This window comes from Alligator mississippiensis, chromosome 2 (assembly GCF_030867095.1).
Source record: "Alligator mississippiensis isolate rAllMis1 chromosome 2, rAllMis1, whole genome shotgun sequence".
NCBI classification, from domain to species: Eukaryota; Metazoa; Chordata; order Crocodylia; family Alligatoridae; genus Alligator; species Alligator mississippiensis.
In genome coordinates this window covers 241288963-241433141 of record NC_081825.1, presented here as the reverse complement: position 1 = coordinate 241433141, position 144179 = coordinate 241288963, and the positions used below count along the sequence as shown (strand labels likewise).

General features: G+C 43.8%; 1 protein-coding gene and 1 long non-coding RNA gene across 2 annotated transcripts; one reads left to right on the top strand and one right to left on the bottom strand.

Annotated features, from left to right (window-relative positions):
• Positions 1 to 53217: 53217 nt before the first annotated feature.
• On the bottom strand, positions 53218 to 56813 carry LOC132248785 (uncharacterized). The gene is made up of 2 exons (XR_009460193.1): positions 53971 to 56813; positions 53218 to 53856 (listed from the first exon to the last, which is right to left on the bottom strand). It is a non-coding gene; the product is annotated as an uncharacterized LOC132248785 (long non-coding RNA).
• A 189-nt stretch (positions 56814 to 57002) lies between these two features.
• Positions 57003 to 117667, top strand: BAHD1 (bromo adjacent homology domain containing 1). The gene is made up of 7 exons (XM_059722996.1): positions 57003 to 57382; positions 95725 to 97380; positions 102749 to 103110; positions 105810 to 105969; positions 106985 to 107061; positions 109906 to 109997; positions 114190 to 117667. Exons 2-7 carry the CDS (start codon positions 95733 to 95735, stop codon positions 114377 to 114379), a joined length of 2529 nt encoding a protein of 842 aa, XP_059578979.1. The 5' UTR covers positions 57003 to 57382; positions 95725 to 95732; the 3' UTR covers positions 114380 to 117667.
• Positions 117668 to 144179: the final 26512 nt, after the last annotated feature.

Below are 144179 nucleotides of genomic sequence, written 5' to 3'. Positions count from 1 at the left end.
TCTAAATGGGATAAATGGACTGTGTAGCTGCTCCAGTCAGACAGTAGAACCTCCCCCCACCCATCCCTTCAGGGGCAGGTTGTAGGGGTGAGACAGGGGTTGGGCAGGACTGAAATACTGCTCCTGGCAGATGTAACATCTCTTTGGAATCCATTAACAATTAGAATAAATTAGAGCAGCTAGGTGGCTGCTCTGCTTTGCACTGGAAACTGAACTGGCCCTTGCAGTCTGGTGGCTGGGAGAATGGAGAAGCAGCATACAGTTCTTTCCCACTGCCTTGGGAACCAAAGCATACCTGCATTCCTTGGAGTCTGTGTAACTAAAATCTCACCTTTAATACTGCACTAGTGAGATATCTCTGGTTCAGGTCAGAGGGCAAAGGTATCAGCAACTAGAGAGGCCAAGAAAGTGCTGATCTGATCTGCGTTATGTCTAGGCAAATGTTCAGTTGCAGCAATGCCACAATTGCTTATGTAGTTTTACAAAGCTTCATCCCATTTTGATGGAAATATTCTACCATCAGCCATTATCTTAAGACCGACAGTACATGTATTCCTCTGAGCATAGATGACATTCCAGGGAAGTGCCTAACATCAGAGCCGACCCTAGGGGTGTGCAGGGCCCAGGGCGTATCAGCCTGTGTGGGGCCTGTGCAGGGGGGCGTTGGGAGGGTAGCAAGCAGTGGTTGGGGGGATGGCCAAAGCACAAACCTGGCAGCATGCAGCGGTCGCGCAAAGTGGTGGCGCCCTGGGCACGTGCCAATGGTACTGTCCTCAGGGCCTGTATGGTACTGCCCGCGGGGGTCCCCAAAGCACAGGGCCCGGGGCGGTTGCCCTGATTCGCCCCTCCCCCAAGGGATGGCTCTTCCTAACATATACCTAATCACTTGACTAATAATAATGTTGGGCTGCACCTGAACCAGAGCCAAAAAACAGACCTCTTTGCCTCTGGATCCAACCCAAAATGAAATGCATTGGGGTAGATTTAGATCTGGGAATTGCAAGCTGAGACCTCCTCCCCCCACCCACCCAGAGGAGTGCTTGAGATCTGAAGCTCTTGTTGAGGCCAGCCTCTAAATAATGTTTATTCTTGTGGTACTTTACCTCCAAAACCTCTTTGGTCACTACAGAGAGGAGCTTAGCATAAATATGCCCTATTGACTATAATAAAAAACACTGAGGGAGAAGAGAGTTGTGGTAAAATTAGTACACTCTGCAAAATGATGGCAGCAGTGCAGAGCCCAGGAAGGTAGCCAAGTGAGAGACAGCAAATCCAGGATCTTCCTGATTGGCCTCTGTCTTTTTCACTCCAGAGGGCTGTAGATCACTGCTAGAGCAGCAGTGTAGAGATTACTGCTGAAGAATCCATTCCAGCAAATTATGGCATCAAGGCCTTCTGCATCTAACAGTAGCAGGGCTCTGGATAGCTGATAAATTCCAAGATTTCTAATGCCAGAAGGCACAAATATATTTATCCATCCAAGGCACTGATATGTTTCCCATCACCATAGCATTTGAGTATCTCATAATGATTAACCCAATTATACAGGTAACAGCTTTGCTCTTCTAATTTAATTGATCATCTCTGTTATACGGCCTGCCAAGTGACTTACCCAAGGTCATCCAGGACATCTGTGACAGAACAGAGCATTGAACTAGGGCCTCCAGCATCCCAGGCTGCTGCTCTAACTACTGGACTATGTTTCCGCTCTAGGCTATCTAGTTTGAGTTACAAATCACAGTAAATTACAGTTCACCAAGCTGTTCTGGTTCTGAGCCCAGTATGGCTAAAGCACATATTCCAGAAAAGCATCTGGGCTAGATATGAAGACAGCAAAAGATGGAGAATCCCTGGACAGTTTGCTCGGATGGTTAATCACTTTCACCATTTAAAAGAATTGCATCTAATTTATATAGCTTCGGCTTCCAGACATTGATTCTTGCTGTGTCTTTCTCTGCTAGACTAAAGAGTTCCTTAGTACCTGATATTTTCTCCCTATGAAGGTACTTATGTGCTGTAATCAAGTCACCTCTCAATCCTTTTCCTGATAAGCTAAGCAATTGATCTCTGTAAGTCTCCCACTCTAAAGTGTTTTTTCCAGCTGTTAAATCATTGTTGTGGTTGCTTTCTGCACCCTCTCCAGTTTTTCAACATCCATTTTAAAATGTGGCTGCCAGCACTGTATACGACATGCCAGTATAAACTCTCCCAATATTGTATGCAGAGGTAAAATCTCTCCTACTCACTACTGCCCTATTCCCTCTCTACCCCTACTCACTACTCCCACATTTGGATATCCAAGGCTTGCATTAAGCCTTTTGTGCCACAAAATTGGCCATGGGAGGCTCATCCTGAGCTGTTTGTCCACTGTGCCCTTACTTCCTTTGCAGTTGCTGCTGTTCTCTGGTCCACATTCCCCCATGTGTGGCCTAGCAAACTATGACAGAAGCTGATTCATCTCTGTGCATCTCAAGAACTCAAATACAAGAAATACAGGTTCTTGTGAAAACCACCTGTCATTTATACCACTGGAAACTAGTTTCATAGTAGGTAGGGTCGGAAGGGACCTGAGCAGATCATCAAGTCTGACCCCTTCCATGGCAGGGAAGAATGCTGGGATCAAACGACCCCAGCTAAGTGATTATCTAGCCTCCTTTTGAAGACCCCCCAGGGTAGGAGCGAGCACCACTTCCCTTGGAAATAGTTTCATAGTTGATAGGGTCGGAAGGGACATGAGCAGATCATCAGACTAAGAGAAGTCCCCTTGACTGCAGTGGGGTTGAACCGGTGTGTTGTGTTTTTTGTGCTGTATATAGCTGGAAGGAACTGCCGAGACTCAATGAGCTCCAAATAACTCTGCTAACCGGAGTGCTGCCAGCTTCTGTGATTATTTTCAAGTGACAGGATTTTGCTGGAGGCTGGAGAGCCAGTCCAGCAATGATGCCAGAAGTGCCCGCTCACTTGTGAACAACCTCTCCACCCCCTCAGCCTGTGGTGAAGCCTCCTCTGACGGGCACATTTGCCCATTTTCTGGAGGTAGATCAGCCACTCAAGGCTACTGCAGGAAGGTGACTGAGCCTTTGTCCTCCTCCCCTCCTCCCTCCATACTCCTCAGCTGCTCAACACTGTTCCTACAGGAGGGAGAGGAGAAGCAGAAAGGGTCCGGCAGCTCAGAGTGGTTCTGCTCTCTACGCTGTTATGAACAACAGGACAGATCCTGCTTTCCCCCTCCCTGCAGTACCAGGCTTGGAGAGGCCCCAAGACCCCCTGGACCTTTTTGCCCCTCACTATGAAAGGGGGAGAAGAGGGCTGCATTGCAGCTGCCCACCTGAGGCCTGCGGTGGAGAAGTGAAGAATTTCAGGAGCAGCAGAGGTGAGTTTCTGAGGGCAGAACTGACATAGGAACTGGGGGGACAGGATTGACATTCATAGATTCATAGATGTTAGGGTCGGAAGGGACCTCAATAGATCATCAAGTCCGACCCCCTGCATAAGCAGGAAAGAGTGTTGGGTCTAAATGACCCCAGCTAGATACTCGTCTAACCTCCTCTTGAAGACCCCCAGGGTAGGGGAGAGCACCACCTCCCTTGGGAGCCCGTTCCAGACCTTGGCCACTCGAACTGTGAAGAAGTTCTTCCTAATGTCCAGTCTAAATCTGCTCTCTGCTAGCTTGTGGCCATTGTTTCTTGTAACCCCCGGGGGCGCCTTGGTGAATAAATACTCACCAATTCCCTTCTGTGCCCCCGTGATGAACTTATAGGCAGCCACAAGGTCGCCTCTCAACCTTCTCTTGCGGAGGCTGAAAAGGTCCAGTTTCACTAGTTTTTCTCCTCGTAGGGCTTGGTCTGCAGGCCCTTGACCATACGAGTTGCCCTTCGCTGTACCCTCTCCAGGTTATCCGCATCCTTCTTGAAGTGCGGCGCCCAGAATTGCACACAGTACTCCAACTTCGGTCTGACCAGCGCCCGATAGAGGGGAAGTATCACCTCCCTGGACCTATTTGTCATGCATCTGCTGATGCACGATAAAGTGCCATTGGCTTTTCTGATGGCTTCGTCACACTGCCGGCTCATGTTCAACTTGGAGTCCACTAGGACTCCAAGATCCCTTTCCACCTCCGTGCCACCCAGCAGGTCATTCCCTAGGCTGTAGGTGTGCTGGACATTTTTCCTCCCTAGGTGCAGCACTTTGCATTTCTCCTTGTTGAACTGCATCCTGTTGTTTTCTGCCCACTTGTCCAGCCTATCCAGGTCTGCCTGCAGCTGTTCCCTGCCCTCCAGCGTGTCCACTTCTCCCCATAGCTTTGTGTCATCTGCAAACTTGGACAGAGTACATTTCACTCCCACGTCCAAGTCGCTGATGAAGACATTAAAGAGTATCGGTCCAAGGACCGAACCCTGCGGGACCCCACTACCCACACCCTTCCAGGTCGAGACCGACCCATCTACCACGACTCTTTGGGTGCGACCCTCTAGCCAATTCGCCACCCACCGAACTGTGCAGTCATCCACATCACAGCCTCTTAATTTGTTCACCAGTATGGGGTGGGATACCGTATCGAAGGCCTTCCTGAAGCCCAGGTATACGACATCCACCCCTCCTCCTGTGTCCAGGCGCTTCGTAACCTGGTCATAGAAAGAGACTAGGTTGGTCAGGCACGATCTGCCCGCCACAAACCCATGCTGGTTTCCCCTCAGCATAATTTGCCCTGCCGGGCTCTCACAAATGTGAGCCTTGATAATTTTTTCAAATACTTTACCAAGGATGGAGGTGAGACTGACCGGCCTATAGTTGCCCGGGTCCTCCTTCCTCCCCTTTTTGAAAATGGGGACCACGTTAGCCCTTTTCCAGTCCTCCGGGACTTGGCCCGTGCGCCACGAGCATTCGAATATTCCCGCCAGTGACTCTGCAATGACGTCGGCCAGTGCCTTCAGCACCCTCGGATGGAGCCCATCCGGGCCTGCCGACTTAAAGGCATCCAGTTCTTCCAAGTGACTCTGCACCACCTCAGGGTCTACGCATGGAAGTTTGGCGCCTTGCTGCTGCCTCTCTACAACCCCAGTGAGAGACTTGTCGTGCCCCTCACTTAGGAACACTGAGGCAAAGAACTCGTTGAGGAGTTCAGCCTTGTCCCCTCTATCTGTCACCAATTGCTGCTGCCCATTTAGCAGGGGTCCTATTCCTCCCTGGGCCTTCTTTTTACTCCCAATATATCTAAAAAACAATTTCTTGTTGTCCTTTACTTGGGTTGCCATCCTCAGCTCCATGGTAGCTTTGGCCCGCCTAACTGCCTCCCTACAAGCACGAGCAGAGGAGGTATATTCATCTTTAGTGATCTCACCCTTTTTCCACTTTTTATGTGCTCCCCTTTTGGCCCTTAGGCTGCCCTGGATTTCTCTGGTCAGCCATGGAAGCCTCCTGGCCCCTTTCCCTCTTTTGCCTCGCTCGGGGATCGTCTTGCTTTGTGCCCAAAGGATCGTTTCCTTTAGGCACAGCCACCCTTCTTGGGCACCCATCCCATCAAAACTCCTACTCTGCAGTGCTTCCTTGACTAATCGCCTGAGTGCAATGAGATCAGCTTTCCTAAAGTCTAGCACTTTCACCCTACTAGTTACCTTACCCACTCGCCGTCTTATGTTGAATTCTATCATAAGGTGATCACTGTCTCCCAGATAGCTACCGATTTGGAGGTCCCCTATCATGTCATCTCCCGTTGCCAATACCAGATCCAGTATGGCATTCCCCCTAGTGGGACCATACACCTCCTGTGTCAGGTGGAGGTCCTGTACACGAGTTAGAAACCTGCGTGAGCGATGGGACCTTGCTGTCTGCATCTCCCAGCAGATGTCCGGGTAGTTTAGGTCCCCCATGACTACCGCCTCTTTAGCTTTTATGGTCTCCGAGAGTTGCCTCAGGAGCCCCGCATCTATTTCTTCCCCTTGGTGTGGGGGTCTGTAACAGACCCCTACCACCAAATCCCTTTCTCCTTGCCCCCCATGTAGCCTAACCCACAATCCTTCTACTTCCTCAGCCTCGGATTCTGTCTTGATGAGGGTTGATGTATATTGCTCACTGACATAAAGTGCAACCCCCCCCCCCTTTCTTCCCCGACCTGTCCTTTCTGTACAATCTATAGCCCTCAATATGTACCGCCCAGTCATGGGATGAATCCCACCAGGTCTCTGTTAGCCCCACTAAGTCATAGGTGTTTAGTGCAAGCAGGAGCGCTAGTTCATCCTGCTTGTTCCCCATGCTCCTAGCATTAGTATATAGGCACTTGAGCCCTGCGACTGGTGCCTTTGTTGCCCCCCCGCTCCCAGTCCCATGGGGCCCATTGTTTCTTACCTTCTTGTTCCTTACCTGTTCTGTTGTGCTGGCCTCCCCATGGCTTTCAGGTTCCCAATGTTCTCCTTCTTCAGGCTGGGCTGTCCTTGTGGGTGCCACATGGTTTGGTGGTCCACAGCTTCCCCTGCCCTCGTACTCCCCTCCCCCCGACGAGCCTAGTTTAAAGCCCGCCGGAGGAGATCCGCCAACCTAGAAGAAAACACACGCTTACCTTTGGGGGACAGGTGAAGCCCATCCCAGCTGAGCATGTCCCTCGTCGTGATGTGCGGGTCATGGTCCAGGAAACCGAAGCCTGCCTCGAGACACCACTGCCGAAGCTGCCAGTTGGTCTCTCGGATGCAGTTCTCCTGCCGTCTTCCTCGTCCGGTCACTGGTAGGATGGAAGAGAAAACCACCTGGGCACCGAACTCCTTCAGCACGCCGCCCAGAGCACAGTAGTCCGCCATCAAGTGATCGGGGGTTCTCCTGGCCGCATCATTAGTACCCACATGGACTAGGACCATGGGGTAATAATCGGTGGGCTTGATCCTGGCCTGGATTACCTCCGTCACATCCCGAATCTTTGCTCCAGGGAGGCAGCATACCTCTCATGCCGAGGGGTCCTGGCGACAGATGGGTCCTTCCGTACCTCTCAGGATGGAGTCTCCTATGACGAGCACACGTCGCCTCTTCCTCTGGGTCATCATGGATCTCTTGATCTGTTTGGGGTGTGAAGAACGTGGTGTTTCTTCGTGCCCAAGGGTGTCCTCCTCCCCTTCCATCTCCTGCAGGGTCACCAGGGCCTCGTACCTGTTCACCAGTCGGACTGGAGAAGCTGGTACCAATTCTCTGCGTGGACGTTTGGGGGCAGAATGAACTGTTGGTATGGGGAGGGAGCACTGCATTAGTTAAATCTGGGATCAGTAGCAATGGTAACTATCCCCCATGCCAGTATGGGAAGTGGGAATTCAAAATCAGGAGACCAAAAAGTATAAAATAACTCATGGCTTCGGGGTTTCGATTCACGATTGTTGTTATCCTTCAGAGTTGATAATGCCATTGTGTAAACAAAGCTGGACCTTGCATACTGTGTAGACATTACATTACTGCCCTGGAACACAGTGCGAGCCAATAGAAGGTTTACAAAATATTTAAAGACATACTCCTCAATTCCTATGACATACTTTAAGAGAAGACTCAGGCCCACAGGACACCTTTTTCACACTACTTCCTCTTCCCCCCCTCCCCCTCCCCGCAAGTACCAAACCCGCTGAGCTTTTAAAATCAGATGTAATCAAGCATGTCCAGATGAGCAGTTTTGTTTTTTTTAAAACTGCAATAAGAATATTATTCAAATCAGAAATCCAGAAAATGCAGACAATAGCTATACCTCAGTCCCGCCATTATCCTTGATATGATACCTCACATACACTGTCACTGAGAAACAAAATTCAGGTCAGAATCAAAACCTAGAAATAACATAAGCCTAAGTAATAGGCAGGAACTACAAAAATCAAGTTCCAACCTGGATTTCACCCTTCCTCCATCCCTGGCCCAAAGCTCAGACCTGAAAGTTTTAGTTTGTCTTGCAACAAGGATGTAGTTGCAAAACGCAGCTCAGGGATCAAATTCCCAGACTTCAGCCACTTCCACATATTGTGGGTATCTAGCTTTAGGTTTTAATTTGGGGTCCAGCTATAGATATATTGAGGAAGAAGAATCAAAATCACAGGCACACCTTCAGGTAGAGAAGTCACATATGCACATACCATTACTGTCATTATCACAATATTATTAAATACTGCAGCTCATATTTTGACTCTTTCCAAAAAGATAATCCCAGATGATTGTTATGGATGCTGTAATTTAAATCAATTTTATCTGCTCCCAAAAAACTTCCCACTACTACTACCTCCTCATTGCAACTTCCTTGGACTCCCATAATTTATTCATCCTAGGATGCACTTAAACATCTGCTGCAGTGCTATTTGAGTTAAAGCATTAGTTTTAAAATTTTATCAACCACTGTGCAGGTGGCAAATTCTAAATCTGAGAAGGATAATTACTGTAAGGGAAGGGTGTTGAGCAGGACTCAACCTGACTGAAAGGCCCAAGCTGTCTGGAAGTTGCATTTATCTAAATAGAAGACATGTGAGGGAAGCTCTACAGAACTTAATGACTTTCAGCTGCAAACCAGTTCTTATTCCCTATTGCCCTACTTCTAAATTGAGTTGAATCACTGGTGGGGATGGTCCCAAAATTCCTCTCTGCACCTGGGAACATTGCACTTTTGTGCATACTTAAATGTGAGAAGAAAGGGTCTTATCCATGCTTCCTCTCAGATATTCATAGCTTTGTTGCTGCCAAAGCAACTTTCTTCCAACAAGGTGAATTCCTGTCAGGGCTGTATGCATGCCAAATCTGCAGTGTGAAGAGAGCCAGCAATGAAAACTGGTGGGGAGGAAGGATCTATCTATAGATAAAAGCTGCTTTTTGTTCATAGGTGTAAAAATGGGGGGAAACAGATCTTTTTTAATTAAATTCTACCAAATAATTTAATTTTGGGAATAAGATTAAGCTTAAGAAATCCAATTCCTAGAAGTAATATTTGGATAAGCATTGAAAAGGGAGGCTCAGATTTTATGGTAACACACAAAGTTACCATATCGCCATGATGACCCGCTATGTTAAAGAGAAGTTTATCTCAAGGGTAACTAATAACTAGACCTGTGTGAAGCAGGTATTATTTGCTTCGGATTCAGATTCGGCCAATTCAGAGGGACACTGGAGGCAGCTGTGTCCAGCGTGATTGAGGACTGCTGCCTTTTTAGTATATGGCCGAACCTCTGAATCAGTGCCAAATCTCTGGATCTGAATCGGCCAAATCGAATCGGGAAAGTAATCTGAATGACCGAGCTTTAGTTCAAGTGCCCCTGCTGTCATTTGGAAGCATGGGGATGCTGATACAAGAGACACTGAGGCACTTTAATTAGAACAGCTCTCAGAGCTGCCCTAATTAAAATGCCATCCCTCCCCCCCGCCCACCCTGGAGTATGTGTAAAAGTGCCAAGAGGTACTAGATTTAATGTGCATTACCTAAAGCACATTAATGAATGTATAGACATGGCCAGAGAGGGAAGATCTGGGAGGATCGAGTTAAAGTGAACCTACTCCGACAAACCCCAGCTCTATGCTGTACCATGGGGCATAATGTCTTTGAAAAATCACCTCTCCTCCCTCAAAAGAGAAGGGGCAGGGATTGGACTAGGATTAAATTGAAGGATTAGACCAGGAGAGACAGCCCTCTCTGGCTTTCCTAATAGTGGAATTGAGAGGGTAGAATGGAGACTAAGTTAAGTGATGAGTCCATTTCTATTCCTCCACTGTGTATGCACAGTGCCCTATGAAGTCACTCTGCTGGAAGGAAAGTAGCCACCCCATCAATGCAGCATAGCACAGAGCAACCAGCATAAGTAGATGCTAATTCGTATTAAGAATATTTGTGCTGGGGATGGATAGAATAAATGTGTCAAGGAAATTGGGTGCGCTGCTCTCATATAATAACTTAACAAAAGTCCATATAATAACATAGTGTAGCCCTTTGAAATCTTGCCCAAAAGGGGGGCAAAAGCACAGTCCCTCTTTCACTCACCTGCCATGACTTGATTACAATGAAAAGACTGAAAACAAAGAAGGCTCCAAAATTATGTATTCTCCCACCCTTCGATCAAAGGTTCTTTACAGGCGCATTCCTTGAGGCTCCACCTCCCCAACACCTCTTCCATATGCCAACCTTGTTGCTAAATCAGTGATGTCCTCCTGCTTTGAGACCTAAATGGTAACTTCCTTTCTTGAGCGTATACCCTTTTTTCCTTACTGCCTCTTTAAGGGCACTGAGTGTGGGTGAGTATGTTACTGGGAATGTCCCACAGTACTCTTTCACTCGTGACTCAGAATAGTTCTCTACTCATAAATAATAAGTGTGGTCATAGTCCTGACTTGTCCCTGTCTTAAGTATATAAATGAACTTGCATCAGTAACAAAAGCAAGAAAATATTTCTGTCACCTCGCAGTGCCCTATGTTTGGCACCCTGCGAGGATCCACTCATGTGACCAGTCCAACGACTGTTTCCCAATTCACAGTTCCACCGTCACCCAAGAGAAAGAACTTCTCGGCTAACTCCCTTAAGGATAAAGACTCCTTCTTTGACGAGTCCCTCTTGTGGGCAAATTCCAGAGCCTCTCTTCCTTGGCTCACTAGAGCTCAGTTTTCCCTCCAGCTTTTCTACCCAGCTCAGTAGCACAGGCTTGGGACTGGATCAGAGTACGGGGGCTCTCCTGGCTGCTGCGGTCCTGCTTTTACTCCCAGCAGTCTCCTGCCTCTTCAAACGCCCGGCCCTCCTCCGTCTCTGGGCTCTGCCTATATACGTCACTCCCTACACATCCTCCAATATGCAGGAAGTAAGAGCTTTAAAATCAGCATGGTGACCAGCATGGGCCACTCCAGAAATTCTGCTCTGGACCCTACAGGTGAGATAAGTTCATCAGTAGCCTTTCCTGGGCTCCTTTTCCAACAGGTTTGCAGGCAATTCAGGTGGAGCCCACCACGTTTACCCGCTAGACATGCCGTTAGTTGCCCAGCCTGGTGATACCCCCTCCAAGTTACTTTGGAGTGCCGTCAATACCACCTCCTGCTTACTACTTGATGGTGTTTCCCCTTTGAGGACTTGACATCCTTTTGCCTTTTCATCATGCTCACTCCCGTATCTGGATAATAAGTCAGCAACTGTATTGACCTTTCCTGGTCTGTGCATAATGGAGAACTTAATGCCTGCAGCACCAGTGACCACTGGGTAGTTTGGCCATTATCAGTTTTTGTTTGACTGAGCCACCGTAAGGATGCATGGTCAGTGATGAGATGGAATTCACATCCTATCAGGTAATATCAGAAGTAATTCACTGCCCACTTAACAGCTAAGCACTCTTTATCGATAGTCGCATACCTTGTTTCAGCAGGTAGGAGCTTCCGACTTGCATATGCAACGGGCCTTTCAAGGTCATCTCATTGTTGTGTTGTGTTGTGTTCACCCCATTGAAACATTAGAGGTGTCAGTCTGTAAAATAAAGGTTTTGTTATAATCTGGAGTGTAGATCATTACATCCTGACAAAGAGCAAATTTAATCTTGTCGAAACTGTCCATTATCTCTGGGGTCCATATTATGCATCCACTGCCGTGCGCCTTTAGTCCATCAGACAAAGGTGAGGCTATTTCAGCAAAATAGGGCACAAATCGACTGTAATAATTTGCTAGGCCCAGAAATGATTGTATTTGTTTCCTGTTTTGAGGTGGTTGACACTCTTTTGATAACTTTTACTTTGTCTGCCAGGGGTTTGATTATCCTCTCTCCAACCTGAAACCCCAACTACCTTCCAACTGCCGCCGGTGCTGCCCCAGCCTCGCAGTAGTGGTGGGGACCAGTGAGCGCAGCTCTGACCCCACACGCCCCACGCTGGCTTTGGGGTTGCCCGCCCAGGCTGAGAAGTGGCAGCACAGGAGAGAAACTGCTGCTCAGTGCAGGGCAAAAGTGGCCCCTCTCCCTTGCCGCTGCCAGCGCTTCCAGGTGTAGCTGCATGGAGCCCATGTGGGGCTGCCCTCCATCTGCTCTGCACTTGCAACGCTGCCCCATGGGGCAAGCCAGAGGGAGCAGTGATGCAGCGTAGACATAGGGCAGCCCTGCCCGGGCCCTGGGCAGCTACACCTGGAAGTGGCAGCAGTGGCGAGGGGGAGGGCCACTTTTGCCCCGCGTTGAGCAGCAGTTTCTTTCCCACGCTGACACTGCCGAGCCTGGGCCTCAGCACCTGCTCCAAGCTAAGCAGCAGCAGTGGCAGCTCCAGAAAGAAATTGTTGCTCAGTGCAGGGGGAAAGCAGCCCTCCCCCTTGCTGGGTAGTTTTTGGTGCAGCTGCCCAGAGCCCGCGCTGGGCCAGGCTGCCCTGAAGCTCCATCACCACCACCTCTGGGTTGCCCTGCGCAGTAGCGGTGACACTGCGGAGCAGCCACAGGGCAGCCCAGAGGCAGTGGTGACGGAGCTGCAGGGCAGCCCGGCATAGCATGGGCTCCAGGCGACTGCACCAAAAACTGCCCTGTGTCAGCAAGGGGGAGGGGCTGCTCCCCCCCTCCCCCCCAGCCCCCCTCTGAGCAACAGTTTCTGCTTGGCTGCTGCTGCCGCTGCTGACCCCAACAGGCAAGCCTGGAGCCAGTGTGGGGTGCACAGGATCGGGGATGCACTTGCTTGTGACATGATAATAGGAAGGGATTGGCTACACCTATATAAAGTCCTGGACAGAGTTAATAGGGATGTAGGCTGTAGCCGTGTTGGTCTAAGGACATAGGCAAACAAGGTTCTTTGGGTGAATCTGATATCTTTTATTAGACCAACTTAAAACATTGGAAAAACATTTTTTTAAAGCAAGCTTTCAGGTTTAAAAACCCTTCATCAGGTTGGGGAAGCTTCAGCAGTTGATGTGTGCTCTTTCTGAGTGGAAGAAAAGTAAAGTCATTATTGGAGTCATTATTGATGCCAAAATGAACATGGGCCGACAGTGTGGGGAAGCGGTCAGGAAGGCCAACCGCACCTTGTCATGCATCCACAGATGCATCTCGAGCAGGTCCAAGGAAGTGATCCTCCCCCTCTATGCGATGCTGGTCAGGCCGCAGTTGGAGTACTGCGTCCAGTTCTGGGTGCTGCACTTCAGGAGGGATGTGGACAGCATGGAGAGAGTTCAGAGGTGGGCCACCCGCATGATCAGGGGGCAGCAGGGCAGGCCCTACAAGGAGAGGTTAAGGGATCTGAACCTATTCAGCCTCTTCAAAAGAAGGCTGAGAGGGGATCTAGTGGCCGTTTACAAACTAGTCAGAGGGGACCAGCAGGCATTGGGGGAGTCCCTGTTCCCCCAGCGGTACCAGGAGTGACAAGAAATAACGGTCACAAGATGGCAGAGGGTAGATTTAGGCTAGATATCAGGAGGCGCTACTTCACAGTCAGGGCGGCTAGGATCTGGAACCAGCTTCCAAGAGAAGTGGTGCTGGCTCCTACCCTGGGGGTCTTTAAGAGGAGGCTGGATGAACACCTCACCGGGGTCGTTTGACCCCTGTGCTCTTTCCTGCCATGGCAGGGGGTTGAACTTGATGACCCGCTCAGGTCCCTTCTGACCCTACCAACTATGAAACTATAAAGCAGCCAGAGGGTGGGCTGGTATGCATACAAGATAGGCAGTCAGTGAAGATGTAAATTGAGGAGTCAGTGTGTGAGAGACAGGCTGGGTGAGGGGGAGAGAAGGGGGAGGAATAGTGGAGAAGTACCTGGGGAGTCAGATGTCAGGAAGGTTATAATGTGTCATAAATCCAATGTCTATATTTAGTCCATGATTTTAGTATCCAGGAGGTTGGTGAAGTGGAGTTCATAGGCTCGTCTCTGGGAAGTGTTTTGTAAGTTTCCTTTGAGGATTAGAACTGAGAGATTGGAGAGAAAGTGGCTTTCTTGTGAGAAATGTGCCCCCACAGGTCATTGAGTATTCTTGTCCTTGATGGATTTCTGGTGTGCATTCGTTCTGGTGCACAGTTGTTGTTTGATCTCTCCTGCGTATTTTCCATTAGGGCATTTGGCGCATTGGATGAGATATATAACATTTCTGGAGGTGCAGCTGTAAGATCTGGGAATGCTGATAGTTTTGTTGTGGGGTGCAGTAAGTGTGGGGGTGCTGGAAATGTGTTGGCAGGTTTTGCATTTCTTGTCATGGCGTGGTCTGGATCCACTCGGTGTGTTCTGGGCCTGAGGAAATTTGCTTCTGGTGATGAGGTTAGCGAGGGTCGGTGCTTGTTTGAAGGCTAGGATGGGTGGCTCTGGGAAGATCTCTTTAAGAATAGGGTCTCTTTCTAGTATGGGTTGCAATTGTTTGAGGATTTTCCATATGGGTTCGAGGGAGGGGTGATATGTCATAACCAGTGGTGTGCGATTCGTGGGGTTTTTCTTCTGTACTGCAGCAATTCTTCATGTGGTATCTGGGTGGCTCTTTCAAACATGTAATCTGTATCTCTGGAGGAGTGTCCTTATTGGGTGAAAGCCATTTTAAGATTGGTGAGGTGGCAATCCAGGGTGTTCTCAGTGCAAATTCGGTGGTATCTGAGGATTATTTAAATAATGTTTGTGCTGTCTTTAGAAGGGTATACCACATAAATACTATGTGTCAAAGAAGCTGAAGAGGAATACAGGCAGATACAAAATGAAGAGGGTTGGCTGGGAGAGTCAAAGGAAAAGGAGGAGGCAAGCTACATAGAGGATGAGCAGATTGGACTGAAAGATGTTGCTAGTGCAGCCCAATTTAGAAAGGCCCAAGAAGGAGATGAAGAACTATAGGCAATTTGGGATAAAGTATTGCTGTGAGTAGAGACATCTGGTGCACTCAGCAAGCAAGCCTATGGTTATGAGGTAAGGAATAACTTGCTGTCCTGGGTAAAGGGAGAAACAGAGTCCCAGCACAAAATGCCCCATTTTAGTGCTACCTAAAATGTTTAGGCATATCATATGGCGCTTAGGTCATATTACACCCACGGGAGGATATTTAGGTCACTATAAAACCATTGCTAGAATCACCCGCTGGGTTTTTTTTGGCCTAAGATACACACAGATGTAGCCCGCATGGGAGCGGTGTGCACAGATTGCCAAAAATCAGGAGAGGTGAAACCTCCATGGGTCCCATTACAGCCTATGCCAATTATTGATGCACCTTTCCCTTGAGTGGTGCTCAACGTAATGGGGCCACTTCCTAAGAGAAGCATGGGTAATCAATATAATTTAGTATTCATTGATTACATCACACACTACCCAAAGGCAGTTACCCCTCAGAACAGACACGGAACCTCACATAGCAGAGGAGCTAATGAAATGGATAGCCCAGGTGGGCATCCCTAGAGAAATTTGGACAGACGAAGGCCAGAACTTTATGTCCGGAGTCCTGAAGGTAGTGTGCCAGACCCTGGGAATTATCCATTTATACACGCCAGTATATCACCCTCAGATGAATGGGTTAGTGGAGAAGCTGAATGGCACACTTAAAAGAATGCTGAGTTGTAGCTCCCAAGCTGACCCAGAGAATGGGACCTTGTGGCAGGGCACTGTCGGTGCCTGCCACTTTAAGAACTGAGCCAAGCAGCCAGCAGGTGCTTGATTGTGGTGGCCATTTTAGATCTTTGGCCGCCCATATAAACAAAGCAGTTCGCTGCTGGCAGGGGAGGCAGTAACATCGCCTGGCTGCAAGGTTCCATGCAACGGCCTGGAGGTAAGGGCAGGAGCTTAAGGGGATGGTTTGGAGGCTCCTGATCCTGGGCATGACCTAAAACTGCACTCTTTCGGGAGTGGGTGGCCTGGTGGGGCTCTCAGTGGTGCAGGAGCCCCCAGGAAATACCAGGCCAGTTACCACCCTGGTGAAAGGCAGGTCGGGGCACCTTAATAACCCCAGCTCCCACAGCTGGGTGGGTTACCCATTAGTAGGGTCCAGAAGGCAGACCCAGGAGAGAGAGTGGGGCTATAGACTCAGAAGCCTGACTTGAAATCCCTTGACTGGTCAATGCTGGGGCCAGGACCGGAAGGGTCAAAGGGCCAAGGACCCACCAGGAGGAACGCCCATGAGCTGAGGGCCTGGGGTTCCGACAGGCCTTGGAGGTAAGGCCAGGGCCTGTGTAGCCAAAGGTCCCAGGGGGACCACACCCATAAGGGAGAACAGCTCAGGAAGCTAGGTAGCCCAGAATGAATGTGGAGTACACCACCTCAGTGGATGGATCTTGTAGGGATCTGGACAGGAGGATTCTGGGGCCCAGTGTGGGGCTGGTGAGGTTAAGATCCATGGATGCCATCTGTGAGGCTTGGGCTGCGGTGTAGGGGAGGAACAGAGCTGCAGATTGTGCCCCCTGACATTGGGGCAAGAAATGGGCAGCCTCACACCTAATTAACATCCTAATTAAATATCATCAAGGCATGGCAGGAGAGAAGGTGGGCAGTTGGCCCAGAAACAGGTGGGTGGGCCATTGGTAGACTGGTCCCAAGGAGGACCCCCCTTACAGACCTTCTAGTACCACTGCTACTTTTCGCTATACGTGACATACCCCAAGACTCTCTAAGATACTCTCCTTTTGAGTTAGTACTGAGGTATACTTCATGGGGTCTTCTCCAAGTAGTAAGAGAGGAATGGGAATACCCTATGGGAGTGAAGGTTACAGCTGAAGCCTATAAGGAAGAATTTCAGAACCATGTCCGTACAGCACAGCGACTAACTAATGATAACCTGCAGGCAGCCCAGCATAAACAAAAGAGAGCCTATGATACAAATGCTAAACTACCAGAATTTAAAGGGCAGAAAGTGTTGGTCTTACTACCTACAGCCACCAGTAAGTTCCTCAGAAAGTGGCAAGGACCCTTTGAGATCACTAGATGTGTGGGACCTGTTGATTATGAGGTATTTCCTGGCCACAGGAAAAGAAAAACAAATATACCATATGAACCTACTCCATGAATGGCAGACACTTGAAGGATGATTGAACGTCATAGATGAAGAGGCGAAAGAGTTAGGGCCTGCATTTAACCAAGGGAGAGAAAAAAAGATGAAGACAGCTCAAACACAGGTTGAAATAGGATTGGCTCCTAGACAATTTCTTTCCTAGACAGAAAAGAGAACTTCAAAATCTTATACAGCAGTATCAAGATGTGTTCCATGACAAGCCAGGGTGGGTGTGTAACACTAGGAATGAGATCCGTACTCCAAAGTGAGTGGTAATCAGAGAATGTTGGCAGCCGGTACCACATCACCTACATGATAAAATCCACCAAGAATTGAGTTAAGTGTTGAGACAAGGGATAATTCATCCTTCATGGAGTCTGTGGAGGAGCCCTATGGTACTGGTGTCGAAACTAGATGGTTCACTCTGCCTCTGCATAAACTATAGTATAGAAAACTAAATGCCGTAGGCTGTTTTGATGTGTTCCCTATGCTTAACATTGCTGAGTTAGTGGAATGAATTGGCAAGGCCTGGTATATCACAACATTAGATTTATCAAAGGGCTATTAGCAGATACCCATGGCTCGCTGAGATCAGGCTAAAACAGCCTTTGGGAACTCATGGGGACTCTTTGAGTTTATAAGGATACTGTTTGGGCTACACAATGCCACAGCCACCTTTCAAAGAATAATGGATAGCATGCTAGCACAGGGGTGGGCAATTATTTTGGCTGGAGGGCCGCTTAACAAGTTTTTGGCGAGTTTTGGCTGAAGGGCCGCAAGCGTGGCTCTGCCCTTGGTCACCATCTTGGGACCAGAAGTCCCGCCCCTAACCTCTGACCTTTGCCACTGGAAGTCCCTGCCCTTGCCATTGGAAGTATTCCTTTTGGGAAGGGGGTTTGCTATCTTGGAACCAGAATACTGCCCCCCCCCCCCGCCCAAATTATACTAAAAATCAGACATCTGTAATAATATTTTAAAATTTTATTTTAAAAAATATTTTGTCCTGATTTGTGTGTGTTTGTGCTGTGTATATAAAAGTGATTGCATAATAGCTCAAAATGAAGTCTTACTCTTGTATATTGTGGAGGGTGTGAAGGGATATGGGTGGGTTGGTATGGGGTTTGCAGGGGGCTGTGGGTGTGTGTGTGCACATGGGGTGTGGAGGAGAGTGTGTGTATGGTGTTTAGTAGCTGTTCCCAGGCTACTTTTCCTACAGGTTTGTGGGCAATTTAGGTGGAGCCCACCACGTTTCCTGCAGTGTCAGGTTCCCATCATTTCCTTGGTCCACTCAACCACTACCTCTGGCCTGGCTGTCTCATAGAGGAAAGTCAGAGTGCACAGGGTGTCATTCATCAGGAAGTAGCAACAGATTGCCTTTCTCAGGGACATCGTACCCACTGTGGATATCTTCAGAAAGAGAGAGGTAAGTAAACAGGAAAGGATGGGTATGCCTCAACCATAATGAAGGGACAGCACAAGGAAAAGTGTCTTTCCAAGGAAACTGTCTGTCCAAGGACAGCCAGCCATCTCCATCAAAACTTTTCCTAGAATGGAAGAGGTGAACTTCTGTACAGCATGGTCCCACCACACATAGTATGTATCGCTCCATGTTCTCCAGCCATAACAAGCGGATGTGAAATCCAAGGGCTCCTGAAGACGTGCAGCAAGGCTGCTCCAACGTGCTGTCAATCCAGCATGTCAGAGCAGACTCGATTAATTGAGTCTGCTGGTGCATGGAAGTTAATGCATTTTTCCATGGTCAAAATGAAACGCTGCTATATATATAGGTATCAATTGAACACAATGTTTTATGGATATATTTACAATTTTAAAACAATTTGGAAGCCCACGAGTGCCTCAATCACTATAGTGAAATAAATTATAAGTACCTATAACTTTTGGTATTTAATTTTGGGTTTTTTATCACGGAACATCAGAGCTCCCCCTGCTCTCTTAGCTCACCAAGATGCCGGCCCAGGCCCCTCACTCCCAAGCCACAGCCTTCCAGCCCTGGTGGTGCCCTTCTCTCCCCACCCACAGCCTCCTGGGCCCTGTCAGTGCCCCTCACACCCCACCCCCAGCCCCTAGCCCTGCTGGTGCCCCTCACTCACCACCCACAGCTCCTTGCCCCCCCCAACCCTGACAGAGGGAGTCCCCAGATGCCAGGGCTATGGGGCTAGGGACCTGGGTTCACAGCCCCCTGCAGCAGTCCCAAGCCCCAGCTGCCATCCACAGGAGGCAGCTGTGGTCCAAGCGGGGAGCCTAGCTCCCACCCCCCATGGGCAGCATGGTGGGAGTGGAGCCCATGGGGCGGCAGGTGTGGGCTGCCTGCCGCTGGTTGAGGTGAGGCCAGCTCCCTGCTGCTACGTGCACTCCCGGGGGGGGACCCATGCTGCCCAGATCTATGTACGAGGTGGGGGCAGGCTGTCTGCTGCAGACTTGGGCTCCCCGCCCTGCTGCCCTCCCCCAGGCGTCCACAGCTTGGTGGGTGGGACTCGGCACGGTGGGGCAAAGTGGGGCCAGGTGGGGAAGCTCATTGCCACTGCTGCCAGCCCTGTGCTGCCCTGGCAATGCACCCCCTTCCCCACCCCACAGCAGCAAGGGGCATAACTCCACACCACTGTCTCTGCTGCTGCCATGCTGGGCGCATCGCCAGGGCAGTGCAGGGCTCACAACGGCAAGGAGTTTCCTTGCCCGGCCCTGCTCTGCCCTGCTGCACCAGGTCCTGTCCACTGGGCTGTGGAGGCCCTGGGGGAGGGCAGCAGGGCAGGGAGCCCTAAGCCTACAGTGGGCAGCCTGCACCCGCCCCTGCCCTCCACACAGATTTGGAGGCACTGGTCCCCCTGTCCCCGCCAGGAGTCCATACAGTGTGGAGAGCTGGGCCCACTCCCTGGACAAGCTGCCCACAGCCCTGTCCCACTCCCCACTGGAGCTCTGCAGCCACATATTCTGGCCCTGGGCCCTATGCGCCCCCTGCCTAACCACCTTCCTCCTGTTACCCCCAGCCCCTTGCAGGCTGGAGCTCTGCCAGCCTGCAGGGAGCTCTTTGCAAAAAAAACAAAATCTGTGTGTTTCTCTGGTAACATGAAAAATCTGTGGTTTTCTCAGGTAAAGGGGAAAATCCGTGGTTCTTTATATTTTTTTTGTGGGAAATGGAAAACATGTGTCCCTGGTCATTAGTAGTGTAGTCATTATAGTTAAATGTATGTTTTTTATTCAGATTCATAAAACAAAATCTAGCCTTCTTGAGTGTCTTGATATTGCATTCAATACTTCACTATCAGTCATTTCTACAGTTGAGTTAATATTACTGCACCTGAGATAAGGTTGTTAGCTAGAACTATGAACTGTCTGCAGGGCTGCAGAATGGAAGAGAGATATTAAGAGGAATGACTAACAGACAGCAAAATTGCAGAAGAAAGGATAGCTTGATTAATGGAACATCACGCCCATTAAAAAAGGGCTATTAACCACTGTGGAATACAGAGAGATTAGCAGGAATAAGGGAGATGACAATGAGCCACCAAGTCAACTGACTCCCTCACTGCTACCTGAATAGAAACGCTGCTTCCCCTCCCAAGCAGTTGGTTTTAAAGTTTGGGTAGAACAAGAATCAAAGAGGGTTGCAATTGCACCACTGAACCCTGCCTAGATCTGCCTCTACTAGGCCCCATCTGTACAAAGTGACCTTGTCTGACATCTAAGTTATGGTCAATTTACCTGGTAAAGAGGCCCTAAAGGTTCAGTTGAGAGATGAGCATCAGTCATAAAGCTCAGTCTCAAATCTAAACTTCCCCCCTTCTGTACCTTAGACTGAGGAAAAACAATCTGATTCTCAGTTCTGACTGACTTCCTTACTGCTCAGGAAACTGGTGCAGTAGGAATGGCATATTTGGGAGCTAGTCTATGAATATGCTTGTCTGTAGCTTCTGGCAGCCAAGAACAGATGGAGTGCATTTGCACTCCATCCTTTCCCCCCCTACCACCACCCCTTGCTTCTGTCTACACCCGCTGTACAACAGTTGCATTAGAGAGGCTATTCAATTTCATGCGGCAGACTCTGAATGTTTAAGTGGCTGGAGTTAGTAAGAAACATCCTCTGCAGGCAGGTTATTTCATGATTTTCCATGACAAAGCATCTTGCACCTTCCTCTCAAAGGATCAAGTCCTAGCCGCTCTTAATGCTGGACCAGAGGTCTAGTGGAACATGGGAGCTTTCTTTGTTCCTGTGCTGATCTTTGCTCTATTAGACAACAAGGTCTTTGGGGAAGGGCTTTCTTCAGTTGTACTCTAAGCATACTGCCTGTTCCTAACATATTAATTAATTACAGTTTGCCATGTACCTGGGGTACTCCAGCATAAATGTGGGGGCTGGTAGCTGGGGAAATTTCTGTAGACTGAGTGATGCATTGCAAAATGTGAACTGTTGTCTTCAAAAGTCCTTGCCTCGCTGAAGAAGAAGGTCTGACACAATGCATGGATAGTTATTTTCTTTTAAAAACATAAAAAGCCCAGCCTCCAGCTCCTTTCTACACCCACCAGTTCTTACTTTTACTTTAGAGTAACAATTGTGCTTAGAATGTGTCTATTACAAGCAAAGATTCCATGTGTTTATAACTAATGAAAAGAGCATTGAAATGAAAATATTTGGTTTAGAAATTCCTCTTTAATCTACTATAACCACTTTCCATACTAAGCACGTTCTCGGGCAGCAACGTCCAATGTGTTGCTGTTTTATAGGAACTGAATGATGTAAGGAATGGGAAGAGGCTTCCCAGGAACAGCAAAGATTGTCAGTTTCTTCTAGCTACTGTTCCCTTCTACACCCTTCCTTGCTCTTGTGGCTTAGCAGAGAACAAACCTTAGATATTAAAGCAATCAACTGAGGATGAGAAAGTAAGATTCTGCTTAGGCATGTCAGGTTTAATGAGAATGTAAATGTGCTTTTTGTTTAATGAAAGGGTAGTACCCTCACTAAGGGGCATCCAAAGGGAGTTAGGCACCTTGAAATCCCTTTGTTATCCTGAGGGGACAATGAGAAAGTCACTTAGCTGTATGCTTCATCTTAATTATGCCCACACCTTGCTCTGTGTGTGTGTGTGTGTGTGTGTGTGTGTGTGTGTGTGTGTGTGTGTGTGTGTGTGTGTGTGTGGAAAACCCCTGAATCAGCAGAGGGACAGTTCTAGAGCCAAAGTGGGGAAAAGCACAGAAGGGCTGTGGGGATCGGTTCCAGGCTTCACTGTGCATGATGGACTGTGGGGATGAGGCAGAGGTAGGGCCAGCAGAACCTTTACTTGACAGGTGTGAAGTGTCCCTGAAATGCAATGGGAAGACTATGAATTTAAAAACTGAAATGTCAAGAGCTGCAAAAGTCAAGGATTCATAGCAATGTTAACTCACCCAGCATCACACATGGTGTAGATTCAAGTGCACATTTAACGCTCAGAGCAATCTTCAAAATGCTACGCATTTGCAAGGTTGGCAGGGTTGTGTTGCTAGAGCTAGTCAGAATGCCTAAAATTATTTCATAATTTCAATGAAAGGCAAGACAAAAGCGGCTAGGTTTGGGGGGGGGGGGTTAAAACTTTTTTATCACTGGTGAGTAAGTAGGGTTTTTATTTCTTGTCTCTTTTCTGTCCAACATTAGATTTAATGTTTAAAGTCAGTCCTAGGAAAACCTCATTTGCGGGCCTCAACAAAAACCACCTGAAATCTGTATACTGGCAGTGGAGAATGACAAAAGCAATTAAGAACTCTCTGGTAAAGATCTCTGCACCATTTTTCATGACATTTTCTGTGTCCAGTCTACATACTTGATTGCAAGACCGGGAGGGAGGTGGCTTGTTGGTGGGCTGAGGTAATGCCAGTGGTCATTGCACTGTATGCATCCACTGAACCAAAATAGTACACAACAGACTCTGTGCTGCATCTGCTGTTCTTTCCTCCCTAGTGCCCTATGGCAGGGCTGTCTAACTGGTGGCCTGTGGACCACAAGCAGTCTGCAAGGGATTAGCATGTGATCCATGGCCCCAGGGGGCTGCCTCTTCTGCTGCTGTGTGGCAGGGAAGGGCATAGGGGTCCGCAGGGCAGTGAGTGGAGGGGATGCCAGGGAGCTGCCCCAGCAGCATGCAGCCTATGAGGTGTGAAGTCCCTGGCTGTGCCAATGTTGGACAGTATAGCTGTTTGGTAAAGGTATTATCTCCAGTTGGGGCTGAGAGCTCATTATACAGGCTTCATTACCTTCCCCAGGATTTGGCCCTTGCTTTCTTTTTTTTGAAAGAAGACAAGGAAAAGGAAAGGGAAAAAAAGGATCTAGCCATGCATGGCTAATCTCTGCTGATTTTCAGTGTACTTCTGCAGATGGCTGCAGCACCAGAACTCTGCATCGCACTAGAGGCACAAACACACATTAATGTAAATATCAAACAATACTGTTCAGTACTTAGAAGCTAGCTTTGCTCTGCCGCTATGCAAGAGACCATATTATTTGTTTCTCATGAAGCCTGAACGTTTCAAAATGGCTAGCACAAATGATTTTGTCAGAATATCTTAACTAGAAGCATGTTATTTGACATGCATTATTCTCCTGGTTTAAATCATTTCATTCAGTCAGAGAGCAAAAATGAAGCCATGGGACCCAGGTAACCCACCAGATATGACAAATACTGCATATTCAAAGCAAACAGTCCATAAACAATACTTAGACCCAATATTGCATCACTTTTTCTGTGAATGCTTAGAAATAGCAAATACAGCTGGAGAAATAGGGAGTTATTTTTAATGCAGTGTAATGTTATTGTAAACAGTAGAAATTTCATAATACATGAGCACAAAAGTCATTTTCTTTAGTTACTTATGACTTCATTATTTTTAATCAGTTCTATTTCCCTAAACTTAACCAGAGGATTATTCCATAGCAAGGATTAGCTATACTGTAAATTTCAGCTATTAACATTCAGTTGGTTCTGAATTCCTCTGTGCAAAAAAGTGTGTTAAAGTATTTTTTTTACAAACTAGCTCAAAAAAGGTCAAGGTTGTTCTACTGACAAAATCTGGAGTAGCAGAAGAAAGCTATCAGGTTCTGAGGCAAGTGATTAGTCCATTTTGCAGGTGACTTCAGCTGACCTGCTCCTCTCCTGGTAGTTTTGGGGTTTCCTGGGATGCTGTAGCTCTAGAATCCATTATTATTAATAAATATGTAATTGCAGAATTGGAATAAAAATAAAAAGCTGGGTATATACATATGGCTGTCATCAAGCACTATTTGTCTGATCTATAAAATACTTAACTCTGAAGAATGAGTACTTAACCTCACCAATTTATCATCATAAATGGTCATTTTAAGAAGGACTGTTATAATTACAGACATTCTCCACTACAGTCTATTCAAACATGGGCTCAGGCACGTATCTACAAAGGGTTAGGTGTTGTAACATTCAGAGTCACAGCACTTCACAGTAGGTGCCTGAACTCTGCAGAATCTACACCCTGAGGTTGTTACCTAGCCTCCCCATACAATGTATGAGGAGACTTACCTTGAATGGGATTCACAATAGCCAACACTCAAAAATGTTGAGGCTGAGATGTTTCTTTCCTCCCTTTCTCTTGGGCTGGGCTCCTTGCTCAGTGCTACTCAACACCAAACTCACTGAAGGTAGGTGGCTACACTCCCTTCCAAAGAATTAAGCAGCAGCCACTATTTATTTTCCAAACATGACTGCTGCAGGGCAGGGAAGCCTGAATTAAGTTCCCTCAGTCCAAGGACTCAAACCCAGGACTAACACTGCCAGGAGTGTGCCTGAGCCATCAGATGATGGGCTCTTCTGAGGATGCAGTGATTGTTGGAGCACTCTAACTCACTCCCCTTGAAGCTGTTTCACTTCCTGTAAAAGAATTAAAGATTCTTTGGGCCAAAAAGGAGAACATGTGCAAAATGGAACTGTTTCTACAGGAGGCACTGAAAACTCCCACCAGAATAGCCCTGGAGCTTGGATAGTCTCTTGGGAGATGTGGATTTGAAACCCCTTAGAGAGAGGAGGGAATGGAATTAAAGTGCCTGACTTCCTGGGGCTGTGCGCACCTGTTAAGCCGTGATATAAAAGGAGGGCACTAATGGCAGCACTTCTTTCTGTCCTGGAAGAAAGTGACCCTCCTCAGTGCAGTATTCTGTGTGTGATAGAAACACTCTTAGGCTGCCCACTGGATCAAGCATTTGAGGCAAAACAGAAAGAGGAATACCTACTTTGTGGATCCCAATGAGCCGATGTATTGCCTAAGTAGCCAAGATGGAGGCACTTCTGGACATGTTAAAGGCAGAACTTTAGGTGCCTGAGGAAATTTAATGTAAAAAATGTAGGTGTCTATAGATCTTAGGTACCTTCAAGATTAGGCAGCAGCTGGATTAAGGTTTGGAGGATCTAAAGTCTGGATTTAGATACCCAAATTGCACTTTAAATTCCTGAATCCTTTTGCGAATCTAGCCTTCTGTCACTTTAGTTGTATTGTGTAACTTCTCTGGATAATTATTGAAGGACCTTGTGTTTGAACAAGGGCACTCTTTCTGTTCTGAATTGCCTTTTCCTACCTGCTCCTACAGTAAAACTATAATGCTGAATCTGTGATATTACAATCATTCCCATAGCAACAGACTGTGATGTTGCAAAATGAAAATTACGACTTTGCTAAAGGTTTTGGCACAAGGAGAGGCTGGGTTATATGGGATTACACAGATCCCAGCTCAAACACCCAGGGTAGACTAGAGGGAATAATGAATAGTAATAGCAGAATAAATGGCTTTTGATGTAAGGCTCTGCCCAAACAGCACTAACAACCCACCTTGTTTAAACCTTGCAGATGCTAATATGGTTTCTCTGACAAGTGCAAGCACGTTTTTGAGAGCTGTGCTGGCCAAACAGTGATATCAATAAGGCTAGTCTATAGCATGGTTTGGCATTGTTTTCGGAAAATAATCCCTGCTCATTTGGGTCAAAAAAACTGTGCTAACAGCACTGTTTAGATCACTGGGCCCAAAATGTTTTGTTCACCCTGTTTGCTTCAAAGGAAGAATCCCTTTTTCCAATACCAAATAATTCATGCAGTGAGGTAACAGCTGAAAACCCCTTCCAAAGAAATAACTACAAGTATGCTGGAGCATGGGACATTTCAAGGAACGACTGCAGAGTAATGTTGGGCTGGGACATCAGTACAAAATATAGCCTTTTATCTCTAGGTTGTACATTCAAATGCCATAAAAGTTAGTAGTGACTAAAAGCTATAATCCGATGATGACCTGGGTGAAATAAGGTGGTGGTTTAGTCAAACTCCTGCTAGCTGTTAATAAATCAAGACCGTGTTTGGAACTAGCTGGCACTCAAAAATACAGAGAGGTAAACCAGCACAGAAATAACTCTTTCACCTTAGGTGATGAGTCCTCCAGTTCACACATACAGTTAGGGTAAAATTGAGGCCTGCACTGTTGCTACATGTGCTATTATAGTTTTTACATGAGTCCACTACAGAAAGGATGTGGACAAATTGGAGAGTCCAGTGGAGGGCAACAAAAATGGTGAGAGGGCTGGGGGATGTGATTTATGAGGAGGGGTTGAAGGAACTGGGCTTATTTATTCTAGAGAAGAGGAGAGTGAGAGGGGATTTAATAGCAGCCTTTAACTACTTGAAGCAGGGTTTGAAAGAGGATGGAGCTAGACTGTTCTCAGTGGTGGCAGATGATAGAACAAGGAGCAATGGTCTCAAGTTGCGTCAAGGGAAGTTTAGGTTGGATATTAGAAAGAATTTTCTCACTAGGAGGGCAGTAAAACACTGGAACAGGTTATCCAGACAGGTGGTGGAACCTCCATCCTTGGAGATTTTTAAGACCCGGATAGACAAAACTTTGGCTGGGATGATCTAGTTAAGGCTGGTTCTGCTTTGAGTAGGGAGTTGGCCTAGATGATCTCCTGAGGTCCCTTCCAACCCTAATTTTCTATGATTCCCACATTCAGTTCTGAAAGGAAGTATGCATGTTGTGTCAGAGTTGTGTTGTGATAAAATATACATAACTTTGCTTGATAAAAATAATGTATTATGTGGGTACTATAATGTCCTTAACTGTTCATGTCTTTGGTTTGAAGTGCTTGTATTTTACAAGTAAGGTAGTAGCTCTGTACATTTTTGTTGCTCAACATGACTTGGTTTTTTAAATGCAGTTTTCTGTTTTTAAAATCCATCAATTGCAATCCTTTCACCCATCAACGGAATGTAGACACCTTGTGAGTGGAATATAGGATTGTTTTAATAGCATCTAGCTATTAAATAGCTAAAAATAGAAGTTTAGGAAGGATGAATAGATTTTAGGCCAGAAATTACCATTATAATCTTATCTAACTTCCTGTAATACGAAGGCCAAAGAGTTTTACCCACTAATTCCTTTATCAAGCCTATATCTTAAAGTTGAATTAGGCATCTGATCTTGATAGAAAGGCTTCAAATACTGGAGACTCCAAGAACTCATTAGGTAAATGGTTCCAATATCTGTCTTAACTTGTAAATTGTGCCTTATCTTTTCTCCTGAATTTATCCAGCTTCAACTTCTAGTCACTGGATCTTGTTTTGCTTTTGTTGGTAGCATAAAGATCCCTCCACTTCCAAAAATGTTCTTCCCTATAAGGAAGAGGAACAGTGTTCAGCTGAAGTCACAGGAGGAGCGTTTTAGGATGGCAAAATAATTGATCATTTGCTATTTTACCAGGATACAAGGGTAAATACTTCTAATCCTGCTAAAAGAACCATAATTAAGACAGTCTAGCACCAGTGTTTTCCAGCTTCATTCTGAGACATTGATTGGAAAGAAGGCTGTGTATTAAATCATCACGGGGGTTTCCCAGGTCCACATGGAGATGCTTAGTTTTCATGATCTAAAGAGAGCACTGTAGGAGATGGTATGGACTGAGTTTTTGATAAGGTTTTCCATTCTACATGTTTTGTGTTGGCATGGGAGACCCCTGAGGGTGACAAGATTCATCAGTCAGAATGATGACTGCTGACTTCTGGAATATCTAGGATGAGGTCAGCATGATGTGTACTTGTATGATGCAGAATGTGTGGAGAATTGTCAGGAGAATATGTGGAGAATTTAGTGGAGACACCTGAAACAAGGATGGCAGAGGTAAGCAACATTATGCCCCAGACTTGTATCTTTTGTGATGGTCAAACTTCTACTTACTCACAGGATTCTGAAATGGGTTACTCAGAACAGCATGAAAATCTAAGACTGATGTTAGTGGCTGTACCATTTCACCAAGCTTTGGAAAAAGGTTATGATTCTTCCTTTGCTGTAATACAGTTTCCCACAAATTTTAAAACTGTTTTGCTGTGTGCATCACATCTTAGTATGGAAATTGTCTCGTGTATTTTTATGTCACCTCCCTTCCCATTTACGCTCAGATAATGCCTATGTGAGCAAGGGAAGGGTGGAGGAGGGCATTTGGGAAGGATAATGCCTTTTAACAGTTCCCCTTTTGGGACCAGAACAACCTGTACCAAGTAACTAGCTTGCTCTCTGCAGACCCAAGAGTGAGCAGAACCACTCTTCTTTACTGAGAGCTGGAAGGAGCTGATACAAACAAATCCATTCTCCACACTGAAATTTCTTTTGCACAGCTGTGCCATTTTAGTGTCTCATGAACCCCTCATGACAGATCTTTTAACATTTGTTTAAGTTACTGTTACATTTCCTCAGGTTATTTTAAATTAGGAGCCAAGTGCTGCCTGTGGTTACTTCAAAGCTTAACATATTTTCCGATGAAAAGAGGGGCTTGGTGAATGAGCTGCTTCCCAGAGTCTGCTGTTTACAATGCTGACTTTGCCAAGTTATTTAGTGTTGTTTACTGTAAAGTGCTGCTACAAAGCACGACCTACAAAAATAAAAAAAGGAACTGAAGAGCACAACTTAATCATAATGAAGACAGAAAACCATTCATTCAGGTGTTGGTTTGAATGACAGGGAAGCCAAAGCACTGTCTGGGTGTCAAGATGAAGCGCAGAGAACAGGGGAATACCAATGACTCAGAGTGAAGGTGGGGCAATGGTCATCTGCCAAGCAGAACCCCATGCTTAAGGATTCTGTTAAACTCAGGGAAGCCAGAAGATTAGCTCTGCCTATTGTCATGCCGTCATAGGATACACAACAGAAAAGATGCAGTTTTTCTTATCTTTTCCTGAGGGACTTAACTGATCAAAAACAATACTGACATGGATTCAAAAAAGCTTAGGAGGAAATGTTGATGAGGGGATTCTTTTCTTTTAACAAAAAAGTAATATGGTAAGAAGAAAACCCAAGTTCCTAACTGAAGGACAAGTGGTAATGGCTAGAAACTGCATTTGTGCTGGCATACAAAGGCAAGTTATTCATACACGCATACAGAAAATGACAGCATTCTGCATTTAAACTGACAAAGAAAATGCAAGTCACAAAAATGTAGATCATAAACCCTCCATCACAGGTTTAGTCAGTGATGCTAAGCCTTTTTCATTGAAAATATCAAAGATAGAATGTTTATAGCTGTCAGGTACTAAATCTATGGTCAGGATATGGTGTCAGAGAGGTAAAGGCATCTTCCTACAGCTCCAGTGCCAGGACTGTGAGCCTGGCTCTGGATTCATATTGAAGGCTGCCCTCAGGACACCAAGGGGTACGTTCATTTATGCTGAGGAGCCAAATGTAGCTGGACACAATGCTAACCACATCACTTCCCTATGTGCTGCTGGCTGGCTCTAAAATCTGATGCATCTACCCATGCTAGACCAATGGGTCCTTTGGCACAGGTAATTTTTTGAGCTAAATTTACGAGCTTTCTGGTATCCAGGTTGTAGCTGTATTGGTCTAGAGAAAAAAGCAATCAAGACTCATGGTAGAGGTGATATCTTTTATTAGACCAACTAGATTTTTGCAAAAAAATGTCTTTAATTGCAAGTATTCAGGCACAAACACCCTTCATCAGGCATTGATAAAAAAATTATAAAAGTTCTCCTGGATAGAAATGAAAGTTCATAGAAGTTTCATTTCTACCCAGGAGAATTTTTACAATCTTTTCTCCAATGCCTGATGAAGAGCGTTTGTGCCCAAAAGCTTGCAATTATTTTTATTTTTTTTGGGGGGGGGGGGGGGGCGGCAAAAATCTAGTCGGTCTAATAAAAGATATCACCTCTACCACGAATCCTGATCACTTTGAGCTTTCTAGAGACAGTTTTTCCTTTCAGTTTAGCCTCTCCATATTTCTCCTCCGCCTCCCCATTTCCCTTCTCTTTACTTTCTTTGCTCCCTTTCCCTCTCTTTTATCCCCTTCACATTCCTGCTTCTTTCTCAGTTTTTACTATTATTATTCCTTCTCCCTGGCTGGTTCTTTTCTCCCTATTCTACCTCTTCTCACTCTCTCAGTTTCTGCTCTTTGCTGTCTGTGTTGTTTGTTACAAGTGTCAATGCCAGGGCTGGCTGAGCCCACCTTCCCCATTAGATACCAGCTGACATGCATGGCATCATATGCTTAGGCCTGTCAGTTGCCCTAGCTGTTTGCATTACCTCAGTGGCAATGTAACAATGGAACTGGCTGGACTCCAGCCCAGTTATTGCTAGAGCCTGCAAGCAATGGCTAATATACACGTACCATGTGAGCTACTCTCCCTCTGCACACTTTGTATAAAGTGGAGTTTCAGTCTTAACTCTGAATTTCCTAGCATTTGTTGGTTTAAGCCAGACCCTGAGGGATTCATTTTCTGTGCAAAACGCAAGGATTTAGCCACACAGCCGATGTTAATGCTAATAGGATTTGCACAGCTAAACCCCCAATACCCAAAGTAAAACTTACTGCCTTATTGTATCTTAACTCTTTTGCTGCTCTATTGGTATTTCACAGGTAGCCATTAAAGTCACATGTACATGATGATGTTCTATAGCATTCAGACAATCCTCAGAGTTTAGGGTGCTACACTATAGTTCAGAGTTCACCAATGAGTTCTAGCTGTGGGATTTGAATGATAAGCTACATGTAATATATTGTGTATACAGAACATATTTCCCTTGGTCTTTCAGATGAACTTCCCAGACCTCCTGATTCAAATAGCTTTGGTTCATCATCCTTTATTTTGCTGTTATTTCACACGTGGCCTGATCTTGTGCCACTGAAATCAGATTAGGCCCTTCATTTACAAGCACCTGAGGGAAGGAATCAGGCTTATGTGTAAATAGCCATTCACCTCTGCATTGGTGTCCCACATCATACATGTTTGTGCCCATGAATGTCACATTTTTATTTTAGTCTACAATGAAGGAAAAATGCAATGGTTTAGTGACAGCAATAATTATAATACCTAGCTCTTCAGATCTGAAAGCTTGGGTTCAAATTTAAGTTGGAACATGAGTTAAATGTAATGGTGTTTGACCAGTGTCCAGTGGACCTTTTTCCAGATCACAAAACCAAGCAGCCAGTTCAGTATAACTTGATATTACTGATGTTTGCCATGAGAGGGCCTGGCTTGAAACAGCTGATGTTGTAATAGAGCATTATGCTTGTGCACTAGGGAAGCTGTCTGAGAACCAAACAGTGGAACTGCAAGGGAATTTCAGACCTATTTTCATAGTTCTGTAGCAGTCCAAAACTGCAATAGTAGAAGATGCTTCAGTTCAGAGGAGTAACTCTGCAGTTCTGTGCTTTGAGGTACTGCAGCCAAGTTACTGGTGGCAGTGACCAGGCCAGCAGTGTGGCAGCTGCTATTTTTGTGCCCCCTCCCTAAATTGGCACCTGGGGCTAGTGCCCCTTACTTTTGCTGCTGCTTCAAATTAGGACTGAGAAGCACTCATAGAGCAATGTGGAAGAAATTTCCAAACACGTGACTGCATTAGGCCTGTATCCCTCCCAGGTGTTTTATGAACAATTTATAAAACTTCAGTTATTTGCCCAATGGAGAGTAATTTCCTTTGGAACTTAAATGTTCCACAGCTGAAACATGAATTTATGCTATTTATAAATAAGTAAATAAATAAATGAAAAATTTGATCTGATAGGAGGGGAAAAAATTCCTAGACCTTTTAATACCACTGCGTGGATTTTCAACAGGAATGATTAATGAATATTCCTCACAAAACTTTCGATTAGAGACATCACAATTTTAATATACACAAGCATATGAAAATATTGTAAGTTTAAGGGGAAAAGACAATGAGAATACTAGTGATTTGGCTATCTTCTTTCAAAGATAAACAAACAAAATTTAACTGTGTACTAGGAAAGTTAATTTTAAAGGCTTTGCTTATTTTCACATTCACATAGCCATAGACCAAACCCTACTACATTTGATTTTTTAAAAACCAGACAGACTTCGTTAGAAATAATTAAAATGCCCTGCCAGCCTCAGCTGCTGTACACATGGTTTCAACCAGCAATATTTTCTAAACAATGTATTGTCCATCTTTAAAAAAAAAAGCAACTAATTTAAGTGCCAAAAATCAATAGGGGCTGCAGGTGCTCAGAACCTCTGAAATTCAGGTTTATTCTATTTAGATGCTTAAATCTGGATTTGTGTCATTACTTCTTAGGGATTCGAATTTGAACATTTTGGCCATGATTCAAACAGGTGGTCAAATGATTGCTTGCTGCTAAAAGACGGCAGACAGATAAGACTTTCTTATCCTCCTGGACTTCTCTGCAGCAGTCAACACTGTCAGACATGAAATACTGCTGTCCTGCCTGAAAAAGGTGACAAGGAAAATGCACTAAAATGTTTTAAGTCCTTCCTGGAAGGATGCCTGCAAAGAGTGGGACACTGTACCTTCACAATTTCAATCTCTCAGTCACAGTGGCTACATGAATAAATTAACTACAAGACTGTCCCATCCTGGTAGACGATGGCCTGGTCTCAGTTATTCATGCTTTTGCCACCTCATGGATGGACTACAACACTGGAATGCAATCAGTATGAAGCCACCAACCTTTAGGAAACTCCCATTAGGACTGTACACTGTAGTATGCCTCCCCAGCAACACAGGTTTCTGTGAGCACATCAAATCTATCTTCCGCTCTCTACACTGTCATCTTGCAGAATATTAAATTAGGGTCAAGGTCTTAGTCTTTATTTTTGTGGGGCCTGGGCCCAGCATATCTAAAAGATCACCTAAAGCTCTGGGGTGAGGATCATGATTAACTCTATCCCTTAAACACACTAGCAGTTTCTAAGGAAAAAGCTTGTCTGTGCAGAAAACAAAACTATCTCCCATCTTGTCTAGGACTGAGTAATAAACTCTTTTAGGAACTAAGGACTAATCACAAACCTCCCCCCTTCCTGCTCCAAATAAAAAGAACATTTATTTGGCCTGCCCTACACATAACAGTGTATTTGTTAAATAAACAAACAAATAAATAAAGCACTCTCAGTTCTCCTACTGCTGTTAAAATGAGAGAGAGAGAGAGATCAAAACACATGAGAGATGTTAGTCACATTACTTGATGCCCTACTGAAAGATGCTCAGATACTATGGTGACTGGGGTGGCATTACCATCTGTATACAGGTTAGAATGGGACTTAAAGTAGATACGGTAGCTACTGCAGCACAGTGAGCACAGAATCATAGAAATGTAGGGCTGGAAGGAATCTTAAGAGGTTGTCCAGTCCACCCTGCTTGAGACCATCCCTGACAGACATTTTGTCCAATCCAGTAAATAAATCTTTAATGAAAGAGATTCCACAATCTCTGTATGTGGCCTGTTGTGGTATTTTACCACCCTAAATTAGAAAGATTTTCCACTATCTAACCTAAATTTTCTTTCTTGCAAATTATGCCGACTTCTTGTCCTAATCAACTGACCACTACCACCTTTATAATCTTTCCAGTACTGGAAGACTGTTATGTCCTCCCTCAGTCATCTTTAGGCTAAACAAACCCACTCCCTTCAGCCTTTCCATATAGGTCCATGCATTCTAAACTTTTGGGTTTTTTGCTCTTTTGTGGATTTTCTCCAGTTTTTCTATAGCTTTATTAAAATGTTGTGCCCAAAAGGAGACAGACACATTATTCCAGCAGAGACCTCACCAGTGCTGAGCAGAGTGGAACAATTACCTCCTGTGCCTTATATACCAGGCTTTAGTTAATGTATCCCAAAATGAGATTTGCCTGTTGCAACAGAAACATACTTTTGACTCATGTAGTCAGTGATTTTTTACAATCCCCAGGCCTTTTTCTACTGTTCTATTGCTTAATTGTTTCTCCCCCATTTTGTAGTTGTGTATTTGATTTCTCCTTCATAAGGTTATGGACAAATAAACTTAACACAGTGACTTGAAAAAACGTTGAGGCTGTCTCTGGTCTTTCATGGTGATAAGTGAAAAGCTAAATCAGGGCAGCTTAACTTTCTGCGAAATGGGGCTAAACTGCCCTGTCTTAATTTTCACTTAACACAGGGTAGAAATGGAGCAGATGACATGCAGTGAAGGCCTGACCCCTTCTAACTCCCTGTAATTTGTTCATACCTGACCATGGTGCTTTGACTGTGTCCTTCCTGAATTTCATCTTGTTCATTTCAGAGTTTCTCCAATTTGTTAAGACCATTCTGAATTTCCATTCTGTCCTCCAGTGCTTGCAACCCTTCTCTCAGCATTTTTGTCATCCACAAATTTCATAAGTATACTCCCCCATCATCCAAGTCATTAATAAAAATATTGTACAGAGTGCTCCCAATCCATCCCTATGGTATCCTAAGATATCCCTGTGGTACACTACTTGAAATGCCTTTCCATAGCAGACCACTGATTTTTGTTGTTGTTTGCGTGCTGTGCACCCACCCTATGTGTGCGCTTCTAAGCTAAACTTCCTTAGATTGCTTATGAGACTATTATACTACAATTAATTGATCTCCCTTTTCCACTGAGGCATTTACTCTGTCGAAGGAGGAAATTAGATTGGTCTGATGTGATGCCTTCTGACAAACACATGCTCGCTGTTTTTATCACCTTATGTCTTAGGTACTTACAAATGGATTTGTTCCAGAATCTTTCTGGGGAGCAATATTAGGCAGACGGGTCTATAATGTCTTGAGTCCTCTTTGCCTTATTTTAAAGGCAGGCTGTATGTTTGTTCTCCTGCCCTCTGAGATCTCCCTCGTCTTCCACGAATTCTCAGAGATAATCACCAACGGTTCCGAAATTACTTTAGCTACTTCCTAAAGCATTCGAGGGAGAATTTCATTGTGTCCTGCTCTCTTGAGAACACCTATCTTACCTCACTTTTCTTTGGCATGTCCTTTCCCTATTCTGGCTGAAACACTTAATTTCCTAGATGCTTAAGTACCTGGCTCAGGTTAACCTTTCTTTGGAAGGACTGAGGCAAAGAAAACATCGACTCCTTTAGCTCCCCCTGCTTCCTCCCTCATTAGCTCTCCTTTCCCACTGGAAGCCTTGCTCTGTCTGCTTTCAGACTTATGTGGCTTGGTGAAATAAGGCGAAAGTACAAAAACTATACACCCCTGTGCTTTCCCACTTTTCTTGTGCATGTATAGACCCTCCTCCTCCCCGCTTGCTGTCTTGCTACCTGAAACGCTTTCTGTGCCTGAATCTTCCTGATGGTATCCCTCACACGGGGGGGGGGGGGAGGCATTTCTTCAGGCTGCTTCTCTCCTTACAGTCTTGGTTTTCCGTCTGTCAGGTTCCTCGCTCAGGTCGTGGGTAAGGTGTCTATCATAGAGGACAGTCCGGTTGTCCTCTGTTGATACAAAACCCCACGCCTTTATGTCCTGTATTTTTCTAGAGGACACAAAGGCGCCGGGTTTCGTGTCGATAAAGGACAGAGTCGTGGAAAACCGAAATGTCCTTATGATGGCCACTCTAGTGGTGGGAACGGCTCCTCACACAGCCCTGGAGGCTCCCGAGCCTGGCTTTGCAATGGCAGGTCAAGCTGCAAGTCCCCTCCCTCCCTCCTCCCCCCGGGATGCTGAGGGGGGCTGCCGGGCAAGCAGCTCCCAGGCGCTCCCGCCCCGCCCCGGGCGCTGCCCGCCCCGCAGGACCACGCGAGCGGGATCGCGGCCGGGCGGAGCCCATGCACTGGGCGGCTCCGTGCACAACGGGGCTGGGAGCGAGCGGCCACGTGCGCGGGGCCTGCCCCCTCCGCGCTGCCAGCGGGGCTGCTGCTGCTGGTCGTGCGGCGTTTCTCTGCCATTCAAGTTTTGCTGTTTCCCAGCTACCTCGGCCCCTTTGCTGCGCCTTGGCAGGGGGAGCGGGGAGGAGCCGGGCATGCAGCGCGGCCGCAGGGCCACGTGCCCGCCCCGGGGACAGGCCGCGCGGGCAGCGACGGGCCCCGGCACCCGCCGGGCACAGCAGCGGGCGGCGCGGCGCGGCGCGGCGCGCCCCGTCCTGGCCCTGGCCTGGCCCTGAGCGGCGGGAGGCGGCGAGGGAGAGGGCGGAGCTGCGTGCGGGTAGGATGGTCCGGGCAGGGACCGCTCTGCCTCAGGCAAGGCCTTGGACTCGCTAGATGACCTCTTGTGGTCCCTTCCCGCTCTCTGAAATCTGAAAAAGAAAAAAACATACAGGCAGTTCTCCGATTTAGGACACAATCGGCTCCTGAAAACCGCCTCTTCAGTTGCAATGTCGTAACTGGGAACCGACTTTCCCACAGGAACAATGTTATTAATAGGGGATTGGTTCCTGAACCAAAGCCCCATACCCTATTTTCACCAAAAATAACCCAGAATTTTGTACTCAATCAATTATAGACAAGTAATATAGCTACATTAATGTGTTTATATTGTAAATAGCAATCATATTGATTGGGAAGTACTTCTTTGAGGTGATTGCTGTACTTTTTGAGGGGCTCATGGTTGGACTTTGTGAAGGGGTCTTGGCTGGAGTCTTCTCAGGAGTCTTGGCTGCAGGTTTTCCTGGAGTCTTGTCTGCTTTCCTAAAGAAAGTGGCCAAGGAAGTTTGGACAGATGTTCTCCAGAGAGATGGGCCACGCAGCGAACTTGTTTGCTGGCGTGGCGTCGGACCAAGTGTCAGTCAAAACATGTCAGAAAGTTGAAACGGTGTCAATTTATAAACAAGGTTAAGTGCCGTTCGTTGTAACTCGAAACGTCTGAAGTCGAGGGCTGCTTGTACTCGAGGGAACCTGACAGCTACAAGAAAATGTGTTTCCTGCCCATTGCTGAATTTGTACCCATAGTGAACCTCCATGGTCTCCTTAAGATTAGGAGAATCACCCATTGCAGACCAAAGTTCCTAGCACTGGTTTCTCCCTGGCCATGCGTTAGCATGCACTAAGAATGATTTTGTCCCATTTAACAAATAAAACAATTTCAGAAAGACTGGTTAAGACTAGGCTGCCTAACCTAGAAATTGAGACATTTCTAGTCCCAGGTAGGTGAGAGAGGAGGGATGGGGGAGAACCCATTTCTGAAAAGTCAGCAGTGGGTCATTTTCTTAATGGAGATAGTTCTATATTCCTGTTTGCTCTGTGCGCTAAGGCTGGGTAAACGCTGTGGTGAGTGTAGGACCTTGCAGAGGATCTGCAGCATGTTGGACCTAAGGCATCAGTCATAGCCAAGTCAGTCCAAAATATTTTTGAGTAATGTAAGAATTAAAAAGGATCGTTCATAAGTTGAGGTCAGCAATTTTACGCTTGGAGAAGTCTAGAAACACCTGAAATTATGTGTTCATGACAAAGGTCCCAAGCCTCTTTCCAGTTTTGTAGATGAAGCCCCAAATTAAATCAATGGGAACTGCACGTAGGTAACTAGGGCAAAGCCAGACCTTTATGTTGCTTTCAGTGACATTTGAAAAGCAAGTCAAGGTTAAAAAGTTCTGCTTACTCCATATTGTGTGTGGTTTAAACACACATTTACCAAGGATGTCCTGAAGCCACAAGAGCTTGTAAACTCTGCAAGCAAAACAGTGACCTAATATGGAACTTGCAGGGGTAGGTAAAGATGGGTGAGTTAACGATAACTGCTATGACAGTAGAGCTGTGGAGATTATAATATCTCTAGAAACTGACAAAGTTTGTAAATTCTATAAGTGAAATACAGTAGTGTCCTTTTATCTTTAAAACATAAGGGTGGTATATTTAAAAAAAGATCTTGTGCTACTACAATGTTAAAATTGAAAAAATAAAGCAGCTGAAGTGAAGATCTTCCAAAAACTACACTTTTTTATCATTCCACTAAAAAATAAGTAATCTGATGGTGCAGCTCTATTTTGTGGTCTCTCTTTGATTCCCACATGAAACATGCTCAGTTTACAATAAAAACACATATTTTCTCATTTCCAGCCCTGTAAATTCTCCTCACAATTTGAAAGTCAAGGTGGGTTCATATATTATTATAAAGACACTGTAATTAAGACTTAGCTAACAGTTCTGCTAATGACACATGAGCCAGAATAGAATCCAGCTCACTGCCCTATAGTTGTCTTGATTTTATCATGATAACAGGAGCCAAAAATAGTAAAAATATATTTTAGGCACTAAAGTCAGCATATATGACTGAATGTGTGTTTGTATCTGAGATATATATATAAAAATATCAGAATTCTCATTGTATTAAAGCATATAGATTGTACTCATGCAGTACTTTTATTCTGTGTCCTTTGTTAAACACGAGCCTTAAAAGTGACCTAAATAAGAAAAGATGGGATTTGTGCAATTATGATGCTTAAAAACTTTTGCAAGTTTTTGTTTTTTGAACAAGTGTCTTTTGTCCTGGGAAATATCAAGAATGTCAAGGCTGGTCTTGCTTTTGCGGTAATGCTTACTCAGAGATGTGTACCGGAATCTCCTGCAGCCCTTAAATGAATTTGCAAGAAAGACTTCTTTGCTTTCAACTGTTTGAATGAGAAATTTAAACCCATGTTAATTAAAAAAAATCAGTTTTAAACAATCTGAATAAAGAAATCACTTTCCATCTCAGTTAATCAGGTTTCACTACACTGATACTGTAATGTCATAATCCCTCCAATTTTCTAGAGGCCTAGAGTATTCCAGAAGTGAGAGGACCTGAATTTCTAACGTTTAAAAACCCCCCACAGGCAAACCCCTTTAAAAAGAAACTTTGTGGGTTTTCGTTATTGTACAACTGAGTGATATTAACATGTCTTTTAAATTATATAAGGTGTGCAGTGTGGCCGCATAGAGGGAGTTACCCTAACTTATGTATGCATGATTTCTCAACCTGAACATTGCTTTGACTTTAGTCTTTAAAGAAACCATAAAAGAGATGAAAGGCAGATAAAAGAGAGAAGGCTGCCCTTAAGCCCGCTAAAGTTTCTCGTGTGCTACAGAAATTCTGTTTCAGGGGCAAATGATGTAGCTAAACAATTCCAGATCCATTTTGTCCCTGCAGTTAGTCACTGTGTTCACTCTAGCCAGTTTGTTTTGGGTTTTCTTAGTAATAAAGGCAGTATATCCAAAAGCTGGACTGGTCCCAGTTGTTGCTGTACCTGTGCATTGTGGTGCTTATCTCAGGGTTCATGGCACAGCGCCAGGAGCGGGGCATGTCTACATAGCAAGTTCATAATTGCTAGTATACTATTTGCACGTGTTCATGTTACACTGAGTTAGATTTATAGTGTAAGGAACCAAAATTTGTTTCAATTTCTATCTGGGAGGATGTGTTTCCTGTTTCTTTAAATTTGTAGCAGGAAGACAGGCAAAAAGGGCCCGGGAAAAGTTCTGTGCAGAAGTTGTTTAGTGGGGCAGAAATACAGGGAAGGGAAAATTTTTAAAGGTATTTAAACACCAAAGATAGTTTGGCATCTGGTAGGATTTTCAGGAGGGCTGAGGTCCCATTTAAATCAGTAGGATTTAGGTACCTTAGCACTTGTGGAAAATCCCCTAGATATTTTGCTGGATAATTAGGTACCTAAAATTTTAGAGTCTGCACCTGAGTAACAAAGCAGCTTTAGAGATAATATTGTTTTTCTTCATCAAATAAAGAATCTTGTCATGTGATATGTTCCACATCCTGCCCTGTAACCACATGTGTTGCAAGGAGCAGGGATTATGCCCCTGCAGTAGGTAAAGTCTGGCTGGATGGATACTCGTCACCCATTCTGCACAGGTGCAGAAGCAGGCAGATGGCTGATAAATACCCACAAATTTGGGTGATGGTTGCCTGAGGCTAGAAAAGGTCACTTACAACGTTTACAGCAATTCTTTTTTATTAATTGTCTTGTGGGTTCCATCCTGCAACCCATTCTTGGCTCAGAGGCTAAATCTGTGCTGCAGTATCAGGCACTGTTTTGTCTGAATAAATCTCTTTTGGCTTCTCCCCAAGGGATTCAGACATGGAAGTAGCATGGCCCAAGTGCCCTGCTTGGCTTGCAAAGCTTGTGGATTCCATTTGCATCGCTGTTGCACTGCTGCTCAGGGGACTAGTGCACAAAAAGGTACTGTTAACATTTGCTCCAAGAATGTACACTCACAGTGTGCTGGCAGTGCCAGCTGGCAATGTCAGGTGCCTTTATGTATACAGAACTCGTCTTAAAGATAAGTTAGTTCCAAAAACAATGCCTTTTTTCTCTAGTGTCAATGCACCCTAAAGCTTCAGGTGCCCTTAAGCATGCCTTTAACTCAAGCTTTAGTGCTTACAGCACCCTTAAGTGCTTAAGAGCATCATTAGAGGTAAAATGTGTAAGGCGGCTCCGCAGTGGAGGTATTGAAGATTCTGCTCTGAAAAGCAACTAAAACGGTTTCCTGGAGTTCCAGGTTTATGTCTCATTGGCTCCAGATCAGATTTCCTCAGTTCACAATTAAAAGATACGTTTTTCTCTAATTGCCAGTCCTGCAGACTCAAACTGTACTCGGTACATTCTTTCAATCATCATCAATAATATAGATTGCAAGTGAAATTCTGTGCCCAGTAACACCTTTGCTGTCCCTTTGTTTACAAGAAGGTTTATGGTAGTATCACTGAAGCCAGAATTTGACCCCAAAAATTCTCTTGCTATATAAGAAGAAGCAGAATGCTTAGCACAGCAGAGCCAGCACCACTAACAGAAGTAAAATGTACCAACAACTTATTTTAGCCAGTAAACATACAAACAGTTCCTTATTCACCACTGATCATTTCTTCATGTAGTATTTTATACTAGTTCAAAATGAGTGTATAGGCCCTACCACTAATATGAGTGGAGAATTCTGGCTTGCTGGAACCGTATAACTGGTTTGCACAGGTGTGAAAGACTATACCGAGTGAAAAGGACTGGAGAAGGAAGATATATTGAGTAAGAATGTATCATTTTGCTATAGATGCTTTTCAAAATGGAATTGCACTGACAAGTCTGAGCCACCCTTAGCTCTAAAGCCTGAAGAATGAATTTGTGATGAAGGGTGATCTAAAGATCTACATTTGCCCAGTGGTCTGAAATTCTGTGAAATAAGCAAGCAATGAAAATGTTATACTTGGCTTAAAGCAAATTCACAAGTGATCCACATAGAAAAGTCATAACTTCAAAACTAGCAAAATCATTTTCTTCATATTTGAATAAACACAGTTTGACTATTTTAGTCAGCTTTTTTATTTTGTAAGTACAGACATTTTAATTAAATGATATGCAAAAAGTGTCATTTTTAATAGTTGGATGACTCTAAAATAGCTGAACTGAATCATCTCAAACTTTCAAAACAATTCAGTTTTGGGATGATAACCAGCATAGAAAATTTCATAGAAATGCATGTTAGATAATTATCAGCAACTAATGCAAATGGGTGGGGAGTATCTTAACTACAGTAGAAGCTCATAATCCATTCTCTGCTAAACTGCACGCTATTATAATCTGCAAAAATTGGCAGCCTCTCCTCACCTCTCTGCTAAGATTTAATGGACCGAGGTCTTATGTGAATTAGATTTCATTATTTTCACAGTATATACTACAGATACAACAGTAGCGTATTATCATAAATAATTCAGTGTAAGCGACAACTGACAAAATAAATGAGAAAAGTTCATTTTGGTAAACATCCTGTTTTTTGGTGTTTTGCTCACGCACTAATTCACAAAGTGTGGTCATTTACAGTTGTTTTCCCTGGCAAACATTAGGTTTAGATGTGCAGCATGCTTTTAATATACCTGCAAAAGGGAATAGGAAAAGAGCTTCTTTGGAAGAATCTGGAAGAGCCCTGAGCAATATTTTGAATTACTTTGTTAGGAACACATTTTGTTCTCAGTTACACTGGTGTAAATGTAGACAGTTTAGCACAGTTAGTCCACATTTACACAATTACAGAATGAGCATATAATTTTCCATGGCAGATTGTTGGCCTGCCAGATCAAATATCTTGCCTCAGCCTTGGCTGTTATCTGGTGTTCCAGATGGAAGGGCAAAATGTTCCCTAATATACCTATGCCCATGCAATGAGATCCATAGGAGTGGATCCTGGTAAGCATCTGTATGTGCACTCTTTCCATATCGCAAGTATATCGCAAGTATATCGCAAGTAATTCCTCTATGCTTGGAATACCAAGGAATAACACAAACATAGATATTATAGGATGATAGGAAAGTAGGGCTGGATGGGGCCTCAGAAGGTCATCTAGGCCAGCCAAGGCAGGATCACCCCTGACTAAATCATCCCAGCCCAGTGTCTTTCTAACCTGCTCTTGAAAACTTCCAAGGATGGAGATTCCATAGTTTCTCGAGGTAGCCTTTTTCATGGTTGACCACCCTCATAGTTAGGAAGTTCCTCCTAATCTTCAACCTAAATTTCCACTGCTGCAGTTTGATGCTGATTGCTCTTAGTCTTGTCTTCTACAGTCTCAGAGAAAAGCTCAACCTCATTGTCTCTGTAATCGCCCTTCAGGTATTTGAACACTTATCAAATCCCCCCTCCATCTTCTCTTTTACAGACTAAATCACCCTAGCTCTTTCAGCCTTTCCTCATAAGTCTTGTCTTCCAGGCCTCTAATAATTTTTTTTTGCTCTGCACTGCACTTTTTCCAAACTGTCCACATCCTTCTTGAAGTGTGGGGCCCAGAAGTGGACACAGGACTCCAAGCAAGGCCTCACCAGTGCTGAACAGAGCAAAAGAAAAATTTCCCTTGATTTTCAAGTGACACTTCTATTGATGCAACCCAATATACTGTTGTCTTATATTCAGTTTATGGTCTACCATAACCCCCAGGTCCTCCTCTGCAGTACTGCAGCGTAGCCAGTTATCCCCCAGTCTTTATTTGCGTATATAATTTTCCATCCCAAGTGTAGGACTTAGCACTTGTCCTTGTTTTATCTCATCTGATTGATCATGGACCATTTTCTCCAGTATATCCAGGTCATTCTGGATTCTAGCTCAACTCTCTAGAGTATCTGCAGCTCCAGCTAACTTGGTGTAATCTTCAGATTTGTTAATCATGGACTCAATACCATTGTCCAGACTATTAATGAAAATATAAAGTGATATTATTGTTAGAGGCTAAAGTGAAGGCCTGCGTAATTAACTGAGGAGGTTTATTATGTTATGGGGTAGATGACAGGCAGTTGCAATTATGTTAACGCACATATTCTATCCTGTATATACACTTTCTTGAGCCATCTAGTAATAATGGCTGAGATGGATCTGATATTTTTATTCAATGTATAGGGATAATTCTCATTTACACCCATCTATACCACCTTGTCTATCCCAGTATCATTACCACCATTTCTGAGCCCTTTGCAATCTTTAGTTTGTTTATTCTTGTAGTACTTTCCTAAATCTTATGGGGAACTATAATCATCTCCATTTTGCAGGTGAGGAACTGAGACCCAGAGGCATTAAATGACTTGCGCCAGAGCCCAGAGGAGTTACGCAGCTGAGCAGAGAACTGAACTTCAGGTCATCCAAGCCAAAGCCTAGTGTCCTGGCTACTTGACAGTCCTTCTGCTGTGGCAACTGAGTGTAAATGTGTACTACTGTAGACGAGCTGGACTGAGTTCCATTCTTCCTGGCAGGTGAAGAGTAGAGAGAGTTGTTGTCTTACTGGTATTACAGGTTTCCTGCCTGCTTACAAGTGTTGGACCAAGCTTCTGCCCTGATGTGTTTCTTACTTAGTTTCCACATATTGGTTCCATTTTTAAGCATTTCACATAGAATTAATTTGTGTTTTACACCTATTTGTGGTTTTGTTACCTGGGACAATAGTATCCAGTTTAACACCAAGCACTCTGCACTCATCAGCAAGTGACAGGACATAGAACCATTCCTTTAGGTTCTGTAAAAATCTATTAGCATTCAAAGCCCGCTAAAAAAAAAACCTCTTATCTTTCCAAGTTGCTTTTAGCATTTGATTCGCTTTACTGTACTCTTTCTGGGACGTAAGCTTTGTCCTCTTATTTCTACAGCCTTACTTCACTGTTTTTATGAGTCATACTTTAGAAAATAAACCATATCTAGGAATGGTGAGACTTAATGAATTAGTGAACATGTGCATATGAATTTCCATTCTTGCTAACATGGTCCAGTACATAAAGCAGTTCTTGGTTTTGGTCCTTCTTCAGAAATATAGCACTCAAGCACATTATAAGTGCATCTCAATTCAGGATAGCACTTAGGTATGTTTTTAACTTGTAAGCATGTGCTTATGTGCCTTTGCTGAAGCCATGGCTCTATTCTGAACTGTCATCCTGGGTAAGTGTCTTCATTGTACCTAAAATTCCCTATTTGTAAATGTGACTAATGATGCTTATACACACCTTTGTTAAGTGTTTTGAGACCTTAGATGAAAAGTATGATATAAGTGCTACATAACATTATCTTTTCTCTCTGTTCATGCTGGGCTGATTCTCACTGGGTGTGTCTACATGAGATGCTTTACTGCACAGCAGACTAATTTGCTGTACAATAAGGCATCACCATCTATGCATGTGTGGCAATTAGGGTGCAGTAGACTAATTTACTGTGCTGCTGGATAGTTTCGTCAGATACAAGAGGTATCTGACAGCACAGTAAATTACTGCACTTAAACACATGTGCAGATTAGAACATTGGGATTAGTTTGAGTAAGTTTGAGCCAGAGTCTATTCAGTCATGTTATTTGCAAGTGTAGATGTGCCCTCTGTTACCTGTTGATCAGTAAAGAGGGAATTAGCAATAAAAGTTTGATATAGTCTTGTAAAATGAAAGCAAAATAAAAATCAATTCAAATATCACATTATTAGGGGCTCTATAAATCTTCTGATCCATTCTGATCAAGTCTAAGGTTTAGATTATCCAGCGATCAAATATGATGCTATGTACATACTATTTTTTAATATAAATGAAATATTTAATAGTTTAGATATATATGGTATGTCTATTCTAGCTGTCATATCTCCCTCACTGAGTCTGTGCCTTATCAGGAAAGAACCCATTGATTACTTTTTATGGGAAAGAAAATATTTCACTAGAAAGAGACTATGGAAAAATTCACATTTATATAGAAATCTTAAAGGAAGCGGCATACATAATGAGAAGTACTGAGTTATACAAGTAAACACTGACATTCATCTTCATCCTTGGTGTAATATAATTCCAATAGAGTCAGTAGAGTTCTACCAGGAATAAATTGGCCTTGTGTAGTAATTGGGTGTTTCTTCAGGGGGAAAGTAACCCAGTGGAAACTGTCTCTTTAAGCAGCAGGCTATGCAGCCTAAGCACCTTTTATGCTGAGGTTGCTCTGCATCAGGTGGGGCATGGCTGACTCAGCTGTTTTGGTTATTTGCATGTTTACTAGTTTGGAGTCTGATCATTTGTCAGAGAGATTTTGGGGGGAGGAGGGGAAAGAGAAGAGGAGGGAGGGCAGAAGATAAGCAGAAGGGGTTCTGGGTAAAGTGGATCAGCTATAAAACTGAGTGGCAGCTTAGCTTTGTGGTGCCAGAACATGAAGAGAAAAGCATATAGTGTAAAATTAAGGAAGCTAAAGCTTAGGTAAAACTGTTATTGCGAGAGGTTGGGAGGTCTCATGAAACTGTCTCATTAAAAAGCAGTTTAGCCCAGGCTCAAAAAGCTAGCAGCTACTTATGTTCTGCAAGCAGGTGGGGCATGGCCATAATTTTTTCTCTGGTGAAACAGTCTTCTCCCAAATTAATCCTGTGGACAGTGCTTTTAAACTCCTTAGGTATATGCAGAAGTTGCTTTTTTCATCATTTAAAGTGCTTTATTGCCATGACTTAACAGAAGTGCACAGCTTTACAGCACTTAAAAAATGGCTATAGCACTTTAAATCAACCCATTAAATGAGGTATTAAATGTGAAGCGCTGTATTTTACAGCACTTTAGCAACCTACAATGCTTTAAATAACGTCTGTATGCTGGTCAAATTTGTGACAATTCCGTCGGTATCCTGTGGGCTTTGCAAGCTGCTGCCTGGCCCCATGGCAGATCCAGTTCCTGTGCCTAGCTAAGAGGGTTGGGGGTGAAAGGGACATACACAACTACTGCCAGGCCCCAAAAGGCTGTGAAGAACCCCCTGCCACCTAGCCTGGAAAATGCAGGGAGGCTCAGAGCCCTCCCCCCCCTACCTCCCACTCCCTCCAAACACTGCACTTCTGTCATGTTTAAGAGAGCTGTAACTTTATAGTCCTATAAGAAGTGCTCTAAAATATAGTGCTGTAAAATGTACATGGAGTACTTCTGTATACCTTTTGCTTAAGGCCTTGTAGTTATGCTCAAATGTGTGAATAATGTGAGACTATATCCCTGCAAACAAATGAGACTACGCTACTACTGTATTTTTTCAGTAGATTACAAAGAACAGTTTCCTGAGAATGCAGTTCAAGTTTATTTTTGTGCCTCTAATTCTACTGAATGCTGTTTCTTCTGAGTCGTGTTCCCTTTGCCTAACTCTGTATGAGACACTGCTGGGTTTGGTTTGCCAGACACAGTGATGGGTCCCAGATTCTTCAGACTGATAGAGATGGGTCAATTTACTTTTCAGACGTTAAGCCTGTGCAAAAAAGTCTGATTAAACTGGGCTACTGTTCTTTTCAAATTATTCACACACCAGTAGGTTGAAAATGAAATTTCATTTGACTCTTCTGAGACAGGTTCCAAAGGTGTAAAATAAAGAAGAATGCCTTTAATCTAACAAACTGCTGTATCGAAATGGATGTCTGGTGACAATATAGCTTCAAACATGTATAAGCAGAAGGGATCAACTTAGCCCTAGTTTTTCTGATTCTGGCAATTATGCAATGCATATGGACATTGGGGAGGGAATTTCATCAGACTTCTTACTCCCAGAAACACCATGTTCCTGCCTCTAGCCAAGAAGAGCTGGAAAGTCTCTTCTGCATCTCAGTAAACCTGACCTCAGCATTCATCAGAGCAAGGGCATTCAAGACTGTTCTAAGCTGCTCCAGTCTACCAATTTTAAGTTTTGTTTTGTAGTTCATGCAAATCCTGACTACTTGTAAGTGTTGCATGTAATGGGAATTGCCTGTTAGTAGCACTGCTTGGGTTTTAACTGGGATCTCTTGCTGTTTGGGGAAGATAAGTTCTTGCTTTCTGCCTCTTGCAGACTGGGTGGTCAGCCTGGTGTTTTGAGGTTGCACTGGAGCCACAGAAGAAAACTGCTTCCTAAAATAGTAGAAAATGAGGGTTGGAAGGGACCTCAGGAGGTCATCAAGTCTAACCTCCTGCTCAAAGCAGGACCATCCCCAATTAGATCATCCCAGCCAAGCCTGCTTTTCTGAAGTCCAGAGTCCTTACTCTGCTGCTCTCCATCCTTCCTTTCCTCATGATCTTCAACTCATTCACGTATAAAAGTGAGGTTCTCGGCCATGCACAACAAAGTCTAATTCTCAGTGGGATAACTTGGAACACTGCCAGCCAGTCTGCTCCAAGATGTCAGAGAGTGTTTGGCGGATTATCAGGTAGTAGCCTATTGATTCTGGTGCAGATTGGAGGACCAGTAAAGAAAAATGCACAGGAAAACTCTGGCCTCCACACTGGCTGGTGCTGCAGACACAAGAATTTTGCTGCCACCCCCTGTCACTGCTTGCACATACCAAAGGAGCAGCTTAGCTTGGTGCTTGAGTTGGTTTGCCTGTAGCTTGGACTTAAAAGGATCTGATAGGGAGGGCTTGGGGGAGAGTAAAAATGGAGAGTGGAGAAAGGAATGGGGACAAGTGTGGGAGTGGGGATGTGGATAAAGTGTTAGGAAACTGAACAGATGGGGCTGCGGGTGGCACAGAGGAAGAAGAGACTTAACATAGAATGGATTGGAGAGTCCTGGTGATAATTGAAACAGGAATTCATAAGGGGAAAACTAGAATAGGAATGGAAGTAGAGGCCTGGAAATAAATTGATGCTTGAGTAGGAGGAAAGAAGGATGGAAAACAAGGACCTGGGGAGGAGAAAATTGTACCTGAGAGGGGTTGAGGGTACACAGCACATGACATGGGGAGGAAGGGGAACAATGCTATGAGGGGAGGAAAACCCACAGCCTCTGACATGCAGAGAGAAGACTGGGGAACACATGGAGTTCCTGGCCTGAGGAATGTGGCAGGGGACTTGCAGGGAATTGTTGGAGAGGGTTAAAATGTAAGGGATTGCCTGGTTGGTGCAGTGTGTTCAGCCTATGGAATTCCTGAAGAGGGCAGTCCCTCAGCTGTATGGAAGGTAAGGTATACTAATATTCAGCCATGGCTACCAGGGATCCCAATATTCTTGCTGTAGCATCTCTCTCACTCCACTGGCTGCCAACACAACGTAATAAAATATAAAAACTTGTATCTTTTTTCCCCCCACCGCACAAACCAGTGATTTTCAATCTTAGACTCAAGGCACCCCTCTCAATATGCCAGCTCTTAGTTTTCACTCATTTTTTGACTCCAGAAAAACAATAAAGCAGTTCTTTTGTTGCAAAAAACTGTGAAAGACTGCAACAGGTCAAGATATTTTGAACACTGTGAATTCCTGCTTGAAATCTCTGGGTTTATCTTATGAATCATTTGTGCACACCTAACAGTGCTAACATTGCATGGCACTTTGTGGCACCCTTGAAAGGATCTTAAGGCATTCTAGGGTGCTGTGATACCCTGGTTGAGAATCATTGTTTGAAACCCTTCCCCTTCAGGCCTTTAAAGTTTTGTTATCTTCTGGTTTCTGTTTAACTTATAAAAAAATTCTTGCAGTAGTATTTGTAGCTTTAAGAAGCTCTGGTGATTGCACCTTTAAGATCTGGAGTGTTCTGTAATGCACGGCTAAAAAGAGCTTCTCTATCAAACTTGGCAACAAGCTTCTCTATCAGACTTACCAAACTTGTAGAGATTGGCTTGCTGGAGCCTCGAAGGAGAATTCTCAGACTGTACTCACTTGATTTTACTGTTATATACTTGTCTGGTTCTTTTTATCCAGTTTAAGCCATTAACTGAATGTCTCGCTTGTAACTTGGCATGTCTACATGTGCATATTAATATATATTATTGTGATGCAATGAACTCCGGTGCTTATTTTTTTGTTCTGGGTGCACTGTTTGCATGGTGAACCGCAGCCCACTAAGCCCAGTTGGAGCAGCCCTGACTGGCAAGGGACCCAGGGTTCCCCCTCCTTCCCCAGTCCCCCAAGCTCAATGTGCTGTGGAGGGGCTGGCTGGGACATGGGAGTGCTTCAATGTAGGCATGAGGCTGGCGAGGCACAGTGACCGCCCACATGCAATGGTGTCGGCGGTGAGGCAGGGGCATGGCGTCAACAAGCGGTAAGCTCCTGCAGGCAGCCACGGTGGTGTTGGTGGTGAGGGGCAGCAGGAATCACTGACCGGTGATTGGTGACCACACACGGACGCTGCTGGCAGTGTTGGCGGTGGCCAGCGGTGATTGACGACTGCCCGCAGGCACCTCTGGCAGCGTTGGCAGCAACCAGGCTCAGGGGGTGCACTGCCAATCTCAGGGGGTGCACATGCACCCGTGTGCACCCCCTACACGTCACCAATGAGTGTAGAGCTAGCTGGCAGGCAGCCCTTGCACTGAAGCACCCTCATGTCCCAGCCAGTCAGGGCAACATCTACATGTGCGTTGCTATGGAATAAAAAACTCTGCAGCAAGATAGCACTTGTATTTACAAGTACTGTCCTACTACAAAGTAAATTAGTTTACTCCAAACCAATAAGGGTGCACATGTAGACATGTGACATTTACTGCACAGCTAATTAGTCTACTGTGCAGTAAATGTCTTGTGTAGATGCACCCACTGGGTATCAAGAATAATTTCTTTTTTCTCTTTCTCTCTCTCCTTCTCTTCATTTTCCTACCATTTTCTCTCCATCAAAATTCCCTTCTCTTCCATCTCCTCTTTCTGTGTAACTTTCTACAGTGCTACCTCACCTTACTGTCCTTTTGCACAGGACTAAATAAGTTGCATGGCAGGAGATCAGGCTTTCTGTCTGCTGCTCCCTGGGTCATGCCGCTACTCCTCTGGAGCTGTCTTCCCATATTGTGGGGCAATAAGAAATCACAGGAAACAAGACAGGGAGGGCCCTGTCTGTGGGGCTAATTATGTCCACTGGTCAGCAAGCAGTCTATGTTGGCACAGTTCAAACAGTGAGGTAAAAACCCACTATAATATTTATTTCCCCTATTTTACTGTAAGCAGCAAGCAGAATGTTTTGGATGTGATCCCTTTTGCAGGGGTGCTGTGACAGTTGTTCATTAGCAATTAATTCTTCCTGGTCAGGGAGGAGAAACTGCACTTTAAGGGGGCCATGTGATATATGGTTAAGGAATAGCAGATAACCAGCCATGCTGTTTTGTAACTGGCAATTTAGATTGTTTTTACCCCATTTGAATGAGGAAGGAACAAGAGAAGAAGCTATTTCAAGGCAGGTCATTTCTCAAAGGAGTGAGGGTGATAGAACTTTTGAAGGCTTCTTTCTATAGAGAGCTCTTTGCATTTTTGTAATCACCCTGTTTTTTGTAATGGCATTCTGATAGCCTGTGTCTTTGAAAGTCAATCCTAGACCTTGTTTGAGGAAGAGGCATTTATTTATAAATAGGAGATATTTTCCTGATTTGTAAACAGGAGATAGCCTGGAGATTCAAAAGTTAGGTCTGAGCAACAATTCAAGGGATGCTAGCATTCTAAATGCTGGGAAGTGTTTGGTTTTTGCTACTTGTTTTTGTTCACCATACCTGTTTGTTTTAGAGGGGGCTGGTTTAATAGTATGACTGGAGAAATTTCTGGTTAACAATTACAGTTGAGGTATAGTGGTAAGTATGATTAGTGCATATCCAAATTAATTCTAGATTTGCCTGGATGCAGACTACTAAACAACTGTTAGGAAATTTCATTCATGTGTCCTGGCCTTCTCTCATTCCTAAATTTAATACTTAACTGTGTGGGGAAAGTGAGATTAGTTTACAGAAACACTTCTATGCAACAAAACTTACTGCAAAACAGGGATGTTTTGGTTTTAGCTGCATGCTCCACTGGGGAGAGATTCATAGACTATACATACAGCTCTGTCATTCCTTACTAAAAGATATCTCTGGGGCAGAATACACAGCAACTATTGAGGACCAACAGCTAGATGTATATATGTGGGTCTGTTGGTGGGGAAATATGTTGTATATGTTAGGGATGGGGAGAATAGCTTCTCCAATTGTAGTTTAGGGGTTCATTTAAGAAGTACTATTACCTGTGTTAAAATTGGATCAAGACACCTTTCTTAACCCATCTGTTCCATGTGTTGCGGGGTCTTCAATGAACAAAAAAAGTCAGAGCCTAAGTTTCATGCCTGATTTGAAAGATGGAACCTCCAGCAACAGTGGCCCCTAACAGTGTGTCAGGGTATTGATTCCATGATAGTTCAGAGAGAAGATTGCCCCCTACTGAATCATCAGCACCATTTCTTGCCCTACATGTTTCCTCAGAGGTCTATTTCCTGGTTATACCTGAGCCCCTGTTCCCTTTATGGTCTCTTAAGTGTAACCCCTTAAAGTGTTGGGCTTTTTACCCTTACCTTTTTTATAGTGCAATTCTCTTTCCAGAGTGGCATGTCCTTGCCTACAGAACTTTGTGCATCATCTGTACCTGCAGAACCCTGAGGTCTGACTGGGTTCAGGCAGCTGCAGTTCTTTCCTGTGACTGGCCTCATGGCTGCTTAACAATACAGTATTTAGAGACAGAAACAGAAATCTTCAAAACAAGTCTTCATGCACATTTATCTTGTCTAAAGTCACTATGTCAGCTATGTCTTTGATTCCTTTTCCTAGACAACTCCAAACTACCTTCCTTCCCTTCTCTTGAGAGAATCCCATTTTCTGTGATGCACTCAGGTCTTTTCCTGTAATGTCTTTTAACAACTCAGTTTTGGGAGAGAGGTGGTTTCTCTCAAGCCATTTTGCTTCCTTCCTGCTTGTTTTTCCTTGCAGTTCCCTATCAATTAAACCAATGTATTCATACTCCATAACCAAGTCAACAGAGCATTCATAAATTATTATGTAGCAGCTCCAATTCTGTCAGTCTCCCATCCAAATATTGACCAGCCTTGTCCCTATTTAGCACATGAGATCACAGTCCAAGATGGTATGGTTGTAAAGTCATTAAAACATTTCTGAAGAGTAAAGTGAGATTGCATTCTCTATCACACTAAAACTAAATCTATAATTGATTTGATGCTCTGCATTTGGCTACTACCTTAGTTAACCTCCTGCTGCTGTTTGCTGGAGAGATTGGAAGTTTTAAAATTATTTAGTGGCAGCTTGACAGTCCAGTGGTATGGCAGATTTGGTGATTCCTTCAATCTTCACCTTGGAAATACTGGTTAAGCAGCACTTTCAGCTCTCATAAAGAAAGGGCAGGGGGGATTTTTTTTTACTTTTTAGCTAACACTCAACAACGTTGAGCAGCAAAGTAGTGCTACTCCAGGACACTTGAGGGAAGTGGTGAAATAAAAAGCTATAATAGGAATTTCCTGATGGGATCTTCTTTTCTCCCTACCTTTTTCTTAAGTGCAGAGCAACATTAGTTTCTACAGCACAAAGGAAAAGGGTCTGCAAGCAATAAAATTCTGATCCAATTGAGAAGGAGCTGTTACATGTTGGGTCTGAATCCATTTTAAAATAAGTTTGTTGTTCTAAACCAGACTGTTTACAGTCATTATGCTTTGCTGAGTAACTAGCATACATATTCATTTCCATAAGATAACTGTACTATCCTCTGTCATATGCTTCCTTGAACTGATTGTTAACAGAAGAGAAAACTCAGTGTTAATACTGTACACGTCTACAAGGCTTATCATTGGAGCATCTTAAAGCACAAGGATCTTAACAAGGCAATATGTTATTGGATAAAGGCCAGTTGCTAGCATACATCCCATTTGTTTGTTCTCAGCAATATAGCTGATAAGTTTATCTTGGCTTGTTTCTTGGTCCTTTTATTTAAAAAATGATAGCAAAACATTCAGGCAGCCACCCCTCTAGCTTATTTTCTATAGTCGCAGACAGCACATGTTTCTTTGAGAACCTATGTAAAACCTGGCTTCTGATGTCATCATAATTTAGCCAAAAAATGTCATGGCTTCCTGGTTCATGATATCTAACTGTCTGCACCTGCGTTCACTGAAGTAACATCAGGCCATTGATTTGGGGCATATTTTTGTCTGGAAAATACTATCACTGAGCAACCCTACTGTGCCCCCTTTTTAGGTAGTCCTGGAGGTAAAATTATTGCTGTAAACTCTGGGGTAGACTATAACATTATATAGCCATAACAGAGGCCTTCATTATGATTTGGCAAGCCCTGGTTGCTGAAAACAGTTGTGCTTTGTCATTGAAGTGGCATGTAGGTGAATGAACAGAACGCTGCTGAGATCTGACTTAAAGTTCATATCTACATAAACTGCCAAAGGAAACAACGGAGCTTGCATACAAGTTTAGAAAGTGGATCAGTGTCTCCAAATGGTTGAAATGCTTCCTCCTTATCTCCCACCCTTGGCACTGCTGTGATGTCAATAATGGCTGATCCTGCATTCCAGATTCTTTACAGTACACAGGCACACTGGGAAGAAAGAGGATATTTTAGTATGTTAGGTTTCCTTCAGTTTTGCTGAATTCTACACAGACCTTTAAAAATGGTCTTTAACCCAGTTTCTGTGGCTTAATTGATGCTTACTGCATTTGTTGGTTTCCTCTTGCTATTAGCAGAGATTGTTATGCTGTGATTGGGTTGTCCCAGTTGGCACATGCTTGCCTTCAAACATCTTCCTGCTTCCTGGCAATGTTGGTAAAGAAATGGCTTACAAACATGCCACAGTTGCTAGAGAAGTTCTGAGGTAGATGGCACAGGCATAGGAGTGGATGAAAATCAGGGAGGCTGACCTTGTTGATGTCCATTCAGACAGGAGGGAAATGGATTCCTTCCCTAGTCTCTGTAAAAATAAAAGCAGAACAAAAACAGAAACAAGCAAAAAAACCCCAAACCCTAAAACATATAACCTTTTTATTCATGAAAGAACCAACATTGCTTGATAAACTCAACTTTTCGAGCCTGTACTATGGGTGTCTCACTTCAGTTCTCCAGGGAGAGTAGCATCCCTTTTTGGTTACAGAATGCAATCCTGTCTAGTTAGGTTCTCAGGGAATGGGAAAAGACACTGAAAAAGTGCTTTGTAGATACCTGTCCATCAATGACAATGACCTTATACTGACCTGAGTTGTTACTTCAGGCTGACAGTTTTTGGGGAGCATCATTTTATTTTTTTCCAGAATAGGCTGCATGGTCCAGCTCAGTCCCAGTGGAACTTTGCCCATGGTGTCCTCTTATTGATTGAGTGCTGAGACTCTGAAGTAATTAATGTTTTTTGTTTGTCCCCCCCCCCCTTTTATCAGAAGAGGAAAGGGGTTAGTGTGGTAGGACTCAGTGGAGGGGAATGATGGTGATGTGATAACAAAAATAATCTGTTATTCCACAACATCCCTTAAAAATATGTAAGACACATGCTATCAATGGATATGTTTACTATACAGTCTTGGCAGCTGCTGCAGTAGATAGGAGAAACTGCTGTGTGCATCACAGTAGGCCAAGAGGGCAGAGTCCATTTTCTTAGGTTGCTGTCTGGGCAGCAAGGAGAGTGTGTCCCTTCAGCATGGGGAGGTGCACACCGCCGGGGCAGGGAAGCTCCAGGACAGTCGCTCCCTCCTGGCTATCAAGTAAAATTGGCCACCCTCAAAGGAACTGAAAAGTCATTGAAGCCAAGTCACAAGGCTGCTTACAGAAAGAGTTTGTGCCAGTGAACCACTGAGGGAGGATCTGTGACCTTTCTCACAGAAACTGAAGCACAGCAACAGGACTGCAAATGAAAAGGGGCCTATTTTCCTGTATCGGATTCTTCAAAAAAAGGAAGAGATTGTGTTTTATGCAACAGTGTGGCAGCATTTTATTAGTACACTGGGCGTTGAGGTGCCAGGAGGCAGGTCTTCATACAAATGATGAGAGCAGCAGGGGTTGACTCTTTATAACCCATCCATTCTTCATACTTCCCCACAGCATTCCAGTGTTGAGTTCTCCCATGCCTGTTTCAAGAAGTTCATTCTTGCATCACCAAGCCTCTGGCTATCTTCACAAGTTGCAGCCTAGTCTTCATTTTTTTTCAGCTCTCCTGCATCCGTGAAAGAGAAAAGTAACTTGACCTCCTCTTTGAGTTCAGGGGAAAAACAATGGAGTGGAAAGACACATTTGACTGCTGAGAGAAGTGATGCATTGCTCTCTATAGTATCATTAGCAACTACTGTAAGATACTTAAAGCTGAGTTCCACTGTCGGTACAACTAACCTTTCTTCAGAGCTAGCATGCAGCTGAAAAACCCCGTTTCATTTGGAGAAATTGTGAACAAATCACTCCAATGTTCAGTTAAAAGGAAGTGTGTCCTCTCTGTATTTGTGCTTCAATCATCATGTTTACATTTGATAAGCCTATATAGTTAATGCTTTGGAGAGAAGGTGCAGTATAAGCATGTTAGTGTAGACTAGAGGATACGCTCAGTAAGAGACATGTTTATTCAAGAACCCATCAGTTAGAGCCACCTCACTTTAATGGTGCAATGAGAGAGAGTAAAGTTTGGCATCTTTCATTGCGGTAACGTTAGGTCACAAAATCAAGGACTTGAGTTAGGAAATCTCAGAAGCTAAGGTTTCCTCACAATGCCACCTTGCTCAGATGTGATGTATTCTGTTGTCAGTTTTCCTCCTTAAAGGTAAACCTTAATGCTTCATTACCTGTCCTATAACCATTCGTTATACAGCGTTTTATAGAGTTATTGCAGTGGCCGAAGGCTCCCCTAATGTCTGTGAATCTTAATTTGAGCTGTCCCCTATATACAAATGCTTGGTACTTCGGCATTAGCAGTCTTTGTGCATTTCACGCAGTATTTGTAGTTGAGCTTGCGAGTGCCAAGGGGCGTTTGGGGTAATGGGATGGCTGGAGAGAGGCAAGGCTCCCGCGCCGGGATTCCGGGCGCCTTGTGGCTGGCAGAGCCGGGGAGGCGCAGGAGGCGACGGGCTGCTCCGCGGGGGTTGACAAAGAGGCCTCCCTCCGCCCTCCCCGCGGTCACTACGGCCGGAAAGCGGGGAACGTGCTTCGGCCTCCCCTCGACGCCGCCGAGCAGGTGGGCGGGAGCCCGCCTGTGGGCAGCGCGCTCCCCGGGCCGTGCGCGGGGTGGGGGTGTGACAGCCCAGCCGCCCCTGCTGCGAGTTTCGCCGGCTCCCGAGCAGCCCCTGTCCGCTCCTGCCATGCGGATTGTCCTCTCCCGGCCGCGCCGCGGGCAGGCAGGCGGCCTCGCGGGCTGGGCCGGGGCGCCGCGTGGGGCTCCCTGCGAGGTCGCCGACCTGGGTGGGCGCAGCGCGGCCGGGGCCGGGGCGGCTCTGCCACTCGATGGCGGGGGAGAGACAGGGGCTCCGGGCCGGGCCGGGCCGGGGATGCAGCGCGGGGATGGCGGGACCACGCCACGCCCGCCGGGAATCTCCAGCGCCGGGACCGGGGGGGGGGCGGCTCGGCCGGAGCGGGCTCGGCGCGGGATTGGCTGGCGGCGGCGGGCAGGGGCTCGCGTGATTGGCCGGCGCGGCGAAGCGAGCGGCGCTGGGGAGGACGCTGATTGGCTGCGGACGAGGAAGCAGGAAGGAGCGAGGCGCTCGCTGCTCTGGCGGAGTTGGAGCCGAGCGGCAGAGCAGCAGCACCAGCGCGCAGCCAGCGCCAGCCGCCGCTGAGCCGCCTCCCTCCTGTCCAGCGGCGCCGCCCGCTCCGGCCTGCGTGCGGGGGCCGGCCGCCGAGCACAGCCGCGCCGCGCCGGGGGCGCCCCGTCCCCATCCCCATCCCGCAGCCGGGAGCTCCGAGGAGGCGGAGGCGGAGGCGGAGGAGGCGGCGACGAAGAAGGCGGGGGCGGAGGAGGAGGCGCTGACGCAGCAGCGTGGAGCCCGGGACTCGGGCGCCCCGCCGGGCTCCAGCCGCTGGATCCATCCCGGTCGGGGCCTCCGGCTGCCCTGGGCCGGGCCGGGCCGCGCCGCGCCGGGGCCGCACGAGAGGCGCCGCGGTGAGTCCCGCGCGCCGGGGCCGGGGCTGGGGGAGCCGCCATCCCGCGCGGGGGCTGCTCCGGCTCCCCGGGGAGCGCCCTGCGGGCGGGCGGGCGGGCGGGGTGGGGGCGCGGGCCGGGGAGCAGGTGCCGCCCCCCGGGGCGGCTGCAGTGGAAAGCCGCCAACTTGCGGGGCCGGGGCGGCGGGTGCCTGCGCGGGGCGGCCCGGGTGTGTCGGGCGGGGCAGCGCCCCCGGGGACTGGAGCGGCAGGGCCCGGCCCGGCTCGGCTCCGCATCCCCGCCGCCACCGCCGAGCGCGGCCCCTCGGGGCTGCCCCGACCGTGCGAGAGGCTCCCGCGCCGGGCCGGGCCCTCGGGGCGGCCGGGCCGGGCCGGGGCCGCGAAGGGCATCCCGGCGGCGGGGCGGGCTGAAGGGCGCCGCTGCGCTCCCCCCGCCCGTGACCCCGCCGGCGGCGCGGCGCCCCCTCCCCGGGCGGCGCGGCGGGGACCGGCCTTTGTGGCAGGTGGGTGCGCCGGGCGGCGGCCGGGCCGGGCCGGTGCGGGACTGGCCGCGGGTGAAAGTTACATAATAAAATCCTTCACTTCGGGGCTCGAGCGAGCACCGCGGCCCCGCAGCACATGCGGGGTGGGGGGGGGCCCTGGCCTGGCTGTTGTTTCCTGGCCCTCCCTCCCCCGCTTTCAAAGACCTTGCTCAAAAAGCAGCCCCAGGGGGTTGCCCGGGGGCCAGGGCCGCTGCCTGCAGGCCCCGGCTGCTCTTCAGGGGCCCCCGCCCCTCCAGCCTGGGAGACAGATGTCCCGATTCAGATGGCTGCGAAGGACAAAGACAGGCAGCGCGGCGCTCTCCCCTCCCGGCGGGTGGGCAGCTGGGGAGGCACCTCACCCCCGGGCCCCAGCCCCAGCTGGGACTTACCGGTTCAGTCCTCAGGGAGAAAACCTCTGGCAGTGACTCAGGAAAGGGGTTTCTATAGAAAGAGCCGGGTACAGAATGGCCTCCTACCTATTCCACAGCAGCTCCTTTTAGTAGGGGGAAGAAACGCCAACTTGAGAGGGGTTTTCCACATGCGCTGCTGAAGCCGCGATGTTCAGGGGAACAATGGAGGGAGAGTCTGTCAGGGGGCTCTGGAAACCAGGTGTCATTTGTTGCCTTCCCCCACCAACTCCCCTCCAGAGAACTGGCTAAGCTGATCTTAACCTGATGCCAGGGGAAAATACCAGGCTCTGATTTTATGGAGCCCATTGCATAGGCACATGTAGATGGCTGAGGAGCAGGCTCCGCACATTGGCTATATGCCCGTCTGAGCGAGGTCCTCTGGCACTTCCTAACTGTTTTGTTGTAAAGGTATGTGTAGGGTAGGATGGAGGCAGTCAAGTCAGTTTGGGCAGGCTGAGCAGATACTTACAGCAAATGCATGTATGATGGCAGGTGCTTGGCTTTTGTGAGCGAGTCACTCCTGTGTTGTGAGGCTGGCATTGAAGTAACTGTCTTGTGTGAATAAATGTTAATTCACTAGAGCAGTTGTCTCTGCATGTGGTTCAGATGCTGTTAATACACAATCTGATCCTACCATTTTGAGTCCGGTTATCTGACAATACATGCAGGTATTTGCATGGAAGAGCAATATTAGAAAGAGATTATTTTTTTAGAGTGTTTGTTATGCAGTTGTTTTATGCTGTTTAAAATGGAATATGCAAGAGTTAATTGCACTTTACTCTTCAATTTAAGCATCTTTCCCTATGCTGGCTGTCCATTCGTCTGGTTCCAGTCTCGCTGGATATTCCTTTCTCTCCTGTTGGTGGCTCTCACTGCTTCTGTTTCCTCTTCTCCTTTTGTGTAGCAGTAGCTCCTAATGGAGGCAGCTTCACTGGCTCCTTCTTTCCAGCTGCTTCTACAAGATGCAGGAGCCAGCACCATGTGACTGGCCAGATCTCTGCAGACTTGTGAGTGCTTTGTGGACTACAGTTTGACAACCATTGAGCTTGATAAATGGAGATGCAAAATTCCCAGGTTTTGTCTGGCACAACCTAGGACTTATTCTGAAATGCATCATGGGAGCCTAATCTCTTTATAAAGATCTGTGGATAGTTCATGGGAAAACTTTGAAATTATTAAATTTTAAAACCTGTTTTGCCTGCATGGTGGGTGGGTGGGTGTGTGTGTGTAAATATATAGTGTCTGTCTATTAAGTAAAACTGCCCCTGATGCTCCTTCCCTATACAGAGTCTGAATCATCAGGTGCAGATGAACTTCAAAGAAAATGACATTTCTGGGCAGTTGGTACCTCAGTTTATTGACCTTTCTATCAATCTGCCACAACTAGAATTTGCTCAGTCCGACCTGCTACCTTGGGGCAGAGCTCTGTGTACTTTTTGTTACTGTGGCTGTAAATTGTGCTCCAGGATCTAAGTTTTCATTTTTAAGTTGCTAGTCATTCTGCTTGTGCCAAAAATCGTCCAGATGTGACTGAGTGAAAAACAATGTAGTGGACCTGGTTTATTTTAATGGGCGATTGCCTTTGAAATCTTATCATAGTTTAAATGTCAGCATTAAGTGATTTAGTGTGGCTTGGTTTAACAGAACTATCATGCTAACGTACTCCACCTACGATCTTAAATTCTCTTTCACATTTTCTCAAGTGCTAAATACCCAGTCTGTCTCCTACTGAGCTGTGAGAGTTTAGATTTTTACAAAGAACTTGTGTGTCTATGTATCTTAAATATAAAAATATTTGTTTTTAAATTAGCTCAAGTATCCTGTTAAGTAAGACTGGAGAAGTGATGTTCCAGGGACTGTATTTATTTTCCTAGTTAATTTACTAAGACTTGGTTTCCAGCCTGCTTAGTAAAGTGCTATAGAACCAGGGTTGTGAAGTATAGCCCTGTTTATAGGAGTACAAATTAGCATTAAAGAAGCAGAATTACTGTAGAAGGAAAAATAATTTCTTGTGGAACTTCATCTAACTAGAATCTTATCTGGGTGGTCATGTTTGGTATCAGTAGATAACAAACATTACCTTGAATGATGTAGTGCTGTGACCCTGGTAATGTACTTCTGTGCCATCACAGTTTTTTGGCATTGAAAGGTCTAGCTATCTGGTAAAAATTGTTCTATGCTTTTTTTAGAATTCTAAGTTTTAATCCATAGTTGATGATGCAGTTGGGTAGGTCTTTTCCCTCTGACACTTAGATATGGGTTCATGTCTTAGAAAAACCACAGTGCCAGTGTCTGACATGCACTCTTGATAAAGAAGTGATACGGATTCTTAGCTGGGGTTTGGTTACTTTGAAAGCCTCTGAGACCGTGCATAAATTTCTTGGTGGATTGCTAAGGGAGCAACTTTTCTTTTTACACCAGATGTACCTTTCATCATCTCAGGTCTCTTCTCTATTTTCCATTTTCCTCATTGACCACAATATTTGGATCCATTTAATGTCACTTCTTGGCTATAATCATCACTTTGTGGTGAAAGCGTGTTGGGATTGGAGTGTGCTTACATATAATATGTGGATATTTTACTAAGATGGTGATGAATACTTATTTGGGAAGCATAAACTCTTCTTCAAACATTGGCTTGAAATATTTTGGTGTTGAAACGTAAGCTCTTAGCAGGAAGCCTATTCAAAGTAAACAATTGGAAAAAATAATTAGAAATCCTAAGCAAATACAGGCACACCGTTACATTCTGTTATTAAGTTCAGATCACAAGAAAATAACAAACTTTCTGATGATCATATCTAATGCTTAAACATTTTAAGCATAGTTGAATGGCATTACGTAATGCATACAAAATATTCTACATAGATTTTTCCCATGCCTGATATTGGACTAACCACCACAGTACACCCAAAAGAAGTTACCATGGGAACAAAAACCACTTTCCGACCAATCAGTTGAACTAATTAAAGTCACAACTATCATCCTTGTGAATAACAAATGAAAACAGTAGTTCAGATGTACTTCCAGGATAGCTTTACAGTTTAAAATAGAAAATTAAACATCCCATGGCAACCACTGAAATTAAGAATAAATGCATAAATGAAACCTGTACTTATTATTCCACCGAGTATGTCATGGTCAGGGATAATACTATACGTGTCTGTTAAGGAATGTTGATGATTTTTTGAGATTTGGAAGAAAGCTCTAATCTTGTGAGATTCTGAAGGGTGTTTTTCTTTTTTTGTTTCAATTTTGCTTTATTCTGAAATATCTTCTAGTGTCAAGGCATGTTATTGACAAACCACAAATAAATTGGTTATGGTCACTAATATCAGGCTGTATCTTCAAATGTACTGGTGTTTCCTGGTCTTTGCAGTTTGTAGAAATTATCAATAAAATTTTAGTTTTCAGAAGTATCTACTTAATAAATGCCTGTGTAGATGTTTTCTGCAAAGAATGCAAATATCAAAATATACTTAGACCCTAAATCCTTTTGGTTGTGGGATGTTTCTTAGAACCCATATGTCATCTCCAGTTTTGATCAAGGCAATGGAATGCTACTTTAAAGTAAAAGTAAGTGTGTGTGTGTGTGTGTGTGTGTGTGTCAATGCCCAGACCATATTTTGTCTACACAATTTGAAGTGCCTGTACAACCTAAGATTACTGTGATTATTTTTTTTTTTAACCTTTTTTGATATTGTAGTTGAAAATCCACACTATGCTATGGCAAGTGAAAGTGGAACACAGTTCCTTATAAATGTTACTTAACCATCTTTGTTTAAGACTGAAACTACTTTAACTGTCATAGACAATTAAAAAGACCTATATCTAGTCAATTTCACTTTCTAGTTGTCATGCGTTAGCAGGAGGCTACAAGTGTTTGGACTGCAAAAAGTACAGCAGAATATTGAGTTTTAAAATAAAATCATTCCAGTTGAACAGCAGCGAAGCACAAACTTGACTCAGACCACTTTTAAATAAAGCCAACATTTGAGCCTTCATTAATTGACGATATCCATGTAGAAAAAATGTCTAATTGAAATACGGCTAGTTTCAAAAGAAGTTAAGGTTGTACATCTGTTCTTTGTCCCTCTGCCAGTTTTTGTAATATTATAGTTCTGTTTTTCTGTATTTTAATTTTTTCTCCTGTGTTGACTGTGTGAGTGAAAATCCACAGTAGGGGTAGGGGAGCCCAGCATAAAAAGGAGAGTTGGTAAAACTGATTTTACATTTAGTAAAATGCTGTCAATTGACCCCACACCCACAAAAAGGTATGGAAATGTTCTTGGTCAAAAAAAATCCACAAAACTTATTCAAAGTGAATATATCCTCAAAGGGGGTGGCTCTTCTGTTTTACATAAAGTTGCCTGCATATAGGCAGTTAAAGTAAGGAAAACTTAACAGAAAAAAACGTTTTGTCACTTTTATATCCTAATCACTTAAGCTTTACATACTGCAAATTTGTTTATAAAAAGTTACATGGTAGGTATGGTTGTTTGAGTTCAAGTATCACATGTGAACTCTTCTTCAAATTTTGCATGGTCCTCTGCTTAAAACAGCAAGCCTGGTCATAGCTTCCCATTAATTGCTTCTATAACTGAAGAATGAGCAAATGTATTCTGGACACACACAGTTAAGAAACATGAGGTTATGTGATGTAACATGCCCGAGATTCAGCTGCCCTGACCAAGTATACTTGCTCCATATGATTAGTAGTATGTTACAGTAAACAGATGTGTATTGATGAAAAAGGAAAAACAGTTTTGGACTCCCGAGTGCTCATTAAGATGCATATCTAGTGACATACCGTTGTAAGGCTTTCACAGTCAGGCAGGGCTAGAAGCACTGCTTTATCATACTTTATTTTTTTATGCCCCAACTATGGCTTACTAATGCTTGGAATAAAAATAATTGGCCTAGTTTTGCTTCTTGAGTGTATAAAACTGGTCAGTTTCATTCTTGCTGTAGTCTGGTTCTTTTTTTTTTTAAGGTCCCGGTTTTCTGCTCCTACTTGGCAACTAAATTTGAGGAATTTAACTATTTATGCCTCAGATGGAAAGTGCAGCAGAATTATGCTGCAGTACCTAAAAAGATCTTTAGCATGGTATTTAATGTGGACTGATACCACACATCTATTTTGATATAGCATTATGTTAAGAGAGTTGGTGTAGCATTATCATCTATGGCTGGCACATAAATTTAGATGTCTGGGGACTTGTGTATGTTGTGACCTTTTATACACCAATAGGAAAGATTACAGTGTTGTGTGACAGTCTTCTTTACGGTGCTGTATTAAGTATTGGGACAGGATTCCATATATGGGGTAGATGCAAGTATTTATGGGAATTGCACTCTAGACAGGTAAGTCCTTGGATAGCTGCAGTGGAATGCTTTTATACTGGAGTAAATTAGATTTATTATAGTGTCTCATTTCTGAATGTGATATATTATAGCTTTAGTTCAGGCCTGCCGGTTCTCATGTTAGTAATGTGTACGTTTTCTCAATTTGATCTGCAGTTTTTGTTCCTTGTTTAGCTATGCCTGAATTGCATGGCTTTCCTTTGTGAGCCACATTGCAATGCTTCCTTACACCCGTTCTTAAAAAAAAAAAAAAAAAAAATCTATTCAAAATACTGTTTAAAATGTGCAAGGGTGGAAGTGTGCAGCTTCCAGATTTTCATCCAGTTCTATTATTAAAATTTTTATAAATCTCGTGTGTATGTAACTCTTCAATTTAATCCAGAGTTTTGTTTGAAATAAATATGGACTTGTTCCTTTGTATTAAGTAGTATTCATAGAAATTTATCTTCAGTCTTAAAATATAGTTCTTTAAATGGAAACTTAAACTGGAGAAATGTACATGTTCATGTATGGAGCCTGTGTTTGTTGGCTTCATGGGTATGCTGTGCAAGGTATTCAGTATTGTCCCTGACTGTGGCCTTTCAGAACAGTCCTGAAAATAACGTTCCTTAAATTGTTCCCCTACAATACAAGTTTATATAGTGCTTCTCGTATAGACTGTCCTTAGGGCTTATAGGTAATCTAGAACATGGTCATATTGACTGCAGATGAAAGACAGGTAAAGGTAGGTCTGCAATGGCTCCATAGTGCTTTCAGAGCCGCTAGCAAGAAACAAGGCCTTTACACCACCTCCCATTCTGTGTGCTCCAAACCCAGAAATGTGCTAGTAAGGAGGGCATGTTGGAGTTCCCCTCTGCCACTCTTGATCTGTCTGGTGGGCTTGAGTGGCAGGAGCTGACTATATGCCATAGTCTTCATTGCTCCAAGCCCAGGAGTGCAGCATGGGTGAGCGAGGGAGGGCCTTTTTGTAATAGTAGTAGCCTGAAGAGCCATGTGGGGCCAATGCACCTGTAAGCAAGGGGTTAGGAAAAGGAGAAAATCCTCTGAGCTTTGAAAAGCGGTAGGGTGTTACAGACCTTAGGAGCTGTTATAGAAGAAGGGTCATACCACTAACTGTCTTATGTAAAAGCATAAAGCAGGCAAATGCTAGGTAGGCAGAGAGAAGAATAGAATGAAAGGCAGGTTTGTGAGGTTGATTCAAGTCTAGGGAAGATCTTAAAAACTAAGGGCAATTTTAACTGCATCCTACAATGAAAATCAGTGGAATTATCAAAGTGGCTATGATATCTGGTCATACTTTTATTGTAGGTGTTAGAAGGCAGGTGATAAACTATTTTCATACCAAATTCTGGAGAGCTGGGACTTGAAAAGATCATAGAGAAGGGGAGGAAGGTTGACTATATGAGATGGAAGGGGGGTGGGAAGAAGATTATTAAATATCTCAGCAAAGGTGTGAGGGTATTTAGGCTACATGGAGTGACAGGGCAGATAACATGAACTTGGAAAATATGAGAGGAAAAGGAAAGTTCAGGCTGAAGACTAAAACCATATTTATGGACAGCAGAAACAAATGATCACTTGACAGAGAGGGTTTTTTTGTTCATGCCCATTGCGCAGGTGAGTTACAAAGCAATTTGAGAAAAGAGGTTAGAGGTAGGGAAGTCATTGCTGTCAGGAAACAAAGATTGTTTACAATAAAAAGGTGGTGGGGCAGTAAGGGACTTGTGCAAATTGAGGAAGGTTCCTAAGAAAAAGGAATTGACACGAATAGTAGTGTAGATAACACCAGAAAGATAACAAAACCAAACAGTAAGAGAGAGGGGTTTTCTTAAGGGGCTGGATATTAAATTTCTAAGAGCATGGGAGGTGAAAAATAGTTATCAATTAAGGCAGGTAGTGTTACAAACTAGGGCAATCACAGTTTGATAGAAGGAAGCAGATTCTTTCCCTGGGGATGGGACAGGTGGGGAGGGCGAGCTGAACTGGAGGGGAGGCAATAGCTGTGAAGAGGGAGCAGAGATTACTAGCTTCTCTGGAACTGAGTACCTAGTATACTGTATGCCCTGAGGGCTTCCACATAAAGTATGACACAGCTCTTGGAGTAGTTCGGTAGCGAGGACATAATTTTGCTCATAGGTCAGTGTTCATGCATTAAACCACCTGCCTTGAGGTTTGTTTCTTTGCAGTCTTAGAAATAACTTCAATGCGCAACAGCAGCTATTTTCCATAGTAGTAGTATGGATACTGTGGCAGTGCTACATTGCTAGTTAAAAGATGCTGTGCAGTGCAGTCTGCCTTTACGATATTATGTCCGCTGTCCTGTCTCAAACTACTAAGAGGAATGTAGGAGATGTTTTGCCATCCCTGTTTTGAAACCTCTCCGCAAACTATAAACCTTGTTGGGTATTTCTAAGGAGCCTTTTCTCTTGAAACCAGTACACCGAAGGCATTCTCTGATCTGGCCAACCTCTGCAGCTTATGCCACAGTGTTACTTAACTTTTCCTAACCTTTGTGAGAGGGCAGGAAGGGTGATGGAGTAAGACATGAGAGAAGTTTTACATTATTTTCAGAATCTCAGATGTGGCTGTTCAAAACTCAACCTGTCCATGACTAAGTGGACATCAATCCAATTTAAACTTGCGTAAGTTTCCAAGGTAACCGTCAGAGGCAATTGCATAAATGGAAGATCGAAGGGAAGGAGAGCAAACACCACAGAAACATTTCAACTTTCTCAACATTATTAAAAACCTAGTTAACTGTAATAACCCCTAATAAAACAATTTTTATAGTGGGTGGTTGTTAGATACCCTCTGGTTGAGAGGGGGCCTGCATTCTGCTCGGATGAAACCTGGTCAATTAAAAAATGGATTAAAGTGGTTTCAAGTACTGCCTCTGGCTCTGAGGCCCCTTGCCAATTTTTACAGTTTTGCATTTTCACAAATGGATGTTGAGCTTTCACATCACATTCCTATTTAAAAATGTGAGGGTCTTTTTCCCCTCTCACGTTTTCATGTATGGAGGATTCACACAAACACGAGCATGATAAAACTGATTAGATCACCAATGTTAAATAAATAAAGCAACCATTAGAGGAATCTTTTCCTGGTCTTTTTATAGCATTCTTATGTATCAGTGGTTGTGGAAACACTTTTGAGATGGATTAAAGATTTTTTTTTTAAGCTTATCTGTGTCCTCTCTAATGAGAAGAAAAACATTAGTGTGCTACTGCTGCATATTGTGGTGCATTCTTGTGCCATTTTTGAAGGCAATAATAGCAGTACAATATTGCCTGAGGATTAGAAAAGTCACTGAGTGTGTGGTATTGGTTTCAGATCTCTCATAAGCAACAGAACATGTGTCGGTGTTCCAAGAGTAATATTTTATGCCCAGGACGTGAGAATTTCCAGAGCCCGGCTGGCTGAAAGGCCAGATCAGCTTCAGAGATGAAAAAGGTGGGGAGGGGCTGCCAGCGAGGTCAAAAGGCAACACCTTTGTGAAAAGCCCAGCCTCTTTGTACCTCCAGCTGCTAGGGAAAGAGAGAGTCCTGGGATTCCTGCCATTGTGCAGTCTCTGGGTGTGTCTTGGGGGCTTCAGCTTCCCCTCCAAAAAAACAACCTGCCAAACAAACCAAAAAACAAAACAAAAAAACCCCAACCCTTCAGAAAAGTCAAGTTTTATGCATCTTTCCCTTCTGGAACCTCCTGACTGCTGCAAGGGTGACAGGCTGGTTATGCTGGAGGTGATCTTTGTTATCCCACTCTTCTCAACTTGAACTTTTTTGATACCTTTGCCTTCCTCCACTAATCCGGTCTGTTCTCTGCAGCACTACAAAACCGACATGATTCTTGCCAGTTCCTGTTCTAACTGCAGGATTCTGAGTAGCATCCGTGAAACTAATCGGTATTGTGTAATATTGCTCTATTACTTGGGGAAAGCTGTAAGCAGCATTAAAGGCAGTGAAGCTGACTGCCGGCTCATGGAGATTGAATTCACACTTGGTTCCTTTTTGGAAGGAATTCCTGCCAACATAAGCTAGAAACTATTTATTTATTTATTTTTAATTGAGAACATAAATTCTTTAGTAGATGAAATGGTCTCCCTTAAGTGAGTGTACTTTTAATTTGTTTATACCAGGAGTGCCCAAACTTCAGGTCTGGTGGGCCAGATAGGTGGCATATGGTTGGTCCATGGGCTAGATCCCCCCTCGGGTCCTTGGGCCTGATCCTGTGCTGGGCCGATCTGCTTGTGCATCAGCCAGATCTGTTTACTCCGGGCCATATTATTCAGTTTGCAGGACTCCCCATGGGTCTGCACATTTGGCAGCAGGGGAGCAGCAATTAATGCTGACAGTGCTCCCTCACTGCCAAATTTCCAGGGCCTTGGGGAGCCCTGTCGGCAGGATGATGTAGCTGGGTGGGCTTGAGCACCCCTGATTTATTGAGGAAAATATTCATCCTAGCAGTGGAATTAAGTAGCATGATTCTTACTTGAAATTAAAACAGGATGTGTTCTCCTATTTTAAAGCACACTATCAGTTTGAAAACATTTTAAATGTGATTTAATGTATAGCTCAAACAGAATGCAGAATTTCCCAGTAAACTGAAATTTTAATGTCGATGCCTGTTCCTGGCTCTTGAAATCTGTGAGATGCAGGGCAGAATTTCTTAGTTCAAAACTGTTTTCTGTACTTGGATGGCTGTAGTCCAGCATCAGATCTTCTGTAAGCTTGCTGCTGGGGCATTCCTCTGGCACAGCTCAAGAAAGGTGACTTTCCTAATGTGGAAGCTCAGGCGCTACTGTTGATATGCTAGGTAGCCCCACGCTTGTTTGTTGTTCTGCTCCAGAGTCCCTGATCAGCCCAGGAAGATTTCAGTCTTTGCAACTTGAATCAGCTACACGTTCTTCCAGATCTGCATGTGGCCTACATGTTCTCCTTAGCAAAGGATGCTGCTGTTTTTTTTTTTAATTCAGGACTTCCAACTGTAAGTACTTTAACTCTTAGAAACTTTCAGCCAGTTTGCAGTCAGACCGGTAGCTTCAAGTGTCTCCTGCTGCCACTCTGGCTTTGCTTCAATTGGCAGCTTTTGCAGCTTCAGGCATCTTTCTCTGTTAGAATTGACTGGAAGGAGATCAAACTTTAACTTGTATTTTGTCTACCTGTCTCTTGGCAGCCTGTACTCTTGAGTCTGCAGCTCTGAGTAGGTCATACTTTTGCCCCAGAGTGCTGTGCATGCTACTCTTGTCTTACTGTCCTGGATGTGTAAAGGCATTTTTCTTTCTAAATGTTGTACTTAATGTTTTCTGCCTTAACTTGTTTAGCATTTTAGGGTACACACTGACAAAGCAGCCACACTGCATCAAGGTGGGGGAGGAGGGGACTTACCAGCTGATTCCAGAGAAACTGTTTCATCTGTCTGCTTCTAACCCATTAGAGTAATGTACCTCTTTTATTTTTCTGGGGTAAATCATTAAACTTTTTTGCTTCATTTACTTCAAATTAGGATTGGACAGAGAGAACTTTTACATTGGATCTGCTGATATGAGCATATTACACTCCTGAGCATTAAATCCCTTCTTCCTGTTTAACAAAAAAATGTGATTTTTAGGTCTGTCCATGGCCCAGTGCACTTTGGTCATGCTGCACAATCGATACTTCTGAGGTTTGATTACTTGGTACAGGTATGATGCTGCTTTTGAGCCACATCACCTGCAGAAAAGGGTTCAAAATTCTGCTTACTTGTTTTCAGGTGTCTCCCTCTTTCTTGAAACTGGAGGAGGAACACTGAGTTTTTAAAATGTTGATAATGTCATCTGTGAAGGACATCTTGTAGCTCTTTTTGCCATGCTTTTATCCCATGCTTTTGTCTTTGGGATTCTAACGTGCACATCTGTCCAACTTTGAAGGGGATACCTAAAAATCCTTTTGGAGGCACCCCAAGAGCGTTTTGTAGATCAATCCCGTATCATTCTGAAGGATTTTCTCTTGAAGCAGCTTAAGTTAGGCTCCTGGTGGATCCTTCCTGAGGATCTGTGTCGACAGTAAAGCTGAAATCTTTGGATGTTTGGTATGACTGATATATCCATCAGATGAGATGTTATAGTAATTCTGAAGGTGGGATGAGCTGAGAAGCTCTAAATGCTCCACTCCACATAGATGTAGTATGTGTCAGTGTGTGTTAGCTCATTCTCCCAGTTATTCAGGTTGATGCCGAAGTGTTGTTGTGAAGGTGGAGGTATTTTCACATAGTACAGTTCTTTCAATCTCCATGCAGATTGAAGCTCCTAGCGTTATAGTATTCACTAAAAGTCTCTGAAGCTGCTCCTAATGCCTGTGATAAAATGAGCTTGTTTATACCGTGTCAGTGGTAGGTTTGTTGGGGAAGGTATCTGGTACTGAGCAAGCATCCATCCATCCATCTGGGTCCACTGATGTGCCTCAGATCTAGAAGTTTGCAGTGAGGCTGTTCTAGACGCATCCCCAACTCCCACTCTTTGAGTCTTGGGCCATTTGTAGGCGACACTTTAAAGAGGGTTTAAAGTGGGTTAAATGCCTTTTGCACTGCTTTAATAGTGTTGCTGTTTGCATGAGTTTGCAAATTCGGCGGCGTATTGCATGTTATTCAAGTTGCTGTAGCACATTTGGCGGCATAATACACCTTAAATTACTTTGGGATGCAGCAAATGAATTTGGGGCACTGCAAAGTAAAACACCCGCGAGGAGTTTTAGTTTCCTACCCTATAGCCGCGGAGGGAAGTACAGCTCGCGCAGGGGGGGGGGGTCTGCAGACAGACTGTGCAGGCAGCCTGGGAAGGCAGGCTCCACAGAAGAAAGAAAAAAAAAAAAAAAAAAAGCGGTGAGCCTGATCTTTTTTTTTTTTTTTTTCACGCCGGAGCCTGCCTACTTGCCTGAGCTATGTGGGGGCTCAGTGCTTCCCTCTGTGTCTGTGCTGTACCCTGGGACTGCCCAAGCCAAGTGCCTGTGGGCAGGTGCTGCCTGCGGTGGGGGGGGGGTCCCCCACCCAGCTCAGGGACCGCTTTGCCCACCAGCAGCTTGGTCTCCCTGCCGCTGGAGAAGTAGGTAAGGATCAGGCTCCGACATGGGTATACACGACACGGGGATTTACTTCGCCCTAAATTGAAGCAGTGTTTTTCAAAAACTCTCTCTCCCTTAAGGGCAGACGTATTTTTTCTTCTAGGTTGACCGATCTCATACAGTGGGCTTTAAACTAGCTTCACTGGGGGAAGGGGCCACTCTGAGTGGAGAGGATGCTTCACCAGCATGCAGGGTGACAAGAGAAAGGGATGCCCAGGTAAGCAACAACGTCCTGGGAGTGCAGGGGAGGCGTGTGCACCCTCAGGTGGCCTCAAGTGCCTCTACGTTAAAGCTCGTAGTATGGGGAACAAGCAGGAGGAACTGTGCCTCCTGATTGCGAGTAAGAATCCAGACTTAGTAGGGCTCACAAAAAGCTTGTGGGACCCTACCCACGACTGGGCAGTGTGCATTCGGGGATACACCATATATAGAAGTGACAGGACAGAGAGGAAAGGTGGGGGGTCACGCTCTATATCAAAGAGCACCTCACATCATCAAGGATTAGCTTCGGGTTAGAGGAGGGTCGGGCGGAGACCCTATGGGTCAAACTACAAGGAGGGCGTGTCAAAAGGGACCTTATGGTGGGTGTCTTCTACAGGCCACCCAACCAGGGGGAAGAGCTGGACTGGGACATCTCCGGTCAGCTTATGGAGGCAGTTAGGTCAAGGGATGTCATTGTCATGGGTGACCTAAACTACCAAGACATTTGCTGGGAGGAGCAGACAGCCAGGTCTGACCGCTTGCATAGGTTCCTGGCTTTATTACAGGACCTTCACCTTACCCAGGAGGTGCACAGCCGCACTAGGCATAATGCCTTGCTGGACCTGGTCCTGGCCACGGGGGATGACCTGGTGAGGGGACTGCAGGTCCCTGACCACCTGGGCAATAGCGATCATCACCTGCTGGATTTCACTATCCAACGCAGGGTGTCAAGGGCTTACAGCAAGACTAAAGCCCTTGACTTCAGAAGAGCCAACTTCAATGAGCTTCAGAGATTATTGGGGGAGGCACTGAGGGCCCAGAAGGCAGAGGAAATGGGAGTCCATGAGGAATGGTTGTACCTTAAGGGGACGATGCTCCAGGGCTCAGTCCTCAGGCCCGCACTGTTTAACATCTTCATCAGCGACTTGGACAAGTGGGTGGAAAGTACATTGTCCAAGTTTGCTGATGACACTAAGATGTGGGGTGAGGTGGACACTTGAAGGGAGAGAGAGGCTGCAACTATATTTAGACAGACTACAAAAGTGGGCAGATGAGAATAGGATGGGGGTTTAGCATAGATAAATGCAGGGTGCTGCACCTTGGGAGAAGGAGTCCACAGCATACATACAGGCTGGGGAGTTCCCCTCTTGAAAGCACAGAGGTGGAAAGGGATCTTGGAGTCATTATTGACTCCAAGATGAACATGAGCCACCAATGCCAGACCGCAGCCAGCAAGGCCAGCCATACCTTGTCATGCATCCAAAGATGCATCTCAAGCCGGTCCAGAGCGGTGATACTCCCCCTCTATGACGCATTGGTCAGGCTGCAATTGGAGTACTGCATCCAGTACTGGGCGCTGCACTTTAAAAAGGTTGTGGCCAGCCTGGAAGGAGTTCAGTGGAGGGCCAACAGTTTGGTGAGAGGGCAGCAGGACAGGCCCTATGAGGAGAGACTGAAGGACCTGAACCTATTCAGCCTCGGCTAGAGGAGGCCGAGGGGGGACCTGGTGGCTGCCTACAAACTCATCAGGGGAGATCATCAGCAAATAGGAAGAGCCCTGTTCTCCCCAGCACCACCTGGGGTGACGAGGAACAATGGTAATAAGCTGATGGAGAATAGGTTTAGGTTAGAGATCAGAAGGCAATATTTTACAGTTAGGGTGGCCAGAATCTGGAACCAACTTCCCAGGGAAGTGGTCCTCGCCCCTACCTTGGGCAAATTCAAAAAGAGGTTAGATGATCACAGTTTCTCTCCTGCCCAGGCAGGGGGTCGGACTTGAAGATCTACAAGGTCCCTTCCGACCCTACTTCTATGATTCTATGATCACCTGTCTGGGATCTTGTGAACCCAGCATTAATTCCTGCCTGTGGCAGGGGGTCAGGCTAGATGATCTGATCAGGTCCCTCCTGACCCTAGCTACTTTGAAATTATGAGACTTTTTCAGTTTAGTGTGAAGTAAACCCCCGTGTCACCTGCAAACGGCCTTAGGTCTGAGATCAGTTGCATGGGACGGGGCAATACCAGAATAGTGCTGTTGATGAGCTTCTGGCTCTGATGTGCCTCCGAAAACTTAAGCAGGCAGGTTGTGCTCAGTCCTGTCTTCCCCGGACCTATTTGTGGAATACTGTAGAGACCAGGGGTTCCCAAAGTTTCACCCCTGAAGAGCCATTTCAAAGGGGTGGTCCTGGCTGGTAAGTTGCAGCCAAGGGGCTTGTGGGCTGCATTTGGTTCTCAGGCCATACTTTGGAAATCCCTGCTGCAGACAACCCCAGTACTCTTCCAGTTCCACGGTCAACATGCTGTATTGACTTATGGAGAACAAGTAGGTCAGTTTGGAAATTAGCACCACTTAGACTCCTCAGAGACCAATGAAAATGGTTCCGGGGCCTGAACAGATCATCTAGCCTGACCCCCTGCCACAGGCAGGAATGAATGCTGGGTTCACAAGACCCCAGACGGGTGATTGTCCAGCCTCCTCTTGAATTTGCCCAAGGTAGGGGCAAGGACCACCTCCCTGGGAAGTTGGTTCCAGATTTTGGCCATCCTAACTGTAAAATACTGCCTTCTGATCTCTAACCTAAACCTATTCTCCATCAGCTTATGACCATTGGTCCTTGTCACCCTAGGTGGTGCTGGGGAGAAAAGAGCTCTGCCTGTTTGCTGTTGATCCCCCCCCGATGAGCTTGTAGGCAGTCACCAGGTTCCCCCCTCAGCCTCCTCTTGCTGAGGCTGAACAGGTTCAGGTCCTTCAGTCTCTCCTCGTAGGGCCTGTCCTGCTGCCCTCTCACCAAGCGGGTGGCCGTCCTCTGAACCCTCTCCAGGCTGGCCACATCCCTTTTGAAGTGCAGCGCCCAGTACTGGATGCAGTACTCCAACTGTGGCCTGACCAAAGTCGCATAGAGGGGGAGTTTCACCCTCTCTGGACTGGCTTGAGATGCACCTTTGGATGCATGACAAGGTATGGCTGGCCTTGCTGGCTGCGGTCTGGCATTGGCGACTCATAGATTCATAGAGGAGATTCATGTTCATCTTGGAGTCAATAATAACTCTGAGATCCCTTTCCGCCTCTGTGCTTTCAAGAAGGGAACTCCCCAGCCTGTATGTATGCTGTGGATTCCTTCTCCCAAGGTGCAGCACCCTGCATTTGTCTACGTTGACCCCCATCCTATTCTCATCTGCCCAGTTTTGTAGTCTGTCTAAATCTAGTTGCAGCCTCTCTCTCCCTTCAAGTGTGTCCACCTCACTCCACATCTTAGTGTCATCAGCAAACTTGGATAGTGTGCTTTCCACCCCCTCATCCAAGTCGCTGGTGAAGATGTTCAACAGTGCGGGCCCGAGGATTGACCTCCTAAAGTCCCTTCCAGTCCTCACTTTCTATGATTCTGTATGTCCATAGAAAGGGAAGTGCAATGCAGCATAGACCTGACTTCCTGTGGATTGTAGCAGAAACCTGTGAAAGCAGATGTAGTTTACTCCTCATTAAGGCCCAGTATCATGACGTCGGTGAACATTGTTGATCCTTTGAGTAAGGATGGCTGGTCTCTTCCATGCTTTTCCTGAGAATCAGATGTTGTAGAAAACACCTCATATCATTCCACATGGAGTAATGCCAGCATTATCAACTGACACACCATACCATGTAAATATTGGAGCATCCATGTGACACACATGCACATGTGGCTATTTTTCTTAGCCCATTAATAAGTCCTTCACCTTTATGCTGGTATTCCAAACCTCTGAGCTACTTCAGATAAATACTGTTGTCAAAAACAGTAGATTGCAAGAATGTGCTTCCATGTCTTTGCAAATGTGGAAGTCCCGTCCTACCTCCAACTATCTCCTGCTTGAGTCTTGGGCTTAGCATTGCCATCCATGTGCCGTTGCAACCACAATAGAGTCAGATATTTCATGACTTTATAGGGCCTATAAAAGGAGTTTCATACCTTAGGAAAGTTCTGAACTTGCCAGTGGGGATTAGTCCCAGAAAGGTGTGAGGTGTACGACTTAGTAGCGTTTTTACCTGTAGAAGAGTTGTAGGTCACTTTCAGAGATTTTTATGGCTACTTCTGAGCCCTGTATTTTTTACATGCAGAGGGGGACACAGTCATCCAATAAAAACTTTAAAATGTTATAATTGTTCTTTATAGCATGTGACCTACCACACTGTCATGAATTACATATAAAGATTTTTATCAGCACCTGTTGGGAATACTTTGTAGTGGCTGTCATGTGTGAGAGAATGCTGTTAGCCTGAAATGGTGACACCAACACTTAGTGCAGCACATTGCCATGCTTTCCAAATCCCAAATTGCAAGTAGGTTGCATGAGTTCTACATGACTTATTTAAAAAAAAAAAAAATGATAGTAAACAAAGTTTACTAAATATTTCTTATTGTAATGGCAGGTCTCCACTCATGCATGCCCAGACCATTATGCAGCTCCTCGGTGAGCTACTCCCATAACTAGAACTCTCATGATACCTGTTAAGTCTAAATGAGTAGCCGTTCAATCCGAAGCTTTCTTTCCTCAAGCTGTACAGGAATGTTAATGCCTTAGGCTATTTCTACACTTAACCTGCTCTGTCACCAGCAGATCTCCAGGGTCTGTGCACAGCCATCTGTGGTTGGTGGTTCTGTGCAGCTGCTGAGTGGAGCTGTACTGCCAGTGTCAAGTGCATTCTAGGAAAGTAATAGCTGCTGAAGGTAGCGTGGAAGCTCCTAGGAGGTATCTGAGTATCTACATGCACCTTCTGCTAGATACCGGGCAGGAGCTGAAGCCTCACTCTAGTCAGCAGAGGTAGATCAACTGATGACAGGAGGCGTCTGCTGTTGCTGCTGGAGAACCTTGGGAACAGGGGGACACTCTTAACAATAGTTAAGTTCTGCCAGCCAAACCTTGTAGCATAAAGTAGGCCTTAATACCCATTCAGAGAGTTTTAAATGTTCGACTTAATTTGCAACTTTACAAGATGAAACAACAGTTTGAATTGCTGAATCTGAAACGCTGTCAACCTAGGGAAGTCTTACAGCCCCAGTTGCTGTGAAAAATCAGTATGTTGAAATTTGTAGTCTTAAATGAACAAATACGAAGCCAAGCACCTTTTAAGTAAACAAATGTCAATGTGCAAACACAAATTAAACTACTCCTAAACCAGAACACCATCCTCTGCATCTGTGCACATGCAGACACAAATTGATATATATTGTATTGAGAGATATAACAGCATAGCTAAATATATAAGCAGATCCACATTCTAGTGGACACCAAATGGATTCTTGAAATAGCAGAATTTGTGCTGTTCATGATGAATTTCCAGTGACTCGTTTCTGAATTGCTTATATAAATCTTAGCCGGTGGCTTCTGTACTTTTTAAATATGTTCTCTCAATTGTGTTGCGTAGTATGCCCTTTCTGGAGCTAGACTTCTAAAGCCTTTTCTATCTTGGAGTTTCTTCTTGGTTTGTGTTTTATATCTCAGACAGTATATTGCCAGTCTATACGTGCTCCATATGAAAAATACACTCGGGTCTCTATGAGAGTGTTGCATTCCAAAAAACCCTTGTATAAAGCGAATTCACATAAAGCTAATCCATTATTACATGCATGGCCATGTTGCATGCCTCTTCTCATAAAATCAAATTTTTCTTGCGCAAAGCAAATTTCTGGTATAAATAAGGTTGTCACATATAAGCGAATTCACACAAAATAAATTTGCATAAAGAGAGGCCTGAGTGTAGTGCACTTCGTCTGCACCCCTTGTATTGGGACAGTCCGGAGAATCATGGCCCAAGAGTAGACTTGGCTTCCCAACTTGCCATGATCTTCACCCTCAAATATTAAGCAGCACTGATTTCCCATCTCTAAATTCAGGCTAGTTACTCCCTTTGCCTAGCCTGTCCCTTTGGACAAAATTGTGCCCATCAGAGTAGGGCTCTTTAGCAGACTATAGCAGGTCTGACAGCTGCTTAAGGTTACAGGTTGTGATATGTCGGGTCCACCTGTGGATTCCAGGGCCCATTAAGTGATTCATTTTTCTGCATGCAGCTCCACCCCTAACTGCTAGTAGTTCTGGAATACAGTTGTATGTTGGGCACTTAAGTTTTAATTGCTTAATAATGAAAAAATGAATTGCCAGGCAATTAACTTTAATCATTAAGTGGCTGGTGGGGATTCAATCTTAGTCTGAAGTGTTAGTAACTTCTGTTTTTGGAGCTAAAAATTGAATAATCTGGTCTCTGCAGAAGTTTGACAGAATTTTGGAGTTGATGCTGTGTTCTATTTTTCAAGCTAGAGGCAGCCATAAAAATTCTGAGAACAGGTTTCTTTTCTTTTCTTTTTATGGAGTGAGTAATAAGAATGTGTTGTTAAACATCCTCTCCTTTGTGAAGATCTGTTTAATAAAGATATGCTCTTTGTTTTTTATTCAACTTGAATTAGTCTGTGTTCAGGTATATAGACCAGACTGTGCCAATGTCACTTTAAGAAGTAAACAGCATATTCTCTGCTAAGAAATCATGAGGTACTGCAGCAGCATCCTAATGTGCTAATTTTTGAGTGCCTAACTTGCAAAAACAGTTGAGTTGTGAAATTTTTTGAGGAACTTCTCACTTACATTATGCACATTTTAAAACATTTTAAAGTCTATGGAGCGTGCTATAAGACAGTTTTGTAAGGGAATTTGCAGTACGGTTTTATCCGAGAGTCATGACTTCGATGCCACAATATTAATGTGTGTGTGTATATATGTATATCAGTGATATTAACAAAATCATCCTTTTTTGGCATTCAGTTTGTTAAATATAACCTAGTCACTTTTCATCATCTTTATAGCAAGTTTGGATGTTGAGTGGCAGCTTCTTGAAGAAATTTATCATGTGGCCAGCAGATTCTAGGAATTAATATGATCTTGGTAGCTAATGACCTATAATAATGCTGAGGCATTCAGCTTGTACTGTACTGTCTGACAAGTCCTGAAAACTCTGGTCTAAGCAAACTTATACCTGATTTCCCAGGATGCCTCAGAATGAGAATTCTGTGAGATTATACCTCTGGGGAAAAACAATTCCATTACTTTTGCATTTGTCTCAATTTGTAGAATGAAAATCAGTGAAGTCTGTTTCAATTTTAAGGGCTATTTTTGTGTTCCAGGCTCCTTGTTTGTTGTCAGCACTCAAAGGAGAATGAGGGTTTGATTAAACTTTTCCTGTGGAATTTTTTTTTTTTAAAATAGGGAAACTGTTCTGTAAAAGGTTTTTGTACTAAAATGTATATTCTGGGTCAGAATTGGGTTGTCTTTTAAAAGCACAGAATTATTGAACACGTTTTCTTTCACTACCTGTTTTTCTTATTTTAGGCATTGGTATAGAGTAACTGTTGTGTAGTTGTCCCAGGGTATGGATGACTGGGGTGGGGGGGGGTGAGAACAGAAAAACATAATCAAACCAAATATTGACTATTACTTTGAGAAATAGCTGTGGCACTTGTCTATAAGAGAGAACAGTTACCTGGCCTTATGAATACTGCATTTTGAAATTCCACAGATACCTTCTGTCTTGTGTTTTTACAGTAGCGCATTCTTTATTGAAAATACAGGTGGACATTGGGGCTATAGTAGGTGGATAATATTCCATGAACTGAGAGAGAATGGGAATCCTGCTTGCTATGAAAAGGATGATAAATACTTATTGAGATTTTGAAGTCTTAACAGTAAAAATCAAACAATGGGTACGTGCTAAATTTATATCTCCTAAAAACCTGGCCAAGATGTTGACACGTTTTCTTCATAACATAAGGTTGAGTAATCATATTTTTCCTACCATATCTGTATCTCATACCTTCTTATTGCAGAAGGACATTGTGAGTTTAAATAAGATCTGTAAAACAAATTTTGATGCTTATAACACCTTTGAATCATTACACTTTAAGGTCCAGTTATCACTATTCTCTTTCATACTTTTGTTTTCTCTTATCACCTTATTTCATGAAAAGTAATGAGGAAGTTTCGCTACCCAGTGCTGCAGTATTTCAGGTTTGAGTATTCATGCGGAATGCATATTTTCTTTGTTTTTTAATTTGTTTTTTCAAATTGTGGAAACATTTATGAGATTAGACAAAGTTGTTTAAATGTTATGGTAAGTCGATAAGCTGATAACCATTCATTGCTTCTAAGGCCCTGCTTTTCCCTCAAGTTTCCCTTGAGTAAGCTTTCCTTAGGTTCCCTGTTTGCTTGTGATTCTAGTCATAAGGTCACCTTGGGAAGGACAAGAGTCCTATGTAGCTGTCATCTTTAAGATTTGGGTGTGCTATAGGATCTTTTTCTAATGACAGAGCTTTCATACTAGGAAGGTAATCTTGAGGTACCAGAGCAATGAAGATCTTTGATTCAGAGAGAGTAATAGAGGAAGGGGAAAACATTTCCCACAGTGGTTTCCAGTAAGTGTTCAGGATGGCCAGTATTTACACTCCAAACCTGGGAGGAATTAACAAGTTTTTACCCTTCCTAAAATTCATAAGTGCAGTATTTTTTGTGCGTCTAAAAGAGTACTGTGCTTATTTATGCTACAGAGAAGAGCTAAGTGTTTTATATGTGTGAGATTGCTTTGAATATTATCTTTCCAAACATTATTTTGAAAGAATTCAGTTTTTTTGTTTGCCCACACAACTGCAAGTGTTGCCAGAATTTACTCTTTCTCTTTTGCTGGAAAGGTGAGAATTTAGTTTAGAATTTGTGTATGGCAAAGCAGAGGCATGCAGTTTTTGAACCAGTGGGTTAACCTAATTGGTGTAGTTCTAAAACATGACTAGTTAACCTTCATAGTTACTTCAGCAGTCTGGTTACCAGCAAGTTTCTTAATGGACTGTACTCATCTCAGCTGTCAAGTATGCAGCTTTTTGTTGAAAGCTACTTGTCTAAAAACATTTCAGTGGCTGGTTGTGTATAGCCAGGTGATGTTTGGCAGTTTTCCTCACAGCAGTGGTTCTCAGTAGAATCAGTTTGCAGAATCTGTATGTAATCAGAGTTCACATTTATTTATCTGTTAAGATTACAACACTTAACTCTCTCACTCTAAAGACTCCAGAGGAGGGCAGGGCACAAACACACTATGTTGGTGGCATGAGGGGCATCTGACAGATACTGCTTTTGAGAGCGGATACGAAATGCCTGTCTTATAATTAAGTTTCATTTTCAGTTTTAAAAGGAAACTGCAGTGTCAGGCTTTGCAAACACTGGTCATAGCATTCCTCTGTGGAGTTCGGCAAAGTTTCACATCTCTCTTAATTGGAAAACTTCAAGTCAACACTACAGCTGAATGCCCTGTTTATGGGCAGTCAGCTAGAGATAGTGATAGTGGTGGAGCTGGAGTATTGTAGCTGTCTGTGATGGACCAAGAAATGTACAAGAGGCAAAAATTTATGATACCATTTTTATTGGACCAGCTGTATGGTTGGGAGATTGTCTGAGCTTTCAGGTATGAAGTGCCTTTCTAACTTCTCTCCCAACCACCCAGTTGGTCCAGTAAAAAAAAAAAAAAAAAAAAAAAGAAAGAAAATTATAAAACCTTTGCCCCTTGTACAGCTTGAGATGCTGACTTTTCAGAAAAGCAGATCCTGACTGCTGAGTTTGAGAAGAATTCTGCATTTCTTTAATGTAACGCCATTGATTTCCTTTGGGGCGGGGGGTGCTCAGTATCTCGTGAAATTATACCTAAAATTAGTCCGAGTAGGGATCCACCATCACTTGCTTCTTTCAGACCTACATTTTGAATTCATCCCCTCCAGAGGTAAGGGATGAACGTTGGTTTCTCACCAATGTAATCAAAGGGCTAAATCTTTTAAGCCAGTGGTGCTCAGAGTTTTGGCCTTCAGGCCATTTGAATGGCACTGGGCTGATCCACAGGCTGGTCCATGTCCCCTGTGCACTGGGATCAGGCCCTGGGGCCCCACGCTGCCTTCAGCAAGGATGGACCCTACAGTACCCTAGCGTGCCCAGGGCTGCCGAGCTCCCTGCAGGATCTCTGGATTATACAGCACCAGGAACTGGATCTGGCCAAGGGTTGAGCACCTCTGTTCTAAGCAGTCCAGATGTCAACCCTACTACATACATGTGCTGGAAAGCATGACTGAGATTACCACCATCATCGTCTGTGGTGATCCCAAGCGGTCTCTAAATATTATCTCCATTTCTGGCTAGTAGATGCCTTACTTAGATGCCTTACCTTGAAACTTTGCCACAATCCCAGTCCTCTTTCTCTTCCCCTCCCCAGGCTTCTGAACTGGAAAAGATGCTTTGTCTCCTTACCTGCTGCTATAAGTTTCTACAAGTGTTAACTGCTTCAAAGGACTATGAAAAGAAAGTTCTCTTTTAGCCAATTCCAGCTCTTATTTGGTGTGTGCATGTATTTTTAAGAGGGGGTTCCTTTTCCCATGTGAATAACTCCAGTGCCTGCCTCTTCCTCGGGGCTTTGAGCAGTTGTATGAAACGGATGTTCTTGACAGTTTTCACTAATGGTCTGAATTCTGAATCACTTGAGTAGAACTGCCTGGAATTATGTTGATCTTACTATGCTGTTGCCTGCAAAGGCTTTGATCAACAACAGATGCACCGAGATGTTCTGCAGACTCAGGAAAATAATGCTCTGTTGCTTTCTACTTGGGTTATATTTGAAAAAATACGTAGCTGGAAGGGCTAGAAATCTTAAATTCTTCTGCAGCAAAGCAAGTAGATTTTTCAAGTTTTAATTGCACCTTTAAAAATAAACTGGTGTTAAGTGAAGGCTTGGAGAGTAATGAGCACTGGTGTTGGTTTTTACCAAGTGTGTGAAAGCAAACTCCAGCTAGAAGGTTCAATCTATTTTTGATAATTCTCTCATCTCACTGCCTAAATCTTATTTCTGCTACTGCCATTATTTCTGTAGCACATTGGCTGAATATTGTTTATCTTAGCTTGGGAGCAAGCTTGATTAGAAGTATAGTTTTGACATTGGGGAAAACATTTTCCAAAGAGAGAGAATCACTCAAGCCAGAAGAAGATCATCTGTTTAATGAGAAAGCAAGAAAAGTTTTCCTTAAAATTGGAACTGAAATATTATTTCATATATGATGTTAGCTCCTCTATGATCTATTCCACCTCCACAGGTATCAAAAAGAAGCATTTCTTTCCAAGCAGAAGTAAAATGCTTGATTAATTTATAGTTAACATGTAAAAGATTCTCTTTGAGAGCTAAATTTGAAATTAGCAGTGTTTGATCTTTTCCACCACGTACTCAAGCTCTTTGTGAAAGAAATGGGTTTATATCAGTGGAAATTGAGGCCAAGAAGTTAAAGTTCTAAATCTAAACCTCTATACCTAAAACTCTCTAAACCTTTATATATTTGTACAACAGCATGTAGAGGTATGACAGTAGCATGTTCTTGCAAAAACATGTTGGCTAAGATTACAGTACCAGTAAATATGCAACTAGATGGGCATTTGCATGTCCTCAGCCAGAACATGACCTGGGGATCCCAGAGCGTTTAGGCAAAACGTTGATTTGGGCAACACATTTTTGTTTAGCTTTACTACATTGCTTGGCCTTTCCTCAAATATTGACAAGGTTTCAACTTGCCTGCTTTATACATGATAAGATCTTCGTCCTTGACAGTATGGTTGTAAATTAGTACTTTTTAAAAAACTTTTATTCATTGTGCCCCTGGAGAATAAACATACAGGAAGTAAAGCAGTTTGGATCTCTGTCACCGGGCAAGATATCAAAATAGATAATTAAGCATTGGAGAGATCCTCCACAGAAATTGGTTATCTAATTATTAGTCTGCAGGTCTGTCTCAAGTGTGCTCAAGTGGTCAGCTCATTCAAGTACCAGCTTCATTCAAACATGCTTAATTCTTAGTGTGAGCTCATGCTTGGACACCTTCAATGCTTAGGTTATTAATTGCTGCTGATTGTGAATCCTACAATTTATCCTACAATGCAGTTACCGTATTTCATGGTGTATAGGTTGACACAATGTAGAAGTCAACCCCATATTTCTGATCCAAAAAGTTAGGAATTTTGTAGATCTGGTGTATATGTCGACCTAGCTTTTTGGATCAGAAATATGGGGTTGACTTATACCGGCCCCTTTTCACCCTCGCTGTGGGCCAGGCACCCAGGGGGTGGACATGTGCCACTCACAGGGGACAGGGATACGGCCCAGCTCAGTACTTGGCTGGTGTGTCCCTATCCCCTGTGAGTGGCGCTGCCTGGGTTGCTCCAGCCGAGCATGGAGCCCAGTGCCGTTCGCAGGGGATGGGGGCATGCCAGCCGAGCCTGGTCTTGTCTGGTGCAAACAGTGCCAGGCTTGGTGCTCAGCTGGTGCGGCTGGGCTTGGTGCTCAGCAGTGCCAATCACAGCAAATGGCGCCTGGCTCAGTGCTCAGCTGGTGTGGCCTAGGCAGTGCTGCTCTCAGGGGATGCTGTGCCAGCTGAGTGCTGAGCCTGGTCCTGTCCCCTGTGAGCAGTGCTGGGCTTGGCACTAGGCTGGCACACCCCTATCCCCTGTGAGCAGTGCTGTCTGGGCCCCATCTGCTGCAAGCAGTGCTGCTGAGCTCCAAGCCCAGCCAAGCCTGGTGCCACTTACAGGGGACGGGGCTGGGCTCAGCACTTGGCAACACCACTTGCAGCAGACAGGGCTAGGCTCGGCTGGCACACCCCCATCCTCTGCGAGTGGTGCTGCCTGGGCTGCACCAGCTAAGCGCCAAGTCCAGTGCCGTTCTCAGGGGACAGTGATACGGTATATAAGTTGAGGTTGAATTTTAAGAGTTAAAAACTGGGCTTTAAAATTTGACAATACACTGTGAAATAGGTATGGGGCAGGGAGTATTCTGAAAGCTAGTGGTATAGACTAAAATTAACATGATCTTTGAAAGACAAAGTGTGAACAGTTCTCAACCTAAGCAAAATTCCCTTTTTTGGCTCTGTGATGGGCAGAAAGGATTCCAGGTCACACGTTTCTGAACTTAATACATGTCCTGTGCCTTCTTCAGTAAGCATTTGCAAACCTCTAGGAATGTGCTCGTATATTATTAGGTCTGTACATACAATGTGTGATGGTATAAAAAGTAAGCCATTGAGATAGGGCAAAATCCACATTTAGACAGAATCAGTTACCAACACCTGCACATCCAATACACATACGTGGATTACTAATTCATATACCATACCCCCCCCACACACACACACACACTGATATCTATATATGTGCATATATATGTGTATTCACTAATTCACACACATACCATCCACCTACACATACACACAGGTGAGTTTCTAAGTTGGGTGTTGTAATGTGTATGTATGCATGTGCTTGGGATACTTGGGGAAAGGTTAAGGTAAGAAAGTAGAAGTGTAAGGAGTTAAAGTTACCAGGACCAGGATTAGAACCAGTAGACTACAGGGGCCTGGGCCGAAGAACTGAGGTTCAGGGGTAACTTTAAGTTAATTGATCTTAATTGATTAAAAGACAATGGCCCAAAGCCTGGAGAACAGGGAAGCATGCTGGCACAGTCTGGGACTGGAGCCAGAGCTACGGGGGAGCTGAAAAGGTAGGTGCTGGAGAGGGAAAGTGGGACTAAGGGAAAGTGTGGGTGTTAAAGAGGGGCTTTGGGTGTGGGGGAGCCAGAGGATGGCTCCGGGGCAGCTAGAGAAGTTGCAGAGTGGGGCAGTAGGTGCTGGGAGCTGGAGAAAAGCTCCAGCTGCTGGAGAAAACCGCAGGAGCTGGGAAGCTGTGGGGTGGGGAGCCTGAAAACAAAGAGACGGACAGCAGAAAATAACAGAAAAAGCAGCAAGAGAGACTGAGAGGCAGCAGGGCCAGCGGAAAAGCAGAGAGAGGCAGCAGAAAGTCACAGGGAAAAGGCAGTAGGAATTGAGATTGGGAAACTAGTGGAGAGGGGTGGGGGCTGGAATTGAGGGAGAGAGTGAGAGAGAAAGAGGCTGGAATTTAAGATAAGGAAGGGACTGGCATTCAGTAAAACATGATCCAACTCGGGGTTGCAAATGACAGTGGTTTTATTGAACGGGGGAGATGGTGACAATGCCAAATTGGTTCACGCACGCACGCACGCGCACACACACACACACGGCAGCAGGGGTTAGAGAGGCTTGGTGCAGGGGCTGAAGTCCATGAGGAGAGAGAGACAGAGTCCGAATTGGAGGAGGAGCTGTGCAGGTAATATCTACCTATCCAGGCTGGAAGGGGTCCTTGTCCAGTAGGTATTGTCCAGAGGGGGGTCGCCAGCAGGGCCTCTGGGTGGATAGGTGGTGTGGCATGGTGCTGGTCCAAATGGAAATGGCATTCCCACTGGGTCTGTCTTCACTGCCCCTTTTTATAGGGGCAGACCTTGTGTGACCCTAGTGACAGGAGGCAGGCCCAGGCAAGGGTCAGTCCCAGGTGTACATGTGTGCTCCATGCAGGGATGTGCAGTTTTGGGTGTCTGTAATGGTGAGAGTTGCTGGTTTTGCAGGGTCCTTTGTCTTTCAAATGCTGGTCTTGTCTCTTTGCCTGGGTGAGGTCCGCGGTTCCTGGATGATTCAATGCGAGGTGATGGCCCAGTCATTACAGGCCATTCAGTTAGAGGCCTGCCACCATAGTATTTCAATAATTTTCAATCGCACTCATTCATCGGGGAACCAATTTACATGGGAGGGGTACGTGACTCGTACAGTTGCAACATGGGATGCCCAGGCAGAGGACAGAAGATGGAGGCTTGACATATAAAATGGAAACTTGACATGACTTTGGTTCACTTACAAACACAGGCCTAAACCATACACTATCCGTATGAAACAATAAAAATCAGTATGAAAATGCTAATAATACAATATACAACAGTAAAAATCAATACAAACCTAAATAATAATACAATATACAACAGTGAATATCCAAAACCAAAAACTTGCTACCAAAATAAAAATGTTTAAAGCTTATCCTATATCTTGGCTTACTTATACTTATCTATGGGGAAAAGGGAGGGAGAAATAAAAGTCAGAAATGATTGGGGAAGGGGAGGGAATGCAGACAGACAGACAGACAGACTTTGACTTTTAAGAGGCATTTATTCCAGGGAGGGTGACAAATCGGGGCCAGTAGAGAGTATGTACAGGTTGGCCTGAAGATCTGGGCTTCACGGACAAGGCCTGGGCTCATGGCCTGCAAGGCCTGCCCGTACACTCTTGACAAAAACACGAAAAACCCCACAATGAACAAAAGGACTATTTACATATTTACAGTTCCGGACACCCATGGGGGCATCAGGGGTCAGCCCGTATGAACAAAGTCCGAGGTCTCGGCCCGCTGGTTGCGTCTCTGCACCTTGAGCAGCTGGTGGTGCCATAGGGCAAGGACCATGCGTCCCGCCTCGACTTGGCACAGTGCCCCCTCGAGGGCCCAGCGTTCCTCAAAGATGGGCACTGTCAGCCGGAGGACCGTGTGCTCGAACTCGAGCGAGAGGCAGGCCCGCACCAGCAGGCGGAAAAGCTGCAGGGCGTCAACCATCCCGGTCCCGGTGAGCCAGTTTTGCTGGCTCTTCAGGGTGGCCATCTTGGCCTGGCCCAGCAGGAAGTTAGCCAGGCTGACTGCGGCCCGCTCGGCCACCCGGTATGGGAAGGAGTGGATGTAGACATCCTCCGAGAAGTCCCGACCCAGTGCCCGAAGCAGCGCTCCCAGGGTGGCAAAGAGCGGCTGCAGCTGGGGGCAGTTGAAGAAAGAAACCAACCAACCAACCAGGGGTTTTGCTACAGCCCTAGCAGGGGAAGGAGGGATGAGAGGGCAGATACTACCTTGTCTGCTGTTTTCTGTGCTGCCCCACCAGTTAGCACCTTCGCCTCACAGCAGTGAGGACTGCTGGCTACCACTGGGGAGCCAGCATTTTATTTTTAAGGGGTTTTTTGTTGATTTCCTGGATTTTGGAGACAGTCTCAGATTTTGAAACGGCAAATTAAGTATCTCCTTCACTATAGTTATCTTTTGTGAATCCCTTAGACATAGTGTGCGGACTCATACGGGTTCACGGACCACAGGAATATAGTGATATAGTGCGTGAATCCGTGAAAGAATCCTAGTGTCTGAGTTCCACGTTTTGAAAGTGCCAAGCATTTAAAATCTTGTACATTTTCTTAGATTGGTAACTTGAAAACATCAAAAATAAAATGTTCTCTCTCTTTGTGTAGCTTCTTTGGAAAAACGATGACTTTATTCAGCTTCCTTCCCAAAACTTTACCATAAAAGGGAGTGTTTTAATGAGTAGTCCAAGATTCATTTCAGTCTTTCTCCTAATCTCTCTTGCAATTGATTGTAGAGTAAGAGACAGATGCTACAGCTGCATGATTACAGAAAATGCAGCTGTTAACACATTTGGTTATTTTCTTGTTAATGAGGCATCAGCTCTCTTCTGACTTTTACTGTTTGGCATGCGGATTCTCTGTTGCTCGCTTAGTGGGCTGTCGTACACCCAAGCCGTTTCTTGGGATTTAGTGATTGGATAGTTTGGTAGCAGAACTGTATCTGAATATCTTCTGGTCTTTGAAATTCCATTCAGAAAGCTATGGGCTCTTTTGATTTTATCTTAATTTTTTTTACTACTTCCACCTGGACCGGAAAGCTTCAACCTATCAAAGTTTTTGAGGCCTCAACAAGTATAAACTGTTCCATTCTATTCTTTGATTCATGATCCATTAGTTAGTAATTCAGAAAAGGGATGGTAGTAGGATGAAGAACCTGAGAGTGTATCGTTTTCTTACAAGAATGAGTCTAGTACCAGTATGCCAAGGTTGGAGTGGTGTAGCTGTAATGATCCAGGAAACTTCTGAGGCAAGGGTTTTGATTTTTTTGGGGTGGGGGGGTTGCTTGGGTTTTTTTGGTTTTTTGCAATATCTTTTATTGGACCAACTATAGTTGGATGAGCTTTCAGGCTTGCACTCAGTAAACCAGGTGTCAAACCTATGGCCCACAGAGCTGTATAATCTGGTTCCTAGTGCTGTCCTGTGGGTTTCGGAGTGACTGACAGGCAGCATGCAGGACACACTGGATGACCCTGGGTGCTGCACAGGGTTCCCATTTCAGCTCATGTCTCAGAGCAGCTACTGGAACAGGCTAAATGAGCCATTCCAGGGCTGTGCTGCACAGCCCCATAGCAACTGGAGTAGGACCACACCACATTTGGCACTCACTCCAGGTCCAGAATGCAAGCCCAGTTTGTGGGTGTGATTTCACCCATTGACCAGTCCTGTGCGACTCACCCAGCCTTGTGGGGTCAGATAAGTTTGACGCTCCTATAGTAAAAGGTATCACAAAGTTTCCTTTGCCTTTAGTAACAATGGTTAGTAAGTTATCTTCATCAGTCTCTGTGGCTTTCACACAGAAGCCTTGAAATGCTTTAGATTTTAATAGTGTCTCAGTGATGTAGCTGTGATGGTTCAGGCAAGAGGCAAGGATTTTTGTGGGAGATAGATAGATATTATTGGACCAGCTGCACAGTTGGGATAGATTTAGGCAAGCTTTTGAGTACCATGCATCCTTCTTCAGGCTAGTGGAAAAGAATGGTTTATACCTGCTGAGGTCTCAAAGAGATCTTGGTAGACTGAAGCTTTCCAGTCCAGGTATAAGGAAAATGGTTTTTTTGGACCTGAAGAAGAATGCATGGCATTTGAAAGCTTATTTGAGTCTATCCCAGCCATACAGTTAGTACAATAAAAGATATCTTCCCCCCCCCCCCACCCCCAACAACAACAACAAATCTTGTTTCTCTTCTCTTGCTTTTCCTTGCTGGTGTTCTGGAGGTCCTCTTGAGTTATTGAGAAACTGAGAAGTGAATAGTAGACTACAAATACTGAGTTAGGCAGTTCAGTAGCTTCTGTACACCTGAACTGGCAAAATGTTATAGCTAGAAGGAACCTGGATGTAGAGAACATGAAAAATCTTTAACATTGTACATGTTCCAAACAGTCCCTTTTTGTAGTTAATAGTATGTTTTGGTACTGCCGCCTTCATCCCCCAGGCTTCTTTTGCCATGTTAATCTAATAAGGTTTACTAGAATTCTGGCTGTTACTGGCTTATCGATATTTGTTTCAAAACAGATATTTGTGCTATTTGATGTAGTCCAGCTTTTCCTTCATGCCAGTTGTAATAATTGCCAAACTGGCAATGTGGTCCTTTTAAAGTAATCCAGTTTCATTTTGATCCTGACTCTGGATACAGATACTTATTGATACTAGCTCTGTTAAAGCCACAGCCACAAAACTTAAAATTGAAAATTCTAGTTCTCTGCTGTGGGCTTTTGCACAACTTTTATGACGTTGTCAGGAATTCAGAAAAGTGCAGGAAACTGATTGCAGAGGAAAGGTGAAGTATAGCTTCTACAAGAACAGGCAGGAAAAGGGAAAAATTCTAATATATAAATGGATTGTAAATGATGCTGATGGCAGCTTGAGATGTGCAGGTCACCAGCTTTAAATTTGTTGTATCCATCATGATAACTTTAGATTGTTTAAGTAATTTATATCACCAGAACTGTCTGACATAACATCCATGTTCTGTAATGAGCCTTAATTGCTTTGGTATACAAGTAGAATCCTGAACAGTAAAGGTAGGAAGTACTTTGAATAACAGTGTTTTTCTTTGGCTTTTAAGAATGTATTCTGCATTTTGCTGCAGTTCTTTTTAATTAATGTGAGTGATGTAATCAAGAAATTCTGCATATAGAAACTAAACTTTTTTAGCTGCATATAGTAAACAGATTAGTTAAGATGGGGATCAAAATAAGTTTACTACTCTTGTCACTACAGGATCAATGCAAGCTATAGAGTGAGGTGGATTCATAGAATCATAGAAAATTAGGGTTGGAAGGGACATTAGGAGGTCATCTAGTCCAACCCCCTGTTCGAAGCAGGACCATCCCCAACTATGACCCAGCCAAGACTTTGTCTAGCCACATCTTAAAAACCTCTAAGGATGGAGAGTCCACAATATCTCTGGATAACCTGTTCCAGTGTTTTATTACCGTCCTAGGGAGAGAGGTTTTTCCTATTGTTTAACCTAAACTTCCCTTGCTGCAACTTGAGACCAATGTTCCTTGTTCTATCATCTGCCACCATTGGGAACAGTCTAGCTCCATCCTCTTTGGAACCCCCGTTCAGATAGTTGAAGGCTGCCATTAAATCCTCCCTCAGTCTTTCCTTCTTTAGACTAAATAAGCCTAGCTCCTTCCGCCTCCCCTCACAACGTTCTCACAGGCAAGCTAAGGAAGTATGGTTTGGATGAATAGACTGTAAGCTGGGTAGAAAACTGGCTGGATCCTTGGGTTCACAGTAGTTATCAATGGCTCGATGTCTAGTTGGCAGCTGGTATCAAGTGGAGTGCCCTAGGGGTTGGTCCTGGGGCTGGTTTTGTTCAGTGTCTTCATCAGTGACCTGGAAGATGGTGTGCACTCTCAGCAAGTTTGCAGATGACACCCAGCTGGGGGGGAGTAGTAGATATGCTGCAGCATAGGGCTAGGATTCAGCATGACCTAGACAAATTGGAGGGTTGAGCCAAAGGAATCTCATGAGGTTCAACAAGGACAAGTGCAAAGTCCTTCACTTAGGATGGAACAATCGCATGCACCAGTACAGGCTGGGGGCTGACTGGCTGGGCAGCAGCTCTGCAGAAAAGGACCTGGGGGTTACAGTGGACAATAAGCTGAATATGAGCCAGCAGTGTGCCCTTGTTGTCAAGAAGGCTAATGGCAAAGTGGGCTGCATTAATAGGTGTGTTGCCAGCAGATCAAGGGAAGTGATTATTCCCCTTTATTCAGCACTGGTGAGGCCACATCAGGAGTACTGTGTTCAGTTTTGGGCCCCCCCATTACAGAAAGGATGTGGACAAATTGGAAGAGTCCAGTGGAGGGTGACAAAAATGGTGAGGGGGCTAGGGCACATGACTTATGAGGAAAGACTTGGGGGAACTGGGATCATTTAGTCTAGAGAAGAGATTTAGTAGCAGCCTTCAACTACCTGAAGGGGTGTTCAAAAGAGGATGGAGATAGACTGTTCTCAGATGACAACTAGGAGCAATGGTCTCAAGTTGCAGGTTAGATATTAGGAAGAGTTTTCTCACTAGGAGGATAGTAAAACACTGGAACAGGTTACCCAGAGAGGTGGTGGAAGCTCCAGCATCCTCAGGGATTTTGAAAACCCAGCTAGACAAAGCTTTGGCTGGGATGATCTAGTTGGGGATAGACTTGCTTTGAGTGAGGGGTTGATCTAGATGACCTCCTGAAGTCCCTTCCAACCCTAACTTTCTATGATTCTATGAAGTCATGTGCCCCCTAACCATTTTGGTTGCCCTCCTCTGTACTCTCCAATTTGTCCACATACTTTCCTTAGTTTGTGGCACAAAACTGGACAAAGTACTCCTAGATGTGTACTGGGAAGTACAGCCCCACCACTGCTGAACAGAGGGGAAGAATCACTTGGCTTGCTCTGCTGACAGCGCTCCTACTAATGCAGCCCAGTTTGCTGTTAGCTTTCTTGGCAACAAGGACACACAGTTGGCTCATTCAGTTTATTGTCCACTAACCCTCAGATCCTTTTATGCAGAGCTGCTCCTTAGCCAGTCAGCCCCCATTTATACCTCATCCATCTTCAAAAACATTTGTTAAACATCTGACTAGACTTTCTGGATCATGGATTCTTACCAGTAAGATTTGCCACTTCACTTAGGTCCCAAGCTGAGAATGCACTGCTGGTAGTTTGACAGGGAAATATTCTCACTATTTTAAAGATGACTAGGTTAGTGGAAATTCTTGACAGTGCAGCTGCATGCTTCAATAATGTCTTTAAAATAATAATTACTTTATAGTCCATGTACTTCTGGTGTAAATCCAGATTTCACAAGGTATAACAACAAAATCATCTCCTGGTAAAATTATAGCTTTATTCACCAGAATTTTGAAGATGTTTGGCTGTAATGCCAAAATTTCACAGGGTTTAGTTTCAGTATGTTTCTCCTAGCGTGTGAATGGATATATGGTCCTTGACATAGATTACTGTATGTGTTGTAATGCTTAAGCAAAGCTGACTTTTCAGCGTGGAACAGAAACATTTAAGAGCCTGGTGCTCTCTGTTAATACTGGTTAACAGGAACAGTAGTTCTAAGTATGCACCATTTCTTTAAAAAAGCAGCTGCTGCCTGTGATTGCTGAGTAACTTGTACAAATCCAAGTCTGTAAAAGATGTAATGTGATTGACGCTCTTGAAATGATTCCCATTTAATTTTTATACTTTTACCTTTTAATGTATTATTTTCCAATACAGAGATCCCTATTGCAGTCTTTTCATGTAACTTTGTTTCTCTTCTTTTGTTGATTTTAGTCTGTCAGTATTGATAATATTACATGGGTGGTTTTTTGTTAAACTGCTACAAATAAATAATAGCTGGGCACAGTTTGCCATGTTGAACTGTCCAGTATAATGTGGATTACAAAGCTGAAGTTTGGAAGGGGTGTGTGTTTCTAAATTGTAAGTGATAATTCTATTGAAAGGTATCATGTTGTAAGGTATCATTTGTTAGAGGTGTTGTGATGGAAGCGTTCATATTTCAGGTTATGAAAAATAAAACTTATTTTGAAAATGTATCTTTTGCCATTTGATCAGATGAGGAAGGGATGCATGCTGAGCTGTCAGTTATTCCATATTGCTGTCAGAAAAATCTTTGCTTGTGAATCTACATCAGCCGTTTTCACTCTGGCAGAAATTTGGTATATATAACTGACCACTTTAGAAGCAGAGGAGAAAGGAACTAATCAAGTTTTGAATATCTGTTAACAATCTAATTAGACATTTTAGACTTACCCTTTTAATATAATTAAAACACTGCCATATTTTGAATTATATTTGTGATGTAAATGGAAGAAATGTCTCTTGAATGGTCTAGACATGGATTAAATTAAGTCCTACAGAGGAGAGGTAGGAGCTGAAGAAGGAAAGGGACAGCTCGTGGCAGTTTCTAGCTGTTTCCCCTCAGCAACTGAAGTTTGTTTCTCTCTGCTGAGCATTTCTGCCAGAGGCTTGCCCTTCTGGTGATAAGGGAGAAAAAAAAGGAGAAACGGCCAGCAAACTAATAGTCCATGTAGTCTTATAGAAGTGATCCCAGCAGGGCAAGGTTATGTAGGATGCTGGTTCTATACCAGTGTTCAGGCTGTACCTATCTGTTGATAAGTAAAACTTTCTCTCTTCCTCCCTACCCCTGACCCCCACTAAATTTAACTTTTAAAGTAAAAGATCTCACTGCCTAGTGCTGATGACTGTTTTTTATTTTTAATTTGTTCCCTGATGCAAAGAGTATGGGTTTCTCAGAATTTCATCAGCCTGTAAATAGACCTGACTGGTAGTAGTTGCATCCAGCCCCCGCCCCTAGGCGCAAAAGGTTCTGGAGTCCACATAATGTCAAAAATAAGTGATTGATAAGTAAAACCTTTCAGGGAACTCTTCCCATCAAAACTAATATTTGTAGGACTCCAGGTCTGCATCTCGTATCTGGGGGGAAAAATCCAAGTTGGTTTTCAATGTATACATTTCCTTCTTTGGTTTAGGTAACAAAATGCACAGAACCAATCAGTTAAAAGAAAGTGACTTAATATCAAATCAATAATCTAATTATTGGGTTGATTAATCTATATAAAACCATCGATTCCTTATAAGCTTTATCTAATGATTTTGCTAACAACATTCTAAATTTGAGCCTCCCTCAAGCAGCAGGACATCATCAGTTTTTAGTGTCAATCAATATATTTGTGGTCCAGTCAAATATATCTGATGCAGAGAAGGCCAGATCACTCCCAGGTTGATGCTGATGTTGAGGCTATAGCTCTGATGCCAATTAAGGCAGCTTGCTCAAATTAATGCATCTTGAGGGATGAGGTTGCCTGTTAACATAGGCTTATAGTAAACATCCCAGCCCAAGTCAAAATGATGTTGCTGCTTACAGTCAGAATTCAAAGTTATGGGGGAAAATATTTTTCAGGATTAAATTTATACCTCATATGCAAATGCCTGTGTGCTTTTAAACTAAAAAGTTTAACCTGCAGCTGTTTCAGGTGTTGGAAGAGCAGTTCTGTTGGTGCCATTCCCGGGTTTCATGAGCTCTACTCTCTCTGTACTCACTACCAGCCCTCTGCTGGACCTCAAGTGCAAGAATGCAAATGTAGAGCTGTCCCTACCTGCAGAACAGTTGTGATTTTTGGTTTCTGCCTCTGGCTACTGATGCATATTCCAGGGACCATCTGACTGTTGTATTTTAATGTGGTTAGAAGTTACTTAGATGTTGCTAACCTGTATCCTTTGACCATGTAGGAGAATGAAAGAAACAGGCTATTTTGTTAGATCTCAGTAGCATTTCATGGCTCACAAGCAGTGAGCACAACAGGCATTTTGGGCAACAATCAAAGGCAAACAGAAAGCCCCATTAACCAGTAATGACTTTCCCTTTGCTTTCTGAAGATGGTGGTATGCCAGGTTCCTTCTGCCAGTATCCTTTTCCCCAAGAATCCCTTAGCATATCAGAATGGGCATCCTCTGAGGCCTTGTATGTTGCCTAGTGTGGTTTGATTATGTCGCATTTATGCCACTGAAGAACTTTACCCATTCCTATAATCTTGGGTTAGGAAAATCTGTGAATCCAAAAGAATATCTGATTAGTCAGCATATCCCATAGAAATGGAGACATTGACATGATGGATCACATCCGTGCTAGATCTCAGTCATCCTAAAAAATATTGACTAAAGAAAAAAAAAAGCATCCAAAGCTAGCAAAACTCTGGAAATAAAAACATCTGTCATAGTCCCTGGGATACTGTGCATATAGAGGAGCACTTCCTGTTCTATGGATGTTATGTTTATATCTTCCCCCTTTATAGTTTGATACTCTGGCTCAGTTCTGAAAACATTTTGATGCACTATCTGAGTGATAGGCTGGTTTTTAGATCTGTCAAAGTATAAAAGCCTTTTTCTCCTGAAACCACAGTTCTGGGGGTCAGATTTTAGAAACTGGCCTATCAGATGGTTTTCTTTAAGGCTGTGGTACTTAAAATAATCAAAGTCAAACTGTTTGTTAGGAATAACATTTAGCTATGTTATACATGGGCATCTTTGTACAGGTCATTATTAAATTTGTTAATATTGGCAAGTCTGTCCACTCAAGACAAAGTTTAGCTTTCCACTACAGTAGGTGAACTTGCATTTTCTTTTGTCTAATAGTCTTGGAAAATGACCATGAAATGGCTCACTTATAACAACATGCAAATAGTCAAAAACCCAGCATGTATCTACACTGTGTTAGGAACATGGATTTAAATAAACCTTTCAGATGCTTTCTTAAATTTGACTCCTTAAAATCCTATCTGTTTAATTGGGAACCACAGTCTTAAGTAATATCTTTGGACTGATGAATGGATATAATGGAGTGCACGAGGGATGAAGTTTTGGCTTTACCCTGGCTTTTCTGGCTTCTGGGGCATTCGGTTGCCACCCTGTTTCTAATTACTGTCATGTTCTGTAGTTTAATACTAACCCATATCTCATTCCATCCTGTTTTCTAATTGGTTTAAACTGGCTGCTACCCAAAAAAACACTCTTGTGTATAGAAACAAGCTTCCCCAAATATTATTCCTCATTAGCTTTTGGTATATTATGAGGAAACTAGTTCCTTTGCGCTATATTAATAGACATTTTTATATTTGTTCACAGGACTGGACATGGATCCTATGACACATGCCCGGAAGAAACCACTTTTCCTACTGAAATATCCAGCTCGTTCTGCCAGCCAGGCTTTGTCACCAATAGACGGTGAAAGAATGGATAGGACCGAGGCAGAGTGCAGTGAACGAGGAGACGGAGATGCCACTGAAGCTCAGAACTGTCAAAGTGGGCTTCTGGGTGCAAACAAAAGCAAAAATTTGCAGGAAGTCAGAAAGACGTATCCCTTGAGAAAACGTCTAATCCCTTCTGTGGACAATAAAACCTGCAAAGTGCTCCTCACTCGACTAGAGGATGTGGCTGGATCGTTATCAAAAGAGACCCAGAGTTGTACAACAAAGAACCTTCCCAGTTGGATGGATGACTTCAGACCTGCCTGTTACCCAGAACAAGCTCAGACTGGGGGAGCAGGGGAAAGTGATTCATTTGGGGGAAAGTGCACAATAACTTGTCCAGGGACAGAACAGGAACTTGATGCTGCTCCTACAGAGCCCAGAAAACGAAGACTAGCCTCATTGAATGCAGAGGCAGTGAATAACCTGCTTTTTGAACGGGATGATGGTTTATTATCTAGCAGGCGTTTTCGGAAAGACTCTGTCAAAGTCGGTGGAGATTGTAGCATTAAGAACTTGCATTGCAAAGCTGGCGGCAATTGGCCCCCTCTGGAAAAAATAGCTGTAAAAACAGTGAAGGGGGGTAAGCACAGCAGTGAATCGAGTCAGAAATGTAATAGCTGGGCCCATTCATTGGATGATGTCTTTGAAGATGGAACAAAGAGGGAGGATACTGGAATTTCCTATCATCCCACCCCAAAGAGACTGGCCAGTCTCAATGCAGTGGCATTTTTGAAATTGACTCATGAAAAAGACCAACCCCTGAAGCAGAGGAGTAAATCAGACGGAGAAGGCAAGTCTGAGAACCACTGTTCTAAATCAAGGCTCAAGTGGGCCAAAACCAATAGGAAGAATTGTGTCAAATCCAAAAAGGAAATGTCTAGTTTAAAGGTGGAGGGCCAGCATGGCTGGCAAGGAGTTTCTACAGGTGCTTTTAAGAAAGCAGACCTTCAGGACTCCTCTAGACTCTATGGGACAGCAGGTTCTCTCCATTATGAACCATTATCTAACTCCTATGCTAGCACAGAGGGTCTTTACCACAGACTGCCTTTTCTTATGGGTGGGCAAGCTTCTATGAAGCCTGAGTATGGAAGACCAGGAGAGAAATCTCCTACTCCCAAACAGGAATTTCATCAGCCTTCCTTCCCAGTGCAGCAGTTCCCTCCTTTGCCTGTGCCAGGAAGTCACACGGATTGTGGATGTCTCTGTGAATCTTCAGATTTGACTCCATTGAACGGGTTTTACATTTATTATGGCCAAAGTGGATACAGTGGCTATTCTCACTGCTCAGTTTACCCTAAGGATGAGCTTTCACAATCTGCTACCTGTGAGGGGCTCTTGGTATCTCCAGGTTCCTTGCCATCAGGTCCTTCTTTCCAGCAGCTTCACTGGTGTAGCTCTCCCTACTGTTGTGGAGAAGGAACAGCTATTAACAGTTACAGCCTTTGTGGAGTTATGCATGTGCCAGAGAGCAGGATTAGCAATGTGCATGCAGGACGGAACAGCTATCCCTACAAAATGCCTTTTGCAGCAGGTAAGACAAAAGTGAATACCAAAACTAGATTTGTTTTTTTTAGAATGAAAAGATTAGTTTAGAACAGTAATCTCAATGTTTTGGCTCCACAGACCAAATGAGTGGCTTGGGGATGTTTGGTGGGCTGCATCGAACCCGTCTACCCTCACTGCAGAATCAGGCCCCAACCTTGGGGCACTGCACCACCTCCACCCAAGCTTGTGTGTCAGGTTTTGGACCCTGAGTGCCTGATCCAGTATACAGGACCACAGCCCGTGGGACTCCCTATGGCCAAATGACTTGACTCCGGGGGTCAGACCTAGCCTGTGAGCTGGGGGTTGAGCGTTGTTGTCTTTAAAACAATCATTAATGACCTGAATGGCCATTTTGTTGCCTTTCTATAAGGAAGTGTTCATGCTCTTTATGTACTGGTTTAATCTAAACCTGTACTGGTTATTGGTTTGGAAGAAGTAATATTCGGGTCATCTTCCGAAGATGAGGACATTCCTGTTGTCTTTGATCTGGAAAGCTCTTTCCATTTAAAATGTTTCTGTTGGTGTGGAAAACTTTTAATCCAAGAGTTAGTGATTGGATGTGGAACAAGTAGAGAGTGGTCCCTAGTTTGAATCCTAGCTTTTTGATCTGATAGACTATGCAAGTGACCTATTTCCAAAAAGGCAAGTGGTCCATTTGGAAACATTGCTTTTGCAATATTATTGTTTAAAATAGTCTTTGGACCCTCTGTTCAAGCTATTGATTGGATCATGGAGACTGAATGATGTAAAAGTGTTTAGTCTGAGGGTGTCTAAGTTGCATTGGATGCTGCAGATGCTGTTATGAAAACCTGCCCTGGATGCAAAAAAAGGTCTCTTAGAGCTCTGTTGGGTGTGGCCAGCCCCATTCTCATGAGCCTGGAAGCAGCACAGAAAGACTGCGACACACCTTTTTTCATCATGTACAAATTGGGGGGCATGCTTTCATGGCAGTACTCCATAGCACTGTCTGATCTAGTGTAGACCTGCCCTAAAGGTCCAGTCATGTTGGCAGAGTTGTGTTAAGGAGGCTGGCAATGTCTTGGGTTTTCAATCTGATCTGGTTATTGGGGTTCCATCTCCAGGCTGCAGGGCACACTTCTGAAGCAGTAATATTCCTAGACTAGACTTATGGGGGGATACTCTGACTAATTTTGTTCTTTCTTTTTGAGCATGCTAAAGTTGTCCACCAAAAGATTGAGCAGTGATGTTTGTAATGCACTTATACCCCATACATATACTGTGATCATTAATTCACTGAAGCTCAGGAAATTCTTAATGTTCTTTTTCTCTGGTTGTATGGCACCTCTGGGTCACTGAATCACAAAAACCCACCAGTTTAATAAGTGTTGCTAGTATTTACATGGCTTTTTTCCCCCCCATCTATGGTATCTACAAGCCTTGCACTATAGTGGCTATTGTTCTGGAGCTTTCCTTTACTACTGAAAAATTGCTTGTTGTTTAATATTAAAAATAGGTTACCAGAATTGCTGTGCCAAAGAAATGATGTGCCAGTACCTTTTCAGCATAAAAGCCACCAAACAGTAAAGGGGGAGATGTGTATTACTAATGCCAATATACAGTATAATCTATAAATGGGGATTGCTTCATCCAGCTCTGAGATGAAATTGCCTCTGTAGACACAGCTGTTCAGCCATGCACAGCAATGCTACACAAACAATTTAGGATTCAAAGAGAAGGCTAACCTATCTAATTAGAACTGCTGTGGGATTTCAGGTAGGTGGATGAAATCTCTGTCAAGAATACAAGATGAGGCGGACTTCATAGTAGTCTTCCATCCTAGGAAGTTGCTGTAAATCAGAGGAGCATTTGAATGAAGCATCAGTTCTTTTCCTAAGTACCTCTGCCATCAGGATGCTACCCCCTACACTGGGGACTAGATGTTCTTGTTGGTAATAATGCAGTTCTTGGTAATAACTTTTAAGAGGCTTTATAACTGCATAGCTAATGGTCTCATGAGCATTAAAGACAAGAATCCTTATTTCTGGACCACTTTCTGCATAGTGTCTTGAGTCACATGAGTCTGTCATGTACTTAAAATAATTAAGTTGCACACCTTCGGTGGTGCTAGCTCAAGATTCAAATGAAAGGATTAGGAAGATGTTTTGGTGATACCTTGAATCATTTTCTGTGTGGAGGGAGAAGTCTGTTATGTTACAGTAGTCGGCTCTTCCTAGGAAGGTGATTTGATGAATAACATGCTCAGGATAGTACCAGCCTATTCTAAAGAGTAGGATTTGTTATTCTCTTTGGTGTTCTTCCAGAGTGCTCTGATCTTTCTAAGAACAAGGAGCGAAACAGTCTCAGCATATTTTCAGATGTGGTGCACTTGGGTTATATGTGTCAAAATGTGTTGGTAGGAGCTGCTAATTAGTTTGCCCTTTTTTGAGTAATTTCCATTTTTAATTTTGGAAAAATGGAATGACTTAGACCAGGGGTTGACAACCTACAGACACTGCCTGCAGAGCCATTTGATCTGGTCCTTGGCAGCAGGGGGCTTCAGCACCCTTTGCTTTTCCCTGCTATGGTGGGGAAAAGCTCTAGCTCTAGACACTCACCCTGTGCTGTGCTGTTGTGGAGAAAAGCAATAGCTGGGTCCTAGCACTTGTGTGGCTACCTGTGACCCAAACTTTGTCACTCTGGCTTGCAGCCCAAAAATGTTTGCCAACCGTTGCTTCTGCCAAGTGAAGTGTGGAAGAAAAAATATTTTTCTAGCATAATTCATTCTAACGGTCCAAGTCTATTTTGTTGTGACTTATGAAAAGAGAGTTGAGCCTTCCCAGGAATGCTAGTATTAGTGAATGCAAAGAATTACTTCAGTGCCCCAAATTATCCTTAAAAAGAGGATAATGTTGTTGATCTAAAGGTTGCAAGTTTGCCTTATCAAGTTCCTTGCATCTGTGTTCCCATGCCAGTCTCCTTCATTGAGTGAGAGTGGACATAGGAGAATGGATTTCTGCCTGTACAGAAGAGGGGGTTAGGGCTTTGACTGGTGCATATGACCAGCACTGCTCAGGGCAGCAGGGAGCAATTATTTCTGTGTGCTACTGACAGTGTGCTGCTGTGTAATTGAAAGCATGGTAATGGGGGTACTGAGCAATGAGTAAATTGATAACTCTTGTTGAAAAGGTAGAGAAAGCTTTACTGGGAGCACACATAGCAGATGTATTAATAGGTGCTAGGCTGCATTGTTAAGTTCTAAATTGGGAATTGATTGAGTACTTTGTAATGTGGAATTGTGTAAATCAAGGGCGATCAACCTTTAGTATGAGTAGTTTGTATGGGGCACTCAGCAGGTTGGGGAAGGGACAGGCAGCACAGTAGCATATAGTTCAGAAAGCAGAGCATCAGGTCAGATAAGGGAAAGGGGTCTGTGGCACGCTGGGAGGGTGCGGAGCTAACGTATCATGCCTGCCAAAAAGGTTGACCCTTGGTGGAGATGACGGATGAGGACAAAGGAGATTCTCATATGCATGTGTACCTGCTGAATATCTGTTGAATTATTTCCCTCTTCACAGCTGATTAGCTTTCCGAGTGAAGTTGCTTGTCAAGGTTCAGTTTAGAACATGAAAATATCTTGTGGCCTGAATGTCCTTGCAGTTTTTTACATTACTCTGCAGGCTCTGAAGTTTGACCTAGGGCCTGGGCCATACAGGATCTGAACCCTCCCTTTGCAGTCTACAGCTATAGAGCATTGCTTGCCTGGAAGAAGGAATATTCCTGCCACTCAAAAGTTTCTCTCCCATTCCTCAGCTGATGGAGCTATTTAGTAATAGACATAGTGTATAAAAGATGGTAAACAGGAGGAAGATTGAAAGTTGGACAAGATGTGACTCTTGGGATGGGAGTCTCCAGCCCCTGTAAATGACTGCACCAGTAAAGTTTGAAACATCATGTCATCTATTTTAGCTAAAAAGAGTGGTGTGGAGAAAGGTAACAAATCCTGTTCCTTTGCAAAAGGGGATAGTGTCCTGGCTGAAAGGGCAGGCTCTCTGATAAGCTGCCTTAAAGCAAGAGATCCTGGAAGTCCTGCAGTTACCAGCTCAATTGCAGCCCAGCAGCTGTTTTTCTGAGGAATGAGATAAAACACAGCCTGGTTTCCTGCTGGTTCTTCCATCAGAGCTTTGCCAGACTGGAGCAGTGTCTGGAATATTTTGATTTGGGTGAATTGGCAAGAAATGACCAAGAAGAGTTGTGTTTGGCTCATCTAAAAGTCAGAATTGTTCTACCCAACTTGTCTTTACAGCTGGTGCATTCAGTCTTTTTTGTTATTGTTCCCATCTTCAAGTGGAGGTTATCATTTCATGACCTTCTTTGGACTCAAGGAGACAGAGGATAGTAGCTTCCCATTGCTAGGAGCAGCCTTTGCCATGATTGAGCTGTAAATCAAATAGCTTATTACATTGACTCTCTTAAATTGCATTGATTTCTGCTGTGGTGTGCTTGGGAGCCTGCACACTTACCAAAGCTGCTTCCTGTGAACTTTTTCTACCTTCTGAGATTGCCGGATGAGGCCATACTGGCTATTCCAAAACGTGCGTTTAGACTTATGAAATATGGGGATCTCCTTTTCGTTTAATTTGGGGATTCTGTTCCTGCTGGAGTTTGTAATGCTGGATCACTACATTTGTACAACACTAAGAAAATTGTTCTTTTTGTTTTTGCTTATTGTTGTGAATTGAACACTTCTTGCAGTGGGACTTCTGAGTGGATAAGTGCTTTGGGATCCCTTTGGAAGACCTCGTCACCTAACTTGCTAAATTAAGATGTAGTAAATTTGTCTGGTTATGGAATATATGGAATTCCTAGCAGCAACAGCATATGCTTTGTTTTTAAGTTTTTGGCCCATGCTTTATCATTTATTTGGATCTCTAGAAATCTGTCAATTTTCATTGGTTAGAAAGTTTAATAGCAAGTTTGGCACCTTGGAAGAAGCCAACCTTTTCTGTTAATATTGTTTAATCCTTCCCTCACAATTAAAGCCTTTCAGTTGCTTTCACTTTTATCTGTTGACAGGGTGGAAGTGCTAAACAAACCTTTTGTATGTGTCAGGCCGGCATTATTGTGGGGAATATCAAATAGGACATTATAGGCAGAATGCAGTTCAGAGCAGCCTGGTGAAGTGCCAGGCCCCATACTGTCTTTGCTTTTAGAATCTAGCAGTGGTACAAAGTGTTTCATAACCTAGAAAGTCTGTTTAGTTTGAATGTAAATGTTTACTACTAATAATGCAACAAAGGGGAAAGTGTAGGAAGGTATTGTCTAGCTTGAGGTGATCTGCTAACTGTATCATATATTGCTCTTTTTTTTTTTTTGCTTCCCCAACTCCTTGGTAGAAGGCTGCAAGTCTCTGGACCAGCTGAGCCTCACAATCCCTGTGGCAGGCCACCCTGCATCACCTGCCCACCCACTCTCAGGATGTCCTGTACCCAGTGTGCCACCAGCTGCAGAACCTGTTCCTCACTTGCAGACCCCGAACTCGGACCCCCAGACCATGGCCCGAGAATGTCCTCAGAGCTCCAAGCCCCCCAGTGGCTCCAAATCTGGGCTCCGGAATACTACAGGCTGTTTGCATGCCTCTGACAGCAAAGCAGCAGGAGGGCACTGTCATCCAAAGCAGCAGCGCATCAACAGGCGGAGAGCAACCAACGGCTGGATGCCTGTGGGTGCAGCCTGTGAAAAGGCTGTGTATGTTGTGGTAAGTGCTTGCAAAAAAAACCCCAACCCAACAACCCCTTCCCTTCCCCAACAAATCCTGCTGTCCTGTGTACACCTCTGTCTGGGGACAAGTCATGTGTTCTTCAACCTCCCAAATGGATGTACAGCGTGCAGTTGTTAGACAAACCACCAGTGTGACTCTCTTCTTTTGGAAACCTACCTCTGTATTAGCAAGACAGCACTGGATATCATTCCAGAGTCTCAGCAGCAAAAAACAGATTTGTATCGCTTCAAAATGTTTTGGCTGAGTCGCTTGATTCCTGCCTGGCTTCCTTGTTCTTCCTCGGGTATTGCAGTGATTCATTCACTTGTATGAAGCAGGGCAAATAAGTGGAGAAGGAGCTCCAAGGCAAAACTCATTTCTTCTGGACCTTTCCCCAGATAAAATATCTTTAGTGATGAGCACTACTTGCTCTGTAGTTGTTGGGCACATGCCCACCTCAGCCTATCCTGGAGAAAATTGGCCAGGCTGCATCCTTGTGAGTCGGCACTAATCTGGTTGGTCAGAGGCAGTGAACTTCCGTAAGGAAATAATGTGGTTTCACAAGCAGAAGCATGTGTCCTAGGGTAATTCCTGTAAGGGGGAAAATGAGCTACTGCCAAGCTGCGCTTTTTGTATCAACCATAGGTGGCATCTGTAGCTGCAGCAACAATTTCCCAGTACAAAGCCATGGAAAGAGGATGTGGTTAGTCCAATGGGTCATCAAGAAAGCGGGAAGGGCCCCAGGCCTAACTTCCTTTCCACAAAGCCAGACACTCCTCTGTTAAGCTTTCTGAGCTAGTTTTTCTTGCTCAGTTGACCTCTGGTATTCTGAGCATGCAAAGGCAGAGACCTGATTCCTAGGAGGCATCTCCATTGGTTACCATGCTCTGCAGTTACACTTCATCTGTGGTATGAATTGAAACCCCTTTTGATAACCGAATGGACAGAAAGGACCTCAAGGAAATTATTTGATATCTTAGAGCAAAGCAAGTTGTTCTTGGCTTAGAACCCTGGGCCTGTGCCCCTATTCCTTCTGACCAAAAGGTAAGGAGGGACCAGACCAATTTTGGATCTGAGGGTAGTAGGACAGATGCCTTTAAAATTGCAAGTAGAGCTCTTATGTTACAAGAGGCTTCTGTTGGCTGCAGACATTATTTTTATCTGTTCACAAGCTAAGTTGTCAGCAGTGGCTGGTAGCACTAGTTCAGCATAAATTGCCATTTGGTCTTGCTGTATTGCCTTAGGTAAATAAGTGTTTTTGCAGCTTCAGGTAGGAGGGAATTCCTGTGTATACTATTATGGACCTCAACAGAGGCAGAGCCTTGATGAAAATCTTGCAGGCAATACAGGTATTGGAAAGGAACATTGATTTGTGATAAATCAAACAAGGTCTCCCTCAGAGGCATTCAGTTTATCAACTGGGGTTGCAGACAGGAATTCTTAGCTTATGGCAAACTGAGAAGCAAAAATAGCAGGTAGTGCAAGCCATGCAGAGAACTCAGAATCATTTCTTAGAATCCCCTTGGTTACCCAGATACTCATCCTGTTGAATGGCTCTTTCAGACTCTTGTGATCAATGCCTCTCTGACTCTGAGACTGCATTACTGCAGCTTGCTATACTGAACTTGTCAGCCAGAGTTGCATCCTGTTTAATTTGTGGAAAGTGGAAATGGGGGACTCCTTTCAACAGCACTTCTAGTAGTTTTTTATACTTACTACTAAAGGGGATCAGACTAACCAGTAATCTCTGTAGGCTTCAGACTTCAGAACGTGCAACGCTTCTGACTTTGGATGGACAGAAAACTTAAATCTTTTCTGCTCATCTCTTTGAAAAATCATTTTCCAGTCCAGATTCTTATGGACCAAAAATGAGAATTTTGTAATGCTAGAAGCTAAAAAATCTGGTTGGAATGGAAGCTTCCATAACAGTGAAGGTTACTAACGCTGGACTTCAGCCGTGTTAGTTAAATGGATTTCACAATGTCTTTATTTTTCAAGGTGATATAATACATGTTGCATTAGTCCAGCAAGTTTTTAACAACCTCTAACATAGCATAAGCACTTTGAAATTAATAAAGCCAGTTTTCATTGTCTTCAGTAGCAGGTGGAGTAGCTGGAAACCAACACTGTTTAGGCAACTAAAATAATTGTCCCAAAACACTTCAAAAAGCAAGTTCCTTTGTACAAAAGTGTAGGAATCTTTTTATTTCTTGGCTCCTTTAAAACAGGGGAATCGGTTTCAAAATATATTCTCCTTTCAGGATACTAGAACTGATGCTTAATCTAGTAAGCTGAATGTTCTGCAGTCTGTGCTGTACCAAAGCAATACCAATACGTTTTCTCCCTCACTGTCTTTTTAATGTTGGAAGCCAGCAGCCATACCTAGTACGATCTGAAGACACTTGATTACTGAGCCCAGGAGGATATTCTTTTGCTCTTCTCTGGGCAGAGGATTCATCAGTAAATAGTTCATGCTGCTCTCTGCTTTTCAAATTGCTCCTCTGAGACTAGAACTGCTGTGAGTGGTTTTGTGCTGTATGACTTCTTTCAGGGATCTCTTGCAGCTGAGGTATACTGCTTGGACAGAAATTGTAGGGAAGTTTTCAATGCACAACAAAGATTTAAAGAAAGCTTAGATGTGTTGTTGAATATTTGTTAGCCTAACTTTTCAATTGTTTCTTCTCCCAACACTGTAGAATGAACCAGAGCCAGCTATTCGTAAGAGCTACCAGGCTGTGGAGAGAGATGGGGAAATTATCCGGGTACGAGATACAGTCCTTTTGAAATCAGGACCACGAAAGAAATCTATGCCATATGTGGCAAAAATATCAGCACTGTGGGAAGACCCCAAAACAGGTATTGGATAGAGACAAGGAAACAAATTGTTTGTTGATACTTGTCAAATCTAGGAATGTGAGTGGCAGAATTAAATAAGGGATGTAAGTTTGCCAAATGAATTTCACCTTCTCTTATCACCCAATTTGGCAGTGGCAATCGGTGCTTCATGGTTATGCTTGGTAATCTCTGAATGTACTTGTGCTGCAGGAACTGAAACTCCCTCTAATCACTGGCCCAGAACTGGTAATTGGAAACCTTGTATAGTCTTGAATGCATGTATATTGATCTGCCAACTAAACCTCTTAGCAACAATCCCTCCCCCATGATTTTGTAGCAGCAGATAGCTCATGAGCCACTAATTACTCAAATGTTCTATATGATTTGTAGCCTGGGAGATGGTGTAAAGCACTGGTTGCAGAGGTTTTTGATCTTAGCAGGCAGTACCATACTGGAACTTGGACATCTGGAGAGTGCAAAAGGGGAATTGGAGTAGTGCAATTTCAGTTTTGAAGGCCCACATCTGACCAGCATTCTAGGCAAGAGCTAGAGAAGTTTTGTTTGCCAAATGGTGCGAAGATTGTCATAGCTCTTGCAGTTTGTAAGGTAGCAGAACATAAGAGCTGAGTGCAACACCGAAACCATAGCCTAAGGGTACTATTTTTGGTACTAATGTCCAGGAGTAAATATCCTAAGCATTGGACAAGTGTTCTTGACAAAGCACTTGAACAGAGATGCTATTGTTAAGTTTTGTTCGTTACCAACTTTGTGTGGGATGATAATGGTTATTAGGTGGTAAAGGTATAATGCAGTAGCGACATGACTTGTTAAAGCAACTGGCTCTGTAAAACAAAAGGAAACCCAGCTCAGCATAAAATATTTATTGTGGCACAGCTGCAGCTAGATGAGAGCTACAGAAATGCAGAGGCTGATGGGATGAAGTGGAACTGAAAATTGGACAGCAGGATCTTTTTAGTGTTTTCAGCCTTGGCTTCTAGATTACTTCCTTGTTAAAACATATTTTGTCTCCTTCTAGGGGAGCTGATGATGAGCCTTCTGTGGTATTACAGGCCAGAGCACACTCATGGGGGCCGCAATCCCAGCATGCATCAGGTGAGCAGTCGTAAGTGCATAACTGGAAGGTTAGGGATAATCGGCAAGGATCTTCATATGTATATCTCTGAGGAATATATCTACAATGGTCTCTTACAGTGCCAGGTAGTGATGTATTGAGACTTGCTGTTTCCATTCTCTCTCAGACCAAAACTAGTCCAGTTATCTCAGTGCAGCACTGCCCCCCCAGTAAGCTCTGGGCTGAGGCAGTTCCCCTATCCTGGGGGAGCAGTGTGGGGAGTGTATCTCAGCACTTCACTGCTTTGTGTCATAACTGACCAGTGTAGACATACCCTTGGCTCCTCCATGGATCCTGCCAGACTGAAGTAAAACCTCTGTGTTTGATATCAAGCATAAGCAATCTAATGTCAAAATGAACAAGTCTGGGCTATAGCAGAAATGTCTGTCTTTCCTAGGGCATTCTTTGCTTTAAAACTTTCTAGTTTTTCTCTTGTCTGAAAACAGCACTTGTCCACCTTTAGAAAAGAGGGGTTTTGACTATAATTTGGAGGGAGTGTACACTACATTGGAAATCAGGAAACCAATCTAGCCTATTCCACTCACTGTTTTGTTTTAAATTAAATCAAGATTGGATGTCTTTCTAAACAAAGAGTCGGCTTTAACAAGAAGTTCTGGGATTGAACTAAGACGTAGTGGGTGAAATTCTATGGCCTGTATTATTTGGGTTATGAAACTAGATGATCTAAGAGTGCCACCTTACCTGAGATCTATGAGTTTGATACTTTGTTAGAAACTCCTATTTTTTGGAGAGTTTTCCAATTCCTCTTACCTGAAGTAAAATGCATTTTAGATCAGAGGGAACTAAAAGCAATAATTTCTTTCTTGTATAACATGAGAGTGAATTTGTATCAAGGGGAAAGGATGAACTAGGGTTAAGAACAGATTTAAGGATCTCCAGTGCTACAAAACATTCACAGCAAAAATCAAATATGTGAATCATCTTCAGTCCTGGGTCTGTTGCCTTGCTTGGAGTTGTGTGGAGGGGGAGAGAAACAAATATTTTAAATTTAAAAAAAATGCAGTTATTTCAGAAGATGCAACCACTGCCACTTTTAATCTACCAATATGGTCTGGTAAAGGTACAGTAAAAATTCTGTTATCTGGCATCCTCTGGGAATGGGGGATGCCAGTTAATCAGATAAGCCGGTTAATCAAATGTGCACCGTTTGGTGCACTCCCCAGCATCAGTGTGTCAGGGGACAGGCAGGGGGCTCCCGCATAGGCTGCTTTGCCCTGGGCCATGGGCCGAAGAAGTGGCAAAGAAAAACTCGGCTTGCAGCGGCAAAATGGAAAGTCCCCCGGAAGTGGTCCAGGAGTCCTGTTCTCAAAAAAGTTTGGTACCTTGCATCATTCTAGTCCACAAGCTGAATCTTGGTGTATTCAGTCACTGTGGTAAGGAAGAACTAACTTGGTCTCATACTCCCACACCTATTTCAATATACAAAAGCTGCTCTAAAAGAAGCTGCCATTGGACTAAGTAGCTGGTATAGGCTTGCCAAAGATGACTCGGGTGAACTTGATCTAAGGAGTAAGCAAAAACTCTGACTTAAGTACTTTCTCGTGCTCAATGTTGTTTTTAGCAGAGCTCCTATAGCTGCTAAGAAAAATCTCAAATGATGAGTTTGCATCTGAGACTATAGTGGAGTTTTTCCTCTTAGCTGCTTCTTTAGGGCTCTAGGCAGAAATAAATCCTATGGGCTATTGCCTTCAGACTTGCACACCAGCACTTCAGATCTTCTTAACAGTTGATGATCATATATGAGATTCTTTAAATGAGCTTCGTTATGGCATGACCTGTACATTCAGTTCAGTTTTGCTCAGCCATTCCCCGATTGCTTCAGATCCAACTATTCTAAATTACAATAGGGAGAGGGGGCCATCACACATTATTTCACTTAAAATTGCCCTTTAACTTGGATGGAGGACAAGCAAAACAAGAAAAAAGATAGATCACTGGTGGTTTGGAGGGGAGATAAGTACTGTACTATTCATGCCCCCTTCATGTCACTCTAGTAGCATGAATGAATCAGAATTTTCTTTCTTTCCTGTACTAGAGCAGTAACAAAGATGAGAACATCCCCAACATCTTGGAGATGTTGGGAAGCAAGGGGCTTGAGGGTGAAGTTGCCACTTTCTTTCAACAAATGACCAAAGAGGAATGTGAATGGAGGCTTTCTCTTTGCTCTGCAAGTCTTTCTCCTCACAGCCCCTTAGGTCAAACGTTGGGATAGGTCAAAGTGTTTCATCCAACAGACAAAACCACCTTCTCAACCATAGTATCTTATTATTGTGCCTGTGTATTGGAAGAACAGTTTCTAAAAGCTGCATTCACATTGCTCAAAGCAGTATTCTGAAGGCTCATCTGATGAGAAGCACTTACCACAGTAAACGTCATAGACTGTCGGGTACATTTGAAATGAAAGATGTTATTAAAGCAGCATCACTGAGCTGCATACGGGTCGCATCTGTTTTGCTGAAAAGTCATACTTCTGGCACCAGCAAATAGGTATGGGGGGCCTGATAAATCTGACTATATGGAGCAAGATGGCAATGGAATAACTTATGGAAGAGGTTTTAACATGGTGGTGAAAAGACAGAGAGAGAAAAGCTGTTCTGTTCACCGAGAGGCCATGAACTGTTAATGTAAATTGTTTGGGTTAAATGAAATGCTTGTTTGGAGACAGTACCTTCTCTTTTAAAGAATATCGTGTTATTTGCATACGTATTCATCCTCTCCTTGAAGGGCACATGGGACAGCCTGATTCATTTCTCTTTGAAACTGCCCAGTTGGGTGACAGTACCTGTTATATTTCCTTTTTGCAGAATGAGATCTTTGCATCCAGGCATCAGGATGAAAATAGTGTTGCCTGCATTGAGGAGAAGTGCTATGTTCTGACCTTTGCAGAGTACTGCAGGTAGGTGGTGCTCTTAACTTGCTATTGCTTTTGAAACCTATCTCTGTATCACTAACTGTTGTCATTGTTTCCATTACCTAACCTCATCCTGCAGAACTGTACATGCTTTGCAGCCTACATATTCAGTAAAACTTTGCTAAATTATATTTTACTGAATGAGGTTGATACTCTAATCAAGGGGTATTTGTCATGTTGTATTCTTTAGGATGTCTCTGTTTTTATGTTTATGAATAGTTGTACAAAGCTTTATAAGCGTTGATACATGAATGACCTCTCTACAACAGTGCATGAACATCAGTAGACTAAAATTCAGTGCAACTCTGACAGTTCAGTTATCATTCCTACTCCGGTTCAGTTTGAGTCCAAAAAATGTTTTTGGCTTTTGCCCGCCCCCCCCGCATACAGTCCTGAGTTCAATTAAAACATTTGCTTTCTGTATTTGGCATCACTTATATGCCTATAAATATCACATACTAACAGGATCTCACTATAGTTGGCCTAGAGTATATGTATTAAACTTGCTTTAACATCAGAGTCTCCGTATTTTCTAATATTTCACCATTTAAAATAGCACTGACAAATGAAGTTTGGGTTCAAGTGCTCCCCTTAAACTCACCTTAGACTATTAAAATGAAAAATAACCCTTGAAAAATATGTCCTACTGTATATGCTTTCCCTGTATTCTGTTTGCCCAAGATAAGGCAGCATACAAATTTAATTGGTGATATTTGCACAATTGTTACACTGGTTCTCACCCTAGGCTGTCATTTGGGTATCTAAAATGCAAATTAATTTTAAATGAAATGGAATTACACTGACATTTGTGAACATTTTACATAGAATCTGTAATTTAGTTCCAAATTACTTGATGTTGTTAACAACTCAGCCCCAGAAGCAAGCAATGGTGGTTGAGAGTAATGCACTGTGGGATAAGAGTTCTAAGCAGAATTGGCTTGTGGCATGAGTTGATGCTAATAGAGAGAGCCAGAGTAAACCATTCAGAATCTAACTCTATGGAAATAATAAATAAGGATCTACCTAAATTGCGTTGAAGTGCACTGTACATTGGTTCCTTTTAATCTTCCTCTCTTTCCCATGTACCCCACCCCTTGCCACTGGTGGAGGGGCCCCAGTAGCCCCACTGCTCACCACTCGCTCCTGATTGGCCAGGAGGCAAGCCCTACAGTTTTAAATATGCCAAGGTTTTTGCTTCCCATCCAATCAGCGGCAAGAGGCAGGGCTGCCAAGGCCCCTCTACCAATTGGCAGTGGTAGGCAGAAACCGTGGCAGATTTAAAATGAGATTAAAGGAGCTGCTGCGCAGCATACTTCCAGCACTATTTAGGTAGCTCCCAAATAATAACAATGGAAATGTATCTTTTTGGTAGCTGAGAAGTGACTGAGTGATTAGAAGTTTTAAATAAGTTTTAAAGATCGTTTGTGTCAATTTTTCTTAGGGTAAAAAAAAAAAAAATCAGAAGCTCTTGCTAAAGTGAGCCACAGAATAATAATAAGAATAATATGAATAATAAGAATACCATAAAGCAAATCTTGCTTGCACAATGAGCCCCATGCAAAAGAGATGACATAGGGACCTGACAAAAATGCTTGGTATGACCAAGCAGAAATAACCAGTGAAACAAAGTAGGTTTTTTCCTATTCTCTTCTCTTTGATCCCCCTGCAACTAATGTGAAGCTATGCCATGTCATTGATGTACTGCTTTTGCTCACAGTGTGTTGTGTGCTACACATCCTGGCACAAGCAGAACTATTTTGGACTCGGTGGCCAAAAGCTGATATGCTTTTACTGGCCTGCATAGAGAGAACTTTACATTTATATGTCATCCCTTCATCGGTGTCATCCCTTCATAAATGCCATATGGGCATTTATATGTCATCCCTTCATCGGTGAGTGACAGTGGATATTGCAGCTATTCTTCTGACTAGTGGTGTATTTTCTCTTGTGGCTGTAAAGACAAATGTTAGTCTTGCAGGTCCTGCCACAGTGCATGTGGCGTTAGGGGCTACTGTACTACTAGTAGACTGGGCATTTACTGTGTACTAATTAATGGCATACAAGAGATGTATAATTTGTACGTTGTTAGTTTAGACTAACAATGGGAGACATGGAGGGGACATGCTCTGGGAGTGTGTCAGCAGAGCTGGCTTAATTGACTTCTTTTGAGATCACCTTTGCCCTTTATGGAAGAATGTTTGAAGCTGCTTGAAAAATTGATAGGATGGCATGAGCTGTGGCATCCCTTTTTTGAAAATTTTCAGGTGTCCTGCCACACTTCTCCACCATACTTCCACCCTGTTCAGGTACAAATTTCAACCAGTTGAGTTAGGAAGAAGATACGCAAAGCTAACTTATATGCCCTATTCAGTCATGGCAATTTCATCTGTGCTGACACAGCTGATATAAAGGGAAAATGATTGGCAGGTGGGCACTTTAGAGATCAGTTGATCCAGATGAAGTAGGTTGTTGTCTACAAAGCTTATGCCTCTCTGAACCAGTTAGTCTCTAAGGAGCAACCCTGCCCTACCTTCTGCCTGTCTAGTTGATCTAAAGTACCACTTCGGAAATTTAGCTGGGCAAAAAGGAAACCGTTCTTACAGGATGCAGAAACTCTATCCAGTATATGTACCAAACGGGTTGATAAGGGCCTCACTCAGGATCATGTTCTTCAACAAGCCAAATTTGGAAGCCCATGTTTCATCAACAGCTCTTTATAACATCCCTCAAACATTTCAAATTTAGGAGTACTGTTTCTAGTGCTGACCTTGGCTTGGAGTTTCCTGCCTTTGACCTCTAGGCTGCATTACTTTTTTGCATGTCTGCTATTTAATATCAGTTCTACTCCTGCAGCTGTTACAAAATGAACTTGACAGGGGTATAGGAGTCCTTGCTTCCACACACATTCCCAAAATTGCACAGTATACTGAAGCAGCAAGTGAGCAGTGGTTTACAATTACTAATGTATAGCCTTGCATAATGGGGCAGGTCAGGTATCATCTGCGTAGGTCCTGCTGCTGCAATTCAGGTAAGTATGGTTGTTAATTCTAATTCTAACTAGCTATCAATAGAAATGAGGTGCGAGACCTTCCCTGTGGAGCCTGAACTACTGTTCCTCAGTGTACTAATCTCACATCTCAGTGGACAAAGTTCAAGTCTTTTTTACTGTGCATTTCACTTGGCCTTTGGATGTTGGGGTTTGTTTTGCTCCTGCTCTTCATTCTGGTTGGGCTTGTTTTCTTAACTAGTACTAAAATGTTTATATCTTTCAGGGGCCTGCTAACCTTATGCCACAAGTATTGAAAATTAACGTGCTTGTAGTAATGTTGTCAGGTTGACTGGTGGACAGCTGTGCACAGCTGTGCATTTTTCTGTGCATATAGAGCCTCGCTTAGTCATTAAGGGAGCACAGAGTACTTTAAAGAAGAGTAATGCACTAGAGCCATGGTTTTCAACCTTCAAGTGCAGACCCCTAAAAAATTTTGAACAGAGTTGTTGGACCCCTTTGGAAATTTTGAGTAGTGGTGTGGACCCCTTTAAATTGTAACTGTGGGTATTCACATACTTTTGATCATAGCTGTCTTTTGCAGACCCCTTAGACATAGTCTGCAAACTCCCAGGGGCCTGCAGACCACAGGTTGAAAATCATGGCACTAGAACACGTTCCTTCCTTCTCTTGAAACCATGCTCTTGAATGGCAAGATCCTGCAGAATCAGTAAATGACCCTGTTGGCTCTGAAGGGAGTGCTTAACAACTTGGCTACATTCTTGCTTAATCGCCATTGTCTCTGTCTGACCAATGGCCTGACCTATAATCCTTCCCCAGTGCTATTCAATAAAAGAGGCAAAGGTGGAGAAGCAAGGCAGATTAATTGTCAGAATCCCTAATATTGCCAAATCTACAGTAGGCTTATGCAAACTGCTGTGCTACTCAGTACAGTTCAGAACAGCTATAGCTTATAAACGAACCCAGATAGCCTCTTAGGAGAGGCTGTTCCTGTTTCATAAACTTATTGTCCTCTCCCCTACCCCCATGTAGCCAGTCAGGAACATGGTGTCAACTTGAAGGAACAGTAGGGAGTATTCTTTTTCAGAGTCTGAGGCTTTGTGCAAACTTGGACAGGGAAGACACCAAATGAAGATTCTACATGAATTTTTGTATTTCATTGCCTTGCAGATTTTGTGCCTTGGCAAAGCGTCGTGTTGAGGGGATCCCAGGCAGGAAAACAATGATGGTTCCTCCATCAGAAGAGTATTCCACACCTCCACACCGCAAGGTGCCAGAGGACACTGATCCAGACCTGGTTTTCCTCTGCCGCCATGTCTATGATTTCCGACATGGGCGCATCTTGAAGAATCCACAGTAGCGAAACTCTTCAGGCTGACTATGGTGATAAGTGGCACCAGAAAGCCAATGGCGAGTTGACCATCTGGAACATCCATGCACTCTCAGCAACTTTTCTAGTGCTGCTTGCAGGCGAGAAGTAGTGTCTAAGTGCTCCTTCCTTAGACTGAAAAAATCTCCATGTTCAGGAACAAGTCCCTGTTGAGGAAGGCAGCAGTTGAAAGCACAGCACTTCATTAAAGAGCATAAATTAAGATGTACCTATAAAATAAATATATGTATATAGATATAGGTACTTGCATATGTAAATCTATATCTATATATGTATTTAGAGATGCATATATTGGATGGGGATTTGCAGGGGATAAAAGCCAGTAAACTGAATCCAGAGCCATCATTGGTGGGAATGGTCAGAACGTGTAGGAGGAATGCTGTGGTGCACTGAATAAGTCAAGCTGTGATAGGTCCATGGTTTTTATGTCCTGATGTGAAGAGTGAGGACTGAGACCAATTCCTTTGCAAAGCACAGGATAGTCATGCTTGCCCAGCAGAAAAGACAGTTCAGAGGATTTTTGATGAGACTGCTACTTTGAAAAACAACACTTCCTTTTGAAATTGCCTGTATGCAAAGTGGCTTTTGCCATGATGAATAGTTTTTGCATTGTAAGGGGAGAGGGGAACCCCTTTTCTCTGTACAATTGTTCTGTAATCTGTGATTTACCACAGATTGAGGCTTTTCAAGCAGGCCTTGAACTGTTCCATCACTGAGGGAGGGAGAGGGGGCAGGGATTATAAACTTTACATCACACCATTATGGAAAGCTGCATGTCTGCCATAGCCATCCTTACCTCACCCCTGTGGGTCACTCTTGCCCACCAGGTACACCTACCGCAGGTGTGTCCTGCTTTAGGTGCACGCTCAATGTGTTCTGTAGGTGAAAGCCATGTTTGTCTTCTCTCCAGAATGGCAGTCTCCTTGCCCAAATGGTCCTCAGCAGGCTTCCCTGAAATGGTCAAAGTGGTTTACTCATTCCCTTCCCAGTTCAGCTGTCTTTCTGGTAGTCGACAGTCCCTGTAGAACCAAACTCTCCCCTGAACGTGGAGAAGCTGGAGGCAGTGGGAACAAATGGAAACTGTTTTCCTTGGGCTTTTTAATTCTAAGCACCTGACTCGGCTGTCTGTCTTGGGTGTGGTTGCACTGTTGAAGAAATTAGCAGTGCTGTCTCTTGGCACTGACTTTTTTTCCTCTCCCCTGCCACTCATACTGATATCTGAGCTTGCTCACCAAAGTGGCTTTGTGGCTTCTGAAAGGAACTGACCAATGAGAGGTTTGCATTGTTGAAAAATGCTACCTGATTCCTACAGACATTTTTGCCTCTTGCCTTATGTGTATAGATTCTAGAGCTACTTTAGTTTATCTTAACACAAACTATTCAAGTTAATTCTAAAGAAAACCAAAGGACAGCATAACAGAGTCCATTGAACCCGTCACACAAACTGGGAATCTATTTGTAGATTGCACTAATTTAAAGAATGAGAATCAACACTGTAACAGTCCGTGTACCTGCTGACTGCTGGAGTCACTCATTTAAGCTAGGGACCTGCATTTTCAGTTTTTGGGGCTCCTGAGCTAGTGTTAAATGATAGAAGTGTTCATACTGCTTTAATGTTGTTGTCCTTTCAGTGGAAGTAGCACTACCTACCCTCACCACAGACACTGACAGAGCTGGAATCGAGGGTTTCCCTCTTGCTCTGGCTTAGGCTCTACCTGCCTGGTCTACAGAAAATACTATCACATAAATCCCGTTAAGTGGAAATGGCGCAGTCTGTGTTTCTGCATGCACAGGAGTTGCTCTACGTACCAAAGAAGGAAATGTGTATGGAAGATGATCTTAAAAGAAGAGGAAGATTTGACTCCCACTAGTGGGGGACAGTGGGGCACATGTCCAGCCAGTCTCAGTGGGCAATTCCTGCTCAAAGTTCCAGAGGATAGTGAAAAATCCCAAAGTCTTGCCAGTGTGCCCCAGGGGGAAGCTCCCAACCTAAATGTGTTATAAGAGGTTTAACCCTAGGTAGGTAAGCAAGGATCTGTAGGTTAAGCATCTTAATCCATTTTATACCTCAAGATACCATTGGTGTCAAAGTTTGTTGTTCGTATTTCCTTAACAGTTAATTTGGACATTAGTCTCTTGGAATAATGAGGTCAGGCCACTGGCACTACAGCACAGGAATGGGGGCAGGAGTACCTCGGACACTCTCACTTGGACAAGTTGGGAGCATTGCAAAGAAGATGCTCGCTGATGTTGGAGGGCATCTCACATCATCTTGCTCCTTAGCTATAAATGTGGAGTGTGTGTTGAGCAATATTGTAGTCTGTAGCTCCTGCCTGTGTTCCAGGTCCCTCAGTGAAAGAGGTGGTAGTTGTGGCTGCAGTAGCTAGTGGGTGGTGGATGGTGCACAAGGGGAAGGAAGCAGGTGGATTAACATGGGGAAACCATACAGAATGGTGATATGGAAAAGTCTTGGAGACCCCCAAATAGACAAGTTGAAGCCTGTTTTTAGGAACACTTTGACCTCCACCCTGAATAAGCAAGCCTGTCTGGGGATCCTCTGCTCCAAAAAGTAGTTTTATGAATGTTGTGGTGACAGGCTTTCTTGAGACCACACCTGCCAGTTTAGCCACTTAGCACTACTGCAATGGCAGTAAAGGATTTGAAATCCTGCCTCAGAAACCACAGTATCTTGCAGAAATTCTTATTTCTCCTGGTTGCCTCTCCACCTTTGACTTATCTCCTCTCCAGATGGGATAAAATGCATTGAACTTGCCAGAAGGGGAGAGGAGAATTTGTACTTGCCCTGGTTGTGGGATGGGCTTTTGTCCCCCTCTGGAGAGGAGAATCCTGTCTTTTCTGATGTTATGTCAGAATCTGCTTCAGGCCAAGAACATTGTTCAAGACTCACGTGGTTGCTTATGCTGTTGTGCAAACAGCATGTAAATGAAATGAATTGTCTTATCCGTAATGAGAATATTTCATGCTTTTTTAATCTATTAGATATGGAAATATTTTTTGAAACTGAAAATGCAGTCAGTAGAATTTAAATTGAAACATAATACATGTAAAATATATTTTAGTTGATAATTTTGTAAAATGCACTTTTTTGTGTCTCTTCCCTGGTTTCCCAGATCTGTATTTCAGTGTTTACAGATGGAATGAGAACATTCCCTATACCCTCCTTCTGTGAGAAAGATATATTAGAAGTAATTCTTAAAAAAATAAATTTAAAAAAATTGTATTGATTTAGAAAACAAATGTTGAGTTGTATGTGGTTTATTTCTGTCACTTAGAATTCCATGTTTAATGCTGGCAACACAGGACAGTTTCCAGGTGAGGTACCTTAATTTAAAAAAGAGAATAACATTGTAGCATTAATCCAATACCTGATGCAATCAAAATCAGGTTAGAACAGACCTATATCACATCTGGGTAGCTGACTGAAAGGATGAGGGGCTCATGGAATTGTATATATCTATATAAGGCTACAGTGACCTAACAGAAGGGGAAAATGAATAAGAATTTGGGTGCCTTACACTTAACACCCAGACAGCATCCATTAGCTAAGCCCCTAGTTACACCAGTTAAGTGATAACCAGATCAAGTCATGCTCCAGAATGTTTAATGGTTTTGATTTCTCTATTGCAAAAATGATGTAATGTTAGGTATCTATGGACTTCATTTGTGCATGGCTCTATTTCCTTAGCCGTCTTTGCTAGTTGCTTATCAAGAACCAGCTCACAGGCTCTTCACTACTTTTGAATTGTCCAAAGATCTATCCTCTTGTTTTCGTTCTTGCTAGCAGATTTGAAAAAGACTTTGTTCATCACAGCCATATAAGAGGAGCATTCACTGATGCTATGCTCATTTATTAATGGAGCTACTCTTCCTGACCCTCCATGGTATGTTTGTAAATCTTCTAATACCCTCTTCACCCCTCAACCCTTACTGCCTTGGCTATGCTAATTAATTCTGTATTTTTGCTGTCTTTATCTCATGTCTGCAGCATTAACTGAGTGTCTAATCTTGGCTAGTTCCCTTCCTATTTCCAAGAAAGACTTCTCTTGAATGTCTGATCTCTGATTAGTCCTCATTGAAGTTATATTGGTCACTTCTTGCTTTGTGTTCTTTTGGAAGGGAATAATACCCTGTTTTCAAAGTTTTGTTTTGTTTTTTCATGTCTTTGCAAATTGTAACTCAAGACTTAGGCCCAGAAGCACTCTACACATGGAGCCAACTATGCTAGGAAAGTGGCAAATGATCCTGTTTCCTTTCTGTCTGCTGCCAACTCTGTGTGTAAGAGACTTCTCCACCAGCATGTGACGCTGTCATCTGCTAAGGTTGTCTCAATTGAGACAGGGCTGCATTCAAGTAAAACTCACTCCAATTAGCAGTGTTCCCAGAGGAAAAAGAACCAAATTGTGAAAGTGAGCATGTTCTTCTATTTTAATATGGATTTAAGGCACTGAGAGAAGAGAAGAAAAGTGCAATATTTGTTGAATAATTGGCCTATATGGAAATCTGCGTCTGGTGGCAAACCAATTAGTGAAAATATCCAGAGCATTTATCAGTATGTAATCCTCACTCAAGTTAATCCATCCCATCACCTCCAAGCTATTAGACTTTGGTCTGTCTACAGAAAGACTGAGAGTTGGCCAACAGTGCAAATAGCCGTAGCAAAGGACACATGCAGCTCTCGGAAGAAGCAATGCTCCTGGCCGCCAAAGCTAGGAAAGTGAGGGGCAGGGTTACCAACTGTCTTTAAATTTATGGACAGTCCATTTGAGAAAAAAAAAAAAAATCACAAAAAACTAAGAAACTATGATCTTGATTTGAAGATTTGTTGTCAGAATGAGTCTGGATGCAGGTATTACTAGACAGACCAGTGTCACCTTGCATTTGAGTGGGACCGTAGCTCAGTGCTGTGCAGGGAGGTCTCTGTCAGGGCTTTGTGACCCATGGGAGCCTCCATAGCTGCTGCCTCACCCACCCTCCCCACCCAAACTGTGTGCTGCCACTGCATCCCATCAGCCATCTGCCCTATAACAGCAACTCAGTTCCAAGATAAGCAGAGCTGTGTTGCTTGGGAGTGGGGAAGCTTGTTTGCTTTAAAATACCCAGATAAAATTTTCACAGGTTTCTGGGTGGAGGTTGAAAATTGGTGTTAAACCCCTAAATTTTAACCTGGCCTTTGTTATTGCGGTCCAGGGCATAGCAGAAGGGTTACATTTGTTACATAAAACATATGTCAGTAAAAACATGTGGTTGTTAGTAAAGAGTTTGCATATTATAAGAAAATAAAAATCTTGGCAACCAGAGTTGCCAACTGTCAGCAGATTTCCTGACTCTTATTAAAAAAAAGCAGGCTGAAAATAGCTGTTCATAAAGTCTGTTTTAAAAAAACACACAAACCACTTTAGCCATAAGTAAAACCACTAGACAGTCAGAGATTAAGTCAAGCTCCAGTAGACAAAACAAGCAGTGCCACCTGTTGTCCAAGTAGGAGTGCAGCATCCTATAAGGAGTGTTCTCTCAGCCATATGCTGCTGCTGCAGCATCCTAGACTGTTTGTAATACTGCTGGGTTGCAGGCGGGCTTGTGTGGGGCTCCATTGCAGAATGAGGGGAGCAGGGCTGATAGGGGTAAGGGTGCAGGGGGTCAACATGGTACAAGGTGGTCAGGAGCATCATGGTGAGGGGATGAGGAGTGGGGACAGTATAGTGTAAAACCATTGCTTCAGTTGAGCAGAGTTGCCAGCCCAAGAGAATGTTTAATTTTTATTTTTGTTATATTTTTACTGCAAACTTTTTACTGGCAACCACAATTTTTCCTTTTTTGCTATGGTTGATGTTAAGCTAAATGTTAAACTGTTAAAACCCTAAATTTGAACCCAACCTTTCAAATTGGGGCCTGGCAGCAGAGCAGGGCCTGGCAGAAGAGTTGTGTACTTTAGGTAAAACATATCAGTAAAAGCATGTATCAATTAAAAAAAAACAACAAAGTTTGGCTGTCAGTAAAAAGTTTGCAGATTGATAGTAAAAAAATCACAGGCTGGCAGCCATGGGTTGGGTCCACCACCAGGCAGGTTGGGCTGTAATAAAACCTGCTTGAGAACAAAGCCAGTTGGAATTAACTTTGATGGGATGCTGCTGTGAAGCTGAGGGGCTCTACTCAGTAGTGCTCAGATCCTGGACTACCAGGTGGGATTTGATTCAAATATTTTAGCAATAAAAGGTTTTTTCAAGTGACTTCTTGCTGTTTTGCCTCCTCCAGGAAGATGCAACACCTCTCTCCCTGTTCTGAGAAAAAAATATTTTATTTTATTTTTTTCACTTTCCACTGGAGGGGAGCTCTGACCAGCTGTCACCAGGCAGGTCACTGGGCAGAGGAGGCACTGCAGCCAGGATGGGGACTGCTGGTGCATGCTGCACCGAGGACAGTTTGGAGGTTGAGAACAGACTTCCAGGACCGGAGTGCACTGAAAACGCAGTTTCACCAAGCACCTTGAAATGTGTGGAAGCAGCAGTTCAGATGATATATTCCTGGAGAAGCCTGTCTGTGAGTGATCCTTGGAGTTGCAAGAGCTATTTATGCAAGTGATAAGCTATGTGTACTGTTTGAGATGGACCCTCTCACATAGAGGGAGAGAACTGAGTTCTGGGCAAGGTGAGAAAGAAGGGAAACCAGTGTCTTACTGATCTGAATTCCCTCCCTGTTCTAGAGAAGGAAATGAATAGTGTTGCTTGTGGTGTGAACAGGTTTCAGACAAAATAAACAGTGGGGTAACCTACCATCCCCCTTATTGTGGTGTAACTATGGTGGGTAGTAAACCTGCAGAGCTGGATTCTAGTGAGGGCAGGCCTTTTCTGTAGTAATTGCATCGACTACCCTGCGTAAGTCTCCTTGCCAGTAGCAGGTCCACAGGAGAGCTGCTTGCGGGACCACCAAGGATATAGGGAAGCAACTGCATATCTATGGAGGCTGACCCCAGGCTTCTGTCTCAATGGAGACTCTGCTAGGGGGGATTTTTAGGGTTATGTCTTGATGTGATGTTTAATTTGTATGTTATGGCTTTCCCTGAAGCTTTTGCCTTCCCTTCACTCTCGGGTATAACAATGTATCTAGACTGAAGATGAAGGCAGTGCTCTGAAGTTCTAGGAAATTAACCACAGTCAAGGCTAAATTATTAAATGTTTTTTCTTATTGATCAAACCCTAATAAGGTTGAGTAATTTTCACAGTAACCTGAACTTGCAAAGGCAAACATGGGCTTCATGTAAGAGCCCCTAAATTGTAGAGGCAGACCCAGGTCACCATGGAAAAAATACTGTCCTTGGTACCAGTGGGAGCTATGCTACTCTGAGAATGTCTGTTTAGTCTTTCCCAGACTGAGCTGGTAAGAAGAATGCTTTGGAGCATGGTAAGTGTAGACATAACAGAACTGGAGGAAAGTTTTGCAGGTAAAAAATGCTGTGTGGATGCAACTGCTTACAATAAGTCTGAGGAGCATGTCTGACACCAGCAGAGCAAACATGACTGCAGTTGTAGAGGAGAGACTTCGTTGTCCTTTAGAAAGATGCAACTGCAGTTCCCAAGCTGTTTTAATGAGTGTTTTCCCATCACCCCCTGTCAGCCTTTAGCATGTTTCATTAAAAGTTCCTCAGCTGGCTTCTTCATAGGATTATGCCTTTTTGCCAGAGGATACATGCCCTTGATTTCTTTACCTATCAAATTTAATCAAGATCCTTGTTACCAATGCTGCTTCTTGCAGAAAACGGTGCAGGTTAAGTGCAGCCCTGAGTAATGGATAGGAAGGAGAGAATCTAGCCTGAAATGGGGGGGGGGGGGACCTTGACAATGGGATCTATTAGGCCCATGACTTAATCTCCCAAAGGGAGTAGAAAACTTCTGTATATGACATTTACATGTATGAAACAATAAAAGTTTGGTAGGTAGGGGCTTGTGTATTCCTGTTTCCATGGTTGCAGATTTTTGTTCCAGAGTCAAGTTTCTGATTTTGTTTAAAAAAAAAAAAAAAAAGAAAAAAGAATTGCTTTAGCTGTAAAAAAACCAAACAAACAAAATTCCAAAAATGAAGCTTTTTAAATGTGGCTTGTTTCCTTCCTGGGCATGGAGGGACTCTGAAGCAGTAGCTTGAGGTGAAGTGTGTGAATTGCCTTTACTAGAATGTGAATTCTGAAACTCAGTGACAATTTTGGCATTAACAATTTAGCGGCTGACTGTTTGAGCATACCATCCAGGCTAATGCGCCTACCCCACAATCCCAACCATCTCTCAGGTGCTGGAGGATTCATGTTGGCCTTAATGAAAAGCCAAACCCTCCAGCTTTACTGCTTGTCAGGTTTTTTTATTGTGTGGTTGTTTTTGCTCTTTTTCCCGGTGCAGTTAGGCATTGTGGAATATATGCCTGTGGTACGCTTAACCTAGGGATAACATAAAAAGTTGGATTTGATACCAGACCACATACCCTAAGGAACACTGTGCTGAGGGTCTCAATTGTGTTCATGTCTCGTGTTAAATGAACTAATCTTGTGAATTAGCTGGTGCTACCATGGAATTCCCAGCTTGGCACATCAGAGGGACCCAGTGTGCTACAGATGGCATTGGGATCCCTGTAACAGATGACAGTCCTGCGGTGACAAAGCAAGACTGAATGTGCTAATAGTCCAGATGAAAGGCTCTCTGGCAGACTGAAGAATTCATGGTGGCCTCATTTAAATTAAAAACTTGCTGCTGTCAGTTAATTAAATTTGACAGTGATTAATGCACCCCATGCAGTAGCCCATGTGCCATTTTGGATACTACATTCAGTTTGTTGCATGTTGCTTTGTAACTTCTATGCATCACATCTGTAATGAACAGTGCACAATTGCCTCATAGAAGTTGGTGGAGGAAACTGAAGTGGGGACAATTGAAAAGGAACAATTGTGGCTCTTGCCATGCGGGCAGGCTTTGGATGTGGCTACAGTTGTAGAAAAGGTGCATCAATTGGATGCAGACATCATGTCATTTGTGGGCCTCTAAAATTCAGTCCACTGAGATGAATGGGACAGTTCAGATCTCAGTGCACTCAGTGCAGTGGTTTCACCCTGTCTGCAGACTTATCCAGTTGTATTTGCTTCATAGTTTAAAATATGTCTTAACTCTTTTGGAATAGAAACATCTTTCCAAGCTAAAGCTTTGATTCTGGAGCACAATTCTGTGGTATTCCTACCCATGAAGTAAGAAATACACAGGGCCTACCAACAGATTTCTTTCAGCTGAAAAGCTCTGAGTGACCAATGTAATGTGAGTGGATAGTTTCTGGTTGCCATAGTGTCATCCAGTCAAAGCAAAAGCCATGAGCTCTTAGTTACATTTCCATGTTAATGCCTCTAATTGTAATTGACTGTAATTGTGCCAAAAATCCTTCTAGGAAAGTGACAGGAGCAATTCTGTCTGTCATATTAACGTGACAGAATGCTCATTCACACTAACAGTTTTCCCACTGCTTTGTCCCTTCACAGAGACCACTGATAAATGAGCCACGATAGAATAGCTGCATGTCTGAGCTCTCCCTGATTTAAAGATGGCAGGATCGGGTCCTCAAAGATGATGGGGAAAAGTGGGGTCATAAGCACAGACCCATGTTAACTAGTTCAGGACAACTAGGAAAAAAAAACTATTAGCAGTGCTGAGGGAGGGATATGTGCTTGTCTGAGGACAGCACAGCAGTGGGTGAAAGCTTTTTCAGCAAATGCCATTTTCCCCCAGACTAATAATCACTTACAGACTTCAAAGATGTGAGTTCGCAAGCTCAGCACTTAACTCCCAGAGAAGCAGGATTGCACTTTCAGAGCCAGGCCTCCTCCGTCTTTGTTCTTTTCTGCGGCAGCAACAACACCGCTATCAACAAAAGGCCTGCGCATCCTGGAGTACACTCCAGAAGAGGTATTTGGTTACCAAAATGCCTTTTGCATCCTACTATGAATTGAATCTTTGAAAGTGACCTGTGAAGATTTTATTAAGAAAACAATATTGGCCCCATACCTCCTTTGTTTGCTTGGGATGAAAAAGGAAGGTCTGAACCTGATATTCTGTTATTGTTAAAAAGCAAAGCTTTTTAAACTCAGATCTTGTGTTTAGTTTATTGTCTGCATCTAGCTCTTCCTTCCTGTGCTTGTCATCACTTTTGCTGGTCGCAGAGGTGCAGCAAGCAGTTTTTGCACCATGGCAGTGGTGGTGACCAGGCTTCTGGCAGCAGCAGCTGCCAATCTCGCACCCTCCTTTCTCTGGTGCCTGGGGCATATGCCATGCTCCCCGACCCTTAATTATGCTACTGTTTGTTCATGTCTTAGTTTCTGGTCCTGATCTATCTTCCTTTGAAATCAATGGGAAGGTTTGATGACTTTGCTGAGTCAGTTGCTTGGTTGTAAATGCTCTGGGACAGAGCTGCTGTCTTGTATAAAGCCCCTATATGTGTGTAGTTCCATCTGTGTAGTAAACATCCGTCCCCTTTTATTTGGATAATGGAAGTAAAGGCTAAGCGCTGGTTTGGGTGTACTCAAAATTGTTTCCTATTTGTGTGTGTGTGTACACTAGAGAATCAGAGGGAGGTGGAACCATTTACAAAGCAAATGGAAAAAAATTTTAAAAGCCTCCTGTGAACTTGGTGTGCAGCTGATTCCAGCAAAACCGATGCGTAAGGTTCTGAATGGCCTCTTTGTCTCCTTTCCATCAGGCAGGGCCTGGATTAAACACAAGTTTCCACTGGTGTCTCCAGGACCAGAGAAGTTGAGAGGCAGTGAAAGAATATGACTGCACATTCATTAATGGAATTTAGAGACTACCATACAGCAGGCCATGCCAAGCTCATCTTCCATTTTTAAATAAAGCCCTAAAATTATGAAAGTGGAAGCTGATGGTTTGGCTGAGTTGTGGAAGGGAGGTGAGGTGGTAGGGGGAGGAAATGGAAAACTGATGGTAGCATACTTTTCATTTTTAGTGTCCTTGCACCTGGCTACAGGACAGATTTCATCCTTTCACGAGATCCTTTGATATAATTTGAGGAGGAGCATCATTGTTTATGAGAACTGTAGTCTGCATCAAAGCACCACTTATTTTTGAGCTGCAATATGCAGTATTTAAAGCACTGTGCAAACAGTAACCAGTGATTATACCTTGGTTTTAGCTCAGCAGAAAGAGTTGAAAATCAGAGGAAGGTAAGTGACTGTCTGACCTGGATACTGTTAGTGGCAAAACTGAGACTGGAAATAACTCGGGTCTCCCAGTCACATGTTCAAGCTGTTTGATCATGCTGGCTTTCTGCACGAGAAATAGGATAAATATATACTGAATCACCTCCATTCTAAGGGGTAGTTAAAGAGAATAAACTGATTTAATTCCTTCAGCCAGCAGGGTCACTGAGCATGGATACTTGGCTGCCTGGGCAAGAGCAGAAGTGGTAGGAAAACACCTGGTCATCTGATGTTCACTCAGGCAAGAGCAGTGGGACTTGAGCCCCAGCAGCACTGCAGGGAAAAGTCCAGCCCTGTGCTTGTTCCCACAGCTGCAGCCAAGTGCCCGTAATGACAGGCTTCTTGCCAGGTGCTGTGGGTGCTGGATCTGACATGGGGAAGGAAAGGGGGTGCTTCATGAGGCTGGTTTCAATACAAAGGTTTCATCTTCATTCATTCAGCTCATGGATCCAGTCCCACATGGGCCCAGACAAGTTTGCTCCCCCTACTCTGATTCCTGTCTCCGGCCAGATTTCAGGTTCCTAACACAGGGCTTAGTATCTCTGCTTAGAGAGAGAACATGAGGGCAAAGGCAGGCCATGGTCTTGGTGCCAGCCAGCATCTCCAGCATCAGTAAAACCCAGTATTCTCCAGTGATATGTCACAAGGCTTATTCTGGAGCCACTCAGTAGCTTTGTGATTTTTCTTTTTTCTCTTTTTTTTTTTTTTTTTTTTCACTGTGGAAAGCTGGGAATTGATGGGATAGTTACAGTAAAGCAGTCCTTAACAGTCACTTACTTTTTACTCCAGCAAGCACTTTGAGGGTCCCTTTGGTTTTAAAATGGCCTGGCCTTTTTAACAAATTGAATTTTCCAGAGTTAAAAAAAAAAAAAAAAAAATCTCTTAGAATGGAATGTGGAGACTAAGTTGAAACTAAGTTGACCAAACTGATTCCCTGCTAAAGTGATCAACACTGTGCACAAGACTGGTTAGTTTTATAAAGACATTGAGGCCAGGGCTGCCATCTTTATTAAGTGATCATGGTGCGTGGTATAGCAGTGACTTGATTTCTGAATGGGGTCTCTGTGCACTGCCAAACTACAAATAGTAATAGTCATGAAATGGCATGGATGAAACCAGCCAGTTTTGAAAGGTTTGCCTGTTTTGCATCTTCTGAGCCAGCCATTTGCAATGAACTTACTTCCCAGCAAGCAAATCTTGCACCACTGCCCAGTTGTGTGTTTAAAAGTTGAAATGCTAGTGTGTAAAGATATAAGTAACAGACACTGCCTCTTCCAAAATCCCAGTGCCAAACATGAGTGAGGAGATCTTTGCAGGGAGCTTTGTCATTTTAACATGGCCACAAACAGTTTCAGGGCTGACCACCAAAACTGAACATTGGAAACTTGAAATGATGTTGCTGCTTCTAGGCACTGCTATAATGGAAATAATAACAGAAAATGCTGGAGAGCTGTGGATTTAAAATGGGACATTGTAGCAAATGATATTAAGCAAAGGTAACTGCCATGGAAGTAAGTATTGCGTTTGTGTAACTAGTTGCTATAGTGATGTGATGGCTTTTCCGTCAGTGCTTCTAGCAAGAGCGGTTAATCCATTTTTAAGAGGAGAGGATATTTAATAAAGGAAACAATTTATATGGATTTACAAGATATGCTGACTAGAAGTGCCATTTGTTCTGTGGCCTCATACTTAATTTGAATATTCCTCTAACCCTCTCCAAGTGTACCACAAAAAGGGGGGAAACCCCTAACATTTGATATGTTCAGACTAAAAAATAATTTTTAAAAACAAATCCATTTAATGCCAGTGAAGAAGAGCCCCAGATCTGGAGTCATGTGTTCTGCTCTTGTTATTGTAGAGAGAGCCAAAATGTTTCCATTTCAAAAAGCTATTGTAATTGCAAGGCATTATTAAAAATAAAACATACATGCACTTCTCTGCTGGCAGAGAAGAATGTAATCTTGTACAAGTCAGAACAGGAATGTCAAAATGTGATTTGAATCAAAAGTGAAAGTGATTCATGCACTGTAACTTCATGGTCCAAGTTGAGCTAACTGCAAGTGAAAAACAACATAAACAGCAAAGAGTTATGTGAGACTTTAAACCATTCCTCTTTCAGCAACCTGGGTGGTTAGTAACAAAGCGACAGTTTTTTTGTTTTTAAACTTTTTTTTTAACTCTGAAATGTCCCTTTAAAAATAGTCACAGGTGTCACTGGAAACCACTTGTAATGCAGGATATGGCAAAATGCCTGCTCGAGGACCTGCTTCCCACAGTGTTAGTAGCCAAGTACATCTTAAGCTTCTATTATTGTTTAAAGCCCTACAAGTACTAAACTCTAAAGACCTTCACCTTTCATAAGCAACTTTCAGTTTTTGATAGCCCCTGTAAAGTATCTGCACGCTACTGTATTATTGTCTCTTGAGTGATCCTCTGATGCCATGTGTTAAGACTTTGAGTAAACAAGGTGGGAAACATTCATCTGTGCTGAGTACAGTCTGGAGGGGATGGAGTCAGAGCCTACTCTAGTCATAAGCACTCTGTAGCAAGCTTCTAAGCATAGCTGAAAAATTGCCTTATGCATCTACTTTTCAGAGGCTGAGAGCTATAGAAAAGAGAGCTTTAGAAAGTATAAAATACGCTCTCAGTAGGATCTGATGGCTTGTTGTTTTCATAGATTCATAGATGTTAGGGTCGGAAGGGACCTCAATAGATCATCGAGTCCGACCCCCTGCATAAGCAGGAAAGAGTGCTGGGTCTAGATGACCCCAGCTAGATACTCATCTAACCTCCTCTTGAAGACCCCCAGGGTAGGGGAGAGCACCACCTCCCTTGGGAGCCCGTTCCAGACCTTGGCCACTCGAACTGTGAAGAAGTTCTTCCTAATGTCCAATCTAAATCTGCTCTCTGCTAGCTTGTGGCCATTGTTTCTTGTAACCCCCGGGGGCGCCTTGGTGAATAAATACTCACCAATTCCCTTCTGTGCCCCCGTGATGAACTTATAGGCAGCCACAAGGTCGCCTCTCAACCTTCTCTTGCGGAGGCTGAAAAGGTCCAGTTTCTCTAGTCTCTCCTCGTAGGGCTTGGTCTGCAGGCCCTTGACCATACGAGTTGCCCTTCTCTGGACCCTCTCCAGGTTATCCGCATCCCTCTTGAAGTGCGGCGCCCAGAATTGCACGCAGTACTCCAACTGCGGTCTGACCAGCACCCGATAGAGGGGAAGTATCACCTCCTTGGACCTATTCGTCATGCATCTGCTGATGCACGATAAAGTGCCATTGGCTTTTCTGATGGCTTCGTCACACTGCCGGCTCATGTTCATCTTGGAGTCCACTAGGACTCCAAGATCCCTTTCCACCTCTGTGCCACCCAGCAGGTCATTCCCTAGGCTGTAGGTGTGCTGGACATTTTTCCTCCCTAGGTGCAGCACTTTGCATTTCTCCTTGTTGAACTGCATCCTGTTGTTTTCTGCCCACTTGCCCAACCTATCCAGGTCTGCCTGCAGCTGTTCCCTGCCCTCTGGTGTGTCCACTTCTCCCCATAGCTTTGTGTCATCTGCAAACTTCTGCAAACTTTTTTACAAGATGTTTTACTGTCCATCTTCAATGATCATGTCAGTGATCAGGGTCTTGGTACCATGTTTGAGTACGTTTAAATAGTTATGTGACCCTATCTCAAATCTTAACATACTAACCTCACAACCATGAAGTAGGGAAGAACTTTAACCCACTTTTACATAAAGGAAAATGAGGCACAACGAGAATAAGGACCAACTTTGCAAATCGGCTTTTAGTAGGATTTTTTAAATTGATGTCATTGGGGTTAAATGAACATATGAAAAAATCTCAGTCGGCTCCTCAGGACCTGTAATAAGCAGACTGTCACTTACACAATGCTGCACAGGAAGTATGTGGCAGATTCTCCAAGTCCCAGTCCACTGACAAGACCCTTCTTTTTTTATATATATAAATAAAAAGAAGGATCTTGTCAATGGACTGGGACTTAGAGACTCCCAGTTCATATGTATGTATGTGTGTGTATATATATGTGTTTAAGATCTGTCAAGTGAATGGTTTACAGACTAGAGGGGCCTAGACAAATATACTTTAATCAAAAAGTCCTTCAATCAAAAGTGGGGACAGATTCTTTTGTATCGCTTTAGTGTTCAGTATTTATTCCCATACCAGAATGGTGCATATGGGCGCACACAACCAAATCACTGACAACTCTTGCAGTGATGTATTGACCAGGAACCCATTTAGAACCATATCAATTGCAGGCAGCCTTTATCATGAGTCCAGAGTGAAGTTCAGACTCACACCTCTGAAACAGTGAGGTGCCTTACCTGCTCTGCCTGCTCACCTGCATAATGCAGACCATAGAACTCGACCTAAAACATCAGCAGCAGGCTCATAGTTTCTGTTGGAACTGTAGCCTGTCTTTTTGAAAGTCATCTGATCTTTTAAAATCTGTTACTGGCCAACAGCAATCAAAGCTTCTCATGTTTAGGGGCTGGTGCTCTGTGCTTTCACCTGTCTTGGATGTCATGTCAAAGCTGGGCTTGTCATCATGTACTTTTTCCCCCGTCATGAGCCTGAAGAGCCTTGGTGTTTCCTAATTAATTTCAGGCATTGGTCTTGAACAGCAGATGATAGTCGATTGTGCCATTTTTAATAAGCCCTGCCATCCAGCATCTTCTCTGTTATCTTAGCAGGGCACCAGCACCAGCAACCTTAAAATTAAAATTCCACTTGGGGGGTGAATTAAGTTACTATGTGCACTTGGCTTGGTGTATTTCATAACGCTGTTGTCCAAGCAAACAGAAAACCTGATGGGCTTGAGGAGTGGATAGAAGCCAGGAAATTAAATGAGTGATGCACACAACCCTCCTCTGGGTGTTACTTCACGATCAGGACATGATGTGCATCCCCTTTATCCTCACTAATGAAATATTGCCTCTCTCCATGCAACAGGGTTGCATTTGATTTCAACAGGACAGGAGAATCAGCAGGGCTCTGCTGCTAATAGGAACTAGATCCTTAATTTCATGATGGGGCAAATTATGTTCAATACGAAGGTAATTGCTACTGAATGAGAATGATTTTGCAATTAAACCTTTATACTAAGCCACTGAGATGTTGTGGGCCTCTCACTTTTTCTACAGGAAAGGGATTGAGGGGTGACAATTCTCCCTTAATGAAGCATGGCCTTGTAAATTCCCTTTCCGTCTGTATCAGTACTGAAGTGAGGCTAATAAGTAGTGTTGTATTAATAACACGCTGTATAATTACAGCCTATAAAAGGAGATTATATGGCACATTAGTGCCATTTATTTTACCATATTATCCATTTTCATGCACACAAACGAGCATGGTGGGGGGTTTTGTTCTTGCCTTCTGATGAGAACAAAGCTGAAATATCCTGCATGTGAATCGGGGTCCCAGGTTCTTTCAGGCAAGGTCTGTCTGAGCTGCCTCAAGCCTGTAGGACAGGCAGCCTGTACCCCTGAAATCAACAGGACTGCCTGCACATCATATTAAAAAAAGCCTTGAAAGGTCGTCTGCTTATGCCAGCTTTCACATTGACTGTTGAAGGTCTGAAAGAGTTTGTATTTTTATTTTAAAGGTGGTGGTTTTCCCCTGCATATTTTGTTATACTGGAATTTCCTCATCTACCCTGGAAGACTGTATGGATAAGTGGAGAATGAATAGCCATAAAGATATACAAGGAATGAGGAACTTTAGTCAGACTATTAAATCCATGGCTTTGAATAAAGATTGTTTTTCTTTTTTTCTTTGTTAACATATTTAATGACTGATAAATATTTGGGGGAAAGGACTTCTATGCTAAACCTTTCAAAACAACCTCTTTCACCTGCAGCATGAGAATTCACAGTAGACATGAGAGACCTCCAATGAGTTTTCTAGCAAAGCCAACAAACTTTAACATTTCTGGTGTCTGTAAATGGAAGAAATTTGTTACAGACCTGTTCAGGTTGGGTTTTTTTATGTTTTGTTTTTTAATGCATCAGAAAATAGCAAAAGGGCACGTTCAATTTTGGGTTTTTTTGTTTTAATGAAAAATTTAATTCTAAGGTTAGTTTTCTTTGCCTATGTCACTGTTATTACTTCAGATTCTTAACAGTGCACAATATATTTTATAATCAAATTTACTTCCCATCCATTATTCTGTATGGAGAGAGATGCAAAGAAAAGCAACAGAAAATGCATGTAGACTGCTCAGTTACTCCTCTTTTTTCCCCCCACCCCCTCTTCTTCCCCCCATAATTGATTTCTATCCCAGTTTACTTTCATACTTCAGCAGGATATTGCTGTGCTTTGGGACTAAAAACACTGGAGATTAATAAGCCTTTCAAAATAAACTGTCTATTCCCAAATTTGAAAACAAACAAAACCCCAAAACAACCCATATCCCATTTTTATTGCTCTTTGAAAAGGCTCTTTTTGCTAAATCAAAGTTTTAGACCTAGATTGCCTTCTATGTTTATAGCATGCGTTTCTTTCTTTGCGGACAGTGATTTGCTTGAACAAAACATGAAGGTCCTATGGGATGCCCTGGTGGAGCATTCTGTACAGGCCCTCAAAAGTTCTTGTGCTGAAAGTCTAATGGACTAGTAATGCAAGTGGTTTCCAAAGAAGATAGCAATTGGGACTGCTGGCTACCATCCCTGGCTAGCATCTCTGCCATTGATTTACTTCGTCATCTTAGGGAAGTTGCTTTCTGCCAGCCTTCTCATGTTTAAAATAAGGATAATATTAAAATCACATTCTCAGGTTACTCGCAGCAGCAATATACAGTGCTAGGCTTGTGCTTTTGATCTTGGTAGTATATGGTTCGCATCAACTTGTTAATTTACAGCCTGTGAGGTAATTATCCACAATTTTGGAGCACTTTAAAAAAGCTGCACTTACACTGGACCTTTCCAAAGATTTCTAAGTGATGAGTATTATTAAGCTACTCTGTAACTTGCCATAGTTAGGGGTCACTAAACACTTCCATACTGATTTCTATACGTTTAAATTGTGCAAGTATTTTCAGTGTATGTTGAAATAGGTCTTTATAACTGCTATGTCTAGTAACATTTATTAAAAACAAGAAAAGTTATTAAAATTATAGCTGTCACTGGGTCAGTAACAGTAACCAGGGCAGTTACTACTTGGTTTAAGATGGAAATTTTAGGCACAGATCACAACAAGGAATTAGATGAAGGGTATAAAATTCATCCCAGGGCCCTGGGCTGAATCTGGACAGCAGGGCTCCTCCCAGGCCAATCTGTAGGTCCAGGGCTAGACAGTAGTATAGGCCTGGGGGCATGCAGTAGCATGTTTCACAGGCATGCATCAGTGAGGAGCTACAGGGTGTGAGGTGGTCAGGGCTCTGGCCAGATAGTGGCACAGCCAGGAGCATGTAATGGCATGGAGCTGGAGCCAGGAGTGCAGAGCAGCATGGGCATGGACATGACTATGGGCAGCAGCCCCCATCCCTGTGCTGCCGCCCAAACACAGCTCTGTGCCACTGCCCAGCCAGAATTTTGTGCCACCACATGCTCCTGGCTTTATGACATACAGAGCATATCGGCTCCTCTATTATTCTGAATCCCTTTGCAATTGTAGTCCCCAGAGACCCTGGGATGGGTTGAGATCAGACTGACAGTCTTAAATTACAACAATGTGTATATTCAACTCTAAAACCCCAGGGCTAAAGAATCTCTTTTTGTGGGTCTCATTTGTATGCTTGATATTGTTTTCTTCTCTTCTTTCATACTGTTGTGGCATGGATGAGAGAGAATTTATTCCAGTTCTCTGACTGGCAAAGCTCACTGCAGTGGAGAAAGGGGACTTTCTCGAAAATCTTAAAGCAATACAGACTGCATATCAAGTTTCACCTGACAATAACAAAGTACTGGAAAACTGAGAAACTCCCTCAGGTTTTTTGTTGTTTGTCTTTTTTTAAATAACCCTATCGCCCATTGAAATTATTAGGTGATAGGTTTAAAACTACAGGCATTACAGGAAGAAACAGTATTTTCTTGCATACTGCATGGACACCTGCATCCACACCCCCTTTTTCTTCCCAAAATTATTTATCCAGTCATAGCTGAATGCTGACTGCAGGAGATCCTGAATGCAGTAGCTGTGGCTGTAAGCATGGTAATACTGTAGATCTGACCCTGAAGGGTAAACTCTGCCCCTTCTCTCCCTAAGGTTGGCAGAGAGATGCACAGCTTCTATTCCTCCATGCTTCTACTCCAGTAAAGAAATGTCAGCTATTCCACTTAAGACATGCACCCCAATTTTGGAGGGTTGAATTTTTGGAAGAAAAGGTTTGTGATATGCAAGCACATACCAAGCACAAGAGGTGCATGCAGTACTTCTTTAAACAGTGCATAGTTAATTTGTGAAACTGATTCCCATCGGAAGTTGTAGAGGTACATAACATTGTCAGGTCCAAAAAGGGACTAGACTATAATGCATGCTGCCAGTGTCACTGTCAGGCCCAGCGTTGCTATCCAGGCACTCTGGCCCATGCACCCTCCACCCACTGCCAGGGGTGCCAGACAGAGCAGCCAGGTGGCATCTTCATGGAGCCTGGCCCAGAACCCCTGCAGGCAGGGCATGCTTGGCCAGGCAGATGGCATGGGGTCACAGGCAGGTGGGGAGCGGTGCCCAGGAGTGGCACAAGCAGGGCCAGAGCTGCGGCTGGGATGGCAGGGCAGTGACAGCATGGGGCTGGGGCCCGGGTCAGAGTTGCAAGCTGTTCCCTGTATGTCCCTGCCATGTGCCCACAGAACCAGGCCCCAGCCCAGCACTGTGATCCTGGCCCTGCCTGCCTGCCCTACTCCCACATGCTACCCCCCACCTGCCTATGGCTCCATCCCATCTGCCCAGACAGTAGGCAACTTCTACAGACCCTTCATCTCTACCTACCTACCCACCCTAACAAAGGGACTCTCTTCTTATTCCCAAATTCTGTATCCTTCTAAGTAAGTGTGTATTTGTTAAATTATAAATTCTATCACACATCTTCTCTCTTAATGAACTTACCATGACTACAAAAATCAATTAACACTTAACATACTAGCACATCACTCTGGAGCGAGTCTCTGCAATTACTTTCCCATTTCCCTGTTTCTATTTTTTGTACTAAAGTAGAAACAACCAGTTAAGAAAAGTCCATGGCCATTTTTATTTTTAGATCTTGAAAGCTCTCCAGGAGTGCTTATAGATCTTGGAGATTGCACCTGGTTGATTCAGACCAGGTATGGCCATGGATTCACTAGGCACTTGAGAGTACCCAGGTGATCCCATGTATTTGAGGTGTAATTTTTCAGCCTGTCACCAGATGTTAGTACTGCAAGCTCCTGGGTTTATGTCAAAATACTATTTTTGTTTCTCTTACTGATTTTCTTTGGTTTCTGATAGTGCCAATACCAATATTATTTTTTTTAGTTAACTGCCACAGATTGGTAGGTTAGAATGTATCCATCAACCCATTAGTAACTGCCAATAACATTAATAACACTTCCAGAAAATCTCCCCCTGTCAAATGATTTCTTCAGTAGGTTTCTTATGGTCTGAGTCCTGTTCCACAAGGCCATTTGATTGGGGATTATGAGGGCTTGATGTACTATGCCAAAATCCTCAACAAATTGCCTAAGCCCAGAGCTAGAGAACAGAGGCTGACTCTCACTGAAAACCTCCTCTGGCATCCCATGCCTTGCAAACATAGTCCTCAGGTTGGCTATCACTGACTTCCCAGTAATTCTGGATGAAATGCATACTTCTGGATACATGGACTGTAACTATTAAATAAGTTTTTAAATTCCACATGAATAAATCAATGCTGAGCTTTTCACATGTTCTGGGTGGAACTGGATGAGGTTGTAGCAGCTTGGCTTGCTGACATGACTGAAACTTTAAACAGGTGTAACTGTTTTCTTCTATGTTTGCAATGTCATTGATCCTGGGCCAGTACATTGCTTTGTGTGCTTATTTTTTTTGTCTCTTGATTTCTAAAGGGCCATCATGGATCTTCTGCAATATTTCCTTTTGTTAGCTCCTTGGTATCACCAACCTGATGCCTTGTTCAAACTATCCCATACTAGTAATCTGTTAAATCTGTTGTAGTTATTTTTGGATTCTGGCCAAACTTTAACTGTCATTTCTTTCAAGGATCCCACCAAATCGTCTTTCTCTGTGTCTGTTTTTATTTTCTGAAGTTTCCTATCCACTGTAGGGAATGATTTGACAATGAATTCCACATAGGCTTGCACCTCTGTCTCAAAAGTCTTTTCTGGTTACATAGCTGGATGTATAGCTCTAGGGAGTGCATCCACAGTAACCATGAATTGTGTGTAGTTCGCAATTATACCATACCTTTGCAGCGTGAACATCTTTCTTTGAATCCTAAAAGCACAGTCATTTAATAACTGGTTAAACAATGCTATCGGGAGTTTATGGTCCCTTTCCACATATACAGTTTCATAGATATATGCAATGGGGCCCCTATCCCATTACTAGAATGGGAAGGGGCCAGGCTCATTTCCTGGTCCCCTCTTGGGGCACCAGAGTGTGGCTGTAGGGGTGGAGGAGGCCACTAAAAGGGACTGACTGGGGGAGCACCCCAACCTTGAAACTACGGTCACGGAGGTCAGAGAGCATGACTGGAGTGTGTTTTGTGGCCCCAGTGGTGACCAAAAACACCAAATTCTGTAGCAGTGTTTGTCCCTCTCATGCTGGCCACAGTGACACTGCGTCAACAGCCAAGGTGATGGGTTGAGCAGTGGTGGCATTAACTCCTTGGCTACTGGCAGCTGCAGCAAAACGCCTCATGGGTCAAGTGACCCAGCTCCATTTTTTTGACACCCTTGCTCTGAAGCAGCCACTGTTGGAGAAAGATACCAGGCTAGAACCTTTGGTCTGATGTATTATGGCACTGCTTAGGTTTACACGTGCACAATTTTACAAATCCCATTTGACCTCCAGTGATATTTAGTAAAGTGTGTGAAGAAGTATGTTCTCTTTCATTAAAATGAGAGAGCAAACCCAGCAGAAAGGCAGCTAAAGACTGTTCTAACCTGTGGCTCTAAAGGAAAACAGAATAATTTTAGGTGTTCCACTTGATTGCTCGCTAAGTGTTAGAAGGAATTGACTTTGTCTGTGATTCTTTACCAGAGATAGAGAGTTTATTTTGGAAGGTTGTACTAAAACTGTAAAATCTTACAGCACAATTAACACTGTTAACAATAAATTAACAATTTAACATGCTTGCATCAGCTGCCATGGTCCAGCACAAATTATTGTGTAGATCTATCAAAAAGACCTTCGGTCTACACCAGGCATTATAGAATTGCTGCTTTATTGACTTCTCTTTGTGTGTTTTATACTTCTCTTTCACTGGAGGATGCCCTGAACCATTGACAGATGGCATGGAAATATTGATGTTCCAATCAATATTATTTCATCTTTCCTATGAATTCCTTTCAGCCTTCTCATCTTGCACCTGAATGGTGCTGTTCATGTGCTTGTCCACCTTTTTTAATGCTGTATTGCTTGATACTTTAACAAGGTGCTCCCAGTCCAATGTTCTCACTGGGCTTGTGAGAAACTCCATATGTGAGGGGCAAACATGCTGTAGAGAAGGGGCATTTGTCGGGAGGATCTGAATGTTTTCCCATGAGTTATCTGTCATGACTGAAGTCGGCTGGGTGTCAAGGGAGTCTCGGGGTACAGACTGTAGCTGCGCTGGTCTACAGGCAAAAGTAATTGGAATTCTTGGGCTGGTGATATCTTTTATTAGACCAACTAGATGGTTGCAAAAAAAGAAAGTCTTTATTTGCAAGCTTTTTGGCACATGCACCATTCCTTGGGCATAGGAGAGTGCAAAGATTGTAAAATTTCTCCCAGGCAGAGACGAAAATTCATATTGTGCCTGGCAAACATGCTTCTATGCAGTGACTTGCTGGAATGTTTGCTGTTCGTCAGAAATACCCACATGTCAAGGAGGCATTGTGGGGAAGGAACAGCGGGGAGATGGGAGACTGTGTAACTTAGCATGGATGGGTAAGGGTCCATACACTTGTAGAGATGTTCGTGTTTCTTCTCTCAGAAAAATCTTTCATTAATGGCTACCACACAGTGCAACCTGATATACTTCAAAGTCAAAGAAATTCCTCTTCTCAAAAATGTTTTTTGTAGCCTCAGGAATATATCCTCTTGGGGAGAAGTGATTCAGCATTAGGCCCACCAGAGACTGGACTGTCACTATTCCTTTCCAACTATGGGGTCAAATTTGAATAATAGACTGAGGGCAGTCTCTTTGGATCCCCTGCTCTGAGACCCCTACAGTCTCAGAGATGAGACTATATGCATAATAAGATGAGACATAGGCAGACAAGGTTTTTTGGGTGAATCTGATATCTTTTATTAGACCAAGTTAAATAGTTGGAAAAAAAATGTTCAGGTTTAAAAACCCTTTGTCAAGCTGAGGAAGTTTCTGCAGTTGGTATGTGCTCTTCCTGGGTAGAATGAGAGCACACACTAACTGCAGAAATTTCATCAGCCTGACAAAGGGTTTTTAAACCCAAAAGCTTGCTTAAAATTTTTTTTCCCCAACTATTTAAGTTGGTCTAATAAAAGATATCAGATTCACCCAAAGAACCTTGTCTGCCTATGTCCTTAGACCAACACGGCTACAACCTACACCCCTGTAAGACGAGATAAGAACGGGAACTTCACACCACAGGTTAGTCACAATATCAATCATTGAGTCAATTGTGATATGTGTGATACAGCCTGCAACTGCACTCCACTACAGCACATGTAATAAACTATGGAGAGTTAAGTCTCGCGCCCATTTAAATGAATGCCCTCTGAGAAAACACCCAAGTTCTTCCCGAACTGGCATTGATGGTTCAGTAGGTGGCACTCTTAGCTCTAAATCAAAGACCCTGCATGGTATGAAGGATATCATACTTCAGAGGGTGCTTGCTGGCTTTGGGCTGAAGTCTAAACCTGAGGCTTTGATGCTTGCAGACTTTTTTTCAAACCCAAGTGCTTCTGAGTGTAAACCCAGCCGATTCCACTTGAGTAACTAATGACAGTGTGCCTGCAGACGCCTTCAAACAATGTTCTTTTATTTCTTATATCATTAGTGTTAACGAGAGATTGTTGTCAGCTGTCAGCCACCTGTCACCTTTCACCCAATTGATCCTAAAGATCTGTCTAAAGTCATCATGTTCCTAAAACCCAGAAAGGCTTCCCCACAGTGCAGCAAATCACTGAATTATATCATTGCTTTATGCGATGCTAGCAAATGTTTCTCACACACAACTCTGCAGTAATACATGGACTCAATTTGGACTGTTGCAGCTTGGTCTTTAAGAGCACTGTTTGCAGCCATACTTGTGCTCAGAGCTACTATGCAATCCCCAAGCACATGGAGCTTCCTGGAAGCTTACTGATATCACCCTCCAAGTTATCTCTTCTATAACTCCTATTCCAACTTGCAGGTTCTTTACAAGTTATTACATCAAGTACTGGAGTCCTTCATCCTCCAAGGCACATTACTGGAGGTGTAGGCCCCTGAAAGGGGGAGTAGGCTGGGTTTCAATAAGGATGAAGTATGTATGGGGTGCGTCTATATGTGCACTTTAAAATAGTCTACTTCGCATTGAAGTGCATTAATGCATCATGTAAAAAATCATGCCATTACGCTAATGCACAGTAAAATAGTCCTCTGCACATTAAACATCACTAAGAATAAAATGCAGAAGTGCTATATGGCGGTATAAAATTTTAATGCATGTTGGAAAAGGCAAATGAATGCACGTGTAGACACCCACAGCCATGTCCACATGCTGACTGCCTACAGTGCCAATGGCTTTCAGCCAGTGATATCTTCCACTGAATACAGCCAAAAATAACAACTACATTCCACTTGAGAGGCACTCTTGCTGCCTGTGAACTAAGTGTAAATCTAAATGAGCAGTGCCTGAAACCCAAGCTGCACCTGGTTCATCTTGATGTGACACTGAACCAAATGCTGAGCTTCCACTAATGGTCACAGAAAGCAGCTACCAGTTAAAACTCCTGATAACCTCCTCAGCAAACTAGCAGGCTCAACTCAATGCTGTGTACTCCAAACATCTTCATATACCATCTGTTACTCAACAGAATATTGTGCACCAGTCAGGTGCCATTTGTTACATACAAAGATAATTGATGAACAATTGTGTGAAACAAGGAACATCATAGCCAGAACACTGTCCTTTGCTACTGTAGTTGCCAAGATGCAACTCATCACCACCCCAGATCCATCATGAGGATGTAACTTCAAACTATTACAGAAATTCCATGCCATCCTGATCGCTTTTTGTACATGGATCTTTTAAAAGCACCTGCAGTTCACTTGGCATAGAGACAACCTCTATGGCCCAATGTGCTGCACCAGAAAAGCTTAGAATCATACAGCCTAATTTCATAGTACTTAGGGTTGGAAGGGACCTAAACAGATCATCAGGTCCAACCCCCTGCCCCAGGCAGGAATGAGTGTGGGGTCATATATATACGGTAAGTATACTGGTGTTCACCAGCTAGGATAGACAAGCTCCTTATTGCTGATCCGATCATTTCTTTCATGGTTTTGACCTGTCAATAGGCCTGGCTGAAGAGGTTCTGGATGGGCCTAGTCTTCACAGACACAACAACATGACAACTCATACAGAAGTTGTGAACAAGTACAAACAATGGTGCTCATTGAGGCATGCCGTCTATCAATACTTTTAATGGTCATATGATGACATTGAAACAATAGTATTAAAAGCAGACCAAAAAAATCCTGAAGAACACCAAATAACAGAATCATCTGGTATAGAAGTTTCACTTACCATTAATGAGGTAAGAAAAATCCTTCTGCAGCTTGGTCTGGTACAATCTGACACACACAGATAGTGCATGTATAGGTGGTTCCCAGACTCTTTTGGACCAACAGACTACAGTTGACCCTAATAGTTTTTGTGAGTCCCTATGCACCCTTATCATCAAACTTTTAATTGAAGACACTATAAAGATGTACCAGGTCCAGTGCATTCAGTGGACTGGCTTCAAACTACTTGCCGTTGCTCTGAAGACCACATGTGGAACACAGTTTGGAAACCACTGGTATATATACTTATTCTGTAATGCATTTTATTACTGCAAACATTAGCAAACTGATTGCCAATAGAAGCTTGCCAGAGTGAGAACTGCAGAGTTCCATCCTGAAATAATCTTGAAATGAATTTGAGAGATGAGGAGGCAGCTAAAGTTGCAGAGGACAGGAAAAAAAGAGAATTGAGTAGAAGAAGAGACCTAAGACCCAATTCTTGGGCTCTCAGCCATGAAATAAATGTCTAAACACTAGAAAACTCATCTGAACTGAACCTTCTTGTAGTCCCCTATCACCACTGTTCTCTTTCAGGACCCTTCAGAAATGGGAACCTTCTTGGGTGTAGGAAAGGCCACTGTCACACTGTTGATCATGTAGATGAGAGGCTGAATGAGAAATCATATTGCCCTTTGTATTTTTGGGAGTGGAGCTATAATCCAGGGTTCCTGCTTTAGAAAATGTGTTGTGGAGTATTTCTGGTATTGTAAGTATTCACAAAGCACATATTACATTGGTCATAGGCTGAGTCATTAACGTCGGATGAACTGTAGTTAGTAATAAACAATATTTAGCTCTTACATGATGCTTTAAACCACAGAAAAGATTAGAAGAAATGGCAATAAAATACCTAAACTCTGCCTCCACTACAGCTTCTACTGTTGCTATTACCAAGATCACTGCAAGGAAGGAGGATCACAAGTTTGACTTTTAGAAGTACTGTATGTATATACCCCCTTTATAGACAGATATAGGATGCAATTAGGTTTTCCTCACATGGGTGCAATGCATAGGGACAGCAGTAGAAGCAATAGAGCGTAGGCAGAGCTTATGTATTTAATCACCATTTTTTCTAATCTCTTCTATAGTTTTAAAAGGATCTGGGGTCAAGAATATGTCCTTTTTAAATCCAACACTTAAAGTGCAAATTTAAAACCTCTTTTATTCCTGTTTGAATTAGACCATTGGACTAACAAGCTTTCTGCTCTTTCCTATTGCTTGATTTCTGCATGCTGATTAAGTCAGGATGGAATCCTGCTCCTCTTCAATCCACAGCAATGGACCTAGTGATTTCAGGAAGTGAGGATTCCTCCATGAATGTCTACCTAGTCACAATCACCAGAAATAGCAGCCAGTGTGTAGGAAGAGGCTTATTTGGTTGTGCGTGTAGCTGTGATCTAAAAGCTAAGATTGACAATAACAGGTAGTGCAGGGCACTCTAATAAATACTCAAAAGATGTGATGTTGTATTAGCGCATCTTAATGTATGTTACATTTTTCCAAAGGGGCCAGTGTCACCTGTTGTCTGCCATCTTGAACCTGCCTTGTTCTCTGTATTTGGTTGACATCTAGTAGACTTGCTCAGCCACTTATAGCCGTCTCCTCCTACAGGCAGCCATAGTGCTGATTTCCTTAGCATCTCTTCTAGCAAAGGATTCTTGACTTGTCTAAAGGAGGCCTGTTGTGAATGGGCCAGTGGTGGGTCCTGGTAGGAAATGGGTTAACTGGCGCTTGCTTTTATACCCCATAATAAAAGCTTTAATAGGCAACCAGTGCAGAGCCCTCAGTGCAGGAGGAGAGATGGGCTGTTTATTTGTATTAAAAAAAACAACAAAAAATCTATGCATGAACTGCGGATTAATTTGGCTGGATACCAAAGGAACACAGTCAAATATGCCTGCGTCTTTGTGGGTTAACAGCATTAAGAAATTCCACGTTTAATGGAACTAAGTCTTCATGAAAGTAGTTTTTTTTTCCTTCCCCTTTTCTTTTGTATCAGCTTTTGAGAGCAGATGAATCAAATCCTTGGTTCAGCCCTCCCATCCCCTCACAGTGCTCAGTTCATTGTGCTCTCTGAAGTGATTGGCGACGTAAAGGCACATTGTCTTTATTGTTCCCTGCAAGCATGGGCACCCACAGAGGCCACACTTTCTCAATTAGATAATTGCTTCTCTTCGAACAATCCGTTGGGCCGGCAAAAGGTTGCAGACAACAGTTTGCTGGAGTTTGGAGTATGTCCTGCTTGTAAACACTGCACTCTGAGGAAGCAGCTGCCTCCCACCATAGCGCTCCAAACATCAAACCAATGCTGTGATAATGCAGGGTCGTTATCAGGAATAATGTGCTCAAATTGTGTATAATGAGGCTGTCATCTCATCAAGGGCTTCAGACAGATATCAGGAAGAAAAGGGGAAGTTTAATTTGCCAAACCTGTGAGATGGAGTCCTACAGCTTCAATTTATGTGGATCTTGAGTTAAGGGGGAGAATTATTTAATCATGTAGATGCTAAGAAAAATCTTTCTTCTCTACATGTTGATCCCTCCTCCCCATTCACTCTTTTTTTTTTTTTTCTCCTTCCTGTCCCTCGCTGTTTTAGGCAATTAAATTTTGTATTCAAATTAAAACAGGCTGGGAGGAGTGGGTAGAGATCTTGTGACACAGTCAGAGGAAAGGAGTAAAGAAGAGCAAATGCATTTAGTGGAGTACTTTTCCTTCTTGTGTTTTACTTAAATCACTGTACTTTCAGATCAGCTAAGTGACACCGAGGTTTTCATCATGAAGATTCATACACATTAGGGGTTGGAAGGGACCTTGGAAGATAATCAAGTCCAGCCCCCTGCCTTAAAAAGGAACCCTGCCAGGGTCAAATGATCCCAGCAAGATAATCATTCAAAAGGATGTTTTTGCAAGAGTCCAGAGTAGGTGGACTCTTGCAAACACAACAGCACATCTTTTGAGTATTTATCAGTGTGCCCTGTACTACCTGGACCACCTCGGGGGGTGGGGAGTCTGTTCCAGACCCTGGACACTCTGACTGTTTTTTCTTGAAGTTTTTCTTTATGTCCAGTCTACATCAGCCTTCCAGAAGTTTGTGGGTGTTAGACCTTGTTATCCCTAGGGGAGCCTTAGTGAACAACTATTCTCCCAGATCCTGGTGCACCCCCCCCCTTATATACTTATAGACTGCCACCAAGTCCGCCATGAGCCTTCTCTTTAGGCTGAAGAGTCCCATGTCCCTTAGCCTCTTCTCATACGTCTTGCTCTCTTGGCCTTTGATCATATGAGTGGCTCTCCTTTGGACTCTCTCAAGCTTATCCACATCCCTCTTGAAGTGGGGTGCCCAGAACTGGACACAGTACTCCAGCTGCAGCCTCACTAAGGCTGAGTAAAGTGGGAGGATGATGCCCCTAGTTTTGCTTGAACTGCATCGGTGGATGCATGCCAGGGTTCGGTTTGCTTTGCTGGCTACAGTGTCGCATTGGAGGCTCATATTCATCTTGTGGCCAATCAGGACCCCCAAGTCTATACTGGTCATAGTGCTAGCGAGTGTAGCACTGTAAGTATGA

Bases quoted from the DNA above. Each gene is read 5' to 3' on its own strand.
- BAHD1 (XM_059722996.1), top strand. From the start codon at position 95,733: ATGGATCCTATGACACATGCCCGGAAGAAACCACTTTTCCTACTGAAA. The intron at 105,970-106,984 runs GTATTGGATAGA...GTCTCCTTCTAG, and splicing joins GTGGGAAGACCCCAAAACAG to GGGAGCTGATGATGAGCCTT. The intron at 109,998-114,189 runs GTAGGTGGTGCT...ATTGCCTTGCAG, and splicing joins ACCTTTGCAGAGTACTGCAG to ATTTTGTGCCTTGGCAAAGC.